Consider the following 129,654-nt stretch of genomic DNA (forward strand, 5'->3'; position numbering starts at 1 on the left):
GCATCTACTTTGCCGAGGTTCAAAAACAGGGGAAAAGATACTAAAACATGACGTGTAAACACTGCAGACCACTGATTGGTCAGAGTTGTCTCTACGTCATTGCATTATCAATGTGCGACCCGCCATTTTAAGAAAACAGAAGTGGAAGTTTACAGTAAATATACCGTATACCACATGATGGCAGCCAGAAGAACACCACCATGGTCGGTCGAGGAGATTTAGACACTTTTGTCCTTGCCGTCACAAAATTCAGCGTGAGCTTAGCAGGACAACATGCAACAAGTGAGTTTATCAGCAACTCTCTGAGCAGACATCACTCTTTGTAGTTCAGGTCACATACAGCCCAATATGGTCTCAAGTGGGCCAGACCAGGAATATAATAACAAAGAAACAAGTAAAATCCCATTTTGAAAATGTTCACATCTACAAAGTATCCTTCAAAAATTGTGAATAACATGAACAACCCTGAGTAACTTGAAATTTCTTAGGAAAATAATTGCAGTTTTAACAATACTATGCCTCAGTTTCTCATTTTCACATGTCCGTTACAGCTTACAAATTTTAGTGGATCTACAAAGGCATTAATCATTTAGTAACAGGCATAATATTGTTGAAAATGTACTTACTTCTCTGAAGACATTCCATGTTGTTCATATTTGTTTAGGTTATTCACATTTTTATGAAGGGACAGTTTGTAAATACGAACATTTTAATATAATTTTCACCCCTTGGCCAACTTCTGGCTGAAGGGGTATTGTAGTCATTTTATCATCTGTCTGTCCATTCAATGATGTAACTGCATTATTTGAAGAATGCACTGAGATATCTGCACCAAATGTATAACTGTGGATGCATCTTGGCATAGAGCAGAAGCCTATTTAAACTAGGTCACCTACAGGGCAGTAACTTTCAACAGAATCTTACACAATATTTGGCTGATGGGTATTAAAAGTGCAGCACATTATGTTTACTTTTTACACTAAAACAAAGAGAAAATTTTGAAGTTGTCAATATTTATAGGTTATTATAATGGTATTATAATGTAATGTAATTGTAATGTTACTATCTTCAGTGTAATTTTTACATTACATAAATTCATCCCATGGGTCGAATCGGACCCTTTGGAGGGCCAGTTCTGGGCCACGGGCTGTATGTTTGACTCCCCTGATCTAAATTGTTTTACTAATCTACACTCATTTCCAGCAGCCAACAACACCTAGACATACACTCCCATAGAGCACACCTTCTACCTGTGCCTGTTAACACCTTTCACATGCTGATTCAGAGATGTTCTCTTTATGTCACAGTTTTATGGCTGTTTTTGATTCATTACTCCACTGGCTTATCATAAGCTGCAGTGTAGTGTAATGTGCAGCATGCAGTGTCATTCAATTTATAGCTTTAACGAGCAGGCATAATGGTAATAAAGCAGAAATACTGTACCGTTAAAAAGAAGATGGCTAGAGTTGGCACACAAGGAGGAAATGAGCCGAGAAAACCAAGAAATAGTCTTCTTAAAAGTTGACACTCAGCGCTCACTCCTCAATGTCATTCCCTTCCCATTTTCCTCCAAACAAAACTATGAAGCAATAATGTGGAAAGGGAAAATGAATATTTCACAGCTGCATATCTCCAATATCATGAGATGAGTAAGATGGCCTGAAGGTGTGAGTTTGGATTTGAAAAGGAAGCACAAGCAAACGATTAACAGTGAAAAACAGAGATGGAAAAAACATTCTACTGGAAGAATTGACAGTGGAAATACTACTATACAGTCTGTATTCGGTATATGCACTTTTAGAGAACCCTGGACCCTGTGCATTTGTTACTTCTCAAACTGAAATATTTTTTAAGCTAAACATAATGGAACTGACCCTTCCATACAGGTCAAGGCTGTAGATATTTGTCACTATAAACGCCCTTTGTCCTCTTATTTAACTATCATGTCGCCTGCTCGCCACCAGTGGAGCGTAGCAGTTGATTCAGTTTTCATAAATTATTATGCCAAACATCACTCCCCTCATTAGTAACCATGAACTCAAATGTACCCCAAGCTCTCAGTGACAAATTATCGTAGAGATGTTCATGAGGTTACCATTCTGCAGGGTTATTGTACACTGTAACCTCTCGAACATTTCAATATGACTCAGTGTAATGCTATAGATGCCATTCATGTATCAAAGTCATAATCAGTACAGACTTTGACATTTTACAGTAACATTTTCCCACCACTCAGAATCTGAATCTTTAATCACGGAGCTGCACAGTAAACTTCCAGAAGCAGACAGGCTGTTATTTTAGCTTGGTCATATTATCATGCAAATAAGCTGTGTTGATCAATTAAAGCAGAATAAGAACAAGTGTCAAAAATCACTCAGACTGAACTTTTTGGCACTGAGTGATGGAATAAATGAAGCAATTTTGCACATGCAAATTACCATATAATGAAGTATTTTTTTTTTTTAACTTTTGAACCATTTTTGACAGATGAAAGTAAACAAACTGTGCACTCTAAGAAATGTTAGTGACATAATATATATATCACAGTAGAGATTGAAATCCAGTAGGATACGTAATCCTACTAGGACAGATAGGAATTCTAGTTTGTCCTAGGACAAACTAAAATTCCTATCTGTCCTAGTAGGATTACAAATCGTACTAGGACAGATTGAGATTTTAGTTTGTCCTAGGACAAACTGAAATCCTATCTGTCCTAGGGTTAGAGTTAGAGTTAGGGTTAGGGGGTTAGGGTTAATCTTCAGATCCTAATTTCTTGTAGGATTTCAGTTTGTCCTAGGACAAACTAAAATTCCTATCTGTCCTAGTAGGATTACGAATCCTACTGGATTTCAATCTCTACTGTGACATATACATTATATAGCCTATTTGTTTTTTTAAATTACCTCTTCTCTTTAAATTGTGACAAAAAACAAACAGGTTTCATCTTATTGGAAATGTTAATATTCCCACTGACAATTATTATAACAGTAACATTTCATCTCTTAGAGTGGACATATTGCACTTCCCTTATCCATCTGATTTGACATAACCTCTTTAGCTTGACTGTTCCGTCTGTGTTGCCATTGTAATGTTATGTGACACTTACAGTAGTATCCACGTAACCAGAAGTGTTACGACACGACACACGGCGTGGACCCAAATGCACAAGACTCTCAAGGATCAGTGGTCAAAGGGATTTATTTTAACAAAAATTCAAAAGGTAAAAACGAATTAACAAAAAGAGGAAGCACAACGTGCTCAATAATAAACTAAATACCTAAAGAACAAAAGGAGAAGCTCAATGTGCCCTTTACTAAACTAAAAACCTGATTTGCAAAAACACATGGATCAAGATTCAAGATACTTAACAAGAGGAGTTCTTCACAGGGACACACAAACAATGCACTGACAACAGACAAAGGGAGAGAGGAGAATATATAGGGGAAGGAGGAATCCCATTCAGGTGTGGGCAATCACAGGAGGAACACCAGGTGCAAGCAATGGAAGGAATTAGGAAGACAATGACAAGACAGAGTGCAGACAAAACAGGAAGGTGACCACCATCACCAAAATAAAACAGGAAGAGACAAAACAAAAACCCTAAACTAAATCAACCCAAACACCGCATGACAAGAAGAAGGTAAAAGCTCAACAAAACAATGTGTCAAACAACAGACACAATCCAAACAACAAACACATAAATGGGCATATATCTAAAACACAGCTAACAGTCCAGACCAAGGTTTGTCATGAATAATTTCATAAAACAAAACACCAAAGGGACAAACAATACACTTTTGTCTTAGCGCTGGTGTCTTTGATCATAACTTGGTGGTTATGTGCTGTGTTGAAATTATTCTGACTTGAAACAAATGGCCCAGGGCTTAAGCAGCTTTACTCAACTAAAGATTTTGAAAGTTTAAATTCAACGCCTTTCTTTTTAATGTTTGCCCATCGTTAAATGCTAAGAAAAGCTGTTCTACAAACTTCAGGTGTTAAGAATGATGTCCCTGTGCATCTTAAATTACTGCTGCTTCAAGAAGATGCTCATCACCAGTTTAATGATGCAGAGGAATGTGAATAACGAAATAATTCAATAAACCATCTGCACTGTAGCATAAAGATACACATTGATTAAAAATAAATTAAGATATGTTGCATGCAGTTTTGTATTTACCCTTTAGCACTTTGATTAGTCATCAATGATTATACAGAACAATATCTTTCTGAAAAAGGAGGGCAAATTGTACAAAATATCTGTCCTCACACAAAGACAAAAAAAATGAACAAACCAGTACAAATACTCCATTGTTTCTGACAGGCTAAAGGCACAGCAGAAAATACCGGACATAGCAGACAGAGAATTTAATGTGTCATGAAGGTGAGCAGCATCAACAACTTACCTTAACCCTGTAATGCCAAAGATATCATATTTGATACATGAGTTTTGAAGTCCTCTACATGATCAGTGTGATTTTTTTTTTCTTGAAAACCTGATGTATGCAATTAGTACATGCAATACATGGATAATCCACCAGGGGGAGGAATTCATTCACCAGAGGCCTTTCTAGTGACACTACAAGATTGTCATTAATGAGGAAGGAGGAAGAAGTTTGCCAGCTTTGAAAAGGAAATACCAAATTGTTAGACATGTTTGTGTTATATTTTTGTTTATTCAAAAATAGTTGATCATTGACACCCAATGTATCGAATATGATACAAAATTGAAAGTCATACATGGAAACTGATATTTGAAAAAAAAAAATTGGGTTGCTCAGAAGGATCAATAAAAGCTCTCATGTCAAAGAACTGGAATTTTCTGTCAATGATTTCATGGTTCAGGCTTTACAGGGTTAAACCTATACCTACTGATCTGGCATGTCGCACAGCACTTAGTAAAAATTTGAATATGAACAACCCACTTCCCTCCGCCTGACCTCTGACGCTCCCCTCCTCCCCTGGCGCACAGACAGACATTACATGGATGGATTATGACAATGTAAAGTTCAGTACTGGTAAACAGTACTTCTCCCCTAGGATGGAAAAAGTCACAAGCATAGACAGATCTGATCTAATTAACACAGATGTTAGCTAGCCGCATTATCTATTAGCCGGAGAGTCCTCTAGCATTGTGTTGAACTAGTTCTAGTGACTGTACGACCAACACAGTCAAATGCAACCCTAGAGTTGTATTTGAGAACAGGATTAATGACAACTTCATAATAAACACTGAAGCTGCTGAAAGCGCTAATGCTGATAACACTGTCCATAACCTCTCCAGTTAAATCTAAAGCAATGGCTAATGCTACACATTGGGCTCACTTACACTAACAGTGAAGTTAACACTGACGCCAATGCTAATCTTCATTACATAAATAACATGACATTACAGAACTAGTAACTAACAGCATCTGGATGCTGCATTATCATATATAATGTTGTGTTCTGAGATTAGGCAAACTGAAAGTACCTGTCCAGCAGAAACTCCACAACCGTCTCATCGCTGTCAGCTCCAGATGAGTTGTTTTACCCTCCGCCATCGCCTCATATGCACTTATCCTCCCAAGATTCTCTGCACTCAGCAACTAATCAAAGACTTTCATTATTTTCCTGCTGTTGTCTGCCTATTTGAAAAAGAATTGTTTTAAAATAAAGTCTGCTAATCTCTGAACCTGAAGAAGTCCATAACATTGGGTCCTCCATTCTCCACTACCCATTACACTGTTTCTGAAAATTTACTTACCATAATAAATTTCCACATATAACGCTCCAGGATGCACGTACAGACCAGACTCCTGCACGAGTCCACTTTCCAAACCCGCAACCGCCCATACCTGCAAAGCTGAGTATTGTGACTCGCATTTATTTTCATGTCCAACCTGACCCGACCCATGATCAAACGCATTGTCTACACAATAACTCACTTTTAAGAGCTTTATTTTTGGCTAAACTGCATGCCATCAATAAATCTCTAAAATGTGCTGCTCAATGATGTCTGTGGCCGCATGTAAACAGAGATGAGGCTCACTTCACAATAAAACAAACTGGCTATGGATCAACCACGGTGAAATTAGATCATCATCAGTAAATGTACCACGAGAACCTGACCCTTTGCAGGACTCTGCTACACACGGTTATGATTTTTTGTTGTTTTAATTCTATTCTCCATTTACAACCAATTTTATTCTTCTTTGAAGAGGTTCTAAATGTTAACATTGTCTAAGGCAGTATTTCCCAACCAGTGCACCATGAGAAATCATTAGGTATGCCATGGAAAATTATCTAATTTCACCTAATTGGTACTGTGAACGAGCAGCGTAATATAGATACATACAACTGTACGCACCAAGGATCCATTTGTAGGCTGGTGAAATATGAGAACAACACACCAAGCTACAAAATGGTTCTTTTATTCTACAATATTCTCAATAACTGACAGAAAAAGAACAGCGTTAATTATTGGGATTCAGTAATAAAATTTTAGAATGAAATCTGTAGCTCACTCACTCTGTAGAGTTTAAACAGCAGCTGTTTACAAGGTTACAAGACTCACAGAAATCTCTCTTCTGCTTTTGTACAAAACTGCTTAACTTTTAGAGTGCAAAAATAACAAAAATGCATAGAAAATAGTGCATTACAAGGTGCATATAAAACTGAATGCACAACAAAGTGTACCTCTAACAAAGCGAATCTAAGAAAAGTGTGTCTACCAAAGTGCATAGATAACTGTGTAGGCTCCTATGACAATAAGAAACACACAAAACACCTTACACATAGCAACACATTACTGAAGAAAACATCAAGAATGTTAAACATGTTCCACAACTCACTTGTTTTACAATCTAGTTACAACACATTTAAAACAGCAAAACCATGTACTGCCACACTCCCCGTGCAGACTTGCTATGGTACATTGAAGGATGGCTCAACTCTCCAGTTGTAAGCTACACAAGTGACTAAAACATTCAAAGAAAACTATCAGATTAAAATCTGAAGCTAAAAGTCCAATATTCAAATAAACAGAATATTATTCACCTGAAATACTGACGGTTGTCTCACACAAAACTCAGTACCACACTGTTCATAACGCGAATACAATACTCCACGGAACATGAGGCACCGCCAGCTAAAGCCAATCTGAAACAATCGAAGCTTTACATCAACAATCTGCTCCATCTGCCGACTCACACAGCTAGCACATCTTATAAGGTAATATATTAAAGAGATATCATGCACATAAACAGTTATTTATAATATATTTACCCAGATGTTTGGATGCATTTCGCTCTGTAGGAGTCAACTCAGGCGGCCATGACAGTGGATGTGAACGTGCGCTTCCAGCACGTCATTCTGGCATTAACGGAGGTAGGATGCGCCCCCTGGTGGTCGGGAGTAGAATATAAGTTTTCCCACCGGGCTACACATTCTACAACAGTCTCCTGTTTCCATTTGTAATTTAAAAGTGAAAGTGAACCAGCCCCGGTGCGTTCTGTTGATAAAGCCCCCCTCACTAGTGATGTGCGGCTTATTGGGTTACCTGCGAACCCCTGGTATCGGGTTGGGGCAGGGGAGATGTGTCTCCCATACTGTTATACGGCGGACCTCAATCTGTAAACTGGGGGTTCGTCCGAGGGGTCGCTGATGCACCCCTCTCAGCTTTCTTGTTTGAAATGCCCTGCAACAGTGTCGCCTATGCACCCCCTTTGTGCTCGGTCACCCCCCCGGTCCCCAGTCCGGTGACTGCTGCCAAGGAGTTCCCCATTCTGAAAAACAAAGTTATTTCAGTTCTGTTCCCTTTCTCCACAACCTGTCTATGGGAGGTGGGCTTTTCAAGCATGACTGATATAAAGACGAAAAAAGAAAAAGACTCAAGAGCTGCTGAGGAACAGTCGTGTGTGTGTTTCTTCAATTCCTGCAAGAATATCAGCTTTGTGTTTAACTGAACAAGCCCAGATTTCCCACTGAGAAAGTAAATTGAGACAAGATTTGCATTATATTTCAATATACATTTGGTGAAACTTTTGTTTGATGATGTGCTTTGTGACTTTACTAATGTAAAATATGTTGGGAAACACTGATCTAAGGGACTTTTGACGACATATTGGAACTGAAGATATACAGAAAATGACTAACTTTACAAAAGAAATTCTTGCTTGATGTAGACAATGAGTTGAGGATAACAATGAAAAGATGTGTTTTAACAATAGATTGCGCTGAAAAAGCTGATGTTCAGTCTTTACTGTAATAATTTCATATAAATGCTACATATACTCTGCAGTGCTGCCCACAATAGCTCCACTTATCATTGAGGTGACAGGCACATAATAACATGGCTCTATGGCTAATGGCTCCCACACACTCACGCCTTAAAATGTGTTCCTCTGACTGTACAACTCCTGCCCTCCTCCTTCTCAAACATGATGGGATAATAAATCCAACAAAGGCAATTATTCATGGATAATGACTAGTACCACTGTCAGATGACTTGTAACAAACCCTTCAGATTCTCACCAAAACAGTGTTTGTTTCACTTGTTGTTTTATTTGCTTTCACACTATGTGATTTAATCGAATGTTTAATTAGTCATTAACATTAGACGAATCTTCACTCCAGTCCCCAAAGCTCCTCAAAGAGTGTTTTAGTAATTAAGTGATTATTAAAATCAAGATGAAAAATGTCATCGTACTTACTGGAAATATTTGTCTTAAATAATAAATGTCCAAAAAGCACAAGTAACAGAAAAAACAGATTTAGTGTGACTGAGCAAAGTGTCTTCCCTTCAGTGAATACCAACATGTAAATAAGTAACACAAATATATGCAGCGAGATCATCCTGCTTACTCAGTAACTGCAGTGGCTCTCAGATGCAGTGCACCAATATTTATGTATAAAATGGTAGTCGCTTTTGTATCTGGGTCTCAATATTCAGTGAGTTCGCACTTTTGTCTGAGCCACTCTGAATACTATACACGAAGTCTGAATATATTTATGTAGATAGTGATGTAAGATACAACCTAGTCTAACTCCAACAAAGATTTTTGTTTTTGTCAAGAAAGAAAAGAAAGGTATTTATGTAAAAAATATACAGAGAAATATGTTTCTGTTGCTTCAGACAAATGTCAAACAGATAAACAGTTTTTTACATAAAGCTTTACAGTAGTGATTCTCTACTGGTGGGCTGTGACCCAAAAGAGGGTTGCAAACCAATTTTTAGTGGGTCGCGCGCCTTTGTCTGGGCCATGGGTGTAGTTAGGACTTGAAAGCATCCAGGGCTTTAAAAATAAATTCTGCGACCGGTGAGGTTGGGGTTGAGTACCTGTCAGTCTCTTTCTCGCTCTCTTGCTCTCTCTCTCTCTCATTTCACTCACTATATATGAGGTACACACAGGACGTACAGCTGCAGACACCAATGATAATCATATAGTTTTTTTTTTTTTTTTGAAGGGTGTTCGCAGAGATCCGGGGCTACTGCCAAACATCCGGGTTTGAACCCCCCAATGCCCAAATCCTATGCCTTATTTTTTATGGAGTGGAGTACCGCCCATTCAAACTCCCCAACAGTAGTTGGCGGTAATGTGCTGTAAAGCTATTTAACACCAGGTTAGGGTGACTGTAGTGGTAATGTTATATCACTTGGGTAACTGTCAAAACCATATCACTCATGCAGTTCCTATCTGACCCATTTGTGTAACTCCTATCTAACTGGGCTGACTTATATCGGTTGTATAATTCTTATCATACCTCAAACCTCTGGTTTTACTGCACTCACAGTTGAAATATACAGAACATTCTACACTGTATCTAACTGAACAGCACGTTCTTTGTTATCAAGGACAGAAGCCACCGTGCGTATCAGAGAACACAAAGCACCTCACGTTGACGTACATGATCAGCACCAAATCACCCCATCAATTTTTTCCTCCATACAAAGGGGCTCTGAACCCATCCTGACACCCCCCAGAGAACCCTTGATTACCTCCATGATGTCTGACCACTTGTCAGCTGACCCAGGCCATTTTCAGACTGGGTATCTGAGTCTGTATCCGAATACGTTGGACCCCAAAGTCCACTCAATTTTATCAGTGTGAATGCAAATGTTCCATGCATGAGTACCAAAGCTGAGAAGGTAATCCTGGGTACAGACTGCGTGGGTTCCTGACAACAGAAGTGACCTAATCACCACGAGACCATAGACGGCACTCCTGTTGTCTTTTGAAAAAGCCTCAGAACCACATGGCACAGCCTCACCTTATGAACCAAACCCCTGGGTGATATATTGAAGACAATAAAGGTCGCTCTTCTTCTCTTTGCTTCAAACAGGCTAATGGATAGAAAAGTATTGCCCGTGAACAGAACAGTCGCTCGACTGATGACATAAGGGTTTGCCACTTCTGCGTTTGTTGGATAGCTACAAATTCCTTTCACACTGCCACCTACTGTTTCGGACCTGTAACACCCACTTGTTCTCGGAACAGGCCACGGTACATGCTTGTGAATGCAACATCTGTATCGTATCCAGGTACAGATCCGGATACCCAGTCTGAAAACGCTCTAAGACTGTAATCCTGCTTTTGTCATTGTCCTATCCTCTTGCTGCTCCATTCTCACTTACTCCCTTCTATGACTCAGCCTTGTGCTCTTGTTCAGGAGGAGTCCTTCCTGCAGGAAGCAATAAACCAGTTTAGTCTCTTGAGTTCTCTACTGACAGATTTTCGCACCACAGTGACGTTTGTCCAGAAGTGGCGCTCCAGTTTCTCCAGCTTTCTGCAGCTACAACAACCTTAAATTTCTATTCAAATCATGGTGAAACTCAGGTCTGACACAGACTACATCAGATATGGAGGACAAACACCTCAGTGTGTGGATGCTTGAAAAAGTAACTGAATGCACTTTTAATTTTTAACTGAGTGCACTTTTTAGTTTGGTTAAAGTGTACCTAATTTAGTGTTAAAAGGAATATTTCCCTGTTTAACATCACCACCTACTGGTCATTTTGGTTTATCATTAAACTTGTCTTCTGTGTTGGTATACTGTAATATTCTGTATTATCTAAGGTTTAAACACCCACCATCTTTTCATTAAGTACATTTGAGAAGTTTAGCTTTTATCAATTTAGGTCACGGCTTGTCATTTAGGGGTGATAGTTGGTCCCAAACCCAGATCAGTTGAAAACCACTAATTTACAGCATAGTATGTTGGTAAATAGTAGTGTGGTTTGTGGTTTGTTGCCTGTGAACACAGTAGAGTAGAAATCCTCTCTTTAATGTGCTTCTCAGTGTATCTGTGGCTCAACATCGTGCCAGTTACTAATACTTAATCACTGTAACTGTTGTTACAGAAACCAGGAAATCAGCCACTAATTAGACTGAATGGCCATTTCATTCTCCAAACTGCAGGATTACACCAAAACACATCGCAATGAGGTATGGTCGAAGGGAAAGCTGATTTGGGTTTGACTGTGACGCAATGAACAGGTCTTTTACATATAGAATATAATTATGATCAGATATAGTACACTGATTAGATAATATATAGGCCTTAATATTACTGTAAGAAAAGATGTAAACATATTTCTGTTTAAACGCTCAACACAATGCATTTATATTTCTACTCAAAAGTATTTTAGACAGTTCTTACTGACAACACAGTGCAAAGGAAAAAGATAAGAATCGGGCCAGATGAGGGATTGATCAGTGAGTCAATATGAGCCGTAGCCTGAGCCATGATTACGCAGCTGGAATCTAAACTACAATTATTGAAACTCTGAACTCCAATGAGCAGAAGACCACTTCAAGTCAGAATAACAAGACCGAGTCTCCAGAGTAATTATCGCATCCAGTAATTGATTCTTTTTTTATGCATTTGGAAAAAGTTTCAGTCTTGTAGTGTTACATAAGTTTTATGTCTCTCCACATCCTTCCTCATCCTCCTGCGTATGTCCATGAAGCCCACTCACTATATGTAATTCGCATTACATTAGCCTCCTTTCATCTGCCTGTGTGAGTCCCTCAGGACATATTAACCACACGGTGTGCAGTAGGAGAGCCAGTTTTGGAATACATATTTGTGAATTGCCAAAGCAAAAGGGGCGCTAAAAATATGAACATACCTTCACCATCAAACAGTTCCAGTCTGTTGCTTGACAACCTCATTTCTCCTGTATTAGATTGTTGTGTGGGTGTGAGTGTTTTCTATTGAGTCGGTAAAAGCCATCTAAAAGGTTGTCCCAGTCTATTGTCTTGTATGTGTGAGATCACTCATGTGTGGAGCTAAGAGCTTTGTACACCATGAAAAAAAAAAAAAAAAAAAAGACCATATATGTCGTCAGCTGAATGCAGTTTTCCAGTGTGAAATGGTGAAATGACTTTGTGGAGTGTGTGCATGAAAATAATGTGTTTGATTATAATCCGCAAAATTAATTTCCTTTTCTTTGTTTTTACAAGTTATATCATATCTTTTTTTTGTTTTTTTTTTTTTGTTTTTTTTTACAGTAAGAATGTGCTGACATAGAGGAACATATGTATTACGGTCCACTAAATTACATCTTGCCATAATTATGTGTGTGTCGTACAGTAGAGGACATCTTGCCATTATCATGCTGCACTGCATGTGGAAAGAAAAAACTGCTTAAAGGTCAAATTAGTTCCATTTGAAAATAAGAAGAAAGAGTGTGTGTGTGTGTGTGTGTGTGTGTGTGTGTGTGTGTGTGTGTGTGTGTGTGTGTGCGTGTGTGTGTGTGTGTATGTGGAGGGAGTTAGGACCCTTATCGCTTTACTGTTACTTTGGGACATTTCATGGCATCCATACAGCTTCAGCAGATGGTACAAATGGTGCCTTCCCCTGTCCTGTTGGTTAAAGTAGCTTTAAGTAAATGGTGACAGTGATGGTTGGGGATCTGAGTGTATGTGTGTGAGTGTAAGTGGATGTTTGCTTAGTTAAGTGAATTAGCTCCTGGGCACTGATTCAGCATCATGACATCATTCGCCCTGAGTAAAGTCAAGAAAATCCAAAATTGTTTCGCTTGTCCAACAATGAAATTGCAATTTCACTGTGTGTGTATGTGTTTAAAGAAACATGAACATTTAGACAAACACTGAGGCTGACACTACTAACTAAGCTGGTCTGGAAGATTGCATTCTATTAGAAAACAAATCTCATGTAATCTTTTTAAGAAAGTGAAAGGACAAAATGTTCTTGATGCTGATTATTCATTTAAATGGTTTTAAAAAACATCCTGCAGTCAAACCTGCTCAATAGAATTAGGGAAAACACACCATCAGGACCGAGGCTTTGGGCTTATGCAGACATTAAAGCTGCTTTTACTGTCTCCAAGCATTATGTTTTTGTGAGGAAAACTGCCTACAAACTGTGCCCACTCTGCCCCCTCGACAACTACGCAGGTCAATGTTTCCTTGACAACAAAGCAGAGGTTCAGTACCTGTGAAATGTGTGGATTAATAATTTATATCAAATGGTAAAAAGGCAGTAAAACATTGCTGATCAGTGTTTTAGTAAACTGATTCAACTTAAGTATTGATTTCATTCATTTATTTGTTTTGAGCAGAAAAAAAAAACTAGAACATTTTTTATGTGAACAAGGAACTAGTATCAGAGTAAATATATTAATAAATAAAGGTGATCAAGTCAAAATAGCAATTGCCATGTGAACTAGGAATAACAAAAAAAATTCAATATATATTGCTCAAAAAAGAGTGGGAAGAAGAAAACGTATTAAATCCTACCCCCATTTCACATTTATACAACATAACACATTACTTTTGCTTCCTTAATGTTATAACAACATTAGAATGGTTAGCAGTATTCATTTATACCATCAGGTAAAGCTACATAGACCCTGGACGTGTCATCAGTTCATCACAGGACTAACATATAGAGATAAATAACCATTTACTCCCATTCACACCCACAGGGAGTGTAAAAATGACCATTAAACCCATTGATGGACATGGAGATAACATCCAAACTCCACACAGAAAGGCCACATGCTACTTGGTTACTGTTGTTTTAATTTATGCTGCTGATTGAATTAGCCTCTGGAAGTTGAAATCCTTACTATGCATTAATCTGAAGCGCAATAAAACTGTAAAAGAGCACGTTTGATCTACTGAAATTCCCTGCTGAAGATACGTTTGTAATTGAAATATTACTACAAGCTACATTCACATTCACAAAGGTCACATGACACACACTGTCACCCCTTTGTCTCTGCCTTGCAGTGGTTTTTAATGATAGGCTGTGAAGCATTAGCGCCGAGGGAGTGTCAAAGTCCTGCTCAGCTGTCAGAGCTCCTCTGTGGAACTGCAGATGGAGACTGAACGTGACTATTATTACACCAGTTGCCTTTTAATAAAAGATTAAATGAGCGGATCCACATGGAGGACAAAAGTCGCTTTCTTTACAGACATTCCACTGTATTGTTGTGAGGAAGACGTTTCATTTTACCAGTTTAAGTCTGTCCGTGCATGTAATTCAAAATCAAAGACATAATGGTGCACATTAAACACACACATACCACTGTAACTAACTTCTAAAAGTGCAACAGCAATGCAACCACACTCACCTATTAATTTTCCTTTCCCTTCATTTCATGCCTTTATTCAAGATCCCATTTGCAAAAAAAAAGACCTTCAGAATACAATGTGTAAACTAACTTAATTCTGCTTCTCTTAAAAATAATCATAGCGTTCTCATATTCTATTATCTATCCTCATATTCTATTATTCATTAAACAAGAACTTTTTTTTCTTTTTTTTTCTTTTACAGATTAAACAAAAAATATTTGAGTAGTTCATTAAGCAATTTTGAGTTATTAGTTACATAAAGGTTGTAAAAGGATGGTTATCTTAAAGAGACAACTATGGCATGCATTTTGCAACAACTAATTTGAATAATTTATGAAAGGAGATTATAAAACGTTTTTTAGTTTTACTTATCTGTTTTTGAGAAGTACAAGTGTGAATGATTTTATGTACGGTTTTAGTGTCAAACTAAGAGAACTGTCTTCCCTCTGGGAGCTTCAGGTAGTGAGGAAAGTTTATTTAATGCATTTATTTGGAGTTGCCTTCTAATGATCTTGTATTTGTATTCAGATTCATGTTTGTCATATTGCACTTTGGATGTTGACTGACGTCTGTGGTAAGCTCCAAATGAATTGCCCGTATGGGATAAATAAAGTTTTCTGAATCTGAATATAAGCAATTCATTTCTGCTTTTCAGTCACTACTTAATACACAGACTGATGATTTTTCCTTGCGCAAGCTATAGGCTATCTCTCTTAACTTAATGTACTGGATGATAACTAAAGAAAAAACAGTCATTCATTCATTTTGCTCAGAACTGTATTTTTCCACTGTTATGGTTTAAATTTTATCATTAACAAATGTGTCATTCACATCCATTTGGTTTAACCCATCTTCTTTGTAAAAGCAGTATCTGTGTCTCTTTGACAATGTTGCTGGTGGTTCATAACCTTTTACTGTCCCTGACCTTGAGTGTGGGAAACCAGTGCTGGAAGCCAGGCCAACAGACAGAAAGACGGACAGAGGGCGGATAACAGGATTATTTTATGGTGGTTGCTGGTCACTGATCTTAATTGTAGCGTACAGAGTGTCGCTCACAGCTACATTTCTCCATGTCAAAGAGAATTAAAGTTACAGAAAGTTAAGTGGTGTTCAAAGTAACTTTAATGTTCAGCTGTGACGCTTTAAGCTCTCCATGGTTCCACTTTTTATCAACGCTCTAACTGTCCTCAGCCTGATTTAAACCCTGGAGGCCAGGGCTTATTCATTACACTGTTTACTACAAGAGATCAGAGTGCATTTCCTAATACACAGGTTCCACAGATCCAGATTCTGACCTTTGACATCTGATTAAATGGAGAATTTCTGCGCAGACAGAAAACATTAAATGAGCAACTCACAACAACCACAGATACGCAATGTGTTAAAAACAAACCAGTGCTAGTCTTGTGGCAGTTCCACAATGAGTTTTTCTCTCTATTTTAACCTCTCTTTAGCGATTTATCACCATTTATTATAAAATTATCTTCTTTATTTTAGTTTGTTTTACAGTTAAAATAATGTATTTTCCTATATTTAATTAACTGATCATATAGATATTCATTAAAGCTTATTAAGGTTACTTATAAAGGTTATTTTATCAAAACAATCAAAACTGAAGACAAAAGTAACTTTTTCAGCAAAATATATCATTAACCGAACATAAATCAAGTGTGTCCATCCACTGTCAGACTCCAGACTCCTGTTTGTCAGACTCCATGGGTTTTACTGGTGAATGTTGTAGAAGATGACAGTGTTTCCACATTCACTACGAAGCCTCTGAACATTTAAATGGGTCATATCTGATGACCATGAAAAGATGACAAACTGCATTTTACACCAATTATTTACATGTATTGATAGGATTAGTGGATCAACAGGTATTAAACAGTTTAGATCAATACATGCTTTCGGTCAGTGATGGTTGTTTGGGTCTTTATGGGTTAAAACATAGATGTACATTAACACTTTGGGCGATCTGGAGGCATTCTGCATTAAATACCATTCACAGAGACAGTTACGAAGATGTCACCTCTTACTTTTGGGTGCGTAGTCTTTTTTTATGTGCGTATTTTCAGTCTGATACTTCAACAGTTGTAAGGCAAACTTTTTCAATGTCATTGGCTACATCCAAAACAAGTTCCCATGAGATACAACCAGAAAAGGGGCAGGACTTTGGGCGCTGTATGGCAATGCATTCAGTTTGGATGATCACATGAAGGATAATAAGAAATCACAACAATGAGATGGATTCTCAGTTGAGAGGTGAGGAAAATGACTCGGGTGAATGGCAAACTGTGTTTCCAAAACATTTCTACATCTTTCCTGAATAGCTTTCAAGGAAAGTTCCTTAATCCACATTTTTTCTGGAAGTGAGAAGATGGGGTGACTCTGTGACAGTGTTGAATGTTAGCAAAATCAGGTAAAGTAATTTTAAAGAATGATTAGTTACTAGTGCATGATTTTATAACCAGAGCATGTTTAGTCTTTGTGGGAATATGTTGTTTAATGAATACACTGTTGCCTATTGTGAGTACTGATGTGTACAAATAATAATTTTTAAAAAAGAATATGTCTGTATGTTTGGATCTTTGCTGTACAAAAAGCCATTAAAGGCATAAAAAGATGATGTATTTCATTTTTGGGGTTAAATTATAGAATGGTATAAATATAAATTCAAAGATATGCAATTCATTAATGGTTTTCAAAACATTGGTCTGGAAAGATGTTTTTGAGGGATACAAGAATGAATGAGTTTAACTGTATTAATTGGTAGCCTAAAACTGATCTTGATTTGAATGTAGGTGAGGCGTAAAAGCATTTAGCTTCTGCCTAAGCCTGTTTAGTCTCAACATAATTCATTGCCTTAAAATTAGCCCCATTGTTTGTATTTTCTGTATTATGGATGATGTCTGTATAAACATAAACCTGAAAACAAAAGTATTCTTTATGGTAAACAGTGTGTATTATTTACTGCTTACAGGTAGTCTTACAGGGAAAACACTGCTCATAAATAGACATTTGAGGAATTTCATTTTCTGTGGCTGCAGCTCTATTGTAGCCAGGGGAAGAATGTTATGAATGATTTTATGTTTTAGTTGCAGCTGAGAAGAAAGTACCTGAGACTGTTTTGCAGCTCTGATTCTATATTCACTACTACATACAGTGTACAGGTCAGACAGATGATTCCCTAATGTGCTGATAATTTTTTTCCTCCAAATTTGTTCATATTTGAACTTCTCACATGTTTATCTGTTGCATGGTTACATTTGTTGATATGCAGGGGCGCCGCTACCAATTATGGGTCCCATGACAGTGTAATCCTTGTGGACCCCACAGAAATTGATTGTCTCCTCAGTCTATCGGACCAGGGGGTGGTGGTGGTGGGGTCCATAAACAACGTCACTCACGATAACGTGAAAACGAAACTGAAACTTAACATGCTTTCAACGTTTGACTCCTGACTTCTGTTCCTCTCTTCTACAGTGGATCTTACACCAAATTTTTTCAAATTCGACCCTGTATCCACTGGGCCCCCTGCTCTATGGGGTCCCCACAAATGCTGGGCCCCATGAATTTGTCAGGTTTAACCCCCTCCCAGTTGATATTGTGGCATTTCAGCAGAATAAAGTCACTGTACAGTGAACTTAGTTTGCACTATTCGGGTTCCAAATATGCTGTACAACCATTAAAAAGCAATGTTAAAATTGTCAATAACAACACATCTGCAAAACAGCACAGACCGTTCAGTCATGATGTCAAACTGAAACATTCCCTCCACCCAATCATCTCAGCTACCTTCCCCTCATAGGCACAACATGAGTCAGATGACTACACAACACATAACAGGAACTAGCTTTTAACGCATATTTTCAACATGCGAAGTAGCGCACTGTCACATGACTCAGCAAAACTGCAAACCACGTGTGTCACATGACACGGCACAAACTGTCCCCACAACGTGATCAGTGTGGCTCGCTACAATATGCATAAAACAAAACAAAACAAACAACAAAAACCCACACCACAAATATTGCTTTTCTCTGTAAATGTAATCACTGGGCACAATATCTTTCCTGCACTATCAAAATTATTGTAAATAGTAAATATTGCGTTCCTTTCAGTATAATCTCCTTGATCTTCTTTCAAACTATTATTTTCATAATATGTGCACTTCTCTCAGAATAATTATTCTATCTAGAATAGAATATCATTCTACGATATCTGAAAAGCCTATACATCACATAATTACATTTATAAATCTCATAACACTCTTATTGTACAGAAAGCTCATGGTATGACTTTGCTCAAAATTTCCAGTTGAAAGAAATCTTAAAATAGACTAATGTATTATTTTGCACCATGTTTTACAGGAAGGTCATGCAGTGAACCAAAAAAGGCTAACCTATAATATGCATGTCAATATTTACATCACTTATAAGGTATTTTATGACCTACGCCTGCATTCTTTTCCTAACAGATAAAGTTAGAAGTGTTTGACATGATTGATCTGCAACCACTGTAAAAGCTTTTGCAGAAAATTGAGCCATCAGAACTGAGTATTGTGGAAAAGCTTCAGGGTTAAAAGCAGTCAGGACGCAGTGGAGAGAATACGGAGGGAGGGGGAGCTTATGCAACATGGTGTTAGAAGTACAGCTCTCCTGTATAGTTAGCCCAGCGGTTACATTTGAGGACCATGTACTGTATATGTGTGATATCACATCTGACATTATAGGCCTCTAGGGATGATAAGACAGTAGTTAATGCTTATCATAGCACTCATGATGTTGACAGTCTGGATAACACTAGCAGAGCCAAGAGACATTGATATGATGACAACAGCTCTGCTCTTTTAGGACTGATATCACTTCAGTATTTGCAGTAATAAACCAGATCATCTGATTTTTAATCCAGCGCAAATCAGCTTTGAGTGCAATTGTCTGAGGAAAAGTATCTCTCACAGACATTTCAATTACCTTCTAGCACCAACACAAACCCCATGTGACTTCCTTTCAGATTTTTTTTTTTTTTTTTTCATGTTTACCACACACTTCCATGTGAATCCAATTTCCTTCTTGCCACAAGAAATAGAATAAATGGTGGAAGCTTTTGAATTCACACAGGTATAAGAGAGACTGGACTGTGTTGCTTCCAAACCAATGTTTCAGTGGCCTTGAAGAGTTCAGCGAGTTTCATTATTCTTCCAGAAATGCAGAGACTGGAAAAAAAAAAAAAAAAAAAAATCAGCCTCCAAAGTGAAGCATTATTATTATTATTTTTTTTTTAAATTGAGTTTTCTTTTCCTCAAGGTCTTCCTGTTTGGACACTATAGTCACAATGTCAATTTATTGCATCAATGATTTCTCTTTTTTCTTTTAAATTACTTAAAGACGTCATTATCACTATTAGTCAATATATAAAAGATCCACATTTGTAGTTAATAGTGTGGCCCAAGTTTAAAATATGAGGTCACATATGTAATTTTAGTGAAAATGCACAATTTATAACACTTAATGCATGTTTGCTGTTTTTGTTACTCTTGATTTTATTTGCCTGATAGAAGATGTCATCTGTGATTACTTTCCTCTGACACAACTCTTACTCATTATTACTTACACTGTCATCTAAAGGACAGTCTAAATTTGAGTAACGGGTGGAATTTAAAGAGAGGAGCTCATGCTGTAGGTGCAGTGTTTCCACATAAAAAAGGCATGTCTGTTTGACATGAAAAGTGTTTTAGTTGCAAGGAAATGAGTATGGCTGTAAAACAAGCTCTCCTGTAGCCTTGTGGCCATTTACTGTTGGATTTAAGCCATGCATTACAAACAGGATGCTAAAATGACTGTTGGATTATGCTGCATGAGTCATTCTGGATGAAGACAGGAATATGATGTGTCCTCTCTGCATTCAGTATTGATCCGGTTTGTCCATGACCAGATTAAAAATATCGCCCGGATGCAGTGTTGTGTGTGTTGTTATGAGCATTTGAATACACAGAATAATTTATAAGAGTGCATGTTTCTTTTTTCCAGTATTTCCAACGCACTTTGTAACACTCCTTTAAAGAATAATACATACTCTATTTTAAGGAAGTTTGTATCTGGTGATTTTCTTGGACCGTATCACAAAACAAAACTTCTGTTAGATCTGAGTTTACACAATAATGCATGAGCTAAAGGTCCAGTAGCAATACAACTCAAACCTGCTGAAAGCATGTAAGTGCATATGTAAATGTAATGTGCAGATTTTGAAACAGTTTATCTAGTTGAGTGCATCTATGAAACAGGACATGGGGGCTAAAAATTCAAACCAGATGTAGACTAATGTTAAGAAGTGAAGCAAGTTCAGAATAACTTTGGGTTTATTTTAAAAATAAATATTTACCGAGATAAATGAGAAACTATTTTTCAGATAAAACACATTTTCATATTTTTTTATATTATTTTTTATACAAAAATCTGTGTGTAACAGGAAAAAAGAAACGAAAATTACGCGCTACTATTTTTTCGAATGTCTTTTTATTCTCTCACAGGTACATTTTGGGAATCAAACTAGTTATGCAAGGCAGAGTGTTTCACAAAAATGACCACTGTTGCAAAATCACTCACGATTTATATGTGTTTAAATGGGCAGGTTCTGTATGTAATGCGAGTGGACACAATGGGTTACACATGAAACCTGGAATGAGACTGTATTCATGAAAAACCCACATGTCTGGATTAGAAAAACCACTAGGATCATCAAATTTAACACAATGTCTTTATTTATAGTGCTTTAAAAGACCATTTCAAGCCATGTTTTCCAGTTCAAATGCACTGACACCTAGGTAGTTTTTCATGACCTAATTTGGGTCCTATTTTTGGCCCCAATATTTTATTAAAAATTCATTAATTTTGGGATGGCTCAGAGCAAGAGTATACTTTTTTTTGCATTTATCTGAGGTCATCATTAGGTACATCCTTGGGGGAAATATGCCTAAATTTCTCTTTTATTATTGGGTCTAAAAAAGCTGGGAAAATGAACCCAGTTTTATCGAAGCACCACTTCTTTCTTTGTTTTCCACGTCACAACCTTTTCATTATAGATACTCCGACTTACTGCTTGATTTTTTGAACAGCTTGCATTTACTAACAGTGGTCTTTCTTTTGTATTGTGTCTTGTCTTCACTCTAAACTAGTAATTGTGGGGGCACAGTTAAAATGGGTGCCATTTTTATCACTTAGTAAATTATTCATCAATTTACATTATTCAGTGAGTGTAATAAGTGCAGAATTCTGGTTAAATTAATAATGAAATGGCAATCATTTGGAAACAGCTTCTGGATGATTGTAGGGTATTCCGCCTGCCCTGTAGAGCTGCTCCTTCTCATTTTTTATTTCTTTTGACTTTAAAAGACCAGTACAGTGGTCAGGTGTAGTGGTGCAGACTGTCACCCCACAGAATGGAGGTCCTGGTTCAAGCAAAAGGTTACATGTTTCCCCTGTGTTTATATGGTACTCTGGTATCACACATGCACCTTCATAGGTTAAGTGTTTAGTCTAAATCAAGGGTGTCAAACTCATTTTATTTTGGGGGTCACATTCAGCCCAATCTGATCTGAAGTGGACTGGACCAGTAAAATAACAACCGTGGAAAAAAGTATAATTACATTATAATAATGCTTACCTCTACAAAGTTTCATAAAAATGTGAAAAACATGAACAACTTGAAAGGTTTTAAAGAATATGAGTGCAATTTGTAACACTATTATGCATTTGTTTGTCATTTACACATGTAAATTACCTATTGTAGAGCACAGTGTGCACAAAACATTTAGTAACAGGCAGAATATTGGTACAATTGCACTTTCTTCTCCTAAAACATTTCAGGTTGTTCATATTTGTTCAGATTATTCACATTTTTTGTGAAAGGGTAGCTTCTAAATGTAAACATTTTCACATAATCTCACTTTTTTTTTACTAAAACAAAAAATTTGAATTGTCATTATTTATAGGTGGTTACGATCGTATTTTACTGGTCTGACCCACTTTAGATCAAATTGGTCTGTATGTGGAACCTGAACTAAAATGATCTTGACATCCTTGACTGTTAATATCTTCAGTGTAATTTTTGCATTTCACAAACTCATCCCACAGACCGGATTGAATCATTTGGCAAACAGGCTTTGGCCCACGGGCTGTATGTTTGACACCTGTGGTCGAAATTGTCCCCAGATGTGAGTTTGTGTATGACTGACTGTCTGTCTCTTTATGTCAGGTCTGTATCTGCCTGGTAGCCTGGGAACAAGACTGTATTGAGTGGAAATGATTTTGCTCTGGCACTTCTTTCATTCAGAACAGATTTCCACCCAGACTAGATGAGTGTTAGCCAATCAAAACCCCTGATCTGACATGTAGTGGGTCTGACATGAGCTGTTGTGAGCTGAAGTCAGCATCATGTGGGGGCATCCGTCAGCCTTGTACACCCAAATGAGTCACTGTCTTGTCCAACCATGGGTCAAGCCTTTGGCCTTGTGTTTTAACCCATCAAGATCCAGGCTACTTTGGTGGCTGTTCCCAAATTAATTTTTGTCTCTATTTAACCTTTCTTAAGTGATTTATCACTATTTATTATAATATTATCCTCTGTATTTAGTGTTTTTTCAGTGTAAACGAGGCGTTTTCCTATATTTAATCCCTTTATCCTGTTGATGTTCATTAAAGCTCAGAGTAAATTCAAAGGTAATTAAATAAGAAACAGAGAAAACTGAAGAAAAAGTGACATTTTTGTCATATCAGTCCCTGGACTTCTGCCTGTTTTGTCTGTCATTTCCTGTTTTATTTTGTTAAGTTCTCCTCCTGTGTCATGTCTGGTGTCTTTGCTTCCTCTCCCTGATTGTTCCACCTGTTGCTGATTACCTGTCCCCGCCCTGATTTGTTCCACCTGTGTCTCATTGTCTTCCCTCCCTTTTGTGTATTTAAGCCCTGTGTTTTCCCCTGTTTGTTGCCAGTTCGTCTTTGCCTTGTGTGTCTACTTACCAGCGTTTCTTCAGATCCTGTTTGTCTGCCTGCCTGTCTGTTTTTGACCTGGATTGCTTCCTTGACACCAGAGTTTTTGCCTGACCCCTGTCTGTGCTTCTGCCTCAGTGTCCACTCCTGTGTTCGACCTTTTTGCCTGGATTAATGGTATATGAGTTTGCCTTTCCCCAATGTCCTGTTGCCTGTCTGCCTGCCTCTCCGTGCATGACCTGGTCTGTCTCCTGACTCTCCTTTGTTTTCCCCTAGTCGGGTTCCCCTTGTGTGCTCCCAACCCGAGCCGTGGGCCTTCTCATTCGGGTTCGGACTCCGTGACGAATCCACAAGGCATTTTCACTGAAGACTCCTCCATAACCTTTTTGTGTGAACTGTATTTTCTGACTGTGTTTAATAAACACCATTACATTGTACTTTTGTCTGTGGGTCTTGCATTTGGGTTCAGTCCTCGTACCACCAGTCCTAACAATTTTCAGGAAATCTATCATTAAATTAACATAAACCCAGTGTCTCCATCCACTGTCATTTATCAAATTCCATGGGTTTTACTGGTGAATCAGTGTTGTAGAAGATGACTGTGTTTCCACGGTAACTATGGAGCCTCTGAAAATCCAAATGGGTCATATCTGATGACCATGAAAAGATGAGTAACTGTATTTTACACCAATTATTTACATGGACTGAAAGAATTAATGGATCAACAGGTGTTAAGCATTTTAGATCAGTGGATGGTTTTGGTCACCAGTGGCTGGCTGGGTTTTTATGGGTTAATTAATTCATTTGTCATATTAATAATGAAAACTTTTCAGTTAATCTGATTAAATACTTAAAAACGCTTCCTTTTGGTCATATTTAGATATCATCACATTTGGACAAGTTGTGTGGGGCTTGACCTATGAAATACTGCTTTGAATAGTTGTCATTTGCCCAAAATAAGTACATAACATACAATACATACATAATAAATATAGTAATATGTTACAGTGAAAGTGAGTGATTGTCAAACTGCTCTTGGATAAAATAAATTGATATGAGGTTCAGCACCAACTCTCGACAACTCCTCGAACTGAAAAGACAAGCATTTAATGAGACCAGCTGGGACATTCATGATTAAGAGGTTACAGGAGTTACTGTTGAATTATTTTGGATTTGTATGAATTTATTCTGTTGTTATGTGGTTTAGTTTAAAATGAGAGTGTGAATGTCTGTGTTAGAGTGAGACACTGCTCAGCTTGTGCACCAACTATATTTTTTATGCAGTGTGGATACACAACGCAGCATATATGTGAGACTTTCAGGCTGGAGTGTAGGTTGTTGACAGCAAATTTATTTTCTTGAGCATTTGCATCAGGTTCGATCATGAATGGCAGGTTATCTAAGAGCCCCCACCGGTTACATTTACTCTGATGCTGTTGCACAGATTCATCCAGTTGTATCCAAATGAATTTGCTGTGAACCTGCTGGTAACACTCCTTGGAAATCAAAAGGCAACTGAGAGGTTCAACCCTGCAAAGGAACAGAAAATGAATGAGTAAATGAAGAAATGAATGGATGGACTTTCAGAGTATGTCTCCTTGAGCCTTTGGGTTTGTGAGATGTTGATTTATTTCATTGACTCATCCTAGTGTAGAAGCTCCACACAAAACCTCATTCATTCATTCATTTTTGTTTATTTCGAGTATTTACAGAATACATGCAAATTCAAAATTCCAAAATCATTCATCTACACTCGAAAAGGAAATACTTTATGTTTCTTGTAGGACAGTGGACTGAATTTAAAATGCTATCCTCCCATCCTAATTTTATGACAGTATCTCCAGGGCTCTTCTCCATTTTCAGTGTCACCGCATCATTATAACATTTCATTCTATCTGAGAACTCAGCTTCATTTGGATGATATAATCACAGTTATTAAACAGAACTTATTCATTCAAGAATGTCACCTCAATAGAGTCATCTTAAAAATACTTTGAAACAATTCTCTCTTCAGGGGTAGAAAATACCTCTCCACACTTTCTAAAATAAGACAAATATAACAATATAACAAAAAACAGTAGCAGCATCATGCATTCAGATACATAAAGTCAGCATTGGTGTTGAATGTCCTTGTTTTGATCGTTCTGGCAGTGATGGCAAGGGGCTTGACTAATCTGAAAGACAAATGGCATGGAATAACAAATGACCACTAGGGTTAGGGTTAGAGGTTAGGGATTAGGGGTTAGGGGTTAGGGGTTAGGGGTTAGGGGTTAGGGTTAAGGTTAGGTCATTTGTTATTCCATGCCATTTGTCATTCGGATTAGGAAGGCTTGATGGCAGATTTCTTTCCCTTAATCCCATTTTGTAGAATTTTATTCTTTAATATGAGATTGATGGGGAATCATGAACCATGGCTTTTGTGTCAGATTAACTGATCCAGTGATGGAGATTCAGCACCAAAGCTGACTTTGAGCATTCTGAAGCAAAGATTTGTATGAAAATCTTATATGAAAATTTAGACTTGGTGTAAAACATAATAGTATATCTAATAATGGATGAATTATAGTAACTTTTCCTCAGTTTGGATAACTGTCCAGTAATCCATTCCTCAGTCTCTTATACAGGACTGGTCAGTGGGAGAAAAGAACTCTGAATGGTGGGTAGTTTATCACTAACTTAAACAGACATTCATGAAAAGATCATGAATAAGACCTTTCAGATGAGCTCAGCAGTGTCCCACTGTGTCATCTCAGTGTCAGACAGAGTGAGTAATGATGAATAATCCCGCTCACTGTCGAGTCACTGAGCTTCAGTCATCACTGCGGGTGAAAACATGATGCGTTCTCCAGTTTGGGCTGTTGAGTGTCACTACCGTTGTCACTGTTAAAGATGACACAGTATAACTGACATTAAGAGAAGCTGGCACACTCAGATAAATAGTAAAGTGACCATCTGTCTAAATTTTTTTCCCTTCTGGAGAATGAACCATAAATTAATCTGCAAAATGTTAGGTGGAGTGTGTAAAATTTAGTGACATGACATGAAAGACCTTTAATAGAGTCTGGACCTGTATTTCCACCAAAAAAAAAAAAGCCAAACAAATCTGAAGGGAACACACAGCTCTAATAATGGAAATAGAAGAATCAGAGCATTATGTCATTGTTTTCCCTCTAAAATGGCTGAAATGAGACAGAGAAATAATCTGATCTTCTCATCATCTTGTAGTTCTACCAGATGTGTTTCACACTTCATCAGAATACCTGGCAAATAGCTGATCATTCAGCTGATCAATCACAATACTACATTAGAATTTATTAGTAAAAAGTGTTACCATTTTCTCCATGCACAATTTCTATGAACTGACTGTGTTTTTACCGTGAGACAAAAAGTCCAAATATGCATTAAGTACATTTACTGTGTACAGGGCCAGAGTGGGTGCCTTTTTCAGCCACTTCAGGAGTTTCCTGCCCAAACCGGCCCACTTTTTCCATAGAGGAGGAATTTGAACAAATGAAACAACAGCTAGCTCTTCCAATGTCTTTGTGTTGGGTATAAGTTCAGGTATATGTTGGTAAGTTAACAGAAAAGTCTTCACCTTAGCAATATGTTTAATTCAAATTTAAATCAGATTTATAGGATTTCTAAGGTGAAAAATATGAAGATGAAAACATATTTACCTTTGTACAGGAGCAGTCAGTTGAAATTAAAATAGCATTCTTCTTCCCAACAGTGAGGTGCTCTATTGTTAGATTTATGCTAATTGAATATATTACACTTTGAAATTATGTTTATTATTTTTGTCTTGAAACTGTATATTTGTGATTAATGGTGTGTATTGGGCTCTACAAAACAAACTATGCTACACTGACATTGCAAATGTTGTGCAATAGCCTTATACACTGACAATATAAAATTATTTCCATATCTGTCTTTAGCGGCTGCAACTGGGGTCTGTCCTCTGGAAAACAGATCTGTTCATTTCACACATTTGGCAGCATCTTCTTTCAATGCCTTTCTTTTCTTTAACCTGGCCTATTTGGTCACCTGGCCTCTTCTTAACCTCCATCACCACCCACTGACACTTAGCGTTATTCTGTTGCTATATTTAATTTTACTGCTCCAGAAAAGACAACTCGTGGGTCCAACCAACATAAACATTTGGGGGGGGAGAATTCCCTCAGATGGTAGAACCCATCTACTCTTCTGTGATGTAGGGCCTGCGCTGTCGGATGAATGGACAATGAATGCAAGAAGAAGATTAGATAAGAGACAGATTAGTGTCAAAATTATTTTTCCCATGCAACCGGCCCATACTCGAGATGAACATGAGCCGGCCCATCGGGAATTCTCTCAACTCTCCCAAATAGCCACTCCGGCCTGACTGTATATAAAACCACCCAGTGTATGTTTTGTTTGTGAGTTTCTTGGTCAAGAGCATATTAACTCTGGTCCACACCCACATCTATCAGCTGTAACCCACTAAAAAACTTAAAAAAGACAATAAACTCTTTTTGTAGACACAGGGCAGTGCAACATTTGGAGAAACCAGCTCCCTCTGTAGATATAAATGGTTCATACTGAGGTAATATATTAGGAGGAATATTCCATTTTTGCAACCATATTCTCCTAAATCCTCCTAATATTACATTTTCGACCTTTGAAACAATGTTCTTTCCGACACCTCAAATATGTTTGTTTTATTCCAGGATGTTTCAGGTCTTGGTAACATGACCCTTGAAACAAGTAAAGACTGTTTAGTGAAACTCCATGTGGACATTTGGAAAATTCCATCTTGGATGAAATAACAGATTGTTCCAAAGCGCAGTAGTCTGGAGCTTTATCAGTCTAATAGCTGCAAAAATGAGGTGTTTTGAATAGTGGTGGAAGAGGAGTGTTTGCTTGTCATGGCTCACACAGAACAGACTGTGCTATCGGCTGCAGGAGGATTCCCTCTTCAGAGGAGGAAGGAGGAGTAATGATTTTCAAGCTGACAATGATGCACAATTCGCTGCAGTCAAATCATCAGGCAACAACAAAACAAGTGCCTTGGTAAGCTCTCACAGTAAAGCGCCTGCTCAAAGAGGTCATAAAAATGTCTGAAATCGTGGCCACAATAATCGAACAGAGGCTCAAGCTGACATGATGAGGGTCTTGGGGCTGAGGTGGTTTAAGTACAGATTATTCTATCATGGATCTGTGTTTGTCTCGTTTCTGCCTTGGTTTGATACAATAATTAACATCTTCTAACATCGTCTCATCTCACAGGAAATGCTTGTTTGTGCAAAAGCTCAAAGGCATTTTCTTTCTTATTATATGCAAACTTTTGATTGATTTGCCCTTAATCAAAACAGTTCTCCAAGGATATGACAACAGGGCTGTGATTTTTGCAGTGTTTTGAACCGATATGACATGAGAATATTGTCTTTTTCCGCTCTAGACAGGTTAGTTTTAAAACGAAGATTAGAGCCAGAATAAAATTTTATCCTTGCTCTAATCTCAGTAATGTTAAGACTGAACTATGCCCCACCTTTACTATCCTATTCTTCTGTATAGATAGCCATATGTTTTTCTGTTATCCTTAACTCATTTCCGCTGCCACACACTCACCCTTACTTAATTGTACTGTTCCGATTTTTGGCTTTTAACTCTTAAATTACTGGTAAACAATTCATTATTTTTCCACCTTTTGGTTTTATGCTATTTTTTTTTTTTTTTTTGCCATTCTTTACTTTAATCACATGCTCATCTCAAAAACACTATGGTGCAGATTTTTAAGATGAATAGTTTGTCACACATATGAACAGAAATTTAAAAAATAGTCATCTTTTCCTGCTGTCTCCTTTCTGTTTCTTCACCACAAGATCAGTTCCATTTAAAATCCATTGATTCCCTGCTTGTTTTCCATTCCCAGCCTACATCCTTATTTCTCTCATTTTCACAGACGCAGATTCACAAACATCCTGACATTTCAACTGTCTTTTAATCACACATAGACTTGTGTTGCTACACTGAAAGGATTTTCTTGCTTCACATGTAACGTTTGATCGAACATCCATCCTTCAGTTTCTCCGTTCACTGAGTTAACTGTTTTTTTTAAATCAAACTATCTGAGAAGTAACTAAAAGTTGTTTTTGTTTGTGATTAACCCATAAAGACCCAGTGCTATTTTTATGTCAGTTCCCAAATGAAACTTAAATGATTTATCACCATTATTCTCTGTATTTTGTATTTTATCAGTATAAATCAGGTATTTTCCTATATTTAATTCACTGATCATGAAGATGTTCATAAAAGCTCAGATTAAAGTTAAGGGTTATTGTATCGAAAGCAGAGAAAACTGAAAGAAAAGTGAAATTTCAGACAAATATATCATTAACTGAACATAAACCCAGTGTGTCCATCCACTGTCATTGATCCAACTCCATGGGTTTTACTGGTGAATCAATGTTATAGAAGATGACAGTGTTTTCATGTTCACTATGGAGCCTCTGAACGTCCAAATGGGTCATATCTGATGACCATGAAAAGATGACAAACTGAATTTTACACCAATTATTTACATATATTGATAGGATTAATGGATCAACAGGTATTAAACATTTTGGATAAGTAGATGCATTTGGTCAGTGATGGATGTTTGGGTTTTTATGGGTTTATGTAACACAATAAAAACTGAGGAAACTGAGCTGTCAAAAGTTAGATGTGATTTTTTTCCTTTTAGATAATAATAATATTCCTTAATTGTAGGAGACGGTAAGGCATTTTTTCCAGCAATTACTAAAGGAAGGGAAAATAAAACGGCTCTGATGGCAGCCACAGAGGTAATTTAACAGTTCAAGGAAAATAGGCTTTAAATGGAATTTACTTTGAGCTCCATTTTCTCCACATTGCTATTACCTCAGAATACCTGGAAGTGAAACTTTACTTTCTAAATTCCCGCAAACACAATCTGTTTGAGACATAAATAACAACAAATAACAGGGCGTTTTACATACAAAGTAGAAAAAGGGTGATTTTTTTTTTTTTTTTTTCTACAAATCAAACAGATAAGTTTCTGGTTTCACCTTTTTAAAACCCATTCAAGGTACAGAACGGTCAGCTGTATTTCTTTCAGGGGTGCAGCCTCTAATGCAGGTTGTGTAATAAAGCATTTTATATTCCTCACATAGTCACTTTACTAAAGCTGTTATGCTGACACAGGTTCAAGCTGAAGCAGGCAAAACATCACAGCTAATGTGATTTCAGTCAAAGTGGAAAAGTTAAATGTCATACAACCAACTGTGGTCACAGTGTGTAAGTGAAATAGAGTTATGAGCTGATGAAAAGATGTTAAAAACTACAACCATGAGAAGTTGTTATATATCTAAAACAGTCAAATGGGTCAAAACAGCATTTTAGTCCACAAAAATGTTCTTTATCAATGTTTTATGGTAGTAAGCAGTTCTCTTCGCTGAGAGATGTTCCTTTATGTTTCATCTTCCGCTGTGTTTTACTCATCTGTGGGTTGATAATCAATGTAGAACACTAATTGGAGACTCTGGTGCTAAAAGTACTCAAGTCACATTTTTGGACAGTTCAAGTTGAGCGTATAAACATGTTGTATTTGTTTAGCTAAGTACACCCTATAAATATTTTTAACAGACTTTTTTTGTGACTTCAGTACTTTTAACACCAGGGTCTTCAATTACTTTGCATCAACATCAGTATAAATCAAAAATGACAGCGAAAATGGGTATTAAAAGAAAATATTTGCATATCTCTATTCAGAGCAAACTCATAAATGACTTCACACATCTTTTGGTCTCACACAAATAAATGTTGTTGCCTAAAAACTTAGAATATTTGACCCTCAAAGACCTAAAAAGTCACTGGCGACCAAAAGCGCCTTGATTTAAAATGTTTAATAACTTTTAAAGCACAAATTCTATTAATATATGTATATTTTTAAGAATTCAGGCAGTTTCTCAGTTTTTCATCAGCACCACATCAGTGTTTTTTGGGCTCCACAGTGAACATGGAAATACTATCATGTGTTACTACAGGAATTAATGGTTGTAGATGCTTGTTTTTATGCTCAGTTGCTGATATATTTTGCTGAAAAAATACCTTTTTCTTCAGTTTTCTGTGTTTTGACATAATAACCTTTGAATTTACTCTGAGCTTTTATGAATGTCTACATGAACAGTCAGATGAATATAGGAAAATACTTGAATTTCACTGGAAAAAATGAATGACATTGTAATAAATGATGATAGGTCACTTAGGATAGAGAAAAATTATTTGGAAGTCGCCACAAAATTTAAGAGTTAAACATTAATATGTGAAAATCTAGGCATATTTATAGAAGTGAGTTTGACCTTGTGGCTATTACAGGAATAATTGGATATTTTTAATCTGGGTTTATCATGACTTTATTTAATAAAGTGAACATAACCCAAGATGATTTTAGGAAAAGTCAAAAATGGAGAGATGTTTCATTAAAGTAGATTAACCCATAAAGACCCAGTACTGCAATTGTGGCAGTTCCCAATTTTTTTTTTTCTCTGTTTTTAACCTTTAAGTGATTTATTACCATTTACTCTAATATTACGCTCTGTATTTTGCATTTTTAAGTGAAAATCAGGTATTTCCTTTTATGTAATGTACTAATTATGTAGATGTTCATAAAAGCTCAGATTAAAGTTGGGGGTTATTATATCCAAAACAGAGAAAACTGAAGAAAAAGATGCATTATTGTGCAAAATATATCAGTAACTGAACATAAATTAAGTGTCTCCAACCACTGTCATTTATCAGATTACATTGGTTTTACTGGTGAACCAATGTTTTAGAAGATGACAGTGTTTCCATGTTCACTACAGAGCCTCTGAACGTCCAAATGGGTCATATCTGATGACCACGAAAAGATGACAAACTGCATTTCACAGCAATTATTTACATGGATTGATAGGATTAGTGGATCAACAGGTATTTAACGTTTTAGATCAGTGAATGATTTTGGTTTCTGGCGGATGTTTGAGTCTTTATGGGTTAATGCACATTTGAAGGACCATCGTGGCTAAATTTTCCTTGCTGGTGGTTCTAGTGTTACAGAATCCTTAACCCTTTATAGGGCACTCATAGAAATACTGTGAAATTCTAAATTTCAACCTTACTTTGTTATTTGAGGATATAACAAGACTTCATTACTTTTGTGAATTTTTTCAAAGCGAATTATTGTTAAGTAGAAAATCAAGGTCAATGAAGTTACCATATTTGGTTCCTTACTCCTAAGTGGCAAAAAAAAAAAAAAAAAAATCCAGGAAGTAAATATAAAAAATACAATTAAAACACATGCAAGGTGAAAGGAACATGTATTGTAGAACATTAGAACATCACGTTTAGAACATTAGACCAACATAAGTGCTGATCCAGACCCCTGTCCACATCCACATTATCCCTTTGAATATCATTCCTTACATTGGTACCATTACTTCATGGTACCTAACAAAGCGGTTCATGCAGAGGTGGACCTTACAGACCCTGTAGACTACCTTGGACCTGAGACTGTTGACTCACTGTCTTGTAATGTATATGGAAATGACCAAAAATAGTCACTTGCCTGATAAAGGATTAAGTATTACAGGTGTCAAAATAAACAATATTCTAATTATATGACCACAACCGTAGCAAAATAAATCTAGTCTTGTTATGATGTGTGTTAACACTGATAAAACTCTACATGCAAACAGAGTTTGGTTTACAGTTTATTGTGATACCTACAGCCTGCTGTAAAAGTCCTTGTCAAACATCAGAGGATCAAGGACGTTCCAAACTGAGCTTAGAGTGATTCCAGGACAATTATTACTTCGTACAGTTTAAGGATGTTTTGTCACCTCCTATCGCCCTCTGTCCTGTCCTGTCTGTGTGAGGAGGAAGAGGAGTGGAGAAGAAGAAGCTGAGGTGTCAGGAAGGAGACATCAGAGAGTTACAGTATCGATCCATGTCAGGTTAGGATGACCCCAAGACAAGTCCTCTGGGAGCCGCCGTCAAGTCTTCAAGGCACAATCTAACTGTATGCATCGCTCTATTCTCCCTCTCTCTCTCTTTTTACTTAGACATATGGTTTGTGCATGTGTGTGCTTACAACAATGTGTACCTTTCAAACAATAAAAGAAAAGAAAATGATGTAATTTGAGTAAAGCTGTGTCTTCTTACACACCAGCACTTACTTCTTTGATCCTGGTTTCCCCAAACAGTTTTATCTCTGATACACATAACAGTCTCCTCCTGAAGGCAGCTCAGTCTGTTCCTTCTACTAACCAGTTTGTTTAAAAGCATCTGCATAGAGAGAGGCATTCATAGTTTTTAAACCTTAATAATACATTTTAAAAAAGGGAAGGGGAAGACAGACATTTGCAGACACTAGTATAATATATATCTTGTAAGATCTGATCAAAAACAATTGTTTTTGATTAGATCTTCGATCAGATCAGATCAGATCAGATCAGATCAGATCTTTTTTTGATTCTATTCCTTAAGGAATAGAATCAGGAAAGACCATGTTTTGTGTCCGTGATGATATTTACATACCTGTTTCTCTCCTCCTCTTCCTCTAATTAGATACTAGCCAGTCAGAGCAGTGCCTGTCCGTCCATCCATCCATCCATCCATCCATCCATCCATCCATCCATGTGTCATCATATTTAGCTTCTGCACAATGCCAGATAGTTGCACAACTTTGGATATTTTGTCCAGAAATACAAGCAAGTGAGCATGGTTGTAGTTTCTTTCTTTTTTTTTTTTTTTTTATTCATCCATTGTAAGTTTTTCACCCAGGTGGTTTCATCTTCATCCATGTCCTGGATTGCCTCCAACTGCCCATCGCAACGCATTGTGCATACAGAAAATGACTCACTTCACTTTACAGTTCACTTTAAGCAGCCCACTCACCAGTAAAGAACCCAAACTGCATCTCGAGCATTGTTCTAGTGAGACAAACTTCAATTTTCAAAAACAAGTTTCTTTTCCTGCGAGTAGAGTTGCAGTGGACTCCACCATCAGTATGTTTACCTCAGTCACATTTTATTCTACTCTTCACTCCTACGCTTTCTACTGTACAAAGTCTAGAAAAGTGAGTCATTCTTTTACATAAAACCCTGGATGAAGCTGTCATTACGGGGCAATTATGTTGCAGTGAAGTTGTGAGAAAAGCAATGATTCTTTCAGAAGCAGCCACACCTCCTGCTGCTGCACAGCTGGGCAGCTGTCCTTCAGCAGCTCTTTGATTACAGCTCTCCACTGTACTGAGAAGAAAAGGCTTTGATATTAAGGAAATGATCTTGAATAAGGTGAAATTAACATCCAAGCAGTCAATAGTTAGTGGTAACATTTAATGGTTACAAAAGCTAAAATGATTGATGCTTACTGGTGTCCTGGTGTTTGAACTGAGTGCACCCATTCCCCCACATGCACACACAAACATGACTGATTTTCTTGTTTATCAGCTTTCATGTTAGCACATTCAAGTTTCAATGTTAGACACCTTGCCTCTTTGCAGATACTTAAACTGTAGTCAATTAGTGACACAAAATTAAAATTTACATTGTATAAATAGAGGAAATTATTGGGTAGATAACAAGGTTATTAGCGTTAACGAAAACTAACGAAATGACAAAAACTAGAATTGAAAAAACATTTCCGTTAACTGAAATAAATAAAAATGATGATTAAAAAAAAAGATAACTTACTAAAACTGTATTGTGTGCTTACAAAACTAACTAAAACGTATGAAAATTATGGATAAAAATCCCACTGTTTTTGTCTTTGTTAATGTTGGATTGATATGAAATCAGTTTATTTCACAATTTCACAATTTTAGCTGGTGGCACCATATGGCACTTCACGGTCCATCCCTTCTGGTCACTTGTGGTTTAGAGTCAACTTCTGGTACCCACTCTACCTGGCGACATGGAGACTAAAGTTGGGAGAAAACAGCCGAGTCCTGTATGGGATTTATTTGAAAACGACAGCAAGGAAGATAAAAGATATGAAAAAACTGAAGCTAAACTAAAACTAAGCATTTAGAAAAAAAACTAAACTAATACAAACTAGCAAACCTGCTCTAAAAACTAATTAAAACTAACTGAATTAGTGGAAAAAAGTCAAAACTGAATAAAATTAAGCTATAATGAAAAATCCCAAACTGTTATAACCTTGGTAGATAAGAAGATGTACAGAATATAGTAGTTCATTGTCTGAGCTATGTGTGCCACTGTAATAGCAAGACTAATGGAATTTAATGCATCCCTTGCCATTGTCTTTTCTTTTGCTGAAGAAATATGTTCAAAAAATCCCAAAGACACTGTTATATGCTGAAAGCATATGGTGATGTCTTTGAAAAAAAAAGGTTGGTTGTGGTTATTTTTTCTCCTTGGCATGTGGCCAAGATGCCTCTTGGATGACTTGGTGATAAGATGTTTCAGCCATGTCTAACCAGGAGGTGACCCCAGGGAAGGACTGTGTCCATCAGCTGACTTGGGAATGCTTTGGACATATGGGATGGATGGATGGATGGATTAAAACACCACTCCTTTCACAGCCGTTACAGACTCTTTTCAGTTTCACTCTGAAAACAATATGACAGAATTTTTTACATACATACTTATAGATAACCTGCCTTTTCTCGTCTCTCATCCTCTATTCTGGCTCTCTGCTGCATTTTCTTCTCAGCGTCTCTACATTGCAATCATCTCTTTTCCCTTCCTCTTGAAGTGATAATTACTAAGAAGAAGAATGGGAAATGAGGACTCAAGGAACTGTCAGCATCCTGGAAAACTCTCCTTAATTTGTTTTTTTCTCACATATTTTCTCACAGAAGTCTGAAGTTCTGCAAAGAAATTAGAAATACAAAAGCAAAAATACACCAATCATGTTGAAAGTATTCACGGAGTGTAGCATGGCATATAGTGAAGCAGTTCTACTTTTGACACATTTACCAGTTTTTAGAAGTTATCACAACGGGGTAAAAGAAAAACATACACTAGCACATAAAATAGACTCTGACACTTAATTATGAAAAATTATCACATGAGAAAACACACTAAAAAAACATACTGAAATTAACAGTCATTTTGAACATCCCTGGAATATAAAACTAATTCGAGATAACTGATTTTTGTACAGGCATATTTTTAGCCGCCTTGTTGTCCTCCGGAGGTCCTCAGCTCATTTCCAAAATGGCGGCGTCCATACGGGTGTGCTGTGCCCTCCGGATCACACTCGGAGGTGAATTATTTGTCTAATTTTTTCGTCACAGCTTTGTAAAAATACATATCACTGGGTAGAAATTTATTTTTTATTATTTTGTGAACACACATGTATGTTCCTTTATTTTCTTTCCCTGTGACTGATGCGTTCACTGACCCTAATGCTCTTGCTGTCTAAGATGTTTTTTCTTGCTAAGCCCTTTTAAATGCTAGAGTTGTGCTTAATAACAGTCGTGATAATGTAATAAAAATAGTAATAATAATTACATATCTTGCTGCAATTGACTTTTCGAGCAATATTAGGCTTTTTATCCGATTGCCTTTATCAGCATCTTGCAAACCAAATTGATGTTAACGTTCACTTTACGTAAAAGTAGCAACATCTGTGCAAAAATCTGCGTAGTTTTAAGTTTTCAACCTGTTTATTTAAGCGTTTTAGTTTTTCATTTGAGGCTTTGGTGTAGTTTTAAGCCTTTTGTCTTCATATCAGGAGCAGTGCCACTCCGGCCCATAGCTGGAGTACTTCAAGTGTCCCAGGTGGTGAACCGAACCTCAGGTCTGTGTCTTCAGAGAAGTCCTGTATCTCCACTGATCCCAGCTCCAGCATGGCAACAGACCCGGCAAAGCAGCTTTTTCAACAAGTGTAAGTGTAAAGAGACTTTCACTGAAAAAAAAAAAAAAAAACATCCATGCAAACACAGTGATAAGTCTTCATGCCCAAAAAATTGTCATCTCCCTTTGACTATTTTAATTTATTTATCCTCATGTGATAACCTAATATCTGAAGACATATCCTATATATCTATATCCAGTTAGGATTTTAACGCATTGATCTAATAATTTGATCTGACATTCAAATCCTTAATATTTTTTAGCATACCCATAGACTGTCAACATTCTCATTTAGCACATTTCTATAACTTAAAATATGTTAGTATGAGCAAGGTGTTTGCAAGGGATGGGCTATTTAATTACTTTTTGAAATTAGATAATCAGGCCGATCTTCATTAACATCTGATGTCCATCAAAATCCCAATAATTAGCAATTAAAAATGATCAAATGAACCTGAAGTATACCATTTGATTTACTAATACAATTTTTCATACTTTAACATATGCTGCACTTGGGCACAAACTTTTCCATGTGTTTATTTCTCTGTGTCAAGTGTCTAAACAAATCTCCTCCCATCCCAAATATATATTTGTCAGTTTATTAGCGCAAATGTCTAGTAGGGTACTGTTTTGACAAATTGGCTATTCAGGTGTTCACATACATCCCCATCAAGTATTTTGTCTTCTCTAAAATTTTTGTGCAATATTTCAATTAAGCTTAAACATGTAACAAAATCTAAATGTATAGAATTTAATATGGTAACCTGAGAATGCTATTTAAATGAAACAGTAACTATGGGCCTAAAATGTAAATGCATTTTTTAAAAAAAATATCGAAACATAATACTCATTAACAGTAAATTGGTTGAATTGAGTCCATTGCAGGGGTTGGTCTGCAATACACAGGGGTTGGACAAAATAATGGAAACACCTTCACCTCAAGATGATAATGCCCCAATCCATTCAGCTAGAATTGTTAAAGAATGGCATGAGGAACATTCTAATGAAGTTGAGCATCTCGTATGGCCGGCACAGTCCCCAGACCTCAACATTATTGAGCATTTATGGTCAGGTCATATTACACATTCTTGTAGAGCCTTGGAAATAATTATTGGACTTTCATTCATTTCATTAATTTAATCTCATTCATTAATTTCATTAATTAAATCTCATCCACCCCCGATGCCCTGCCACCGAGGAGCTTGCCAACCACCTCGGTGACTTCAGCTTGGGTGATGGACAAGTCCACCTCTGAGACCTCAGCCTCTGCTTCCTCCATGGAAGACGTGACAGTGGGATTGAGGAGATCCTCGAAGTATTCCTTCCACCGCCCGACAACATCACCAGTCGAGGTCAGCAGCTCCCCACTTCCACTGTAAACAGTGTTAGTGGCGCACTGCTTTCCCCTTCTGAGGCGTCGGATGGTTTGCCAGAATTTCCTCGAGGCCGACCAATAGTCCTCCTCCATGGCCTCCCCAAACTCCACCCAGACCCGAGTTTTTGCCTCCACAACTGCTCGGGCTGCAGCTCGCTTGGCCTTCCGGTACCCATCGGCTGCCTCTGGAGTCCCACGGGCCAACAAGGCTCGATAAGACTCCTTCTTCAGCTTGACGGCATCCCTTACTTCCGGGGTCCACCACCAGGTTCGGGGATTGCCGCCACGACAGGCACCGGAGACCTTGCGACCACAGCTCCGAGCAGCCGCTTTGACAATGGAGGTGGAGAACATGGTCCACTCGGACTCAATGTCCCCAGCCTCCCCCGGGATCTGGGAGAAGCTCTCCCGGAGGTGGGAGTTGAAGACCACACTGACATCGGGTTCCGCCAGACGTTCCCAACAGACCCTCACAACACGTTTGGGCCTGCCGAGTCGGTCCGGCTTCCTCCTTCGCCAGCGGATCCAACTCACCCCCAGGTGGTGATCGGTTGACAGCTCTGCCCCTCTCTTCACCCGAGTGTCCAAAACACGCGGCCGGAGGTCTGATGATACGACAATGAAGTCGATCATCGACCTCCGGCCTAGGGTGTCCTGGTGCCAAGTGCACTTATGGACATCCCTGTGTTGGAACACGGTGTTTGTTATGGACAAACTGTGACTAGCACAGAAGTCCAGTAACAGAACACCACTCGGGTTCAGATCAGGGAGGCCGTTCCTCCCCATCACCCCCCTCCAGGTCTCACTGTCGTTGCCCACGTGGGCATTGAAGTCGCCCAGGAGAACAATGGTTCAGGGATTGCCGCCACGACAGGCACCGGAGACCTTGAGACCACAGCTCCGAGCAGCCGCTTCGACAAGAGAGATTCGCCCTGAGTACCTTAAGTCTCTGGATGTGCAGGGACTGTCTTGGTTGACACGTCTCTGTAACATCGCGTGGCAGTCGGGGACAGTACCTCTGGACTGGCAGACCGGGGTGGTGGTTCCCCTTTTTAAGAAGGGGGACCGGAGGATGTGCTCCAACTATAGGGGGATCACACTCCTCAGCCTCCCGGGGAAAGTCTATTCCAAGGTACTGGAGAGGAGGATCCGACCGATAGTCGAACCTCGGATCCAGGAGGAACAATGCGGTTTTCGTCCTGGTCGCGGAACGCTGGACCAGCTCTATACTCTCCATCAGGTGCTCGAGGGTTCATGGGAGTTCGCCCAACCAGTCCACATGTGTTTTGTGGATCTGGAGAAGGCGTTTGACTGTGTCCCTCGTGGTATCCTGTGGGGGGTGCTTCGGGAGTATGGGGTCCGGGGCCCTTTGCTAAGGGCAGTCCGGTCCTTGTCTGACCGAAGCAGGAGCCTGGTTCGCATTGCCGGCAGTAAGTCAGACCTGTTCCAGGTGCACGTTGGTCTCCGGCAGGGCTGCCCTTTGTCACCGGTTCTGTTCATAATTTTTATGGACAGAATTTCTAGGCGCAGCCAGGGGCCGGAGGGGGTCCGGTTTGGGGACCACAGGATTTCATCTCTGCTTTTTGCAGACGACGTTGTCCTGTTGGCCTCATTGAACCTGGACCTTCAGCGTGCCCTGGGCCGGTTTGCAGCCGAGTGTGAAGCGAGCGGGATGAGGATCAGCACCTCCAAATCTGAGGCCATGGACCGGAAAAAGGTGGTTTGCCCTCTCCGGGTCGGTGGGGAGTCTTTGCCCCAAGTGGAGGAGTTCAAGTATCTTGGGGTCTTGTTCACGAGTGAGGGAAGGATGGAGCGTGAGATTGACAGACGGATCGGTGCAGCATCTGCAGTGATGCAGTCGCTGTATCGGTCTGTTGTGGTGAAGAAGGAGCTGAGCCGAGAGGCGAAGCTCTCGATTTACCGGTCAATCTACGTTCCTACCCTCACCTATGGTCATGAGCTTTGGGTCATGACTGAAAGGACAAGATCCCGGATACAAGCGGTCGAAATGAGTTTCCTCCGCAGGGTGGCTGAGCGCACCCTTAGGGATAGGGTGAGGAGCTCAGTCACCAGGGAGGAGCTCGGAGTAGAGCCGCTGCCCCTCCGCGTTGAGAGGGGCCAGCTGAGGTGGCTCGGGCATCTGTTTCAGATGCCTCCTGGACGCCTCCCTGGGGAGGTGTTCCGGGCATGTCCCACCGGGAGGAGACCTCGGGGAAGACCCAGGACACGTTGGAGAGACTATGTCTCTCGGCTGGCCTGGGAACGCCTCGGGGTCCCCCTGGAAGAGCTGGAGGAGGTGTCTGGGGAGAGGGAAGTCTGGGCATCCCTGGTTAGACTGTTACCCCCGCGACCCGGCCGGATAAGCGTTGGATAATGGATGGATGGATTAATTAAGAGATTTGTTTTAAATTAATGAAAAACATTTAAGTTAAGAAGGTTTAATGCTGAAAGACATCTGGAAACTATTAATACTCCAAGAACAGAATATGAAGAGGCCACATTGAGAGGTCGTCATAGAATTTGTACAAAAAACCACAAGTGGCCCAATAATTATTTTCTGTACATACTTATAACTCAGTTATTTCTTGTTTATTTGTGCTGTGGCTCAGACCTTCATTTAAAGTGAGAACCAGTGGCCATTTAGTAAATGTGGATTTCATACACTGTCTCTTTCTGCTCTCTTGTCCTTACCAATTTCTCTTTCTGCTGCTCTTTTTCACAGTTTCCTTTTCGCTTTCATTCATTTTCTGTCCTTCTCTTTGTGCTCACAGCGTTTCTCATGCAATTAATTGTTTTTTTTGTTTCCATATGGGTTGATGTATCTTCACAAAAGTTTTCAAGTATTTCATTCTCTGGAGAAAATGGTTGTATTATTATATGTTTCACTTGATATATTGCAAATATAATTCTAATCTACAAAACTCTTTGGAGGATGGAGCTTATTGCTTCTTAATTACAGTCCCCAGGCAATTGCTTATGCCATTTTTGGACATCTTTATTTCCACTTCTGTTACTGTCCATACATCCTCAGAACAGCTAGCTTTAGTGTTCTCCTATATCGACTTTTATATCCATTGTCTTTTCAGGGGTTTATGGGTACTAAAATGTCTTTTGTTTACAGTGGGACCTCTGCATTTATACTCGTAGACAATCAATCGTCCCTATTTTTCACACAGAAGCCAAAACAAGAAAATATTATTGAATAATTTTAGAGTATATTTGTGTATCTGCAGTGACAGCGGAGCAGTTGTGGAAAGGTGTGTTAGCAGAGGGGGGGGCCGGAGCCAGGAAGGGACGAGGGAAGAGGACTAAACGTAAACTGAAGAGAGACCTGAACCGAGGACAGAACATCGGAGAAGGTGAGACATCATCTGTCTCTCTGGGCATCTGTTTCCAGACTGTTTGTCTGCCATTGGCTGTTTAAAGATTTGATTACTCGTCCCTGTTTTTCTCCCCCTGCCCAGGTCGTGGTGGTTTTCTGTGGCCTGGTCTGAATACTCCTGTGATGAAGGATGGGTCTGTGCAGAGCATGAGTCGAAGAGGGGAGGCTGAGCAGCAGGAGGCTCAAGCTGAACTAGGTATACACAAAATGACTTCTGAAGCATTTCAGAACAATGTTAAACATCAACACAATGTGCTTCCATGGGTCTTAAAAGTCTTTAAAAGTATAGAATTTTGAAATACTGTTTTCCAGACTTTGAAAAGTCTGGAATTTTGTGTGAAATAACATATAGAAAAAAAATTGTCTTATAGTTGAATTTTAGAGTATGCGTAAAGGTACATAATCCTGTAAGATAAGAAATACATGAGGGAAGCATATAGAAACTTGGTATGATTTCACTAACCAGTCGGTACTGGAATAATTCTAGTGAAACTTGTTTGTGTGATATCCATGCACTTTTGTGATTTTCATATTTTTTGAAAATGTTTCTGTCAGGAAAACATAATTTACTGTGAATTATGCATTCATTCATTTATACATTTATTAAAATTAACTGTTCTACTACACACAACAGGTACAATCTCAACCAAAAAAGAAGGCATGCCAGTCTAAAAGTCCATAAAGTCAAGGTCTTGAGGAAAAGAATAGCAGTTTTGAGTCTCCACCATGAAGCCTCTGTGTGGGTCAGAGCCTCAGTGTTGTGTTTGTTTGTGTGTTCCCTATAGTGCGTCGGAGAGACGAGTGGTTGCGAAAAAAGAAGATGAAGGTGAAGAGGGAAAGAGGGTGGACGGGAAACTCCTGGGGGGGCACCAGCCTGGGCCCTCCTGACCCTGGACCCAATGGAGGTAACTTAGCCCTGTGTTGTTCTGAAAATGACTTTTAACAAGTATTTTGTTGTTTCTTCATGGTTTCATTCTGCAGAATCCCATTCCTTATAGTCCCTGTCTTTCTGACTCTTGCTTTTTTAAATCCTCATCTTGTCTTTTTCATGCATTTTCTGTCAGTTTAATTTTTTTCTGTGTCTCACATCTTTTCTTCCTTTTCCTTCTTTTTCTTCCTCTGCCTTCTTTAATAATTTCTTCCTCACTTTGAAATATTCTTGTCTTTCTGTCCCTCTTGTCTCTTTGTGGTTTCTCTCATTCTTCCATTCAACCCATGTTTTCGTCTTCCCTTCCTATCTCCACTATTCTACTCTGTTCTATCTCACTCCTCAAAACCAGGATTGTATTTCTTCTCCTCTAGTCTTCACTGTGTCAGTGTTATTTTCATCTCAACATCCAACAATTTCACATATTCGATTTATAAACAGGAGAATATAATGCATGTAATGTCGCTGTCAGCCAGGTGATAAGCAGGTATTTTAGACGTTTTGGATTTGGTCACTTCTGTAGAGCTAAAGTCAAAAATATTTTCACATTAATGTATCACTAATCACAGTAAAAAAAAAAAAGCCTAAAGCACCTGTACACATATTTATTAGGCCTACATCTGCATTACCGCCTATGTAGAAACAGCTGTGTTCAGATAATGGGGTTGTAGGTTTTCGGGGATGCTGATCAGCAGGAAGCGAGACATTCATTACAACCTCTTATTATCTTTTATATTAAAGTATAATAGTACTAGTCTGTGTTTCATTTAGCTGTGCCAGGTCTCTGGAGCTGAAGCAACTAAATGTAATGCAGCCATTATTAAAGTTGTGACCTGAATTTGACAAGTAAAATTTATATTACCCCAAAAACTGAACCTTTAATGAATCTGTCATCATTTATACCATTATCTCACCTTCATCTGCTATGATGCGCCAAAATACCTACTGAGACTTTATGCTTTATGCTTGTGGTGTGTGTTTTTAATGGCCCTTACCATATTTAAAGTGTTCTCTTAGAGTTCAGGGCTTGAGAGTTTTCAATGTTGCATAATGATTTAAAGCCTAAGCCGAACTGGTTTGTAGGCACATCAACTATAAAATAAGAAATATATGGAAAAATAATTTAGTCAGAACTACTTTTGCCTGAAGGTTGATTATAATATTCGATTGTAGGCATGAGTAAAGCTCTGAAACTTACATCATGTCCCTAATCAACTCTTGATTACAGGACCAGCGGAACACTTGTGGGCAACTCCCGCTGAATTGTTGATAGAGTGGCTTGCCTCCTATTCCCAGCCTTATTACTGGTCTTTATTGTTGGAATTGAGTTTTATCTCGTTTACCTCAAACTGCTCATAGTGGATGGACACTCTGTAACCAAAGCTCTCTTTCCTGAATCCTTTACCTTCTTCTGTTTCAGTGTTTATGACAGGTTCTCACTGGTCTTTCATTCACACCCTTCTACTCTGCTCATTTCCTCTTCTTTTCTTGGTGCTAACAAGGTGCCTCACACCGTGAAATGCTCTCACACTCAGTCCTACACGAACAAACACTTTCCTAAAGCACATTCACACAAATACATAGGGGCCCGCTGAATGTGATGTGCGGAAATCCGTAACTAGGTTGTTTGCCTCTGATCAGGTTTAGCTTCTTACAGATGGTGGGTTAATGTCCCAGCAGAGGTGTGTGTGTGTTTTCTCCTTGGAGTCTTAGAGACAGCTCTCCTTTGTTGTTAATTGGTTCGAAGTGAACAGGCTGCTGTTCAGAGAGTAACATCCTTCAGAGGTCACTGACAATGAAAAGTGTCGACTTGTTATACCGCTGCAAGGGCTTCTGGGTATTTGTTACGCCAGCAAGAGCTTGGCTTAATCTGTTTATAGTGCTGTTGTGTCTGTTTGGGGCTGAGCCCAAAAGGGTTTGTGTGTAGATGGGTTTCAGTCTGAACTTTCTTTGTTTCTCTGTCTCTTTCTTTTTGTACAGAAACCTATGAGGACTTTGAATCACGTGTCATTGAGGTGAGTTTCACTGTTTTCACTGAAATGAGAAAAGATTTAGAAAGCTTTAATTATCATCACATCCAGTAGCAGTCCTTGCATCCATCACTCTGCATTGCATCTCCTTCTAAAAGGTGTCAAATTTGTGTTAACATGTTCACTATATGAATCTTTAATCCAAATGCACACATTTTTAAAAAGAAAGATACTCACCTAATTGCTGTTTCAGATAAACTCACAAGGGACAAACAACTCATTAGCGCTGATGTAAAATACTCCAGGGATGTTTTAGGAGGTTTTCTGGACAGTGATATAAAACCAGCAGAAATCAGTGAAGACTAGAAAAGCACTTGGAGAGCACAGACCTCTGCCAAGGCAGATCAGTACCCCCCCCAGATGTTTGTTTGTCTGTCTGTCTGTTTGTCTGTCTGTCCGTGTGCAAGATAACTCAGAAAGGTTCGGATGGATTTGGATGAAAATTTCAGGAAATGTTGATACTGGCACAAGGAAATGATTAAATTTTGGTGGGGGTGGGGGGGCCACTGATCTGTCTTGGCGGAAGTCTGCGCTCTCTTTTCTAGAAAAGCACTCATACAGCGCAGACCTCTGCCAAGGCAGATCAGTACCCCCCTGCCCCACCCCTGATCACCACCAAAATTTAATCATTTGTTCCTTGTGCCAGTATCAACATTTCCTGGACTTTTCATCCAAATCCGTCCATAACTTCTTGAGTTCTCTTGCACATGGACAGACAAACAAACAGACAGACAGACAGACAAACTAACGCCGACAAAAACATAACCTCCTTGGCGGAGGTAAAAAACATCAGAACATAATCCTTCTCCTATAGCTCTCTCCTGTCTGACTGAGGCATAGACTGAAGCCTTAATGCTTAATTTCAACAATAATAAACAGTCTCATTACATTTTACTAGGGCTGCACAATTAATCCATTCATGGTATCAAATGTGTATTTACGTAATCGCACTGTAAAGGTTGAAATTTAGCAGGATTTCATAAAAAAAAAAAACACAACCTCTGTATCATGTGTGTTTGTATTTAGTGACACTGAACAGTGATTTTGTATTTTGTATGTTAGTCTCCCCTCAACAACCAAGTAGAATCTAACTGTAATCACAATATTACCAACAATAACCGCAATAAGACTTTCACCACATTGTGCAACCTCACATTTGACTAAAATAAAGACAATTCATTATGTTATGAAAATAACTTGAAATATTAACTCTCAAGCAATATTAGAAATGATCCATACAATATTTTTTGGAGTTTTTAATTAATGAAACGGGTTTGGAGGTAAAGTTGGTCAAGAGCCAAACAGTGTGTGTTGTGTGTGTGTGTGTGTGTGTGTGTGTGATAAGAAACTGCATAGACAGATTCACTTCATTTACATTCCTACTGTGTCGTGCTGTATTTTACCTTAATTCAATTACCACTAATGGACCCTCTAAACTAATGGTGGGAATGCCACAAGGGCACACGCGCACACACACACACACACACACACACACACACACGCACACGCACCCAAAGTAGTACCACAAGTACTACACAATTACGTTGCATACTGACACACATACTTGAGCTAGCTATGTGCATTATGTACATAGAACGTCTAACACACATACTGTGCATACGCACTATTATAAAATACATGTATGTGTGGCTGTGTGTGGGTTTGTGTGTCACATTGATAGTCTTCCCCAGCCCTCCTGCATGCACAAATAAGAGTGGTGCCACAGACATTAGGCACCCCCCTGGAAACTGATGGGCGCTTTTATGGTGCTATCCCCATCTATAAATATCTCCTCTGTGAGTGTGTGTGTGTGTCTGTGGGCGAGTGGGTGTGTGTGCACACACTGCTATAAATTCAGGCCTAATGAAATGAAAAAGGCTTACTGGAATAAAAAGCTTGTCTCCCAAGGACAATGACGTTGGCATGCCATTAGTGAACACATCCAACAGGAGGAGAGGAAAAAGAGGAGGGGTAGAAGAAAGTTGGGAAAGTTCAGAAAATGACAGAGTGGAGGAAGTTTATGCTTTGAAGCAGTGAGCCGAGACTAATACGAGTATTTAATGTGATCTAATTAACACGGAGTCATCATTCAGTGAGATAACAGCAATATAGTGATTAATGATGTTTAGTAATTCAATTAACAATCAGACATAAAAAGAAATCATATGTTCACGTGAATAATCTGTATCTACTGATGAAAGATTTAGTGTTAATATGTATATGCTAATACATATGTTGTATCGAGTGTGTCATATCTAAATATAGGCCTTTTCACACTGGGAACATGATTAATAAATGACCCGAAGCCCATAAATACTGTGTGTTTAAAGTATTCACACCAGCAGCAAGTTTCTTTTGTCTGTGTCTGGTGTCCAGGTTAAAAGATACAGATGAGAAAAACTGTATTTGATTTATATGACGGTCACATTATAGAAACTCCTTTTTATCTGCATTGGTTAGTTGTTTGGCAATGCTGCTCCACACATTGACCTTCACCTTTATCATTTTTGTTTCTCATACAAAATAGTGTGGTTAGAACTCAACAGGTCCTTCGTAGTTGTTGTCATATGACATCTATTTCACACAAATAATTTGCTGATGCTTTATTTGTACATCAGAACTGGGAGAAAAATTGACCTTGTTCTGAAAAACTAAAATGCTGCTGTTTGGTCTTATTATGTTTGTATTCTGTGCAACTACTCATGACAGAAACAACTGCTTGTGAAAAAAAAAAATATAATGAGGTGTGAATTAATGACATGAATAAAACATCCGTAGTGTGTGAAGTCTTTAAACCTGATCTGTTCATATTTCTAGCCTCTGTATAGGGTTTATGTGAATCTCAACAATTTTTAGTTGAGAGTCAGGTGTCATAAAGCTGGTTTTTACAGTATCATAACAGGATTATGGCACATTTAAGACCAGTTGATGCAAATTGTTCTCGTCAAATGAATTATAATGTTAATCTCAGGCAAAACAGAGGAAAAAGCTTAGTTAAAAATGGAATATGCAAAATGTTGTAAAGATTTTTTAAAAGTTTATGATGTGTGAACATGAAAAATGACTTTACAAAATGTAAAACTGTCACAAGCACATGCACTATTTGTCCTGTATGAGTCACCTTTCCCTAAGTTATATAGAGCCTTATTTTCAGAATTGGTTAGTAGTGTCAGTGAACATTTCCAGGACTTAAAAACTATGTATTTGTATGACCCTTGTACAGGATTAAAATGTGTTGTGCAAATGAAAGGGTAATAGTTATGTATTGTTAATGTTATTTTTACTGGAATTATCTGACAATTTCAAAATATGCACAATACCACCAGCTTCATTCATTTAAAAGGGGAATAAAAGTACAGCTGCATCAATTAATTTATCGACCACTAGATGAAAGTGTGATAGAGTATTAAAACATCCATATTGTTTGTTCATTTCAGTCTCTATTGAACTGAAATCAACATTTAACAGCAACACTAAATTACATGGGAAATAAAATAAAATTATATTGGCGAAAGCGGTGAAGTTCAAGTTATATCTATAACCGTTGTTCGCAACATACTGAAGCACAGAGCTCTGGGGTTAAAGCAGAAACAGATTCTTGCAATTTATTAATATTTAGCAAAACAAAATACAACTAAATATCAAACAAACATCAAGTTTTCCTCTGGGTACATGTCCGCAGTTTCTTATCATAGCCACTCCTCATGTTTACTCCTTTGACAGATATACATTTGCGGAAAAAATTATTAGACCATCAAACATCATCAAGTACTAACTCCTGTGTGTGTCATGTGACTAAAACAGACAGAAACGATAACATGCAATGCCTAAAAGAACTGTTTTTTGGCAGTACAATTCCATAGCTATTTAAAATTTTTTTTTTTTTTTTTAAATTTCAAATATGGAAATCGTACAAGCTTCCTGATTGCTACTAATTGACTTCTTTGCACAACATAATATAGAAATGAAAATTCAAGGAAGCTATTGATGTAAGAACTTAAGTGATTTTGGTTATTATCAAGAAAACCATGGAAAATGGCTACATATCAGCTCTTAAATTTAACTCTTATGAGCTGTTTTTGTTGTTATTATATTTGTCCAAACAAATGTACCTTTAGTTGTACCAGGCATTAAAATGAACAAGAAACAACTGTACATCTACTTTCAGTTTTTGCTTTTCTTGTACTTCAAACAACATTTTGATATCATTTTGAGGTAAATATTTTGTACTTTACACATTATCTGTGCAGTTTTAAAATCAACCAAGATGTGGAATTTTAATCCATGTAAATTAATAGATAATGTGTTGGTTGGTGCATAATAATTTCATAGATTTACAATTCTTTTTTTCTCTTCTATTGCATGAAAACTGGATTGATGTTGGTGTTGTATGTGTTTCCCCAAATCAAATCTCCACACAGTGGGTCATGTATGAAAGTGTGAGATAACTGCACAGTGTAAGCATGCATTCTAAACTGATTAAAGATGTCTTTGATTTGACATATTTTTGCAGTAATTTTAGGCATTTTGGCACTGACATTATTTTTGCATATTAATAATGTGCAGTACTGTCTAGTGTGATTCAAAAAGCTTGCAAGAAATTGCTTCAGACTTCACACCAAATTGAATTTCTATGTTTCTGGCACCATCTCAGTACAAAGTGAAAACACTTGTGCAGTAGAGAGATGAAAAAGGGATGACAAAGAGCAGCGGCAACATTAAATAAAAGAATAAAAGGGAGAGCGAGAGCAACAGATAAGTGATGTTCATGGCTTCTCTCCAGGTGCAGCAGCCACTTGGACAGGACTCAGTGATTTCATTAACAGAGATGGAATATCGTCAGTGTCAGAGCAGCTTATGTGTCTTTTTTTTTTTTTTCTTTCCTTCTCCTGAAGTCAACAACCTTGAAAGTTTTGTTGAAAGTAAACAGTACAGGCTGGATGAGACCAATACTGCAAGAACTTTCAATTGGATTAGATATTCTAGCGGCCAAGTGGAGCTTGCCGAGCTAAAAAGCGTATTGGATGATCACATGAATCTGATGCATGGATGCAGTCTGTTACATCCACATTATCTTTACACTTACACAGATTAGTTTTATTCAGCCATTTGTGATTATTTGAGTGTTTGAAGGTGATATTTCCTGCCTACAAACTCGAATCATAGTTTGTGTAATGTCCTATAATGCTAAGTTTGAGGAACGTAATGTTTATTAAAGTTGAAAGATGAGCACAGTGTTCATTCAGCTCCAAAGACATAATTTAGAAACACAGTATGAATCTGTTAATTGGAGCAAAATTGCTCAAAAAGATGGTAGGCAATTTTCAAACTCATGAGGAGAAAGGAATACGAATTGTAACAATGATTAAAATTCATCCAGGAGTGTAACTGCAGATAGAAAAAAGGAACAGAAGTGTGTTTCCATAAATAACAAGGAACTTCTCTGTAAAGATGTTTTAAAGCAACTTCATCCATATGTTGAATGGAATATACTGAACTGAAATGTGCTAAAGTTCTATGTCTTTCAGCTCCTGGAAAATTTGCCAATGTAGCTCTGTAGCTTTCTCCCCTTGATTGAAATCAAAAGACTAGATATAAATAAATATGATTTGAGGCTGTTTCATGTTGCTGTGCAAAAGCGAGGACACTGATCACTCAGTAATTACAGCTGTCAATCACTTTTTAACCTCCTTATCTGTATGAAAAAAACTAGGCATCTCCTGAATGAGTATTTTAAGTTTCATCTCTAAACCTTTGTCTTCATGTCTACATATCTGGTTTTCTTCCCCCTTTCCTGTCTCTGCCATGGATACCATCAAGTAGAGTAGTGGTAGTGGTTATGGTGGTTAAGGTGGACTTAGTGAGTTTAGCGTCTGTTTGGTTATGGCCGAGGGACAAGGACCTCGTCTCCAAAATGAAGCTACTGCCCAAGTGTCTAAAAGTTGTAGTACTGCTGACGGCCACTGGTGTTCAGGCTCCCACAGTCATACTTTGGACTTCTCTCTAAAACACAAAGTCAGTCTTGTCTTTTTTTTTTCCTCAGGTCTTGTTTCAATGCCATTTGTTTTATTTGGACCCTCTAATAAGTGATCTGGTGGTCCGTTGGTAAATTTTGGGTCCAATAGGGCAGAGTTGGTTTGTTGTCAGTCTGTGGTGTTGGGCTTTGATTGACAGGTCTGTGTGACACCTCACTCACCTGCCGAGTTGGATTTTCAGGATTTATTAAATAAAACATTTCCTGACTGTTAACTCAGTTGTAGTTATGGTTAACGGGTACCACTAATTAGATTATAAAATGGGTTTGTTGTCCAGTGCTTGATGAAGATTACCATTTCATCAAATCACTAAGGGAGTACCTGGTATTAAATCACCTCTGAGGCCCCCATGGTGCCGCCCTTTTTATCCGCATATGGTCATTTTGTCACTGTGACGACCATATCTGCTTCTGTACATCTTCTCCCTTTTTTCAGATGTTTTTCAGATGAACACTGAATTGTCTTGTGTATTTCTTTTCTATAATAGGGTAAGTTTCCTTTTTTATGTGTTTTGGTTGTATTTTTGTTGATAATTTGCTTTGGGCATTTACTTTGTTGGTGCTTGTGTTGTGATGTCTGAAAAAATAACACATTCATTCATTCAAAACACCTATCGTTTTGGGTTTCCCTGTCCGCTGATAAGATACAGTCTGAGGTTGTGACACAAATATACTGAAACAGACAGCTTGTTTCTAGGGGTGTAATAGTGCACTCATTTGTACTGAATCATTTTGGTTCGGGGCCTTCTGTACAATATAGAGGTGTACCGAACAAATACATGTAGCCTATGTGAAGAACGCAAACACTTGGGAAGCAGGGTGGCCGCAAGCAGAACCCATGTGCAGGGTTTCCTCTATACACATTCAGCAGTGGCGAATTCTCAGCGCTGCTGCAAAAAAAGCCAAAACATGACAACAGAGCATATAACAGAGGTACAGAAGCCAGTCGGACGTTCGAAGCATGTTAAGTTTCTCTCTCTTTTTCAGTGTGTTGCAGCTTTGTGGCACAAAAGAGTCCACAGGTTCCTTTTTAGCTAGAGGTTTTTTTTATTTTTTAACTCAAGTTGGCAAAATCATTCAATCATGTTACTGTGAAGTCACATTCACAGTACCTCAGGGATTACTATGAAGCGTTCAAAAACACTCAGTAAATTACAGTGTTTGCCATAAACAAACATTGAACCTTCAAAAATACATAATGTGGGGTGCCTGTTAATGCACAAATGACTGAACAATATTTTGTAGAAATGTTCTGTGTCCAAGTAGTTACAAAGTGCCCCCCCCCAACCGGTCTCCTTCAGTGTATCGACCTGAAGACCCCTGTACTGAAAACATACCGAACCGAAATTTTCTATACCGTTACACCCCTACTTGTTTCAAAGCCTCACAGTAAAAAGGTCCTGGGGTTTGGTTCCGGATGCTTTCTGTGTGGGGTTGACATGTTCTCTCCATTCTCTGTGGGTACTATGGCTTCCAAAGACGTGCAGTTTTATAGGTTAATTGGTCCATCTAAATCACCCGTAGGTGTGAATGTGACAGTGGATGCTTGTTTGTCAGCCCATGTAGTTCACCACTGACATGACCAGGGTGTACCCCGCCTTCCCCTGTTGGTAGCTGGGTGGGCTCCAGCATCCCCGCAACCCTCTCAGGGACTAAGCAGTTCACAGAATGAATGAATATTTCAAAGCCCAGTTATCTGAAAAGGCATTGCTTGTATTTCTAGAAGTGATGTTATTTTTGGGACTGTTTTATAACACAGAGGAACCTTAAATTCCCCTTTAGACTCTTCACCTCCACCACAGTGATGTCTCCTGTGACTGAACAGGACTGTATTATGATCTGTTATACAGCAGTAAAAAAAAAAAAAAAAATCTACATTATTCATAGTCTTCAAGTGAAATCATCCATAAGTTGAAGTGAAAGGAAAGATGTGTAAAAACAGTGAATCAGAGATGTGTTGAGTTGCTGGCGGAGGCTTTTGCTCTCAGTGCCTTCTGGTATCCTGTCATGAAACTCCTCCCCTTCACTGCAGACTATAGACAGATACAGATAGGGCGGCATGCAGCAACAGATTGAGAAAATAAGAGATGAAATGGAAGTGAGAGGAAGCTTGAAGCATCCTCCCACTGCCCTGCTGTCGTTCATCCGGTTGGAGACAAACTCGGCCCATCTGCTCAGATGTGAATGCCCAACCAAAACTGCTGCATCTTCACCTAAACTGACAAATGTAACGCTTAAAGCTCAACACCACTGCAGACACTGACACTAATTCCTAAAGTAAACTGACTTTAAGTAGTTGGTAGTCGCTTTGTAAACATGAAAACAGCTAAGTGTTGATTTGTGGATGTTGTGCTCTGGATCCAAGCTGATGTGGGTCTGCTGCAGAGGTGGACTTCTCATATCTTAATTACCGAAACACTGCATAAGTAATGATGTGTGTGTGCATGCATGTGTGTGCATGTATGTATGTATGCGTCCCACGGGGGTTGTGTTTTCTCAGTTTTGGTGTTCGCTGCTACCCTGACCCCAATCCTTCTGCTGTAGCCCTGCAGTCACATTCTAAACCCTTTACTGAAATATGCCTTCGTGTGTGTGTTACATAACTTGTGAAGCTGAAGGCAGATCTTGACTTTGAAGTTGCCTCAGCTGAACGTCAGCACCACTTCTCTCTCTCTCTCTTTCTCTCTCTCTCTCTCTCTCTCTCTCTCTCTCTCTTTCTCTTTCTGCTCATTCAGTTTCTCGCATATTGCATTCATCTCTCATTCACTCCATGTTTGTGTTTCTCTTTCTCCTCTAGTTCTTCCATCTGTCTTCTTCGATTTCTGTCCGTTTCTCTCTCGCTTCTTTCTCTCTCCACTCAAAACACAGTGGACAGTTTAATATTTCAAAAATAATAAAAGTCATGTTTGTTTTTGCCCACAGTGTGTATAAATATTTAGTGATCGTTGTTAGAATACGTATTATCATTTTGACATTCTTCTTCAAATTGTCTCCTATGTAACCATGCTCGAAACATCATTTTTATTCATCAAATCCAGAGTAAATAATAACTTATCAGTTTTAAGCAGAATAATCTTCAGCTGTTATTGTTAATCGATTAATTGCACTGTAACTAACAGTTATTCTCTTACTGATTGATCTAACATCTATTTTCCAATTAGTCAGTTAGTCTAATGTCTGTTTTTGATTGGTCTATCACTTATTTTCTGATCAGTTGATTAATCTTATGTTTTACTTGTCAGTAAATAATTATTCTCTATTATTTTTCTGTCTGACTTCCATTCATGCGTCTCTGTTTTTCACTTCGTTTCTGCAGTGGAGGTTAAAGGTTTTGTTGTAATACACATTTAATACATGTAACTATTTGCAGGATAAAACAGACTATAGTCATTAGAAAGCAGTACTGGTATACACACTGACAAGACTGGTAATTAACATGTTATGTGTACCTGTCTTTATTTTGGTTTCTCTCTGCTTGGATGTTTCTACTCTTCTTCACTTCATGCACTTAATGTCCGTCATTACGAATGAAAAGCCTCTGTGAAGGCATTTAACTGTAACTTCATGACATTTCATCTCGTTTCGAAGCCTCGAAAAACATGTATAATGGGAGTTTTGACATTTGGATACAGATGTTTTTGTTTAGTCTTGCATCAAACTGGCATAATTAGGTAATGGATGTAAAAATTGCAAAGCATCTTGAATAATCAACACATTAATCAACATAACCAATAACATCAATGCATCATTACAGCCATACACGTAAGCAAATGTGTGGTCCTACATGGCAGAATTTACAGCTTTTTTGTTTTTTTTAATTCAATAGTCAGTGAAATATCTGCGGATTACAACAAAAAACAATCTTGTATAACACTGGGCTGTGGGAAACTACAGCAGTATCTATTCAATGTTTGACATTTTATCCTCTCAACTGTTCTCAGTTAATTGAGAACATAAGTGAGTAATTATTTAAAGTCACTTAGAGTTGTTTTGATGGTAAAGGTTATGCTACATTTTTCTGTTCCAGATGCCTGTTACTAAATGTTTTGTGCCTTGGTAGATCTACTGCAATCTTTAAGTTGTAATTCACATGCTAACAATAAGCTGAGACATAATACTGTATATAAAAAAAAAAGTTCATGGAAGATTGGAAGATTGTTCATGGAAGTTCAGGTTATTCACACTTTTTGTGAAAGTATTGTTTGTAAATATAAACATTTTTATACAGTAACTGCACTTTTTTGTACTAAAACAAAGAATTATAAGTTATTGTGATATTAAAGTACTAGTCCAGCCTGTTTGAGGTCAAATTGGGCTGTATTTGGCCCCTGCACTAACATGAGTTTGATGTCCTTGTATTATATACTTTTAATTATTCAGCTACTGTCTTTAATTTTATATTTATTCTTTCCTTATTTATTTTGGTTTTATTCTGTCTATGTGTTTCTGCTTGTCTTCAAATGTGTCTGCTGCGGTGAGAACTCAACTTCATTATGTAACTGCAGTGACAATAAAATATCCTTATCCTTAATCATAAATAGATGAAGTCTAGTCAGTTGTATAACTACCTTCATACCTTTGTAACATAAAATATACTGTAAGGCGTCAAATCAGTGAAAACTAATGGGGTTAGTTTGTGAGGAATGATTACTGATCTTATGTAGCTGATGGATGTAAATCAGGAGACAAGGACATGTGTGAATAGCCTTTTTTTACTCTCCCTGCAAATATGTTTCTTTTTAATAGTCTAACTTACTGCAGATTTACTGTTTGCATTAGAGCTGAGCATTACGGGAAAGCAAGAACACTATTTTGGCATTAATATATTTGCTAATCAGTGTTTTAATTCTCTTAATTAACTCAGCTAATTAAATCATACATTTGCCTGGCAGTGTTTTATGCATCACACTGATGTTTAACAGCTCACCTCAGCGTAAATCTACTGTATATACTGTAAATCTTAGCAACAGGAACTTTCTCTGTGTGTGAGTTCAAGTCGTAGAGTTTATTTAAAAGTTTTTTGTCGGAGTCAGCAGTTTGTTCAGCACTTACAAAAGAAATCACACACACACACAAACCCATGCACTGAAGACATATTCATAATATTCACTCTAGTGCTGTTCAGTCATCACTTTCTCCTCATATTTACGTCAGTTTCTTGCGATAACACACATCACAACACAACACTGTTAGACTGTGTGAAACAGCAGTGACTCAAATGACCACACACTCATATAGACACACTAGAAGGTACAATTAATCCACTACTCACTTTGATTCTCCAGTGTATTTTCTTTACTTATATTTGTTTTGCCCTTTCAGTGTTTCTGCTCTCATCCACCATAAACATCCTTTCTTCCTTCTTTTAATATCTGAAATTGAGTGTTTCTCCTCTCTTCTTCTGTCCTCTGCTGTTCCTTCTTCTTCTCTTTGGTGCATCTATGCTGCCCCCTGGTGTTCGCTGAACTATATTTTGAGAGCTTGGATGTTTGAGGACAGGGTGCTCTGTGTGTGTATGTGTGTGTGCGTGTGTGGCGAAATAGGGGGAGATCTTTCTCACAGATCGATGAAAGTCACTTAAATCTGGATAGATGACCTCTTGTGGATTGACAACACAGACACTGATATATAAAACGAAACGAGACTAATGCCTTTGTAACCTGTAGCGTCATGTTTTTACACACACACACACACACACACACACACACACACACACACACACGCTCAGCAATCAGTAAAACTTTAGTGCCCTTGAGAAATGATTGCGTTCACCCTTGCTGAAGTTGGTGAGTGAGACTAATATTTGATGGGCTGTTGTGTTGGTTTTAGGTCAAGAGTGTGTTCAACATGACAGCCAAGGAGGGCAGGAAGAGGTCCATCAGCTGTTTGGTCGCTGTGGGAAATGGCAACGGAGCCGCAGGTTTGACTCTCATGGAATATTCTGAGAAATTGGCAGTTTGTAGAAAGTGATTTTAATTTCTGTTTAAAGATCAAATGTTGAAGTTAGTGAATGGGGACATTTTAATGTGTGTAATGTCCATTCACAGCAAGATTCATTTATATTAAACAAGTCATTCAGAAAGTTCATCTGTATATGTCAGCCCTGAGATGAACTGGCAACTCGTCCAGGGTGTACCCCGCCTTCACCCATAGACAGCTGGGATAGGCTCCAACACCCCCCACAACCCTAGTGAGGATAAAGCGGGTTCCGAAGATGAATGAATGAATGAGTCATTCAGAAATGCTCTTGGATTCTTGGATACTGAAGAAACTGAACTCAAACCAAGAATAACTTTGACAGTTTTCTGAATACATCACATGAACTGTAAAGCTGATGAAATCCCTGGAAGTTTAGGAACTAGTGTAAACCTACAGTTACAGACATTGTTCAGACTCTGTTAATTAACATCCCAGCAGTGTTTTGGAGGTTTCAGATGCCAGAAGCCATTTAAGGTTATTTTAAACATTATAGTAGAAATGAACTGACTTGAAAAGTTAAAGTTCAAACTTTCTGTGTTTCAAGTATGAAATAAAAGGCACTCTTTCCCTCTCCTGCTAGGCTTTGCTTTGGGTAAAGCACCAGACAGATCCACAGCTCTAAGGAAGGTGAGGTAGTTTCATCCAGAACAAAACACAAATCTCTGCAAAAGCTATTAACATGAACCTAGTCCACAAAATGACATTGTCCAAATGAGTGTTTCTGCTGTTTAACTGTGTCCTGCAGGCTAAGAACCGAGCCATTCACTACCTGTACTACATAGAACGGTACAACGACCACACCAGTAAGTCACTTTTATCCTGCCCCCCCGAAGGGGAGGCAAGGGGTATTGTTTTTGGTTTGGTTTGGTTTGTTTGTTAACATTCTAGCAGCAAAACAATTGGTTGAATTCATACAAAATTGGGTTTATAGATTGCCAGTGACCCAGAAAAGATGTGATTACATTTTGGGAAAAGTGGGTCAAAGTTCAAATTTTTTATGATCTTTTTTTTTTTTTACATCTCTTTTTCTCCCATTTACTTATAATGGGTGACATTTTACATGTCTATAAAAACATCAATTTTGTTTCAATTTACTTCAAACTTGCCACATATATAGAGGCAATTGATATGCTGACATCACCACATGCATAGACATGATGACATCAGCTGGATCAATGACAAAATAAACTACAATAAATGCGTGGGGGGGGGGGGGTTGTTGTGCCTGGCACCACTTGTTTATGCATCCATTCACGCCCACTCTTTCCTTGTTTATTACTTGGATTCATTCTACCTTTTGTTTTCTCATTTCACTCCTTGTCATCTCTTGCATCACCTGAGTGATTAGATGAGGTTAAACACGAGAAAACTTTATTTATTTTTTCATTCATTCATTTACTCATTTATTTATTCATTCATTCATTTATTTATTTATCAGGGACAATGCAGTGAAACATAGTGGACGTCTAGAGCATCTGTTATCAGTTATGTCATTTGTGTTCCTGATGTGACTGCCCTTTATCTTCACTCTTTGCAGCAGCTTTCTCAAATCCAACAGATATGATGCTCTTAATTCTCCAACCAAACCTTACTGGGCTGCAAAATTATTAACTATGAGGACCGAATGCAGACCTCCTCCAAAGACTATGCCAACGGTCCAGTCTTCTTCTCAGTCCACACCATTAAGCCACAGGCTATTTCCTAGGCGTTTCCCCCCTTTTCTTCTTGGTTTGTCACTGGTTAATTCAACTGAATGTGTTAGTTTTAGGTCAGTGTCATTGATTTATTGATTTTAAAGTCTCTAAGATTTCCAGCTTGTGTTCCGCCCCTCTGCTCCACTCAGTGAATGAGGGAGTGATGGCAATGGTCAAGCGAGCAATAGGCTGAAAGGGGAGAGTGAGCAGTTTAGTTTTGATTGTGTTACAGCAGTTCTGAAAACACAAATAAACACACTTATTCCTTTGTAAACCGTATTCTACCTGAAATATGCAGACGAAGCATAAGTTTCCTCATGTGCGCCGTGTGTGTCGTTGACAGGTCTATTAGTAGGTGTTATTGCTTCGCCCCAAGATACGTCTCAAAACTATGTATGTCTAAGGTGCTTAAGTAGAAAAAGCAGACTGTAGTTACTTTGTTTTTATATTGTTCTGTCCACACATGGGCAGAGGCTCAGCAGAGACCATATAGAAGGATTATTATTGTAAGAGTCTATTTAGTGTTTTTATAGACTTTACTTTGCCTTTAACTGTCACTATTCTGCATTTGCCTCCAATATTCTTTCTCCAGTATTAATGAAAGTGAAAAACAATTCCAGGTTCTGCCCCTTTTAAGGATCTGCTTCAACATTATACTCCTAAGACCCAGCTGCGGGTTTTCTGTCCACATCTGTGGGCAAGAAAAATTAATAAAAAACTGTCCACTACAAAGGACATTCCATGAAAATGTAAAAAAAAAAAAGAAAAAATGCATCTGAAAAACTGTTGCATCATGATGTTTCCAATATAGGCAATGATTTAATTAAAAAAAAGCCAAAACTTGTACTTTCGTGGGTCTCAGGAGGTTAAGTGGTTTCATCCATGGTCACGACCTACCTTTCCACTATGTTCCATGAACATCAGTGCAATGGTTTATGGGTAATCACATACTCTCCTTGGTGGATCATATTGATTTATTGATCCAAAATCACAGAAAAAAACCTAAGTCAGTATGTTAACATTACATATACTAAATAATTAGTAAGATTTCACTCAACAATCTTCATTTCTTTATTTTTTAAAATAATCCATTGAATTTTGTCCATTTGTTTGGTAACAATTTGATAAAGAACTGCTCATATCTAATCTATCCATGTTATATATGTCATACTGCAGATTCACTGTACTACTCAGACTGGGCTCCCAGTGTAATCTGCAGTTAATATCCAGACCCCATGGCTCACATCCCAAAAAACAATGGTTGAATGTACTTGGAAAATGTTAGTGTTTACCTTTTTCACCATTTTACACATATACCTGAGGCCGTGTGTCTGAAACACTGAGTCTCTCCTCTGGACATTCAGATATTTGTGGGACAAAATGGAAAAAAATATCTGTCAACATAAAATTCCCTTTCAGCTCCAAATCACTGGTACTCCTCTCCCTGTTTTTACTCTCCATCCTCCATCCCTACGTCCTCTACACTGCAGTCCAGCACTACCCCATCACTTCACCTGCTGGCACCTGAACTGACCTCTTCTGGGAAAAAAAATGGGTGTGTGAATAAAAGGCATGATAGTTAAAATGCACAACTTATTCTTTCTTACTGTAAAAGTCTGTTCTGCTGCTGCAGAGGAAAGGCAGAAAGATTAATGTGTGTGAGTCATCAGCCTCCACTGCGCCCACCGTAGGAGAAAGTTAGCTTCCTGCTTTGGCGTCAAACCAGAAGACTTGGGGTGCATGTGGTCCTGCACTCTATTTCCACACAGTTTGAGCTCACAATTGTGTTATATTTAATTTCTCCGGCTCCCAGAGAAAGGAAGACCAAAATAATCTCGCTATATGCCAGCTCTCACTGTGTGACCATCTGCACTTCGTCTGGTCTCATGTGATCTTGTGATTAGCTTTGTTTTTGGAGTTTAGTTTGATTGTTTAGTTCTTTGGTGACTAAGTTAAAAGTTCACCTGGATGCACAAGCTGATGAAGACCCTTTTTTTTGTTATATCTCTGAACTTAACAGGTTATAACACTACTTTTTCATCTATTTATTCGCAAAAAACCCCAAAAGTTTCCATTTATACTCGTGTTTTCTCCGTGGACGCAAAGCCTAACATCTGGACACAAACTGATAAACAATCATGAGGCATTAGTGAAACTGCTGGAGCGTAAATCAGATAACTGTTAATAGCTGGCTCTGCTGATTACACAGTTATTGCCAGTTTCACAGGAACCAAACTAACCTTGTAAATGTTCATGCCCGTGTGCAGTTATTCAGTGGCAAATGAACAGAGTACAGACACATTTGGACTGTGATTGAATTTTCGGAGCAATTTTCACTTTTGCTGCAAGACACCGCAGCTGTCTTTGGACCCTGTGGAGCAGATCCAGGCAGCGCTTTAGAGGCTGAAAGCACAAGTATGTGGACGCCGAGAAGGGATTTGGCTTTTCTGTTTCTCTTTGTTGCTGCTCTGATCTCTGGCGTCACATAAAAAAATCACACACACACTGTTCCAAATAAACCACCACCTCCTGCAGCTGCGGCAAATGTTCCTTTGCTCTGATGTGTGTGTGTGTGTGTTTCTCATTGACATTTAGTTTTGCATTTTGAAGTACTTTGCTCAGTAGAATACCTTTTTTTTTTTTTTTTCTTGCCACCTTCCCTACCATTGCTCTTTCTTCTTACACTTACACTCACTTTTTACTCATATCTCCTGTCTTTCCTTCCATTCATAACCTTCTCTTCACATTTGCTGCACCAACTTAGTAGAAAATAAAATTATTAAGGGTGTTACTTTTCCGTTAGATGTCAGCAGGATGTAGTGATGGCAGTGATATAACGCAAAATCAAGGTTTCATTTCAGTGTACGGTGTTGGACAGCATGTGAAGCTCCATTCAGCTCCCACTCAGGGACTGATGGGCTGAATAAGTAATTAGTCACAGCTGCTGCAGAGCGCTGGATAAACTGGCATCTGATTTTCTTTTTGTATTTGTTTGTTCATTATGTACCGCCGTTATGGTTCTATGCTGTCTGACTCACCCCCTTGAGAGAAAGACGGAGAGGGAGAGTGAGAGAGTCTACCTGCACTGAGTCTATTTGCTTTTGTTCCCAACAGTTTATCATGACATTGAATCCAAGTTCAAGAGGACGACCCTCCGCATGAAGAAACAAAACAAAGGTACATCAATATTCATTAAGGCTGAAGATGGCAAGATTTTTAAGATTAAGAGCATAATAGTAGCACTCTGCCGTTTCAGGCTTTATCATAAGAGAAGAGAGATGTTTTTCCCTTGAGTGGCTTCAATCTATATTCTTTTCATTAGTACTGTAGCTTTTAGTTTAATATCTAAGGCTGAACCAATTGCCCGTCTGAGGATTAATAAAGTTTTACTGGATTTGTATTTCATAATATCAGGGAACTTTGTAGAGGTTCAAGAATGCATCTATCAGTGTTATTAAGGACCTTAACCTTGGTTTGTCCAAAGCAGATATTATTATTTAATTTGATATTTTTTTCACTTTGTGTTTTCTCTATTTATATAACTACATTATAATATGGTGATTCATGCGCTGTATATGAAGGCTATATTCATGCTTCCTGTTGCTTCAGAGGTGGTAAAAATACTAATTCTTTACTCAAAAATACATTATGTACTCTTGTATAAAAAGAACTCTCGAAAATGCAGAGGTACTGATTCATCTTCCTTTCTCAAGAAAATGAAAGACGCTAAAATAAACTCAGAATAACCTTTTGAATTATATTTTTCCCAACTGTTTCTGTGCAAATGTACCTGAAACTCGCATCGTTAATGTTATTCCACAAATCTTCTCATTTCAAATGATTTCAGGGTTCCCGCAGGGTCTTAAAAAGTCTTAAATTTAACTTGTAGAAACCTGTAGGAACCCTGGCATTAAAAAAAACAGTAATAATAAGGGGCATTAACCTTATAATGCCAAACGTATCATATTTGATACATGAGTTTTGAAGACCTCTCCGTGATCAGTGTGACATTTTTTTTCTTGAAAAACCTGATGTATACAATTAGCTTCATGCAATACACACATAATCCACCAGGGGGGAGGTATTTTTTCACCAGTGGCCTTTCCAGTGACACTACAAGATTGTCTTTAATGAGGAAGGAGGCAGAACTTTGCCAATTTTGAAAAGGAATTAGCAAATTTGTTAGACATGTTTGTGTTATGTTATGCTTTCATTTGTTCAAAAATAATAATATTTGAGCAGTGAGACCTGATGCCTCAAATATGATACAAAATTGAAACTCATACATGGAAATTGATATTTGAAAGAACATTTTTTGCTTGTTCAGAAGGACCAATAAAGGCTCCAGTTTCAAAGAACTGGAATTTTCTTTCAGTGATTTAATGGTTCTGGTTTTACAGGGTTAACTGAACACAAATGTCACAATAAATTTTCAGTGTTAAGAGCAGAAAACCAAAATGCTGTGAAACGTTTTTACCATAGTTTGCTTTGTCTTTATCTTCTATGTAATTTTTTTGTCATGCATGATAAGTACAGGAGGAGGATTTTCTTTTCTGTGTGTTATTATCCAATACATTTAGGTTGAAATCTGTCAATAATAATTCCCATCAAATGCCTTAAACTGTAGATACAAGCCTGTTTTGTAAATGGTTGGTAAGAAAGTATGTAGGAATAGAAAAAGCAGATATTCATATTAGAATGTAGGCAGGGAAATGAAGTTGTGAAATTCTACTGAAGGCCAATAATTTGCTATTATTGGCGTTTGTGGTAAAAGTGTGCATGTTTGATCATGGTTTGTCCTGTGTGTAGGTTATGGTCTGCACTGCCATCGGGCCGTCATTACTCTGTGTAAGCTGATCGGCATAAAGGACATGTACTGCAAAGTGGAAGGCTCTGTCAACCTCCTCAACATCACCAGGGCCCTGTTCACTGGATTAGCTACTCAGGTAAAGCGCCGTCAACACTGGCGGGGGGTGGGACCTGATAAGAGTTAGTGTAAATTATGTATAAAGACTGCTAAAAAATGCTCAATAAAGCACTTTCATTTTTATGCAAGTCATCTGAATCTACTGAAATGGAAAACATGAATCCCCTCATGCAGAAAACCCACCAGACGCTGGCGGACGTGAAGCAGCTCCACGTCGTCGAGTTCCAGTCGGAGCGAGGTCCATTGCCCATCGTGGTGGCAAGTCCTGAAGGTGGGGCGCGTCTGAAGCCGGAGCCTGAGGACGAGATCCCCAACACGCGACTGCACTGGGACGATGTCCGAGCCGCACAGGGAACCAAGCGCTCAGTCTGGGCAGGCGTCAAACGCACCATCTGGTAACACTGGGAACGACCTGATGTTTGGACTGACACGAGTCAGGAGGGTCAGATGGTGGATCCGACCCAGGACTGTGGGTTGAAGACATGCAAGTATGAATGGGAATAACATAAATGTATGAAGAGCTCATTTTGTACGGCTGTTGAAGTCCTTCTAAAAGCAGAGGATGTAGTCTGTATGTGTGTGATCAGCGTGTCAGACAGGGAACTCAGTTACATTTTTCTCAAATAATAAAAATACAAACTACCAAATAAATCTCCCTTTACAACCAGTAAAAAGGGTCCTGCATCATGACTGTAAATGAACCGCTGAACAATATGTCCTATTGAAATAAAGTGTAAACCTGTAAATCCTACTTATCTGTGTTCATTTCTGTTTGATGTGTGAATCTGCAGTCGACTTTTAATCATTAAACAAAATATTTCCATTCCTGTCCTGAATATTGTCACCTTCCTAAAAATGGCTTTTTTGCCTAACTCCTCAAATGCTGAAAAAATTACTTTGGCAATTATTTTAGGAAGGTGACGAGATATATATATATATATATATATATATATATATATATATATATATAGTTTTTTTTTTTTTTTTTGCTTTTTGTTGATTTCCAAAAGACAAACATACATAACACATCAACACATACCACACTGATTGCACAATAAAATGCAAACTTACCACACTTAACACACACACATACACACAAAAAACACTAAGAAAAATAAAAATAATGTAATAATAATAATAATAGCACACACAAAGAAGAAGAAAAAAAGAAGCTGTCACACTCAATAGCTTTACAGATGAGTATAATCTATTGTTGCTTGAGAAAGTCCATTAAAGGTGTCCACACCTCTTCAAATTCTTGCGCTTCAGCCCTAATTACACAGGTTAACTTTTCTAATGTGACACACATTGCCATCTCTCTAGTCCAGGACTGTGTAGAGGATACTTCGGTCTCTCTCCAAGATAGAGCGACCATCCTCCTGGCCAAGTTGATCAGATTCTTACACTTAGAGTTGACAGAAAAGTTATCTGTATATATCCCTAAAATACAAAGTTTTGTTAAGCAGGGTACTTGGATACTTGTGATTTTACTTAGATTGTAGACAACCATTTTCCAAAAAGATGTCAGTTTAGGATGATATCATTTATGCTGGAATGGTACCATCAGTTCGTATTGCATTAGCTATATTATTTTTATTGCTTGCATGTAAATGCAGGCCTGCTTTTTTACTCCCTCCAAACTTTAAAGAATTTCCAGGATGGAATTACAGCAGTCATGTTGAGAACTCTGTGACCTTGTACAGATTGTACCTGACATTCACACATCAGTGCACTCCACCAGTCTGTCTGAACCTCCTGTATCCATATCCTCTTTTACATTCAGATTCAGGTTTTCATTCATGCACTGAGAAAGAAAAATATGTAACACATGAGCAGTTTACAACAGATGTACATGAAAGGGAACCCCAAAGAAGCAAGAGTAGTTTCAGATAGAAGACCCAACCATGAGGAAACCCCACAGAGCTTCACAACAATTTGACTTGGTGTTGAGACCGGCAATTAAGTGTGAGATTATTATGTGAAAGCAATTGTGATTTATAAATTAACCCATAGAGGAAGTAGAAAACAAAAAAATGGAATACCCTTTAATTTCTTGCAGCTCTGAATAACAGATGGTCTTCACAAGTTTAGTTACATATTTATGTGTTGTAATGCATTTCATAAACTGACCATAAAAACCTGTCCTCACATTTTGTTTAGCCTCAGGAATAACCTACAATACATTCAATGGCTGATCTACTGTAGTTTATTGGTATTAACTGTGTAACAAAGTAGACTCAGTTTCAACCTCAGCACTGCTTTACATTGTCCTGTTTATTATAAAAATGCACTGGCACATGTGCATGTTTCACTCCATCTATAGAACAGTTGTATTTGTGCTTAAATTATAATAGTACTTAAGAGAAAAGAAGAAATTCAACATATTTAATATTTGGTTCTGTCAATACTATTGTTTATCTTAATGTGTTAATGGACTGAAACAAAACAGTATCTAGCATTAAAACAGTAAAACTAACAGATTGTTCTGTTACAGTTGTAAATTTGTGGGTATCACTGTTCCAGTGTAGAACACTATCAGTGGAAAAACAGATGTGAGCAGCAGTACCAACGTGACCCACCTGAGGTACTTCAGTGTTTAAGGTAATACTTGGTTTTTGCATTCAACTGCCTCTTTCTTTCTTTAAGAATCTTTATTTGTCAGTGTATTTGTATTTATTAGTTTATTTAATAGGGACCATGCATATTTATGAACATTGCTGTATAAAACATACACCCATGTAAATATGACAGAATTAATAAAAATAACTACTTTTCATTTGCAGTATCTGGGCAGATGACAGAAACAAGACATAAAACAGCCAATATTAATACATCACTCATCTGCTATACAGTCATAGAAAAAATTATTAGACCATCAAAAGTCATCAAAAACAATGCTTATGCAATCAAGTACTAACTCCTGTGTGTATCATGTGACTAAAACAGACAGAAAAGAAAACACGGAATGTCTAAAAACGCTGTTTTTGGCAGTACAATGCCATAGCTATTGATGTAAGAACTGAAGTGATTTTGGTTATTATCAAGAAAACATGGAAAATAGATAGATATCAGCTCTGAAATTAAACTCTTGTGAGCTATTTTTGTTGTTATTATTATATTATTCCAAACAAATGTGTCTTTAGTTGTACCAGGCATTAAAATGAACAAGAAATTGAAGAAAACAAGGGTGGTCTAATCATTTTTTCTGCGACTGCATGCATGTATATGATCACTATATCGATTCCATCAGTTGTTACATTCATTTACTGTGATTTTCGTGAGCTCCTCTCACAATAAACCTAATAGGATCAAACAAACACTACATCTAATATATATTTAAAAGGATAAACCTGGTTGTAAGTAATTACTTTGAATGTCTGAAAAGCTGTCTTTTTTTTTGTTCCTGTTGTTCCCACTCTGTTTTCCTTTCATGCAGCACTGTGTCAATTTGTTTTGGCAGCATTGCTTCTGAACTAAGCCATTGTAATAGTTCCAGGACTCTTATCCTGTCTATCAACTTTAAATATTGAATAGAAGGTGGTAAATATTTACTCACAGTTACATGTGTGACTGGATTTAGACTTACACAACCCCCCCCGTAGGCTGATTGAAACAGCCTTCAATGGTTGCTCAAATTCATCAAACAAAACTCTGACGCAGGTGTGTTTGTACATTTTGTTTTAATAGAAAACAAAAATTCCAACTATTAAAATTTTAGGATTTCTAGCTAAAATAAAAAAAAAAAAGAAAGAAATACATCAAACCATCCTTAAAGTGTGAAGCACTGATAATATACTTGATGTGAAAAATGGCACTAGTTCTAAAAAAAAAATCATGTGTTTATTCAGAGTACGGTTAAGAGACATTCAACTATCTCTTCATTATTACTTTATAAAAACAACTTCAGTTTGATTCTCAGTCAACCTCATCTGTCTTTTTTATATATATTTGGGTGACTCCACTGAATTTCTGGGTTTGATCTCTAAATCATGTTGCACTAATCCACAAAAAAAACAAAAACCAAACAAACAAAAAAAAACCCTTTAATTTACTTGAATGTTATATTGAAGTCAGAAGAAGATAACAGTGCACTAAGTTTATCTTCTTCATCAGCTTTTAATCAATAGGAACTGATTACAACTTATACTGAAACCAGTGAGGTCAACATGCTCATTATTCCACTTTTGTTTTTAATAAATGCTCAGTGTAGCAACAGAAACATTGCCAGGCATTTATTTCTTCACTCACATTGTGTGAATCTATTACAAATGGCTCTAAGGAAGTAATAATTAGTAGATAAATTTCATGTCTGTAATAATGTTTGACATGTTGAACAATTTTCCAACAAGTGAAGAACATAGATCCAGTATTTGTCTTTGAAAAACATGACCCCTGCGCTTACAGTCACTCAAAATTATATATGACAAAGACAAAATGGTGAATAATTATCTTAAGTAATACAATGGTGAACACTTGTACCAATCAAATCAGAAAGATAGAACTTCTGTATTTGTTTTTTTTCTTTCATGCAGGCATGTGACAGTTTTCTAAACCAAATCCTTTAGATGTAGTCTTAGTATCATGTACGTAACATGTCAGCAGCTCTATGTGTAAAAATAAAGGCGGCTGTGTCGACCAGGTGGATGTCACTGATGAGGATGGTCATCGTGTACAGACACAGAGGAAGCACAGTACTGTTCAGACACACAAGTCTGGGATTCAGCCATCAGAAGTTCTTCCATCGGACAATGGAGAGGATGGCATGGATGAAGTAGAGGAGTGTGGACACGAAGGCGAACACCTGAGACACAAAACAAGAAACCCATATGTCACACAAACAAAGCATCTTTACATTAGGTACAGATATTTCATTATTTATGGTTATGTGGTAAACATGTCTGTGCTTGAAATTCCAAATCAAATTAATCAGACGTGGAGGATTTATTTACAGAAAATCATTACTGGTTAGAATAATAAATGTGTAATGGTTCTATGTGTAATGTTTTTTTTTTTCATTATAAATAAAATTTGTAATGAAAATAAAACAACAAACTCAATACTTATGTCTTAACTTAAGGAGAGTTCAGGAGTTGGTGCATTAACCAAATATCTATGGACATGCTCCCCACCTACATGACTGTGGGGTGATTCATGCCACTCCTGTTGAAAAATGTATGTGACTCAGCTTTGTTGGAAGGCTGGTGACCATTCATGTTCTCTGGATCACAGTCTAAAGGTCAGTTTGAAGTTTTCTACCCGTTTCGCTACCTTACATATCAGAGGCAATTTCTCATAGACTGCAAGGGAAGCTCAGCTCAGCCTAGAATTATGCAAATTAAATGGTTAAATATGTACAGTTGTGTTGACATTTTATTGACTACAAATGTGTTAGAACACGTTCATCTCACAGACGAGTTTGTTCAGAATCAGCTTTATCACAAATCAACAGACTCGATGTTGTTCACTTCTCATACATTCTTGTTGCACTGTTTTCTCTTATGATCTCTGCTCAGTGCATTTGTCCGTAGACGCTCAGCGTCCATGCACTTCAGTGGGACTGAGTGGAACAGTTTTTTTCATTGCCTCAAAACTGAATGGTAATTGGATAAATGCCACAATGTTGTCCCGCCCCCGGACGCTCAGCGTCTCTGGGGGTGAATGGAGCTGTGGGCGGAGCTCGGCCGGGCTGGACGCTGAACTTCCACGTGCTGATTGGAGGATCAGTCAAAAGGCTGAATCCTATTTGATTGACAGCTATTTTGAGATATTCTCCTTCAATGACAGAGTTCAGTTTAATACAGTTGTGCATGCTGCTGTGAAATCAAGAGAGAAACCACTATGAAATTACTTGTTCATTTCTTGGACTGTAAATACACAAATACAAAAATCACAAGGAACGGAGGGTCAAATTTATGTTTAAATAAAGGACAATTTTTTGATGTAAGCCGACAATGAGCTTCCCCTCTCTGAAAGACGAGCAGCCACCACTGCTCTCTCTCTCTCTCTTTCTCTCTCTCTCTATCTATCTATCTATCTATCTATCTATCTATCTATCTATCTATCTATCTATCTATCTATCTATCTATCTATCTATCTATCTATCTATCTATCTATCTATCTATCTATCTATCTATCTATCTATCTATCTATCTATCTATCTATCTATCTATCTATCTATCTATCTGCTGTAACACTGCAAATATCCACATTATGTCACTAATGAAAGATGATCTTATTTTATTAAGTTTGGGGAGTTTTCCTGGATACTGGGGTCATGGTTCAGGGTCATCATGTGACCTGTGAGATGAATCTACTCCAAAGATGTTTGGACTAAAGAAGTCTTTAGTCAGAATGCACACAAAGGGGTCTAGGTCATGTGATGACAACTGGCTCATTACCACGGCAACACAAGAGGAAGAAGTAATGAATCCCAAAGTCATTATATTACTATTGTTGTCATTTATGTATTGGTCATATTATGTGCTGTTGTTATTAATTTGATGCCCTATTACAATATCGTCCTTTGTATTCATATCAATAAACCCTGTAGAATAGAATTTTATTGCCATTGTTACAATAAAATAAGAAACAATTCAGCAACATCTTCTCAGTAGTCACAATAAAAAAAGATAAAATATGGTGCAAATTCAATCTATATTCTAAAAGCCAAGTGGCCCCTGTGTGGTTGTGTGTGTGCGTCCGGGGATTCACACAAAACGCGGAAAGAGCTGACTGCTGCAGTTTGGCATACTTATGTATTTTTGGTCAAGGAAGACAGTAGTGAAAATGGCAAGATGATAGGCCCAGTATTTTGGGAGATATTAGTAATTTTGGAATACAATAGCCTTAGAGTCACGTTGCTATGGCCAGAACGCTGGACAAATGTGGTACAGCATGTATGAATACACAATAGCAAAAAAAGTACCACATCTAGAACCCGTGGATCCCCATGGGTCAATGCAGTAAGATACAGCCGCAAAAAAAAAAGTTAGACCACCCCCTTGTTTTCTTCAATTTCTTGTTCATTTTAATGCCTGGTACAACTAAAGGTACATTTGTTTGGACAAATATAACGATAACATAAAAAAATAGCTCATAACAGTGTAATTTCAGAGCTGATATCTAGTCATTTTCCATGTTTTCTTGATAATAACCAAAATCACTTCAGTTCTTACATCAGTAACTATGGCATTGTACTGCAAAAAACAGTGCTTTTAGGCATTCCATGTTTTCTTTTCTGTCTGTTTTAGTTACATGACACACACAGGAGTTAATACTTGATTACATTGTTTTTGATGACTTCTGATGGTCTAATAATTTTTTCCATGACTGTATAATACTGAGGTGAGATACCTGAGCTACTGTGTCCAACTGCACTGCCATGATGAACTTCAGCTTTAGCTAGTGATGTCCTACATTTCCCAGAAAGCTTGTCAGCCATTATGTGTCATTGTCAGATTTCTGACTTTATGATTTATAAATGAGTTCATACAGAGCCTTGAGTTTAAGGCATTGGGAACTAAACCTGATAATGTTTTAATGTTAAATCTAAAACTGCTGGAGACTTTGTAATTTTGTTCCAATGTCAGAAATTAAGAATGAGAATGAGATGCACCATGAAATAGTAAGAGAATGTTAATCTGAATATAAAGGACATTATAAACAGATTTTCATCATCATCATCATCATCATCATCATCATCATCATCATCATCATCATCATCTTCATCTTCATCATCATCACTTTAATGTTAATTCCTTCTTACCACAGCAGCGATGTCAATCTGATAGTATCGAAACTGTAAATCAGTTTTTGCCCTGAAGGTGATGTAAGCCAGATCCACCCCTGCACTGAGGTAGAAGATCACCGCCAGGAAGTGGTAAGCAAAGTCCTACAAACACACAGAGTTACACATAAAAGATTAACAAGAAAATGTCCAACAGCACTCATCAGTCTACTATTATACTTATTGTTCTCCACTGTCTCTGTTTTCTCTTCCTTCTCCAATCATTTCCTCTCATCTAATCTGTCACTTTTTATCTTTATTTTTTTCCCCTTCCTGCTCTTTTTATTTCTTCTGATTTCTTTTTTCATCAGGTCTTACAGCAGCAGCCCAGCCGGAGCTATTCTTGTGACCCCCGGCAGCGAAGATGATCATCCAGAGGAAGGTCAAGACAAAACAGAAGACAGACACAAACATGACCCATCCCAGAGGATTCGGTGGAGTCACATGGGTCGAAGCCACCAGGATCCACACCAAACCACCGAACACCTGCGGGAAAGAAACCATGATGAGTGACGGGTGACAGAAAATCCAATTGCCTTAATTTCAACATCGAGGAGCTTTACATATAATATTACAGATAGTCCCTGCATGTGTGTTGCACATGGTTTTGGTTTTCTTATTGATTACATGCCAAATGGGCCGTGACAGCTGGCATCCCTTCACAGGACTGCTGACCTTCGCCTGAACTCTTCCTCAGTCCAGGACTAAACCATTTATGCTGTATATCCCCAGACAATGGAAAAGTAAACACATAAGAACCCAGACTGACTTTTTTGTCAGTTCCCAAATGAATTTTTCTCTTTATTTAACCTTTCCTAAGTGATTTATCACCATATATTATAATATTATCCCCTGAATTAAATTTTTTTTCCGGCAAAAATCATCTGTTTTCCTATGTTTAATTCACTGATCATGTAGATGTTCATAAAAGCTCAGAGTGAAGTCAAAGGTATATTAACCCTTTCATACATGAATTATGAGAACCTTAATCAAAATTTTTTCCTGAGTGTTTTTATTCCTCTTTAGGCATAAAAAAACAATGCAATTAAAAATTTTCTTCTGAAAAATAAATAATAATTAAAAAAATAACAATAATAATTTAACATTTTAAAAAAATACATAAAAAAAATAATAATGAGAAAAAAATTTCTTATGAAGTTGCAAAAATGTCCACTCAGCTGGACACCACAAGTTTAATTTTTGACACACAGAAATATGTATTTACTGATAAATTGTGTGAAAACTATGGGGAGGGCTTGTAATTCTGGGGCTTTATGCTCAGGAGAGATCTACATAATGTTACCAATTCATGCCAGAAAAGATATGTAGTGTCTTAAAACTTTAATGAAGATACGTGTGGAAAAAAAAACAACAACGAAAAGAACAACAAAATCCATGAATATACAAGAGAACAGCTGTAGAATAGCTGTCCACTGTAGTGACCTGTGTGCATGAAAGGGTCAAAACAGAAAAATAGGACCAATGGCCCTGTAGCTTACCGGCCAAATTAAAAGCTTTGAGAAATGTATCCAGATGCCATTTATTATCACCCAGTTATGTGTATTTATTATATTACAAAAATAGTGATGACGATTGAGTGATGACATCACCAGGAATCCTCTTCTGATCACGTGAACGAGGTTATTTCTAAAAAAAATAGCATGTGTGAAGGATCACCCCGCGCATGCCTGAAGGAAGTACAGTCAGCAATTGGTTGTTGACAATAACATGACCGGATTTCTTTACCTGAATGATGTTATTTGTAAACAATCAAACACATGCTTCTGTAACACGCAGACATGTAAGAGTTTGGATACCTCAAAACAACAAATTCGAATCCAGTTTAATGGTGCCAAACGAATCAGCCTTTGGCTACCATGTTTTGGTCATATTCCAATCAGATCTGTAAAAAATATAAATTCCAACTTGATATCATTGATACTTACTGATTTATTGAATCAATCCACTTCCTATCTGTTATAATGGGAAAATTTTTCAATGTCACACCAAATCCAGAATCAGATCCAAATCCAAATAATTTCAATACCTTGTGTTGACATCATTATACAGAAGCTGTATACCAAGTTTGAAGTCAATCAGAACTGGCGTTTCGGAGAAGAAGATGATTTAAATTTTTTCTCCATAAGAGCCCATGTTAAATTTTCCGTAAGTTCCCGGATCCAGAAGAAGATCCTGATCAGCATGTGGACATTATGTTTTGGTCGTCTCCCCATCAGGGCTGGACTGTAGAAATTTACACTTGATATCATTTATATTTACTGAGTTATTGCATCGATCCACTTCCTATCTCTTATAATAGGGGAATTTTTCAAAGTGGCACCAAATCCAGAATCAGATCTGGATCCAAATTATTTCACTAACTTTTGTTGACATCATCATAAAGAAGCTGTAAACCAAGTTTGAAGTCAATCGGAATTGTAATTTCGGAGAAGAAGATGATTGAAAGTTTTGTAACAGACGACGGACGCAGCATGACGACAATAGCTTACGGCCGGTAAGCTAAAAACCTGCGGAAAAAGTGACTTTTTCAGTAAAATGTATCATTAACTGAACATATACCCAGTGTCTCCATCCACTGTTTTTGATCCAACTCCATGGGTTTTTCTGGTGAATCAATGTTGTAGAAGATGACGGTGTTTCCACGGTAACTACGGAGCCTCCGAACATCCAAATGGGTCATATCTGATGACCATGAAAAGACAAATAATTGTATTTTACACCAATTATTTACATGGGTTGATAGAATTAATGGATCAACCATTTAGATCTGTAGATGCTTTTGGTTGATGGTGGATCTTTGGGTCTTTCTGGGTTAATGTACACGTCACTTAAAACCCAAAGTCACATCATCTCCAATCAGACATTTACATGAAGCCAGCTCAGTCGGTGACTCATTTAAGCAACACTTACATTTTGTCACTACATTGTTATTATACTCTTTTTGTAGAAATTTGCGTCTCTAGGGTAAAGTTAAAAAAAAAAAAAAAAAAAAAAGCAGCTAAACATTTTGAGTTTTTCGCTGATTGCACAATATGTCTTTAATCCCTCATTTTCTGTGACCAATTTTCATCCACAGACTGAGTTTTCACAATCCTTCTGAAAACAGCTGCAAACTGAAATAGTAAACAGCACAAATATGCTCCAGTACATTGTATTGTGAATGTTTGAGCATCAGAATGGACATGTGTGGATTTAACCTGTCCTCTGTCACAGTAATTGTGTAACAGACTGATGACCCATATTTTGTTCCATTATTATTATTAAACATGTTGTGTATCCATGCCGATCTGCAGGATGATACATAATAAGTCTTTCTATGAATGGGCTGTAGTTTAGTAGACTTTTCAAAAGGCAGAAAGAAAAAAGCAAGTAAAAAGTAAATAAAAAGCAAAAACTGATCAGTCTGTTCCATAGAAGTGCATGTATTAGTTGTAAAAAATGGTCAGGTATAAGTAAAGCCACATTAGCCCATGTGTGTAACTTGAACTGTGTCAAACCTCACCTGAATCCCACCCTCGTACGTTTATATACAAGGTGGGGAAGCAAAGTTTACAATGAACATTTAGTTGTTTTTTCTCAGCAGGCACTACGTCAATTGTTTTGAAACCAAACATATATTGATGTCATAATCATACCTAACACTATTATCCATACCTTTTCAGAAACTTTTGCCCATATGAGTAATCAGGAAAGCAAACGTCAAAGAGTGTGTGATTTGCTGAATGCACTCGTCACACCAAAGGAGATTTCAAAAATACTTGGAGTGTCCATAAAGACTGTTTATAATGGAAAGAAGAGAATGACTATGAGCAAAACTATTACGAGAAAGTCTGGAAGATACTATTAAAGAAGAATAGGAGAAGTTGTCACCCGAATATTTGAGGAACACTTGCGCAAGTTTCAGGAAGCGTGTGAAGGCAATTATTGAGAAAGAAGGAGGACACATAGAATAAAAACATTTTCTATTATGTCAATTTTCTTGTGGCAAATAAATTCTCATGACTTTCAATAAACTAATTGGTCATACACTGTCTTTCAACCCCTGCCTCAAGATATTGTAAATTTTGCTTCCCCACCCTGTATATTTCACAAACACATTTATACAGAACTATGAAGTCCAACCAGACTCAGAGATTCTGTGACACACATTCAATACATAATGAACCTTTATTTTCCAAGTTGTAAATTATATATTTAGAAAACATTGTGCCGTCTTATGTTGTAATAAGTTACTATATAAGAATCTTAACCCATAAAGACCCAGTGCTACTTTTGTGGCAGTTCCCAAATGATTTTTTTCCTCTATTTTCAACTTTTCTTAAGCGATTTATCAACATTTATTCTAATATTACACTCAGTATTTTGCGTTCTTAAGTGGAAATCAGGTATTTTCCTACATTTAATTTACTGATCATGATTGATGTCCATAAAAGCTCAAATTAAAGTTGAGGGTTCTAATATTAAAAACAGAGAAAATGGAGTGAAAAGTGACTTTTTTAGGAAAATACTGTATGTCAGTAACTTAACATAAAAACAAGCGTCTCCATCCACTGTCACTGATCCAACTCCATGGGTTTTACTGGTGAATTAGTGTTGTAGAAGATGATGGTGTTTCCACGGTAACTACGGAGCCTCTGAACGTCCAAATGGGTCATATCTGATGACCATGAAAAGATGAATAACTGTATTTTACACCAATTATTTACATGGATTGATAGGATTAGTGGATCAACAGGTATTAAATATTTTATATCAGTAAATAATTTTGGTCACCAGAGAATGTTTGGTCTTTATGGGTTAAAATTGCAATATGAAAAAAAAAAACAAAAACAAAACACTAAAAATAAGGGCACATAAAATAACCCTTATGTATGTAATATTTATAACATATTAGCTCAAAACCTGCTGCTCCTGCTTATATATTGTTTTGTTTTTTTTTCTTATGATGATCCCACAGTCTCTGAGCATTTCCAGCTGCTGAATAATGACAAATATATTTCAATTTCACAGACTTGGTTGCGAAAAGCCAATAAATATGAGGCATGTTTAAACTGGGCGACAGGTCGATTTGATAAAGGCGCAGCAGTCTTTCTTAACTTTCAGTCACACAACCTTTATCAAATAAAGCACAAAATGAATAATGACTGCCTTCAGAGGCATGTTACAGCTGGGCAGGAGTCAGTGCAAATGACAGGAGGTATTGATGGTTTGAAGTGTTTTAATGATGTGACTCACTGTGTGTCAAAGTTACATAAACTTACATCATGTCACTATATTTTATGAGGCAAATACAGATTAAAAACAAACTGAGGCGTTCATTTATATCCGTAAACATTAATTCACTGTGATCACATTAATTCCTCCTATCATTGTGCAGTTCCATGTCGCCAATTTTCCTACGACTCAGTGTGTGTTGTTGTGAAAGGTGATGCAGGGTGAATCATCACAACCCTTTCCTTAATAAACAACAGTTAAAAAAAAAATCACCCCTGCAGAAAAACCAGACACAACCTGCACACCTGATTTTTTTTTTCTTTTTTTTGTTTTTTGTCAGAGCACTTCTTTTTCCACCTGTTATCTGAGCAGCTTCTATCTTTTGTCATCATCCAAGGAGAAAAAGAGCTGGCCGCATTTTTCCTTAGATTAGTACCACAGATACAATATGAGTGAAATGTGAGATGCGAAAAGACGTAGGTGCGATTCCCCGGGAGAAATATGTGTCATCTTCCATTTCTCCCAAAATGCACGTTTTGTTTTCAAACACATCTTCAAATATGCGTCATATTCATGTGATGAATTTAACAGTCAGAACTGAAGCTGTTTTGTTTTTTTCCCCAAAATACTGTCAGTTGATACCATGAAAGTGATGGAGAAATCTGCAGTAATTTAGAAAATATTATAATATTTTATTAAGATGAGAATTTTTTTTTACTACAAAATATATAAACATGAGGTTAAAAAAATGTAACAGTGTTCACACCATTTATTTTATGTGCATTTGATTAAATTTTAAAATGGAAGATTATTTTCCCAATATGATAATGTGATGTTTTTACTTTGTTGCTGCCTTTTACAAAAACCATGTACATCATTTATTTAAATTAATATATTTAGATGAGATTTTTTTTTACTACAAAATATATAAACATGAGGTTAAAAAATTGTAACAGTGTTCACACCATTTATTTTATGTGCATTTGATTACATTTTAAAATGGGAGATTATTTTTCCCAATATGATAATGTTATGTTCTTACTTTGTTGCTGCTTTTTACGAAAACCATGCACACCATTTATTTAAATTAATATAAATTCACTTCTTTGAAACTATTAATAGCAGAACATTTTTCTTAAACACAGTCTGAGTAAAAGCTGATCTAGTGAGTTTGCATAATTTTGCAAAGAATCCACCCATAAATGACTCATTTTTGGTCATTTATGTGTTTTATTTTTGTCATCTGTTATCGCCCACTCACCAGCTCAGGCAGGTAAAATATATCCGGGGCCGAGGTGCAGATCTCCAGTCCACTGGGCAGGCTCGCCATAGGCTGAGCTGTAGTTGCAGCCATCTCCACCTGTTCCTTCTCCCAGTGCCGAGTCAACAGCGAGCCTCCAGCCCTCTTCACAGAACTAACGGAGCACCAGCAGGTGTTACTGACCCTTATAGGAGGGATAAGTTAGCTGACAAACCCGTTCTGCTATTGTTCCCACAGCAGCTCCTTAGTGAAAATCAGACACACCCTTTGTCTTGCACCCTGGGCTACACTACCTGGTGTTCAGTGGGAGTTAGTCAACTGTGAACATGCAACAGGAAATATGTGCCCAGAGGCTACACTAGAGCCCAAGCAGCTTGAATATCTCCATTGTTAAAACACGGCTCACTGAGTTTTAGGTTATACTACGTTTATGGCCTTTCTGTCGGCTGTTTGTGGCTTATTTTTGTAGTACACACATAGTTTCTTGATATTTATAATGAACATAATGGGTTCAGACACTCTTTCAACCATATGTATTTTACAGATTAAATATTTGCAGGAAATAAAATTACATTATAGTCAAATTTACCAGTTTCAAACATAACATATCAAGTATTATAATCTCAATATAACGCTAAACAACAAGCATGAAATCAAGAAAATCATGCAAGATATGCCAGGATGTTTTATTCTGTTTCCACGTAACAGAGACTTTAATATTCATATGCAATGATATATTCACTGAAGTAGTATAAATGATGAATTGTTGAGTGAAATCTGATAAAAGCATCCTAACTAGAGCAACGGCATGTTCTAACATCCAGCTGATAGCATTGAGGGAAGTCAGTATCAGATAAAGTAACAGAGAGGGGTGGGAAGGAGCAAACCGTTCTGCAGGGTCACACATGACAATATCTTTGACTTACTTAACATGAAGGCTTACTGTGTTTCAGTTGACATGTCTGATTTAAGATTATCCTGATATAATTCACAGGTAAGATCACAGGTAGGCACCTGATTCTTGTGGTTGCAACATGAATGATTTAGTCCAATTTTGCAGGAAAAGAAGTTTTATTTGGTTCTTGAGCTTTTCTCCAGCGGCTCCCTGTGGCTTGGTCAAAAAACATGAAAATTAATAACACTTTTTTATTTTATTTTATTTATTTATTTATTTTACCATTTTGCTGTTATTGTCACAACCATTAAGTTACTCTGATGTTATACAATTATAAAAATGTAGACTACACTCCAAATTGAAGCAAAAAACAAAAGTACTAGTAGTTGTAAATCTAAGTACTTTTTGTTTTATGACACTGAAGGTAAACTGTATACTCTATTGCACAGGTGTCAAACATGCGGCCTGGGGGCCAAATCCGACCCGCCAAAGGGTCCAGTCCGACCCTTGGGATGAATTTGTGAAATGCAAAATTTACACTAAGCTATTAACAATCCTTTTAGTTTAGGTTCCACATTCAGATTAATTAAATCTCAAGTGGGCGGGACCAGTAAAATACGATCATAATAATATAAAATAATGACAAATCCAAATTTTTGTCTTTGTAAATGTCAATATTTTCATGTATTTACACTAAAATAAAGTATAATTTCCCAAAAAAATCTGAACAACCTGAAATGTCTCAAGGGAAATAAGTACAATTTTAACAGTATTATCTGATACTAACTGTTCTGTGCATTTGTAGATCCACTGTTATAATGTACATGTGTAAATGATAAACTGAGGCAGAATATTGTTAAAATTACACTTATTTTTTCAGTTTGTTCATGTTATTCACATCTTTTGAAAGGATAATTTGTAGATGTGAATGTTTTCATAATGCAAATTTACTTTTTTTGCTCTAAAACATAGAGAAAAGTTTGGAGTTGACATTATTTATATATTATTATTAGTGGTGGGCAGCGATTAAATGTTTTAATCGTGATTAATCGCATGGCTTTCTGCAATTAATCGCGATTAATCACATAGTTGTTGGGGGGGGGGGGGGGGGGGGGGGGGCACATCAACAGCATTTATTGCCTTTCAGTGATATTTCAGACTGGAAGTACTCCAGTGATAAAAAGTAATTGCACGTCAGTGCTTCCAAACAACTGTGTCCTTCTCAACCCACCATCTGAAGACATTTAAAATGAAAATGTCCATGTAAAAAAACCACTACTTTTACACGTTTATGTCCCCACCAGTGTATTTACAGTTGTGAGTGATTGACAGGAGTCTTAAGCCCACTAATCAGTACTAATACTAATAAGCCCATTAATATGTGATGTTCAGTTGTTCAAAGCAAGCAAAAGGGGCCCTGAAGTGGTCAGAATAAGTTGCACTAACGTATGTTTTGTCCTTTCCGTGTTACCGTAGTTAGTTCGGACATAGAACTAACAGACATGTTTCTTTCACTCTTGTTTGTATGGCCCCAAAAACGTTTGCCTGTGAGTATTTTATGTTCAGTTGTTGTAAGAATGAATAGTATCAAATATCTCTGATGTGAGCCTTTGTTGCTGAATAAAAAGACGTTGTAAATCTTTAATTAACCTGCAAATGCTAATCGTTAGCGTGTCTATGGATTTTCCCATTCAAGTTAGCATCGAGATAAAATGACTGCTAATACAACATTCACATCGTAAATGAGTAAAGGTTAATTCAAAGGCTGACATATTAGACCTAAACACAACCAATGAATTTACATAAACTTAGCATGAGCCTGCACAAAGAATTAGAAACCCATCTCCGACTGCTTGCATAAACAAATTAGCTTAAACATCAGCATTACTTGTAAAGTTTGCTTTTTTCTCCTCTCAGCTGCACATACACACAGCACCGGTGTGTGGACCGGCAAAATAAAAGCATGAGTTTCAAAATAAGAGTCCGTATGTATAAATCAACTAAGATTTGCTTGAAAGGCAGAACAATAATAAAACGGCGTTAACGTGAGATGTTATGTTATTAATGGTCGGGGTTATTTAATGAATGCGTTAACGCGGTAATAACGCGTTAACTTGCCCACCCCTAATTATTATGTTACTATTTTACTGGTTTGGCCCATTTCAGATCAAATTTAGCTGAATGTGGCCCCTGAACTTAAATGAGTTTGACACCCCTGCTCTAATGTGAAGACAGCCTTCACATACCAGTCGGTTTTAACAATGGCAAATGTCACTGTTTTCTTTAGTGTAGTTCTGTAATTTCTTTGTAATTCTGAAAATGCACTGAAACTTTTATTTAATCTTGACATATTCTTTACCAACTCAACCTAAAGAGCTTCTCACAGTCACTACTTTAAGGTAAAACATAGTAAGACATACACTGTAAGCCTGGACTTTGTATTTACTAAAATGCTTTAATTACAAATGTACTTAAATGATTTAAGTTTTATTCCATTACTATAAAATGTTAAGTATATTCTACTAATTTGTAGACATAGTTGAAAGTACAAAAAAGTTTAAGTTGAGTGGATTTAAATCACTAAGTTTTAGTCATGACAACACATTTTTATCTCTGCATTGCATTGTGGGTATTGGGCATGTTGCTGAAAATGTGTTATTTTTCTGTGCAGGGGTTCAGTGGGGTTGTGGTGTTAGTGTTAATTTGGACTTAATGTGTGTATGGCAGTGTTTATTGGCCTTTTTGTGTTTGTTTTTTGTATTTTTGTAGAGCTGCACCATGAGTCAGAGCCATAGGAAGAACAATGGTTTTACTGTTCACCTCAGCTTGATTTTGATTATTAAAATCTTTATGCCATGCCAAAATGATAGCACTTCCTCTACTGGTGAATTACACTGTGTTATCTTCCTGCTTTACCTCCATCCTCACTGCAGTATATTAAGATGAATAATTACATAAAGCAATTTATATTGCAAAAGATTTTAAATTAAATCAACTAGGAATGAGTCCAAAGCACTGATGATATTAAGTTAGTGATTATCTGAAGCAATTGACATTACAACAAATTTTGAGTTAAATTAACTTGGCAATTAGTGTGTTGTACTTAAAATAGCAATTCCATTCAAATCAAGCATCTCAAGTTTTCATTACTCATTACTTAAATTTTTTAAGGTAACTGGTTTACTCAAATTTTTTAAGTAAACTCAGCTTATCCGGTCTTACAGTGTAAACACAACCATAAACATAGTCATCAAACATTTTTTCTAAATTTTTGCCCAAAAATGGCTCTTAAGCTAGTAAAGGTTGTTGACCCATGTTTTATAGGAATAATCAAATTTCAGTGTGAGCACATTTACTCTCTTGAAAAAAGAAAAATACTACAATTATACTATGAGGAAATGAACTACTGTGACTGTATTTTTGTTTGCCTTCTTGATACAAAGCAAAATGAAGAGCTTGCATGTGTGTAGTCTCTAACTTATGTACATTTTTGCACAAAGAAGACATTAAACACACTGCAAATGGTTGAAAATCAAATTAATTTATTCATATCCCAAAAGGTACAGATAAAGTGAAATTATCATGATATTTACACATTGAAATCTCTGTCAGTTCACATAAAAATATAAATCACGTGAATACATCATACACACTGCGATCAAACCCAATCCTTTTACAAAAATCCATAATAATAAGTAACATGGTTCAACAGAAAAGAGATGTGTTGGTCAGGAAGTAGAGAGCTGTTTATTCTCTAAATTTGCTTACAGTAAACATGGAAGAAACATGCCAGGAGTAATGTACTTCAAGTTTGAGGGAAGTCTGAGGTTTCAGGGTTTTGGAATAATACATATGAACCCCTAAACTATGTAAAAAAAAAAAAGAAAGAAAGAAATATGTAGGACTATGATTATTGAAATGTTTTTTTTTTTTTTAATGAAAGTATTATTGTTTTATTGAAATGCTTAAATGTCACCATAAGTCACACTAATGTTTCCCGTCAAACTCTTGCACAAAACAATAAAATGTGACCCTATTATATAGTTTAATAGATAAAGACTCGATGCCTGAACAATTATTGATCTAAATAGTAGAGTATAAAGTGATATTAGCAGGTTCAGAAATAACTAAAATCAGTCTTCTGTTTCGTTTTGTGAGTTAAAATTGGATTCAGCTCATCTCACACACAGCTGACATCCAATCACAGCTTAATGTCAGACTATTTAAAGGGACAGTCCACTCATTTTCTTACATATGAGGGAGAGGTTTTGTTCATTTTAATGATTTGTGCCCATTTTTCTAATTGTGCTTTGGATAAAATTGTATTTACAGTAAAAATTCAAATAACATTTTAAAGTTAGATTTGGTCTATTTAATTTTCTCATAAATTCGGTATGTTCTTACTACAGTGCAATCACATTAAAGTATCTTCGTGTTCTTTTTAATTGCATTTCTTCATTATCAGTGTAGTGTCGACTCCTAAAAGTCTCTGAAGATTGAAATGAGCTAATTAAACTTACAAAGCTTCCTAAAACTATATGTATTTCTAATATGACTAGGGTCCTATCTTACTGAGCTGTTATGAAAAAAATACAGCTTTTTCTTCAAATAACAGTCAGACATTAACGTCCAGGCCTTCCATGTTCATCAGATAAATCAACAAGTGAGGAGTATAATGTTAACTTATAATTCTTTTTGTTTTTTGACATTTGCCATTTTATTTAATTGCAGGTTGCAAAAAAAATAAAAAATAAAAAATTTAACTGGAAACAGAAATAACGAAAACAACTGATTTCTGACAAAATATTTTTGACTCAAGATCCATTCGTTTTAATAGTGTTTTTAACAGAAGATAATCTGAGTAAAGAGGAGAGATTTCAACTCCAGGTGTAAACAGGTCACAGGTTTTTGAATGGAGGCTCAGTTCACTAAATGATGAAAACATTTGGCATCATAATAATCAGATTACCTCTATAATTATGTTTAATGTTTTATCTACAAGCTGACAAGTTATGACATAAAAAATAAGGTCTCAAATGGTAAAAAAATATGGTTTTGTGAGACAATTGACAACTGCATGGTGCATTTTAATATCTCTTTTGTTCTTGTTCCATCAAAACCAAAGTTAAAAGCATCCAAATCTACCATGCACATCATTCTCCCATAAAGCCCCAGTGCTACTTTTGTGAAATTTTCTCTGTATTTAATCTTTCTGAAGTGATTTATTGCTATTTATTATAATATTATCCTCTTTATTTTTATTTTTCAGCGTAAATCATGTATTTTCCTATATTTAACTTACAGATCATGCACCTATTCATGAAAACAAAATATTATTATATCAAAACAGAGAAAACTGTAGAAAAAGTGACCTTTTCTGCAAAGATATCAGTGACTAAAAAACTAAAAAACCAAGTGTGTCCATCTACTGTCATTTATTAAACTCCATGAGTTTTACTGATGAACCAAAGTTGTACAAAAAGACAGTGTTTCCACGTTCACTACGGAGCCTCTGAACGTCCAAATGGGTCATGTCTGATGAGCATGAAAAGATGATAAAGTGTATTTTACCTGAATTATTGACATGTATCGATTGAGGAGTGGATCAACAGTTATTAAACATTTTAGATCAGTAGATGGTTTTGGTCACCAGTGGTTGTTTAGATCTTTAGGGGTTAGTTTTTACCACCACTGTTGTCATTATGATTAGGAGAAGATTGGAGAACTGAAACCGTTTACCCACAGTGATACATATGTGACAGAAATTAATCTAATGAGCCAAATTTTATGTTATGTTTAGGATCTGCTCTGCTTAGTTAGACCATCTTTGTTCTAACTGTGTCTCATGGTCATCATCAGTGCACAGTGTTCAGTTGTTACAACACTGTTCATCTTGAAAACCCTGTATTATCAAGAACTGAAAGTCACACAGAATCCTACCTCAGCAGAGCAACTTTTACACCATTATGTCCTGAAAACCTCATCAAAAAGGCACTGAAGTGTTGCATCTTTGATCTTATAATCTTTATTTATTTGTCATCATGTGACCTGAATATGGATTTTCATATAATCAGGCGTAAGATCATTGTTTCTGCTCAATAATGGTCTCTGTCTCCTAGATGATGACCTTTGACCCCTTCCCAGTGGATTCTGTTTTTGTTGTCCAGGGTCTTTGGTGGCTCAATGATCACTATAGCATAGCAAGTACTTAGTGTGTTAGCTCTTTGTGACTTATTCAGATTTTCAGATTGAACTTCAGTGGTGTAGTCCAGGGTATACAGTGGTATGTGAAGTATACCTACTTATTTTTCAGTCAGCATTGAGTATACCCACTTCTGTATCCCCCAAATGTGCACCATTCAGTAGTATCTGAGCCAAATAGCCCATGTTTTCCCTTAGGATGGTAAAGCCATGACCCGCCCCACTCTGCCTCTAACTGGCTAGTACTTGGTACCTTCACTCACTGATTAGATTGGTTAACTTTAGGCATGAGGACTGAGGAGCCAATCAGAGGCAGAGTAGGGCGGGTCATGCCGAAGAAAATATTGCTAATTTAGCACCAGAGCCAGGGCTCTGCTTAGCACGGGCCATCTCTGGAACCTGATTGGACACCTCCTCAGGTGCCAGTGCCACCCCAGTTGATTGACAGGTCACAGCACATCTCGTTGAAAGATGCATGATTTTTGGAAATGCGAACAAGAAAGGCAGAATAAATGTATTTCAAATGAGTGACACACATCGAGAGAATGTACTGTCATGGAATATATAATTCTGAGGTAAGTTTTAAGGTGGTTTCAGAATGACTCAACTGTTTTAAACTACTGGACATATGACTGCACATTTAGAGGAGAAGAGATTTTGTCCCAGTAGTTAAACTGTGTGCGTAGGCTAACATTATAAAAGGCTAACGCTATGTTTGCCTTATGTTGAATACATTTGACATTTATGCAGCTGCTTGTGTGACCAGTAATACCTATAAACTGCTCCTGATCAAGTCATGATAATTTTATAATAGTGAGCAAATACTACAGATGGATTTTTGGGTAAACTAAACAGAGCAGTCTTATATGTCACTGTTTCTAAAACAGTGTTTTTCTGGACTACTTAAAAAAAAAAAAAAAAAAAAAAAAAAGGGGGGGGGGGGGGGGCACAAAATTGAGAGTATACCCACTTCTCCAGGGACCACTACACCAGTGAGGAACTTGAGTCAAAATTATTTTGACAAAATAATATTATCCAACTTTCACTCTAAAAAAATCATTCTCTTTTTTTGTCCAACAAGGTAGTTGGTAGTTATGATTTGTTAACCTGAATTGTTCCAGATCTCGGACTGACTTTGTTTTTAGGACCTCTTCCATCGGATGGCAGAGAAAATGGCATGGATGAAGTACAGAAGCGTGGCCACATAAGACATCACCTGAAAACATACATACGCAGAAAACCTTCTGTTATCTTTAAGCAGAACACAGCAGGAGGTCTGAGGTGATGAAGACACTAATGATATCACAAAATACAAATGATATTTTCTGTAAGAACCAAAATCAAATCAAATTTATTTATATAAAGTCACATCATACCAAAAGTCTAAACCACACTCTTAAGCCAATTTACAGACACCCAACAGAATCCTCCAGGAGCGAACACTTGGTGACAGTGGTGAGGGAAAACTTCCTTTTAACAGGCAGAAACATTGAGCACATGGATGCACAGCTAACTGAACTACAACTGTTAAAACCAGAAACAGCCGGTGTTAGAATAATTACCAGTGTCTAGAACAAATGTCCATAACTGTTAATGGTACCACTCCAAATCCAAGCATTAACAGTGGATGTACACTGTAAAAAAATTCCTGTTATTTTTACAGTAAAAAACTGGCAGCTGTGGTTTCCAGAACAATACTGTAAAAAAAATAACGAATCAAACTGTAAACATATTTACAGAGTAACATGTAGATTAAACATTTTAAACATGTGACTTCAACATTGGATTTCAGTGATATTTACATGTTTAACATGTTAAATGTACTTTTTTATTTTAAAAAAATATGAGAATCGGCTGTTATTTAAACATTATGGTCTTGCAACTTAAATGGCACCACATTGTTTTTCAATTTACAGCTTTATTTTCTCAAAACAATAGAAATACGTAATTTTGTACATACAAATCTGGTTTTGTTGGCATACTCCTCCTGTAAAAACTACAGCTATCTTTGACTTAATCGTTAACACAAAAATCTGTTCAGACAACTTTGCATTGTATTTTCACTTACAGTTTTTTTATGTTGCAATTTTACAATTTTTTGGTGTTAAATCTACGGTCATTTTTTACAGTGCACTACTACTGTAGCTGTTGGTACTTGTACCAACAGATTATTTGTAAATAATATAAACCTCTACCATCTATGTAACTGTATAATAACAACTATATGGATAAATGAGTGAGGATGATGGAGGCCAGAAGAATATGATATTACAGATATAGAGCAACAGTTCACTGTAGCTGTGTACAGTGTTAGCATGATGCCTCCACTGTGTTTATGGTGAAACATTCAAATCAGCTTTCATTAAAATCAACTTTATAGATAAAACTAGAAGTACATTATGGATTATGTTGTGAATCTGTTCAGTTTCTGAAATGAATGTACATCAATGTCATGTTTAAAGCGATGAATGCATGACTTTGTGTGTGTGTTGAGGTCGTACCACTGCAGCGATGTCCAGTCGGTAGATTTTGAGTGAATCAGGAGCAAGTGCAAGTCGCCCGTTTCCGATGGTGACAGAGGCCAGGCCCACTGATGCACTGAGGAAGAAAACCACTGCCACAAAATGATAAACCACATCCTGCAGTCGGAGGGAAATGAGGAAGAGACAAGTGGAGAGGGAAAGGACAGTAGATGGTAGAAGATGGAGGAGATGGAAAAAGACGAAATGAAGACGACACGTGGGGGAAACATGAGGGAAGAAAGTCATGGGCAAAGTTAAATCAAAGGGGATAATCTATTGGTTTCTGATTAAACAATCAACAAACAGTAAATAGTCTTTGGGTCTTACCAGGGTGGGCCAGACGCTGTTCTGATTGCCACCACAGAGGAAAATAAAGAACCAGAGTGTGGTGAAAACGAAGCAGAACACCGACACAAACATCACCCAGCCCAGGGGGTTTGGTGGGTTGACATGTGTGGACGCCACAAGGATCCAAACTAAACCACCAAACACCTGGAGGATCAGACAGACAGGAAAGAAGGAGAAAATGGAAGTTAACGAAATATCATCAGCATCATTAATATTACGTACCATTTCACTGTACAATAAACTCCCCTCTGCCTGACATTAAACCTGGTCATAAACATGTTTCTACACTTTATTGAAATGAATGCACCTCCATCTTCCTGAACCAAGTACATTTTACTTTGCACCTCAGTGTTTGATCCAGATTTCTACCATTTCTGTCTTTATATTTCTAAGTACCTCACCCCAAGGGGAGGCAAGGCGTATTGTTTTTGGTTCCGTTTTTTGTTTCTTTGTCTGTTTGTTTCTTTGTTTGTTTGTTAACACTCTAGCAGCAAAATTATTGGTTGAATTCATACCAAATTGGATTTATAGATTACCAGTGACCCAGAATAGATCTGATTACATTTTGGGAACAGTAGGTCAAAGTTCACATTTTTCATGAATTTTTAATATCTTTTTTTGCCTCATTTACTTATAATGGGCGAAATTTCAAATGTCTGTAACAGCAAAACTATTGGTTGAATTCATACCAAACTGGATTTATAGATTGCCAGTGACCCAGAATAGATGTCATTACATTTTGGGAAAAGTAGGTCAAAGTTGCAATTTTTTTTGAATAAAAAAAAAAAAATCCCCAATCCCACTATAATGGACGTGTCTGTGTCCGGCGCGTTTATCCGACACGTGTCCCGATGCTGCACCATGGGAGGGTGCTATCGTACAATGGCACCACAGGTACAATGCCGCTAGTTACTTATAATGGACGGAATTTCAAATGTCTATAAATATATCAATTTTGTTTGAATTTACTACAAACTTGGCACATATATAGAGGCAATTGATATGCTGACATCACTACATGCACAGACATGACATCAACTGGATTGATGCCAAAATAAGCTACAATACGTATGAGGGGCGGGGTCTGTTGTGCCTGGCACAACCTGTTTATTATGTACAGTGTGTTTGCTCTTGTATTTTATTTTATTCTTATATTCTATTTTTCAGTGTTTGTCATGCTGCTGCACTAAAATTTCCCAGTTTGAGATCAATAAAGTCTATCTATCTATCTATCTATCTATCTATCTATCTATCTATCTATCTATCTATCTATCTATCTATCTATCTATCTATCTATCTATCTATCTATCTATCTATCTACATCAGCAATACATTTTTCATCTTCATCTTCATGGCTGTGTTGTGACTAAAACTGGTTGAAATACTGATAAAATGTGTTTTTTTTTTTCTGAAAACTAGATGATTCTGTGCGACACTACTGACCTGAATTTAACTGCCTGTAAATTAGAGTGTTGAAACCTTTAAAAGAAGGCTGGGCTCCAAACAAACATCTCTCTCCACCTTTGTCAAACATTCTGGTTGAAAGAGTCTTTGGCATTTTGATAGAGCATGTAAATGTAGCATTTGTTCCCTGATAAGACGCACTTTCAGATGTTAATTAAGACATTTTAGAGTTAAACAAATGTCTGAAACATATAAAACCCTTAAGACTTCATTGTATGTATGTTAAAATTGAACCCTTTCACTTTGGTTCAAGCTCTGATTTGATGTGGTTACATAATTATTGTTTACAGGCCATTCAGGTGTTTTACCACTCAACAATTAGCATTAATCCTCCAGGTAAACATGTATTATTAGGTATGTTACAGTAAATTTCCAAAACTTGCATTGTCTTTCTAAATTAAAAGATCTAACATTAAGCATCAAGTCATTTACGCGAACATAACTGACCTCGTATCATTTTAGAAGAGGTAAATCCAATATATTTGCATAAGAAGTAATTCAGTTTATTAGGAAATTTGGATGATTCATGTGAGTCTTTTAAAAAATTCGGTACATTCAGCAGAAAGTCAAACATCATCTGTAGATATAAGTGAGATCTGATGTGGAAATTCATCCTACAAACGCAAGAAATCAGGTTTCATCAGCTGTGTAAACATATAAAGTTCAAAGCCGTGGTCACAGTCTTTTCATAATCCAACCACTATAAATTGTGCAGCTCTGTAATCGACTGAGTGTTGTACTGACCTCATGTAAAGAATGCGCCACACCCTGAATTTAGCAATGCACCTGCAAGAGGGTTAAATATTTCTCTGACATTAAACATCATTTATTTGATTTTCAGACTGTAACATTCAAGATGCAGTTTGTATGTACAGCCTATATAATCTAATGATCCTGCATACTGACATTTTATACACAAAGTACCAATTAAAAACTCCGGAATGTAACTTAATGTTGATTTAACAGTTTGGCAATTTGCAGAATGAATGGTTTTTTAGAGGTGCTGAGTTCACTTCTAATGTAAATTTGTTTTAACTGATCATTGTTTTATAATATAAAATACATCTTCATACTGTACACTGATAAATTAGTTTTTTGTTCTGTCATCCTTACTATTATACTGTTTAATTGGGTATTATTATTCTGTTTATATTATTTAATGGTCTAATAGAATAACAATAGACTGATGATAACTTGTTTAATTTTATATGTATTGTGCTTCCTCCTATTTTTTTGTGCTGATAGAAAATACATTTTCATCTGAGGCTGAACAAAGTTGATCTGTATCTGTACCAAACACAGGTTCACAAGGAACTCTGTCAATGTTTCTGTCTTTATAATTATGTAACATCTCCATCATATCTTACTTTACATTCTATGCGATAATGCTAAATGTTGAAAACAGCCTCAGGCACAGAGCAGAACAAACACCTCCAGTTGTTCTGTGAGAATGTTGCATTACTTCTTGCAAACCCTGCGTTCAGCTATCAGATCTCATGATATCTGCAAATATTGCATATGCCTTATCTCTGCTGTTTAATATCAGACTGAGAGTGTTATCCAAGTATCACCATTCCTCCAAATGTTTTTCATTCTCTGACCTGTAGCCCATTAAAAGGATTACTACCATGATTGTCTAGGTTTCATATGTGGAGTTAAACTGACTGTTGGTGGTGCCAAAACTTTTTGGTGTAGTCGTTTGCAGATTCCGTGTGCTTCAGTGTGGCTTGGATTTACACCAGTATTCATCCAGTCAACGCAAACAACTTACACTTGATGCGTTAAAAAAAAGGCCCAAATAGTGTGAAATATTGCATGATTTGCCACTGCATTATCATGTTTCTAGAACCACAATGAACAAATCTTCCAGGAAGTTACAAGTATGTGGGTTAAATGGATATTTGAGATTATTGACAGCTAATGTGCTCATCTAAACCAAACATTTTGAATATTTTATTTCAGGTTAATCAACATTTTCAATGAAATGCTCAAAATAACTGCTAAAATTGGGTTTGTTACATGCTGTGTCATGTGTCCTTGTGGCGCGTATCTGCTTCATCTTTTTTCAGATTGTGACTGGTTTTCCCTGTTTTTGTCTTGTTTTCTTCGCCCTAAACCTCTTCATCCTTCAATTCCATTCCAGGAAAAGAAAACTGAGCAGCAGCCGGTACAGCTGCCAAGCCCATCCTCTGTCAAATACCTGCCCTGCACATTTCATATTTGTAATGGTTTAGATTTACACTTCCAACTCCGGTTAGAGTGGTAAGTATTATCAGTTCATTTCCATCTGACAAACACACTGTTTCAACAAAAGATGCACTGGCTCAAAGCCAGGAGAAAAACAACAACCCAAGCAAACAGACCACATGAGTTGACGGTAGGTTTAGATTTACATGTGGATCTGCTAACACAAGCTGTTTTACACCTGTGTCAGAGAAGATTTAATCTTAAAGGGGCTTGGCCTTGAAGCTCTAATATTGTTTTAATAAAGTAAATTATTAAAAAATAGCGTGTGTATGTGTTATATCCTCTAAGAAATCAAAACTTGTGGAGAACGGTGTCTATTCCCACCCACATCCACAGTGATGTGAAAGCAGGAGCTCAGGCAGATGGAGGAGATAAGCAGGAGATGGGAGGGTTCAGTTTGTCCACACAATTCTGAGATGACATTCCTGCTGTAAAGACAAGGTCTACGGCCTAAATTCACACAGCAGAAGAATCTAGTAGATCAACAAAAGTTTGATGGAAACTGTGATACTTGACTTTTCATACCTTTTCATTAATCATGCATGTATATTCGCACATGTCCGTTTAAGCTCCATCACCTCAGTTTAGTCAAATTAATTATTTAAAGGAGAATCTAGAAAATTTGGTTGCTGCTATGTTTTACAAATGTGGTAACATTAAGAACCCTTCCAGCACATATTAGGTACCAAATAGCCAAGAGATCAGTGCATATGAATCCAAATATGGCAAACTTTTTCTGGTAAATCTTTATTTTCTAAAGTCGTTAGTAAATCTATATATTTTTTAAAAAGACATTTAGTATTTTACTCTGTGTGGACCTGTAGTATTCTGGAGCATTTTTTAAATGTCAGACTTTGTGAAAAAGTTTGCCAGGTTTTTCTACTCTCAGCCAAATATTTTTGCATTAATTTGCCACACAGGTGACAAGCTGTTGCAGTGTGACAAACACACACTATTTCCCTATTTCCATGGAAACATTTTTTTCTGAAGGCAAACTTCCCTGTGGTGACAGAAGTTTGCAGGAGTGAAGCTGAAAGTGTTGTTAAAATGTTATGTTGTGGAATCTTAATTGAAGTGAAGTAAATGAGGAAGGAGTAAAATCAGCATTTTCATGAACAGTAAAACAAACCTTTAACTCATCTGATCCTCATTTTTGGTGGTCACTCATTGCTAAATAATACTTTAGACAGCAATGAATAAGCAAACGGAAAGGATAGAGAGGACTATTAAATTATAATATAACTGATTCTGATTTCAGGGCATAAAATGAAAAAAATGGTGAAAACTCATTGATGGATCACCATGAAATAAGATCTGAATGTAAAACCCACCTGAGGTCGGCACAGGTGAAGAGAGCACAAAGAACTGAAGGTGATAATCTCATAAACACACAAGAAGTCCCAAAAAAAAGGCAAAAGTCTGACAAAAAACATGGAGTAAGAAAAAAACAAACTCACAAACTCAGGGATGAAGAAGAGGTCAGGAACAGTGATGAAGATCTTACCGCCCGTGGGCATAACATCACCTGAGGTGGTGGCATATTCCATAGTCCAAAACTCTGTGTGACTGTGTTTGTGTGAGGGATTTTGTGAGTGATTTTCTCCAGAATGTGATACCTAACCAGTTTTAATCTGCTTTTTAAAGGCTGTCCTCCTCTCCTCCCTCTACCTATATCACTCCCCCTATTCATTCTTCTTTCCAAAACTATCTCTCTTTCTTTCTCTTTCTGTTAGTGGTATTGTTGGTGTTCTCCTGTGGGGGTCTTCGCCACTTTTTTCTCCCCTTTTCTCTCCCCTCTGCTCTCTCCTTCTCTCCTTTTAGAACACATTTCACTGGAGAACCTAAAACAAACCACCATCATGCAACACCCAGCAGTAGAACCCCTGTGTGTTTGGTCCCTCTCCTCACACACACACACACACACACACACACACACACACACACACACACACACACACACACACACACACACACACACACACACCAGTGTATAATGTTGAATATGTAATCAGTATCTGTTTTTGTCTTGTCTGGCTTGTCCCACTGTCTTGTCTCGTCCTGTCTCTGTACACTTTCGTTTATATGAGCCCTCCCTCTATGTATATGTATACAAGCAAGGAATGGATGAACATATGAATATGAAGTTGCAGTTTGTTACTTAAACACGAGCTGTAATTAAAAATAAAGTTGTCCTCCAAAGAGGGGTGGTAGTGGCAGGTTTAGGAAAAGGAAAAAAAAAAAAGAACTGAAGGTGATATTCTCATAAACACACAAGAAGTCAGAAAAAAAGGCAAAAGTCTGACAAAAACGTAAAGTAAGAAAAAAACAAACAAACTCACAAACTCAGGGATGAAGAAGAGGTCAGGAACGGTGGTGAAGATCCTGCCGCCCGTGGGCATAATATCACCTGAAGTGGTTGAAGCCATAGTCCAAAACACTGTGTGACTGTGTTTGTGTGAGGGATTTCCTCCAGAATGAGATGTCTAACCAGTTTTAATCTGCTTTTTAAAGGTTGTCCTCCTCTCCTCCTCTGTCTTCTCCCACACCTCCCTCTGTCTGTATCACTCCTCCTATTCATTCTTCTTTCCGAAACTATCTCTCCCTCTAACAGGTGCTTTTGGCTTGTTTGTGCAGGGAGAGGATGTCTTTTTGAGAGTGTGGATCCGAGTGCATAACGTTTTAATGTGTTTACATGTGCCCTCGGGTCTTTTTACTGTTTGTGTATTTCTATGACAATAGCAATGGGCCCGTTTATATGCACACAAAAAAGTGATTGTAAAACAACTACTGCAGTGCTTACCTGGGATATTTAGGAACACGTCACAGCACTTACTAGCACATGACTTTACTACTTCAATGACAGTACTTTTTCTTTCTTTTTTTTTATTTTTTTATTTTACATCACTTTAATTTGATTATACGGGTTTATTTATTTATTTATTTTTAGCATTTTAGTTATCAGAAATGATGATTTATCTTTGGATGTTGGCTTTTACAGTCATAACCATCTTCAGTCAGGAGTATTTGGACAGCGAAAGAAATTGTGTGATTTGTCCTTTGTACACCACCATAGTGGACTTGAAATGAAACAGTTAAGATGTGATTGAAGTGTTGACTGTCAGCTTTAATTCAAGATTTTAATCCATGCACTAAGAACCATCTTCCTATTTATACTGATCTTGGTTTGTCTATAAACTTTTTTGTTTTATTTTTAAAATGGTTCTAATTCTTTAACCCTATAACACCAAACATATCATATTTGATACATGAGTTTTGAAGCCCTCTACATGATCAGTGTGATTTTTTTTTTCTTGAAAAACCTGATGTATACAATTAGATACATGCAATACATGGATAATCCACCAAGGGGGAGGAATTTGTTCATCAGTGGCCTTTCCAGTGACGCTACAAGACTGTCATTATTGAGGAAGGAGGCAGAACTTTGCCAATTTTGAAAAGGAGTTACCAATTTGTTATATTATGTTTTTGTTTGTTCAAAAATAATAATAGTTGAGCATTTAGACCCGATGTGTCAAATATGATACAAAAATTTAACTCATACATGGAAATTGATATTTGAAAAAAATAAAAAGGGGTTGTTCAGACTTTACAGGGTAAATGATTTGTGCAATATTTTTGTTTAACCCCTTGAATCAAAGCTGGAAATCCACACTTAATCACACTGTGATTGATGTATTTCAGATCCACTGTGATGGTGTACAGAAGCAAAATTAAGAATTAGTGTTACTGTCCAAATACTTACGGATGTGACTCCATCATTCAACAGCGGACCGGGGAGAATGAAAAGGTGTATAACTTTACTACATTCAATGCAATGACTACTGTAACAAATTTAGTGTCTTAAAAACTGTATTGTTCTATTAAACTTTAAATCAAACATACCACTCTATCATCACTCAAGAATGTTGATGCTGGTGCAAAACTAAGATACAGAATCATTTAAAAAGTGTGATTTATTTGCAACATCTGCACATGCAACCACAGTTTGATCAAAATAAGAGAATTAGTACAAGAATATTACAAATGAACAGGGTTATGTGAGACTAATCACAAAATGAAAGGAAAATGGTCTGAGTTAATTATATCAAACAAGAAAAGAAAAAAATACCAGCAAAAACTGCTTGTTTTTTTCTGTTTAATGACACTCCTTTCCCCATTTTTCATTTGTAAACAACAACATATTTGTAGCGTGTCGTTTTTTCAACCCAAAATGAATCACAGATTATTCATTTCAACTTTCTGACATGACACCTTCATCATTATGGACCTCTACAACCACTCTCTCCAATTAATTTCACTGCATAAATTGTACTTTTTCCATTTTTAAGGTGCAAAAATGTCCAATAAGAAAACAACTCCAAGGCTACCTTTAAACTCATATGAGCTGAACGTCAGCCTGGCTTTATGTTCATCTTTGACCCTGTGTTTGTGCAGGCTCTTCTTTTCAAGCTGAGGTGCATTCCTGATGAACTAAAAGATGTTCAACATGTTTATTCACATACTCTCCACTGAGATAAAAAGAAAGAAAGAAAGAAAGAAAGAAAGAAAAAAATCTTCAAGGTTAAAATAAGATGGATGAAAACAAAAGCAAACGTCTACAGGGTCTGTAAATGCAATGAAATAGAGGAATGGGAGGATATAGGATGAGAAAGACAGTGATGGATTAGAGAGAAGGTGAGGTGGATGTAAAACTGATACACTTGGGAACATATTGATAATGGTATTAAGAACATGAAAAAAGTAAAGATAGAGGCAGAGACACTGGCTGATTGAATTTAAAGGTGTGATATTTTGCTTCTTTTTTTTTTTTTTTTTTATAGAATTATGCATTTTAAAACATTTTCCTGTTGTCTATATAAACTGTAAATGCTCTGCTTGGGTCTGAATTCTTCATTAATTCAACTCCACAGGTCCATCTTCAACCCTATTTCTGAGTAATGACACCAGAAAGGTCGTTTTGAGCGCTGGCCCTTTAAATGCAAATGAGCCTCTTCACACCCCACCCACTCCAGGTTGTTGGCTGTGCTGTTCTGTCCTGTTCAACCAACAACTGAACATTTTAGGTAATTGGCTCAAAGTTTGATATATTTTCAATATGGACTACAACTGCTGCTGCTGACAGACAATTATGTCGTTCTCTGAGAAATGTTCGTCGGAAGTCTTGACCTTATATGTGCAAATGTTGTGACGTAACTAGTTATAGATGTACTTAGGCAGGAATTAAAATGGGTTGTAGAAATCCACTCCATTTCTGCCAAAATGAATATAAAGATAGCTTTGCAGCACCTGGAGGGTTCAAATTCAAACTTTTTGAACTATTAGGGTCCAAATACACAAATAAATGTACCAAAGACTAATAAAAGTGGGTTTAGAAAAATATGACCCCTTTAACACATAGTATGCTGTAGTTTTCCAAATAACATCAGAGAAGAAATGATGTACAAAATGTCTGAAACTGAACTTTTGATTATGTTTTCCTCCATTACACCCCATATAGTGTTGAATTTACAGTACAAACATACTTATGTTATACTTCCTTGCACTTACAATTAATTAAAAAGGGTTAAGAGGAATCTAAAGTTGTTCATGTCATTTATTAATCATCTGTGAGTCACAGTAAATGAGGTGTGAGGTTTTTGTTTCTGAGTTTGTCACCCAGACAAACTGACAAACACAGAGTGATGGTTTCTAAGCTGACGGATTAAAACCTAAAACAATGTACAAAACCTATTGTGTAGAATGAGATGTTTCAATTTGATATCAATCAATCGAAAGTCTGAGGGGTCACAAAACAAGAAAAACTATATTGGCATCCTCATCACTAAATACTCATCACGGTGTTGTTCTGAGTCACTTTTTTTTCCGGTGGAACTTTCTGAGTGAGGAATTTGAATGAGGGGTTGAGTTGTGGTTCTGTGGCGGACATGGCTAATGCTAATGAGAGGGAAAAGCTGTCGAATGTGAACTGGGCACTGTTCAGAAGCAGCAAACAATAACAGAATAATTCAGGCTTTTTCTCATCAGTAACACATCTATAAGTTGCAGTCAGTGCATAAACCAATTCTTTAAATGTCATTTTCTATTTTTCTGTTCTTGCTTAAGAACACAGCAGGGCTTGAGCATTTGCATAGTTTGGTTTGTGGCAACCAATAATGTAATAATGTCCAATAACATAAAATTTTGGTAAATTTTACATGTAATAAAGTTAATCCTTTAAGCGTCAAAGTTGCAATATTGCAATATCATAATCGAATATTTGAACAACCCCCACCCACCCCGCAAAAAAAGCAAGAAAACTCAGATGCCTAAAGGGTTAATAACATAATAACTTGCCAATGGTGTGGTAAAATGTTTGAGACATAATTAAGGACTCCTACATAGCGCATATCCTTGATGAATGAATGAATGAATGAATGAATGAATGAATGAATGAATGAATGAATGAATGGCATGACAACTACGCCATCCACTATAAATAGTTTTGATGAAAAAACTGCACAAAAACTGCAAAAAAGTCTTTTATTTCTGAGAAATGCATTACCTGTTTATGTACTGGTACATTATTGGTTGCAGTCATTACATTATCAAAAGATATCTTTTAATTCAATAACACTTTACATTATTAGCAAAATGTTTTTACATTTGTGGCCCAAAACCCTGTTATGTTATTGGCCATTATTACATTATTGGTTGCAATAATAATAATAATAATAATAATAATAATAATAATAATAATAATGAGAAGAAGAAGAAGAAGAAGAAGAAGAAGAAGAAGAAGAAGAAGAAGAAGAATTAGAAGAAGAAGAAGAAGAAGAAGTAGAAGAAGAAGAAGAGAACAGGAACAGTGTGTCTTTCTGTCAGGCATCTACATCTACACAGTGTTAGAGCTGGTTGCCTGACAACTTCATACTAACAACACTTTATGAAGTCACTGCTCTCTCTGTTTTTTTGTTAAAAGGTTAACTACTTTCATGAAAAAACACCACCAAGCTGAAGTACTGAGGCAAAAATTAATCGGATGAATGAAAAAACTGAAAACGATTAACTGTTGAAACCAAATCATTTTAATGTTGTGCTCAAATGACATTCAGTTCCATCCTGAGTGAACCTCAGTGCTGCTGTTAGTGCCTCCAGCTCTGTACTAAAACTGTCAGAAATGAAGGCTGTAGTGAGAGAACAGAAGTTGTCTTTTTGTCTCATTCTTGAGTGGAGTGTGACGCAAACTAGTAGTAGTAGATTAAAAAAAAAGTATTATATTTCAGTGATTGACAAACAATATAATGCATCATCATACCTGAGAAGTTTCACATGAAGCTTTTAAAATGTGGTTTCATTTATGTTAGTCAGAGTTTAGAAACTACAGGACACACCTTATCCACAGGTTCAAATTACAGGAAACCGTAAAGTAAGAGAGCTCTCAAATACTGTCATTATGAAGGTGCAGAATTCACAACAAACACTTTCTCTTGAATTTCATTCTTGCGCAGATGAAAACTCAATTCAACATGTAGATTTAATTTCATATTGTTTAATAGTCAAACACATAATTTGTTGCACTGACACACCCTGTGTCAACATGTTCATGCTTTTTTTTGCACAGAATTTGCAACTCATTTGCACGGGCTTTGCAGAGATCAGTGAGGTTTGTTAGGAGATCCTGCCTTGAAGAGGGTTGAAGTTACACAGGAGAAAAAGCATCACTGAAGCTTTTAAGTTTTGTATAATTGGTTTGTTTGGTTCTGCTTGGTTATTTGACTCCCGTGATAACCGTACATGCTCTTGAATATAGGTCCATATAATGATACACTATTGTCTGTAAAGTTGGAACAAAATTATTGTTCCTCTGCTAATGAAATAATTGTGACAATGTGATTTATTCTAGATAAATAAAGTGTAAGTGGAACTGGGAGGTACAGGTAGAAAGGACAGATGTAGACTTAGACACAATAACACACTGTAGTGTTTCTTTTCATACATTCTACACACAGTATTTATTACCCCACCCCCTCAAAGGGGAGGCAAGGGGTGTGATTTTTGGTTCAGTTTGTTTGTTTGTTAACACTCTAGTAGCAAAACTAATGGTTAAATTCATACCATATTGGGTTTTTAGATTGCCAGAGACCCAGAATAGATCTGATTATATTTTGAGAGAAGTAGATCAAAATTAAATTTTTTTTTTGAATTTTTAAAACCTTTTTTCCCCCCATTTACTCATAATGGCCAAATTTCAAATGTCTGTAGCAGCCAAACTATTAGTTGAGTAGTGGTTACATTTTGGGAAAAGTAGCTCAAAGTTCTAATCTTTTATGATTTTTTTCCATAAAAATTTTTAAATAATTTTTCTTCTCCCATTTACTTATAATGGGCAAAATTTTAAATGTCTTTAAAACATCTATTTTGTTTCAATTTACTTCAAACTTGGCACATATATAGAGACAATTGATATGCTGACATCAGCACGCACATAGACATGATGACATCAGCTGGATTCATGCTAAAATAAGCTACAACACATGCCTGGCGCCACTTGTTCTTTATTTTTCTATACACCCATTCCTATGAACTTCTCAGAAAACTGTTACAACTGAACAGTATTCTTGCTGTTCTTCATCATACTGCTGTCAGTTTTAGTTTTCACCCATTAGACAGAAGTATATATACATTTGTATTTATACAATGTATACATACACTGTTGCCCATTACCTCTTCTCATGAAATGACTGTGACAATGGGATTTATTCTAGATACACTATATTGCCAAAAGTATTGGCTCACCCATCCAAATAATCAGAATCAGATGTCCCAATCACTTCTATGGCCACAGGTGTACAAAATCAAGCACCTAGAGATGCAGACTGCTTTTACAAACATTTGTGAAAGAATGGGTCGCTCTCAGAAGCTCAATGAATTCCAGCGTGGAACTGTGATAGGATGCCACCTGTGCAACAAATCCAGTGGTGAAATTTCCTCACTCCTAAATATTCCACAGTCAGCTGTCAGCTGTATTATAAGAAAGTGGAAGTGTTTGGGAATGACAGCAACTCAGTCACGAAGTGGTAGGCCACGTAAACTGACGGAGCGGGGTCAGCGGATGCTGAGGCGCATAGTGCGAAGAGGTCGCCAACTTTCTGCAGAGTTAATCGCAACAGACCTCCAAACTTCATGTGGCCTTCAGATTAGCTCCAGAACAGTGCGCAGAGAACTTCATGGAATGGGTTTCCATGGCCGAGCAGCTGCATCCAAGCCATACATCACCAAGTCCAATGCAAAGCGCCGGATGCAGTGGTGTAAAGCACGCTGCCACTGGACTCTAGAGCAGTGGAGGCACCTTCTCTGGAGTGACCAATCGCGCTTTTCCATCTGGCAATCTGATGGACGGGTCTGGGTTTGGCGGTCGCCAGAAGAACGATACTTGTCGGACCGCATTGTGCCAAGTGTAAAGTTTGGTGGAGGGGGGATTATGGTGTGGGGTTGTTTTTCAGGAGCTGTGCTTGGCCCCTTAGTTCCAGTGAAAGGAACTGGGAATGCTTCAGCATACCAAGACATTTTGGACAATTCCATGCTCCCAGCTTTGTGGGAACAGTTTGGAGCTGACCCCTTCCTCTTCTTACATGACCGTGCACCAGTGCACAAAGCAAGGTCCATAAAGACATGGATGACAGAGTCTGGTGTGGATGAACTGGACTGGCCTGCACAGAGTCCTGACCTCAACCCCATTGGACACCTTTGGGATGAATTAGAGCGCAGACTGAGAGCCAGGCCTTCTGTCCAACATCAGTGTGTGACCTCACAAATGCGCTTCTGGAAGAATGGTCCAAAATTCCCATGAACACACTCCAAAACCTTGTGGACAGCCTTCCCAGAAGAGTTGAAGCTGTTATAGCTGCAAAGGGTGGACCCACGTCATGTTGAACCCCATAGACTAGGAATGGGATGTCACTTAAATTCATATGCGAGTCAAGGCAGGTGAGCAAATACTTTTGGCAATATAGTGTAGATAAAGTGTAACTTGGACTTGGTATGTAATCACTGTACCTGGTCAAAGGTGATTAGTGCTGTGTATAAATAGGAATTAAACAACAGGAATGTGTTTGAAAACAAATTATTCCAGCAGCAACAGTGTATTTAATACCTTATCTCCATAAATCAGGCTCATGTTAATTCTTTGAAGTGTTCATGTACAGGAAGTGGTCCTTGTATTGAGACACTCAGATCTACATTTTTACAGATCACCAATAAAAACCTCTTTATATTCAACCAAAACCAGGCAGTTGGAGATTTCAGACCCCCACTCAGGCCAATAATAGCCTCTCCAGCTTGTTCTACAATACTGTTAAACAGCAAACAAAACGACTGATGTTTGTTATTTGTTTGTCCTTTTGTATTAGCTCTGTATCTGTTCCATAACTGCATTTGCCCTTTTGTTGTGTGTTTGTTCCTTGGCCTCTTATTGTAAAGTGTCTTTGAGTACCTAGAAAAGTGCTATATAAAACTGACGCATTATTATTTATTATAATTAGATTAAGCCCTTATGTTTGTCTTTTCATATATTTAATTATTTAATAGTTTGATTTTAATCTAAGTTGGTTCTTCAGTGTTACAGTGAAAAATAATTCCAACTTCTGCTGGGTTTGTCTACACCTCAGTCCCTACCCTCCCACCATGGTTCATGTAAAACTGCACAGTACTATTTTTATAATCCTGCTGACAGACACAGTGCTGGAAAAAAAAGATTTTGGACATTCCATGCATTTTAATATATTACATAATGAATCACTTGTAAGTCATTAAACTCAAGTATTATTCCATTCATCCACACCTTCATGCTCCGTTCTCATCCCTTCTGCACATGCTCTGTTCCATCGAGGTCAAAACAGGATGTTTCAGGAGATAATAAAACACATCCAGGGCACGACATGTTGAAACTGTCAAGAATTTAGTTTTGTTCTTTTTTTTTTCTTGTTAACAATAAGCAAAAGAATAAATAAATAAATAAATAAATAAATAAATGCATTTGTCTGTGTCTGTTTGATGCAGCCACACCTTTTGAGACAAAAAAAAAAAATCTTTAGCAAACATTTTATGGGTGTCTGAAAACTTTCTTCCACTATTATATGTATTAAACTACAAGTGTCATTAGATAATCTGAAGGAGTTTTATATAACCGCACTAATCCATTACTTCATTTACAACTGACCTGGTTTAATCTATATCTCAGTGAATGGGATTTAATACTATCTATAAAATGGTCTTTACCAGTAGGTACATAATCAGGGTTGCACTCACTGAGCAGCAAATAACCTGTGTTTGGCCAGTGTTAAGAGAGACACACCTTGGACTCGCTCTTCCATTATGGATCTGGTTACAAGCTACAACCCTCCACTTGTACATACATACCCACACATAAAAATGCCATGGGAACCCCTGCCAGCTCTGTCAAAATACAATACCTATTTGTCAGTGTGTGTAGTTAGACACAATGGCAGAGTAATGCATTGTTTGTTGTCTCCTGAAAGACAAAGCCCAACATGTTTTTTATCCACAGAGAGCACTAATGTCTTAAGATTTCACTCCTTGGGTTGACTAAGAGGTAACTGGGACATTTAATGATCAGGAACTCACACAATGTAAGCCCAGACTTTGTATTTACTAAAATGCTTTAATTACAATGTACTTAAATGATTTAAGTTTTATTACATTACTATAAAATGTTAAGTATATTCTACTAATTTGTAGACATAGTCGAAAGTACAAAAACAGTTGAAGCTGAATGGATTTAAATCACTAAGTTTTAGTCATGACCACACCTTTTTATCTCCGCATTGCATTGTGGGTATTGGGCATGTTGTTGAAAGTGTGTTATTTTTATGTGCAGGGGTTCAGCAGGGTGGTGGTGTTAGTGTTAATTTGACTTAATGTGTGCATGGCAATGCTTATTGGCCTTTTTGTGTTTGTTTTTTTATTTTTATTTTTGTAGCTGCACCATGACTGAGAGCCACAGGGCGAAACAATCGATTTCCTGTTCATCATGTGTTTCTGTTGTTCCAATAAAAATCTTTACGCCTGACTTAATTAAAAGGACTTCCTGTACTAGCAAATCAGTGAGCCGACTCCCTGCTTAACTTTCATCCATACTACAATATATTATGTTTAGTAATTATACAAAGCAATTTATATTACAACATTTTTTAAATTTAAATCAACTTAGAATTGAGTACAATGAAATGATGATATTAATAGTGATGGGACTTTTGGCTCTTTGAAGGGAGCCGTTCAATCAGGAGCCATTCACTAAAAAGAGTTGTTCAAAAGGCTGGTTCTTTTATGTTTTTTGCATTATTTTGAAACACCAGTGTTTAAATGACTAAATAGGCTACATGTGATGATTGACATTACATTTTAAAGGTGTTTAATTGGCGCGGCAGTAAATATTATCTTACTGTAAAAAAGGATAGTTAGTTCAAATGTGTGGGTAAATCCATGACATGAGAGGTGACATTAGGCAAATGCTGGTGTTTGACCAAAAACATCACAGTACATTATGTGGACTAGTCTGTAGCCTAAAAATGAAAAAGAAAATAAAAAATTTTCTTATGAAATAACATTTTATTCTCCTCAAAACAAGAACAATAAATGTGTGTAAACATACGGAAAAAATTACACAAAACACAACAGTGATTAACCACTGCAATTACTTACATACCTGAACTGTAGAGCAGTTCTCAGAACAAGAACAGTATGTTGGTAAACATACAGAAAAAATGCACAAAAGCGATTTATCATTGCAATTACTTAAATACCTTAACAACTGTAGTACATTTTCCCTTAGAACAAGAACAATAAATGTGTGTAAACATACGGAAAAAATTGCACAAAACACAACAGTGATTAAACACTGTTATTAATCAAAAAAAAAAAATAAAAAAATGAATGGCTCTTTACAAAGACTCGGTTCCCATCATTCATTTCAAAGAGCCGTTCAAAAGATTCGATCCATTCGTGAACGTCACATCACTAGATATTAACTAATTGATTATTCAAAGTAATTGACATTACAACAAATTCTAAGTTAACTTAACTTGGCATTTAGTGTGTTGTACTTAAAATTGCAATTCCATTCAAATCAAGCATTTAAGTTTAATACACTCAAGTTTTCATTACTCATTACTTCATTTTTTAAGGCAGTCGGTTACCTCAGATTTTTTAAGTAAACTCAACTTATCCGGTCTTACAGTGCAACCACTGATACTATTCTATTAAAAACTGGATGCTAGTATGTAAAGTTCTTCGAAGACAGTGTATTAACCCATAAAGAGCCAAACATCAACCTTTGAGTAAAAGCATCTACTGATCTAAACTGTTGATCCACTAATCCTATAAATACATGTAAATAATTGGTGTAAAATACAGTTTGTCATCTTTTCACGGTCATCAGATATGACCCATTTGGACGTTCAGAGGTGGAAACACTGTCATCTTCTACAACATTGCCACTGTCACCAGTCACAAGTATTTGCTCCTGGAGGATTCTGTTGGGTTTCTGTAAATTGGTTTAGAGTCTAGTTTTGACCAACTCGACATGTAAAGTGTCATGAGATAACTTTTGTTATGATTTGGTACCATATACATAAAATTTGATTGATTTGATTAATTCACCAGTAAAACCCATGGAGTTGGATCAATGACAGCAGTCAAAGACACTTGTTTTATCTACAGTTAATGATATATTTGACTGAAAATGTCACTTTTTTTTTTTTTTAGCATTTTTTTTCTATTTTGATAGAAAAACCTTTGACTTTGCTGTGAGCTTTTATGAACGTCTACATAATCAGTCAATTAAACATAGAAAAATAAATGATTTTCACTGAAAAAAATGCTAAAATCAGAGGATAATATTATAATAAATGGTGATAAATCACTTGGGGAAAGGTTAAATGGAGAGAAAAATTCATTTGGGAACTGCCACAAAAGTCACACTGGGTCCTTCTGGGTTAACCTTCATGCATTTAGGAAGCCATGGTTGGAATTGTGATGTGTAAAGATCATGTTAAATGTTTTTTGTGTAAAAGGGGAATCTGGTTTGTGTCAAAAACCAACAGTAAAATCACCTGCTGTACTTAAACTGAGTCTATATTTACCTCCACCTGTCATTTTTATGTTTTCTTCCTGGTATGACACACATGTTTACCATGAAACAGAAGCAGAAAACCTTCCCTGCGTTTCCTGGATCATTTTTCCAGCCTCATCGTACCCTCTGGAAACTCCCCAGTATCCTGTTCAGCTGGTCTTGACCTGCTCTGCTCCCCCTTTTCCTCCAAAGGTCCACATCCACAAAGACAAGAGGCTGAGAACGTTTTAGTGTTTCCAACAAATAATAGCAGACATGTCAACAATGAGTTTTTCTCTGTGTGTCGATCTGTTTGTTTCAGTGATCCAGTGTGATTCTCTGCAGAAGGATGGACTGAAAAGCACTGGATGCAAATAACTTTCCTAAATATGACCATAAACATCCCTCAGACTTTGACTGCATAAAATTCACCAGTAAAAGGAATAACGCATCCAAACGCATCATCACGGAAATTGTTCAAGGCTTTAAAGATTACAGCAAATAAAAAAGATTGTGAATAGTTGTGTAAAAAATGTTTAGACTGATAGATTTGTTTTTAAAGCTTGAAACTCACATTTTACATTTTTTCAGGCATTTCCGAGCATGACAGTGCAGATTCAGTAAAGATTATTTGCTTGCATATCGATGGTGGTTAAGCAATTTCACCTTAACAATGTTAAAGTGGTGTATTTATGTAAATCTAATTCCTCTGTTCTCAAAGCTAACGGCTCACTGAAGGACAGCTCAGGGATACATGCTGCAGAAAATGAGAATATAAATATTATGTTATTAGGGAGTCAGGTCATAGAGGAATAGTTTTAATAACTTAAGCAGATATTCTTATTCATGGACAGTGTGTCAAAATCCATCTTTTTTTTCTTTTATCATTTTAAGTGACTTTATTGAATGGACTGTGCCGCTCACAGATCTTCAGATACTATTAGGTGTTCTTGCTCCTCATGGTAACCCAGTTTCCTAAACCCAACACAATACAATACTAACCAAACAAAAGCAGCACTGGAATGTGGAAATACAGGAAGAGCCGTGTTATTCACCACCAAACACTGCACCAAAGAAAGGTTTGTGTGTATGTACACAGTCAGAAAGACCAGGCGAGGTTCAGTATCAACTGAGGATTTTTTTTATGGACAAGAAGCCATTTAGGCTGGTCTTTAGTTTGGTTTGTTGTCCTTTGAAGTAAGTAGGTTTGTGCAGCAATTACATTTTGGCTTGTTGTTTGCTGAAAGGAGTGTTTGGAAGTAAAAACCTATTACAAGGCCCTTTAAGTAGAAATACAACACAAATAAGTACCAGTTGTGTAATTTCTTGAGGGTATTGGGTGGTGGGTTTAAGACAGCAGACCAGAAAGTAACACACACACACACATATATATATATATATATATACCCACACACACACACACACACACACACACATATATATTATATATATATATATATATCAGTTTATATTCAATAAAAGGAAAATTGTTATTTCTGAGCTGCATCTATCTTCATTCTATAACTCTTATTAAACTTTAAAAGTCTAGGTGTGTGTTCATATTTGTATCATTACTGCAGGTATCCTTATAAATGTTAACTGTTGTTAAATGTTACCTCAGACATGAAACCACTGATAGATGATCTGAGCCAGTCTACACAGACTGATCTAACCTCTCTCTGCGCTGTTCTTTTATACCCGGCTATAAAAAGAAGGCAGGATCCTAATTATTAACTCTGAACACTCCTCTTATACATGTAACTCTACACTAACTCCCTCCCTCTCTCTCCCTCTCACACACACACACACACACACACACACATCAGGCGATGTGTTGAATTAATGGGTGGGATGAATGAAGTGGTTAGTGACCGGTTCGACGGCAGGGATGAAAAGCAGCTTGGCAGAAAACAAGTCTGTCCCAAATCAACAGCTTGTGTAGTTAATGTTTATTACAAAATATAACAAAATTTGGCAATAAATAACAGTGGTAAACATGCAAATTAAACCACTATTATCCCTTCATCATATAAATCTTTTTTACACCCTCCCTTTTAAATCATTTTAGTGTGAACACATAAACACATAAATTATTGCTGAAGAACAGTTCTGGGATACACATATTCTTTGGAGGTTCTGAAAGGCCATTATTAAAGACTGTGATGACAACAGAAGACAATTCAGAAAAATAATAAAATATACTCTTTGAATGATGTGTTCTGTTGTTCCCAGTGTTACCGTGCTACACTGAGGAGGTCAAAGGTCAGCTCTGTGATATCAAAAGCAAGATGCTCATTATTTGGGTCCAGAAAGACTTGTGGGTTTTCTGATGAACTGCTTGTATGTTGGGTTTGTTTCAGGGCATCCAAGGTAGAGTAGATGACTCGGGCCCGCTGCATCTCTGTCGACGGGTCTGCCCAGCGATAAGAGGGCAGCGAGGGAGTGTGGAGAAGAAAATAGACTGACGATAAGTAGACTTTAGTAAACTCCTCTTTCAGATGGGAGGGGTCTCTCTGCAAATGCAAATGGGAGAAGGGATAGTTGACAGTTACCTCGCTGACTCAATGCACTTAAAAGGAATGTTTTTACAGAACTAAATTAGCATTTCACATGCATATACTTGATGGTAGAGGAAACCCACAAAGTAAGAATCAGGGTTCCTACAGGTTTCAACAAGTTAAATTTAAGTCTTTTTAAGACTACTTAGAACAGAATTTAATGCCTATTTCACAGCCATATTAGTAAAAATGTGTGCTTCCTAGAATTTGGGAAAACTCATGTCAACCAGGTGGAGAATGATCGTTTCTCCATGCTTACATCATGCTTACTTCTCGCTTGCCAGCCATCCCTACAAGTTCCCAAAGTCAGCTTCGTCCTGTGATTAACAGCTCCACGTGTGTTGGGCTGAATGTTCGGTGATCGTTTCTGCAAAGTTAGTGATAACTGGTTCCAAATTTCAATATAAATTGTCGGGTTGGAACGGGTGGAACTCAGTCGGCTAATGTTACTTCCTTTGCAGTTTGGACATTTAACCGACACACTTAAACACAACACAGCCAACAAGTTTATGGCAACATAACTGAAGACCTACTATATCAAATTTAATACCTTTTAAAGACTTTTTCAAGGTTTTAAATGAAGATGTGTAAATTCAAGACTTTAAGACCCCGCAGGAACCCTGAAGAATCCACAGACACTTTTTAAGTCCTTATACTGACAGCACCCTCTACAGGTTTGTTTTGGTAGTACATATATACACCAACCTTCTGTGCTCTGCTCATGTTATTCAGCACATCCATCCAGGCATTCTAAAAGATAACAGCAGCTGATTAGTTTTGACAGTTTTAACAAAATAACAGAACAATGTTGATTTGCAAATCGTGTTCTGCAGCAGTGACATATTCAGAATATTCCATGATTAGACGGATCACCACGTATGAAAGACTCCTAACTTTTGAAGAAAAACGAGGGCTTTTGACAGTAAAGTATCACTGAAGAGAAAATCCAAAGTTAATCAGGTCAAATCCTACTTTTTATTATTAAAAGTGAGGTCTATTCTTTGTTTAACCATGCACTCATGACTGACCCTGAGAGCATCCATCAGGTCCAACTGGTCCAGCAGCACGGGAAATGTAGAAAGAACTGGGCTGCATATCAGATCTACGAGAGTATGAAAAATGTTGATGTGTTCCGTCTATAAAGTTAATGCAAACAAAAGAGGGTGTGGATTTCATGTTATGTACATTACCTGCATTCTGCATTGTGGGCCTGTCCATCAGTAATGCATCGGCTAGAAGCTGTCTGTGCAGAGCCAGTAAATCAACACAGCTGAGACAGTGCAGCAGATTGTCTGGAAGCAGACTGAGAGGGAAAGACCGTCGCTAACCCGCTCATTTTACATGTTGCTGCATAGACACATGTAACATACAAGCAGAACTGCAGATGGCTTCAGCACATCATTATTACACTACCAGTCAAAAGTTTGGACACACTTGGTTCTTCTTTATTTTCATGACTATTTACATTGTAGATTCTCACTGAAGGGGTCAAAACTATGAACACATGTGGAATTATGTAGTTTAAAAAAAAGTGTGACATAACTCAAAGCATGTTTTATATTTTAGATTCTTCAAAATAGTCATCCTTTGCTTTTATTGCTGCTTTGCACATTCTTGGTATTCTCTCGATGAGGTTCATGAGGTTGTCACCTGAAATGTTTTCCACCAGTCTTGAAGGAGTTCCCAGTGACGCTGAGCACTTGTTGGCCATCTGTGGTCCATCTCTTGTCATTAAATGAGAAGGTGTGTCCAAACTTTTGACTGGTAGTGTATCTCCATGTGAATCTGGGCATATTTCACTGAATTACATGAGATGATTTAAAGGGTGTTGTGAGGCTGTGGGTAGTTTTCTCAGTAATGTCCTCACCTGAGCTGTGTTCTAATGTGACTGTTGGCTGATTTCAGCTTGATGATCAGTTTAGGCTGCCGTCTGGACTGAAGCATCTGTTGGAAAACACCTGTTGGAGCTGAGACAGATGAGGGGATTGTTTACATAAAGAACTCAGCAACTTTAAAATGTATAAATAAGGAATACACTTGTCCGAGCAGAGAACGATGAGTCCTCTTACATCCTCTGGTGACCGGAGCCTCAACTGTTACATCCTTCTCATAAGGTGTTCCACCGTTCACTGGCAGCTCATAGGTTCTAAACACATTAGATTTGACATTAAATTTTTGTGGATATAAAGTTTTACTTATGTGAGTGTACTGTACAGTTGCAGAAAAAATCATTAGATCACCCCTTGTTTTCTTCAGTTTCTTGTTGATTTTGATGCCTGGTACAACTAAAGGTACATTTGTTTGGACAAATATAATGATAACAACAAAAATAGCTCATAAGAGTTTAATTTCAGAGCTGATATCGAGCCATTTTCCATGGTTTTCTTGATAATAACCAAAATCACTTAAGTTCTTAAATCAATAGCTATGGCATTGTACTGACAAAAACAGTGCTTTTAGGCATTCCATGTTTTCTTTTCGGTCTGTTTTAGTCACATGATACACACAGGAGTTAGTACTTGATTGCATAACCATTTATGACTTTTGATGGTCTAATAATTTTTTCCGCGACTGTATAAACTGATATATCTATACCTATTGGGAATTAGATGCCCGGTGTCATCAGTCAGTTTGAGGAATGCCCAGCCACAGCTCAGGTCTCCTCTCTCTCCTGTAGACTAAAACACACAACACAATATGAGACACAGCTGCTTCCAAACACACTCTATTTTATTAATGACTCTGCTGATTGTAAAATGTAAACAGTCATCCTTACTTTTGCATTTCCAAAATGTGCCAATAAAAGATTTCCATTTAACGTGTGACTTAATCTTATCTGAACTACTTCACCCACCATTTCCTCATTTTGTTTTACCTATGTATTTTGTTTACGTTTGTTCTTACGTTCCGTATAAATGTGACTCCCACTTCAAAGAGGATCCCCAGATCAGGAGAGGCAGAGTTGCAGCGTAGGAAACAGTCTCCATCTAAGAGTGTAGGGAGGATACCAGTCATCTAGAACAAAATCATATAAAATGTTATACTGTTAAATTGTATTTATTAAGTGCATATTCTGTGCACAATTATTCACACAAAATTATACAAAAAGAAAACATCAACCAGCCATATAACAGAGACAATAGCGGTTTATTATTGTTAATGATATGAATGAATTGTGTGTGTGGTCCACTACTCATCTTCATACCCTTGGAGAGAAGTTCCAACTCTTGGGGCTCTTGGAGTTGTACGTTGCTCTCACTGTGTGAATGTTACTCAACACCTGAAACACAGTTAGAGGTTAATCATGATAAAACATCTGATAGAACTAAAGAATAAAAATATCCAAGAACTCTGGAAAAGCTGACGTACCTGGCTAAAGGAAAGATCAAAGACTTTAATAAGATCTGGACACCTTTTTTGCAATTTATAAAGGATTTGACTTGTTAAGGAATTAACTTATGACTGTCAAGTATATTTTGTTACACTAGGAGTGGGTGCCATTGAGTAGGTGTGTGTGTGTGTGTGGGGGGGATTGTTTTGATGTGTGGGTGTTATTGCCTGTTCTTATAAAACAATGAAAAACAACAAGAAATATATTTATGAAAAAAAAAAAAAAAAAAATCCAAGAACGCAACAAATTTAAAAACACCAATGAGCGATGCTTCACCTGAGTCCCATCAAAGGCGCAGAGGTGAATGTGTCTGCTGAGGACCTGAACACCGACCCCAGGAGGAGGAATCATCCTACAGCTCCAGAGAGTGAAACAAATGCTAATTCTGACCTGCCGAGCACGAACCTACAGGACAGGACAGAGCAGTGGAGTAGAAATACGAACTCATTAGTTTCCAAGACAGTAGATGATGTAGACCATGATGAAAACCATGTTTGTGTGCCATATCTCACACACAGGAGGTTGGACTCACCTTGCCTGTGTCTGGATCCAGGAAAAGGTCTCTAAAGGAGAGCTGCGATTCACTGAGTTCAGGCTGAATGTAATGACTTCCCCTGTATGTTACACCTGGAAAAAGTTGTTAATTTTTTGTTATCTGTCTTTCTTCAGCGACTGCATACATGTGTCTTTGGGTAACTCTATAGCTAAATAATGGTGAAAACAGCAGCTCTAAAGACAAATGTAATTGAGTCCTAAGTAAATGCAGAAGACAAGGAATAGAGAAAATACATGCTGTTAATAAATTTAAACTTTTTTAAGTGACAAAATGAAGTTTATTTTGGATATTTTTAAGTGCCAAATGTGTTTGCATTTAAGGCATAATATAAGAGTGGTGGAATTCATCTATAAATAATACCTATCCACATGACTCAGTGGCCTGACTGAAATTGTATTTCTGTATAATTATTGATGTATAGATGTGTGCATTTGCTGAAGTGTGCAAAACTACCTTCCTCTGTCAGTAGTTTATTGAGAGTGGAAGGTCTAAATCCTGATGGTATGGCTCCCATGGCAGAGAGCACATCTGTTGCATCAATCTGTTAAAAACACACACATTGTGAAAACAAATAATATATATATGTTCACCATTGTAAATTCAACATTAACTGACAGGAAGTTTGTAAAGCTAGTTTCATTAGCAGGGTGCAGGTAAAGTTTTACCTCAGATAGAGCCTTTCTTACTGTTGACCAGTTGGAATGTGAAGCACCACTAAAAGACAAAAAAGACAAATTAGTTTCATTATTGTTTTTAAAAAATCTATTAGAGATGGTTGCTGCTGGATAAAAAGCCATCTCTTCTTCCATTTCATCTCATTCAGCAGATCCTTTTGTATGCAAAATTGCTGCAAAACTTTCTGTGATCAATACATACTCCATCAAAATGACACTTATATTGAAAAAGTAGATTAAAAAGTAGAACCTAGTTTTCTCTGTGTTCCCAGTCACGTCATCACCATCATTTTCTTCCTCCTCCTCCTCTGACTCATCCTCATTATTGTCATCAGCAGCACTATCCTTTTCATCGCTGTCATCATCGTCATCATCATCACTGACGCCAGAGCCAATCTAGAATGTGATTGTTATTTGGAGACAGGACTTTAACATTTTATAATTGCATTACAACTTTTGTATTTATGATCTTTAATTATAGGTTAGAGATTATGGGAAAGTTTCTTAGATTGGTGCAATGTTGTTGCATAGCTGGTTGCGTACCTTCAGGAAGGTTTTTGGAACAAGTCCTCTGTTGCCTTTAGTGTCCTGGGCCAGCCACCATCCATCAGCTGTTTTCCTGATAATCCTCAACACCTCCCCCCGCTGTAAGAACAACCAAATGTCATTTGTGTGTCAACTTGACATTATTTATTCATAGAAAATATTGAAGGATTTTATTTTAAATCAAAAGTGAGGACAAATGTGAAGTCTAGATGTATTTCGGTTGTGGGTGTGAAATTATGGAATGGACTTGATGAGTTTAAGTTGTTCACTTCTTTGACAAAGTTTAAAAAATGCCTTAAGTGTAAAATCATTCAGGAATATTAAGTTGAGATGGTAGATATGTTTTTGTTGTTGATTCTTTTGTTATAATATATGACAATGCTTCATGCTGTACACATTCATTTTAATGTAAGCAGAGTATCAGGTGAAAAGGATAGGCAAAAAATAAGCCTTTGCTTCTAGCCTATTCCTTTTATTGTTTTTATTATGATTATAATTATTATACTAAATGCAATGATTATTGTGCAAACCAAAATAAACAATTCATTCAATTCATTCATTACTAAATGAGAAACAGATTATTAAAAAAGTTAATTAGGTTTGCACAAATACTGTAAATTTAAGCCCAAATCCTTTGCTTCATGCCCTCTCCAAAGACTTTCCTGTCCGTCTTTATAATAGCTGACAAAATAAAGCAGAAAACCCTCTAAAAAATTTTTAAAAATGTGAAATCACTCATCTTCAGTGTTATTCTGAATAATGCATTCATGAGAACAGCACTTCACCTGAACAGACAGATCCCCATCCTGGTCTCCTTTAAAATCACTGAGGACAGTGTAAACACGAGGGTCTGACTGAGACGGTGGTTTCACAGCTTTCTTCTCATCAACACTATTATCAACATCACCAGTGTCATTATCATCATCGTCGTCATCATCGTCGTCATCATCATCATCATCATCATCATCATAATCATCATCCTCATCTTCTTCCTCAGTATCATCCTTTGATGCATCACTGAACACAAAATGAGGTGTAAGCCAAAATCTGAATATTATGTCAAATTAAATCAACTATTGAACATAGATTAGATAAAATTAGATTTCTTATGGATTTGAATAGCTGTCTTTACGCTTTTGTCAATCCAATGTGGTATACAAATAAAATGCTAACCCTGATGCAGTGCTGGGTCCTGGTGGTGAAAGCTTCTGAAAGAGGGTACTCAGATGATCCATTATATTTTGCAGTTTTCTTTCCTCCTCCTGTTTCCTCTGATCATAGTTCCCCACCGGCGCTAACTCATCAGCCTAACAGTATCAACCAAACAAACAAACAGAAAACTGCAGATTTTTGTTCATCCAGTGCAAGAATCAACATTAATAAAAAAAAAAACTTCACATAATACACACTGTTTTGTTTTGTTTTTTACAGGTAAAGAGTGATCTCCAGTCAAGCTTATACCAATACAAGTTAAATAATGACTGAAAAGCTATTAAATAGTTTTCAATCCATAAAGCGTGACAATAATGTTAGATAAAAATTCACCTTTTTTAAGATGTTTTCAAATGCGTGCTAAAAATGACACATCTCTTTTTGGAACATTCAGAACAAAATGTTTAAGATAATTATTCACAAAACTATTGCCCACTGAACACTTTAAATGTTGGTCATGAGACAATACAGAATAAGGCTTCATTCAATTCAACAGAACAAAGATTTCATTAAAGGCAATTCAGTTTTTAATAGTACCTTAGTCAGTTTGTGAAGTGTTTTTAGAGTCTTTTCTGCTGAGATCTGGAGTTCTTGACATCTGTTTGAAATTGGACAAATAGAAACTACAATCAACTTTCATAAAAACAAAGAGTCAAATTTAAAGTGCAACATAGTGAAGGGGAAAAACGCTGGAGGCATAGCAGAACAAAAATGAGCTAGAGTAGTTTGGGAAACAGAGCAATAACTCTGTGAGAGCTGTTTACCTCTGTAACAGCTCTGCAGTGGATCCACGCTGAGTCGGCACATCTTTCACCAGACTGTCAACCTGGGTTAAATGAACAGCGGCACGTGGAAACATCAAATACAGTCAAGACTCAACTGAAAAGCCCATAAATCTGGATATAACAATAAACACACAATGTTGCACAAACAAGTCGCATCATTCATTAACTGGAAGGCTGGTGGCTCCTGTCCACATATCTGTGTCCTCGGGCAAAACACTGAACCCTAATTGCCCCCAGAGGCAATGCCACTGGTGTGTGAATGTATTTGTGCCTGTGTGTGCCAGTAACTGAATGTATCACACTGTAAAGCATTTTGACAGAAAAAATGTCACATAAATGCAACTCAATTGACCTTTTTCAATCATACATCTATGTTAAGTAACCTGACACACTGTGATAACCAATAGCTTTTGTAAACCAGACTATTATGAGGTTTTAAACTAACAAGATTGACTGACCTAAATCTAATATCAAAAACATCACTGTATATAGGGCAATCTTTAATGTTACGTTTGTGATTAGCAGTTGTGGGCATTCACATGCACAATCCACAGCTTGATAGTGCAATTATAACAATAATTTAGTAGCTAACACATCATGCACCCCTACTGTATGACTCTGTATGATAACGATTTTTCCCCTCTTTTTTGTTTGATCTTATCCTATGGACCAGGATTTGTGTTCTGAATAAAGCTTGAATGAATGAATGAATGAAGGAATGAATGAATGATCGGTAGCTGGTCCGTTAGCTAAACTAGCTAGGTTTTAGCATTTCTAACTTAACATTCCGTTTTCAGCACAACTAAAGCAGGATAAACAACAAACCTTCTTTTTGATGTCTTCTACCTCTCTTTGGACAAGCTGTAAAGGGCCTTTTCTTTTTGGAGCCATTAATAATTCGTTCGTGAAGCATAATCCATGTGTTAGCACTTCATAGAGTTAGTTGCGGTGCCGCTGGTCGCTAAGCAACCGCCTTCCTCTGTCTCTTCTTCTGGATCACTGAGACTTGGCTGAACCGTTTATTGACGGTATAACACCGCCCCCTACTGGACTATCTGGTATAAAGCAGTAGAAAAGCAAAACATGAAACACTCGAATAAGTCTACAATACAATAAGACTACTGCTCTACCCACGTTCAGCACCACCTAAAGGAAAAGCCCCCAGCGGATTCCAAAGGGGAAGACGCACTGAACCTAACAGGGTCCGGACAGAGGCCACACAAACACAACTCAGTGTTAAAACTCACCTGAACAACTACAAAACACACATCTGGCTCTCTCTACTCACAAAAACAAAAAACAAAAAACAGACTCACCTCTCGTCTCCGAAATTCAAACAGATTGCGCATTCACCTGCACAATGAAAAAACTTACCCGCGCGCCAGGTCACGTGGACACTAGTACAACCTGAGTCATTCACAAAAAGCATGCAGGCCCCGCCCACACGGCCGGAACTACAGATAGTGTGAAGCTGAATAAAAGACAAACCTCCACTTGTCACAGGAGAAAGGAACGGATGAGCCCCCACTTAACACGACCCGGCTCTGAGATCTGAAAGTTCAGGGGAATTTATTCAGATCAGGTTGATGATGTATGAGGGAGCAGTACAAGAAACTGTAGTCCTGTTCATGTCCATTCACAAACTAACCTCCAGTTGAATAGAATGACACACTATTTCAAGTGGACGGTGAGGTCCTGTGACGCTACGCGCTGATTGGTTGATGTTCTTTTGACGTTGCACTCTCATTGGCTGATGTTCTGTGACGCTGCGCTCTGATTGGCTGGCGTTCTATGACGCTATCCTCTCATTGGCTGGCGTTCTGTGATGCTGTGTTCTGATTGACTGATGTTCTGTGAGGCTCCACTCTGATTGGCTGACATTCTGTGATGCTCTGCTCTGATAGGCTGGAGTTCTGTGATGCTATGCTCTGATTGGGTGACGTTCTGTGACGCTGCGCTCTCATTGGCTGGCGTTGTGTGATGCTGCACTCTGATTGGCTGGCGTTCTGTGACGCTCTGCTCTGATTGGCTGGAATTCTGTGATGCTGCGCTCTGATTGGCTGGCGTTCTGTGACGCTGCGCTCTGATTTGCTGGCGTTCTGTGACACTGCGCTCTGATTGGCTGGCGTTCTATGACGCTGCGCTCTGATTGGCTGGCGTTCTGTGACGCTCTGCTGTGATTGGCTGGTGTTCTGTGACGCTCAGCTGTGATTGGCTGGCGTTCTGTGACGCTGCGCTCTGATTGGCTGGCATTCCGTGACGATGCGCTCTCATTGGCTGGCGTTCCGGGACGCTCCGCTCTTATTGGCTGGCATTCCGGGACGCTCCGCTCTCACTGGCTGGCGTTCTGTGACGCTGCGCTCTGACTGGCTGGCTTCTGTGACGCTGCGCTCTGATTGGCTGGCGTTCTGTGATGCTCTGCTCTGATTGGTTGGCGTTCTGTGATGCTCTGCTCAGATTGGCTGGCGTTCTGTGACGCTGCGCTCTGATTGGCTGTCGTTCTGTGATGCTCTGCTCTGATTGGCTGGAGTTCTGTGAGGCTGCGCTGTCATTGGCTGGCGTTCTGTGAAGTGTTAATGTGTTATAAACTTGTAATAAATGTGTTATTGACAATGCTGCACTCTCATTGGCTGGCGTTCTGTCATGCGTCGCTCTCATTGGCTGGCGTTCTGTCATGCTTCGCTCTCATTGGCTGGTGTTCTGTGATGCTGCACTCTCATTGGCTGGCGTTCTATCACACTGCACTCTCATTGGCAGACGTTCTGTGACGTTTCGCTCTCATTGGCTGGCGTAATGTGACGTGTTAATGTGTTATGAACATGTAACAAATGTGTTATTGACAACGCTGCATTCTAATTGGCTGTCAGTGTGTTATAAACGTGCTATAAAAGTGTAATAAGTGTGTTGTGGCGTGTCAGCATGTTATAAATGTGTCATAAGCGTGTTGTGGCGTGTCAGCGTGTTATAAACGTTTAATAAGTGTGTTGTGGAGTGTCAGCGTGTTATAAACGTGTAATAAGTGTGTTGTGGTGTGTCAGCCTGTTATAAACATGTAATAAGTGTGTTGTGGCATATCAGCGTATTATACACGTGTTATAAACGTGTAATAAGTGAGTTGTGGCGTGTCAGCGTGTTATAAACGTGTAATAAGTGTGTTGTGGTGTGTCAGCATGTTATAAACATGTAATAAGTGTGTTGTGGCATATCAACGTATTATACACGTGTTATAAATGTGTAATAAGTGTGTTGTGGCTTTTCAGCGTGTTATAAACGTGTAATAAGTGTGTTTTGGCTTGTAATCATGTTATAAATGTGTAATAAGTGTTTTGTGGCGTGTCAGCATTTTATAAATGTGTTATAAACATGTAATAAGTGTGTTGTGGCATGTCAGCATTTAATAAACGTGTAATAAGTGTATTGTGGCGTGTCAGCGTGTTATAAACGTGTAATAAGTGTGTTGCGGCGAGTCAGCGTGTTATAAAAATGTAATAAGTGTTTTTTTGCGTGTCAGCGTGTTATAAATGTGTAATAAGTGTGTTGTGGCGTGTCAGCGTGTTATAAACGTGTAATAAGTGTGTTGTGACATGTCAGCGTGTTATAAACTTTTAATAAGTGTGTTGTGGCGTGTTAGCGAGTTATAAACATGTAATAAGTGTGTTGTGGCGTGTCAGTGTATTATAACCGTGTAATAAGTGTGTTGTGGCGTGTCAGCGTGTTATAAACGTGTTATAAATGTGTAATAAGTCTGTTGTGGCATGTCAGTGTGTTATAAACGTGTTATAAACATGTAATAAGTGTGTTGTGGCGTTTCAGCTTGTTATAAACGTGTAATAAGTGTGTTGTGGCGTGTTAGCGTGTTATAAACGTGTAATAAGCGTTTTGTGGCTTGTCAGCGTGTTATAAACATGTAATAAGTGTGTTGTGGCGTGTCAACGTATTATAAACGTGTTATAAACGTGTAATAAGTGTGTTGTGGCGTTTCAGCGTGTTATAAACATGTAATAAGTGTGTTGTGGCGTGTCAGTGTGTTATAAACATGTAATAAGTGTGTTGTGGCGTGTCAACGTATTATAAACGTGTTATAAACGTGTAATAAGTGTGTTGTGGCGTTTCAGCGTGTTATAAGCATGTAATAAGTGTGTTGTGGCGTGTCAGTGTGTTATAAACATGTAATAAGTGTGTTGTGGCGTGTCAGTGTGTTAAAAACATGTAATAAGTGTGTTGTGGCGTGTCAGTGTATTATAACCGTGTAATAAGTGTGTTGTGGCGTGTCAGCGTGTTATAAACGTGTTATAAATGTGTAATAAGTCTGTTGTGGCATGTCAGCGTGTTATAAACGTGTTATAAACATATAATAAGTGTGTTGTGGCGTTTCAGCTTGTTATAAATGTGTAATAAGCGTTTTGTGGCTTGTCAGCGTGTTATAAACGTGTAATAAGTGTGTTGTTGCATGTCAACGTTTTATGAACATGTAATAAGTGTGTTGTGGTGTGTCACCGTGTCATAAATGTGTAATAAGTGTGTTGTGGCGTGTCAGCGTGTTATAAACGTGTAATAATTGTGTTGTGGCGTGTCAGCTTGTTATATACTTGTTATAAACGTGTAATAAGTGTGTTGTGGCGTGTAAGCGTGTTATAAATGTGTAATAAGTGTGTTGTGGCGTTTCAGCGTGTTATAAACATGTAATAAGTGTGTTGTGGCGTGTCAGTGTGTTATAAATGTGCAATAAGTGTTTGGTGGTGTGTCAGCGTGTTATAAACGTGTTATAAACGTGTAACAAGTTTTTTGTGACATGTCAGCGTGTTATAAACGTGTAATAAGTGTTTTGTGGGATGTCAGCGTGTTATAAACGTGTAATAAGTGTGTTTTTGCATGTCAACGTTTTATGAACATGTAATAAGTGTGTTGTGGTGTGTCACCGTGTCATAAATATGTAATAAGTGAGTTGTGGCGTGTCAGCGTATTATAAACGTGTAATAAGTGTGTTGTGGCGTGTCAGCATGTTATAAACGTGTAATAAATGTGTTATGGCGTGTCAGCATGTTATAAACGTGTAATAATTGTGTTGTGGCGTGTCAGCATGTTATATACTTGTTATAAACGTGTAACAAGTGTGTTGTGGCGTGTCAGCGTGTTATAAATGTGTAATAAGTGTGTTGTGGCATGCCAGCGTGTTATAAACGTGTAATAAGTGTTTTGTGGTGTTTCAGTGTGTTATAAACATGTAATAAGTGTGTTGAGGCGTGTCAGCATGTTATATACTTGTTATAAACGTGTAACAAGTGTGTTGTGGCGTGTCAGCATGTTATAAATGTGTAATAAGTGTGTTGTGGCATGCCAGCGTGTTATAAACGTGTAATAAGTGTTTTGTGGTGTTTCAGTGTGTTATAAACGTGTAATAAATGTGTTGTGGCGTGTCAGCGTGTTATAAACATGTAATAAGTGTGTCGTGGCGTGTCAGCATGTTATAAATGTGTAATAAGTGTTTTGTGGCGTGTCAGCGTGTTATAAACGTGTAATAAGTGAGTTTTGGATTGTCAGCGTGTTATAAACGTGTAATAAGTGTGTTGTGGTGTGTCAGCGTGATATAAACATGTAATAAGTGTGTTATGGCTTTTCAGCATTTTATAAATGTGTTATAAATGTGTAATAAGTGTGTTGTGGCATGTCAGCGTGTTATAAACGTGTAATAAGTGAGTTGTTGCGTGTCAGCGTTTTATAAATATGTAATAAGTGTGTTATGGTGTGTCACCGTGTCATAAATGTGTAATAAGTTTGTTGTGGCATGTCAGCGTATTATAAACGTGTAATAAGTGTGTTGTGGTGTGTCAGCATGTTATAAATATTTAATAATTGTGTTGTGGTGTGTCAGCGTGTTATATACGTGTTATAAACATGTAATAAGTGTTTTGTGGCGTGTCAGCGTGTTATAAATGTGTAATAAGTGTGTTGTGGCGTTTCAGCATGTTATAAATGCGCAATAAGTGTTTAATGGCTTGTCAACGTGTTATAAACGTGTTATAAATGTGTTATAAAAGTGTAACAAGTTTTTTGTGACATGTCAGCGTGTTATAAACGTGTAAAAAGTGTGTTGTGGCGTGTCAGCATGTTATAAACGTGTAACAAGTGTTTTGTGGTGTGTCAGCGTGTTATAAACATGTAATAAGTGAGTTGTGGCGTGTCAGCGTGTTATAAACGTGTTAAAAACATGTAATAAGTTTTTTTTTAACATGTAAGCATGTTATAAACGTGTAATAATTGTGTTTTGGCATGTCAGCGTGTTATAAACATGTAATAAGTGTGTTGAGGCATTTCAGCGTGTTATAAACATGTAATAAGTGTGTTGTGGAGTGTCAGCATGTTATGAGTGTTAGTATGTTACAACCGCGTAATAAGGGTGTTTTGGAGTGTTAGAGTGTTATAAACTTGTAATAAGTCTTTTGTGGCTTGTCAGCGTGTTATAAACATGTAATAAGTGTGTTGTAGCATGTCAGCGTGTTATAAACATGTAATAAGGGTGATTTGGCTTTTCAGCGTGTTATAAACGTGTAATAAGTTTTTTGTGACATGTAAGCATGTTATAAATCTGTAATAAGTGTCTTGTGGCGAGCCCGCATGTTATAAACATGAAATAATTGTGTTGTGGCGTGTCAACATGTTATATACGTGTTTTAAACGTGTAATAAGTGTTTTGTGGCGAATCAGCGAGTTATAAATGTGTAATAAGTGTGTTGTGGCGTGCCAGCGTGTTATAAACATGTTATAAACGTGTAATAAGTGTGTTGTGGCGTGTCAGCGTGTTATAAACGTGTAATAAATTTGTTGTGGCGTGTAAGCGTGTTATTAACGTCTAATAAGTGTGTTGTGGCGTGTCAGCATGTTATAAATGTGTAATAAGTGTGTTGTGGCGTGCCAGCGTGTTATAAACATGTTATAAACATGTAATAAGTGTGTTGTGGCGTGTCAGTGTTTTTTAAACGTGTTATAAACATGTAATAAGTGTGTTGTGGCATGTCAGCATGTTATAAACGTGTAATAAGTGAGTTGTGGCGTGTCAGCGTGTTATAAACATGTAATAAATTTGTTGTGGCGTGTAAGCGTGTTATAAATGTGCAATAATTTTGTTGTGGCGTGTCAGCATGTTATATACTTGTTATAAACGTGTAATAAGTGTGTTGTGGCGTGTCAGCGTGTTATAAATGTGTAATAAGTGTGTTGTGGCATGCCAGCGTGTTATAAACGTGTAATAAATTTGTTGTGGCGTGTCAGCGTGTTATAAATGTGTAATAAGTGTTTTGTGGCGTGTCAGCATGTTATAAACGTGTAATAAGTGTGTTGTGGCGTGTCAGCGTGTTATAAACGTGTAATAAGTGTGTTGTGGTGTGTCAGCGTGTTATAAACGTGTAATAAGTGAGTTGTGGCATGTCAGCGTGATATAAACATGTAATAAGTGTGTTATGGCTTTTCAGCATTTTATAAACGTGTTATAAATGTGTAATAAGTGTGTTGTGGCATGTCAGCGTGTTATAAACGTGTAATAAGTGTGTTGTTGCGTGTCAGCGTTTTATAAACGTGTAATAAGTGTGTTGTGGCGTGTCAGCGTGTTATAAATATGTAATAATTGTGTTGTGGCGTGTCAGCGTGTTATATACGTTTTATAAACGTGTAATAAGTGTTTTGTGGCGTGTCAGCGTGTTATAAACATGTTATAAACGTGTAATAAGTGTGTTGTGGCGTGTCAGTGTTTTATAAACGTGTTATAAACGTGTAATAAGTGTGTTGTGGCGTGTCAGCGTGTTATAAACGTGTAATAAATTTGTTGTGGTGTGTAAGCGTGTTATTAACATCTAATAAGTGTGTTGTGGCGTGTCAGCATGTTATAAATGTGTAATAAGTGTGTTGTGGCGTGCCAGCGTGTTATAAACATGTTATAAACATGTAATAAGTGTGTTGTGGCGTGTCAGTGTTTTTTAAACGTGTTATAAACATGTAATAAGTGTGTTGTGGCATGTCAGCATGTTATAAACGTGTAATAAGTGAGTTGTGGCGTGTCAGCGTGTTATAAACATGTAATAAATTTGTTGTGGCGTGTAAGCGTGTTATAAATGTGCAATAATTTTGTTGTGGCGTGTCAGCATGTTATATACTTGTTATAAACGTGTAATAAGTGTGTTGTGGCGTGTCAGCGTGTTATAAATGTGTAATAAGTGTGTTGTGGCATGCCAGCGTGTTATAAACGTGTAATAAGTGTTTTGTGGTGTTTCAGTGTGTTATAAACGTGTAATAAATTTGTTGTGGCGTGTCAGCGTGTTATAAATGTGTAATAAGTGTTTTGTGGCGTGTCAGCATGTTATAAACGTGTAATAAGTGTGTTGTGGCGTGTCAGCGTGTTATAAACGTGTAATAAGTGTGTTGTGGTGTGTCAGCGTGTTATAAACGTGTAATAAGTGAGTTGTGGCATGTCAGCGTGATATAAACATGTAATAAGTGAGTTATGGCTTTTCAGCATTTTATAAACGTGTTATAAATGTGTAATAAGTGTGTTGTGGCATGTCAACGTGTTATAAACGTGTAATAAGTGTGTTGTTGCGTGTCAGCGTTTTATAAACGTGTAATAAGTGTGTTGTGGCGTGTCAGCGTGTTATAAATATGTAATAATTGTGTTGTGGCGTGTCAGCGTGTTATATACGTGTTATAAACGTGTAATAAGTGTTTTGTGGCGTGTCAGCGTGTTATAAACGTGTAATAAATTTGTTGTGGCGTGTAAGCGTGTTATTAACGTCTAATAAGTGTGTTGTGGCGTGTCAGCATGTTATAAATGTGTAATAAGTGTGTTGTGGCGTGCCAGCGTGTTATAAACATGTTATAAACATGTTATAAACATGTAATAAGTGTGTTGTGGCGTGTCAGTGTTTTTTAAACGTGTTATAAACATGTAATAAGTGTGTTGTGGCATGTCAGCATGTTATAAACGTGTAATAAGTGAGTTGTGGCGTGTCAGCGTGTTATAAACATGTAATAAATTTGTTGTGGCGTGTAAGCGTGTTATAAATGTGCAATAATTTTGTTGTGGCGTGTCAGCATGTTATATACTTGTTATAAACGTGTAATAAGTGTGTTGTGGCGTGTCAGCGTGTTATAAATGTGTAATAAGTGTGTTGTGGTGTTTCAGTGTGTTATATACGTGTAATAAATTTGTTGTGGCGTGTCAGCGTGTTATAAATGTGTAATAAGTGTTTTGTGGCGTGTCAGCATGTTATAAACGTGTAATAAGTGTGTTGTGGCGTGTCAGCGTGTTATAAACGTGTAATAAGTGTGTTGTGGTGTGTCAGCATGGTATAAATGTGTAATAAGTTTTTTGTGGTATGCCACCATGTTATAAACGTGTAAAAAGTGAGTTGTGGCATGTCAGGGTGTTATAAACGTGTAATAAGTGTGTTGTGGCATGTAAGCGTGTTATAAACATGTAATAAGTGTTTTGTGGCATGCCAGCATGTTATAAACGTGAAATAAGTGTGTTGTGGCTTGTCAGCATGTTATAAACGTGTAATAAGTGTTTTGTGGCATGTCAGCGTGTTATAAACGTGTAATAAGTGTGTTGTGGCTTGTCAGCGTGTTATAAACGTGTAATAAGTGTTTTGTGGCGTGTCAGCGTGATATAAACGTTTCATAAGTGTGTTGTGGCTTGTCACCATGTTATAAACGTGTAATAAGTGTTTTGTGGTGTGTCAGCGTGTTATAAACATGTAATAAGTGTTTTGTTGCGTGTCAGCGTGTTATAAACGTGTAATAAGTGTTTTGTGCCGTGTCAGTATGTTATAAACGTGTAATAAGTGTGTTGTTGCTTGTAAGCATGTTATAAACATGTAATAAGTGTTTTGTGGCGTGTCAGCTTGTTATAAACGTGTAATAAGTGTGTTGTGGCTTGTCAGTGTGTTATAAACGTGTAATAAGTTTTTTGTGGCGTGTCAGCGTGTTATAAACGTGTAATAAGTGTTTTGTTGCGTGTCAGCGTGTTATAAATGTGTAATAAGTGTTGTGTGGCGTGTCAGCGTGTTATAAACGTGTAATAAGTATGTTATGGCTTTTCAGCGTGTTATAAATGTTTTATAAACGTGTATTATGTTTTTTCGGACATGTCAGCATCTATTAAAGGTGTAATAAATGTTTTGTGGCTTGTCAGCGTGTTATAAACATGTAATAAGTTTTTTTTGGAGTGTCAGCGTATTATAAATGTGTAATAAGTGTTTTGTGGCTTTACAGCGTGTTATAAAAGTGTAATAAGTGTGTTGTGCCTTGTCAGCGTGTTATAAAAATGTAATAAGTGTTTTTTGGAGTGTCAGCGTGTTATAAACGTGTAATAGGTGTTTTGTGGCGTGTCAGCGTGTTATAAACGTGTAATAAGTGTGTTGTGGCTTGTCAGCGTGTTATAAACGTGTAAGAAGTTTTTTGTGGCGTGTCAGCGTGTTATAAATGTGTAATAAGTGTTTTGTGGCGTGTCAGCGTGTTATAAACGTGTAATAAGTGTGTTGTGGCTTTTCAGCATGTTATAAATATGTAATAAGTGTTTTGTGGCATGTCAACGTGTTATAAACGTGTAATAAGTTTGTTGTGGCTTGTCAGCGTCTTATAAACGTGTAATAAGTGTTTTGTGGCTTTACAGCATGTTATAAATATGTAATAAGTGTTTTGTGGCGTTTCAGCATGTTATAAACGTGTAATAAGTGTTTTGTGGCGTGTCAGCATGTTATAAACGTGTAATAAGTGTGTTATGGCGTTTCAGCGTGTCATAAACGTGTTATAAACGTGTTATAAACATGTAAAAACTTTTTTCTGACATGTCAGCATGTATTAAACATGTAATAAGGGTGTTGTGGCGTGTCAGTGTCTTATAAAGGTATTATAAACGTGTAATAAGTTTTGTGTAACATGTAAGCATGTTATAAACGTGTAATAAGTGTTTTGTGGCTTTACAGTGTGTTATAAACGTGTAATAAGTGTTTTGTGGCGTGTCAGCGTGTTATAAACGTGTAATAAGTGTGTTGTGGCTTGTCAGCATGTTATAAACGTGTAATAAGTTTTTTGTGGCGTGTCAGCGTGTTATAAACGTGTAATAAGTGTGTTATGGCTTTTCAGCGTGTTATAAATGTGTTATAAACGTGTATTAAGTTTTTTCGGACATGTCAGAATCTATTAAACGTGTAATAAATGTTTTGTGGCTTGTCAGCGTGTTATAAACATGTAATACGTTTTTTTTGGAGTGTCAGCATGTTATAAACGTGTAATAAGTGTTTTGTGGCTTTACAGCGTGTTATAAAAGTGTAATAAGTGTTTTGTGGCATGTCAGCGTGTTATAAACGTGTAATAAGTGTGTTGTGGCTTCTCAGCTTGTTATAAATATGTAATAAGTGTTTTTTGGAGTGTCAGCGTGTTATAAACGTGTAATAAGTGTTTTGTGGCGTGTCAGCGTGTTATAAACGTGTAATAAGTGTTTTGTGGCTTGTCAGCGTGTTATAAACGTGTAATAAGTGTGTTGTGGCTTGTCAGCGTGTTATAAACGTGTAATAAGTGTTTTGTGGCATGTCAGCGTGTTATAAACGTGTAATAAGTGTTTTGTGGCTTTTCAGCGTGTTATAAACATGTAATAACTGTGTTGTGGCGTTTCAGCGTGTTATAAACGTGTAATAAGTGTTTTTTGGCGTATCAGCGTGTTATAAACGTGTAATAAGTGTTTTGTGGCTTGTCAGTGTGTTATAAATGTGTTATAAACATGTAATAACTGTGTTGTGGCGTGTCAGCGTGTTATAAACGTGTAATAAGTGTTTTTTGGCGTATCAGCGTGTTATAAATGTGTAATAAGTGTATTGTGGCGTGTCAGCTTGTTATAAACGTGTAATAAGTGTTTTTTGGCGTGTCATCGTGTTATAAACGTGTAATAAGTGTGTTGTGGCTTGTCAGCATGTTATAAACGTGTAATAAGTGTTTTGTGGCTTTTCAGCGTGTTATAAACATGTAATAAACTGTGTTGTGGCGTGTCAGCGTGTTATAAACGTGTAATAAGTGTTTTTTGGCGTATCAGCGTGTTATAAATGTGTAATAAGTGTATTGTGGCGTGTCAGCTTGTTATAAACGTGTAATAAGTGTTTTTTGGCGTATCAGCGTGTTATAAACATGTAATAAGTGTTTCGTGGCGTATCAGCATGTTAAAAATATGTAATAAGTGTGTTGTGGCTTGTCAGCGTGTTATAAACGTGTAATAAGTGTGTTATGGCGTTTCAGCATGTTATAAACGTGTCATAAACGTGTAAAAAGTTTTTTCTGACATGTAAGCATGTTATAAACGTGTAATAAGTGTTTTGTGGCTTTACAGCGTGTTATAAACGTGTAATAAGTGTTTTGTGGCGTGTCAGCGTGTTATAAATGTGTAATAAGTTTTTTTTTGCGTGTCAGCGTATTATAAACGTGTTATAAACGTGTAATAAGTGTTTTGTGGCGTTTCAGCGTGTTATAAACGTGTAATAAGGTTTTTTTTGGCGTGTCAGCGTGTTATAAATGTGTAATAAGTGTATTGTGGCGTGTCAGCATGTTATAAACGTGTAATAAGTGTTTTGTGGCGTTACAGCGTGTTATAAACGTGTAATAAGTGTTTTGTGGCGTGTCAGCGTGTTATAAATGTGTAATAAGTTTTTTTTTGCGTGTCAGCGTATTATAAACGTGTTATAAACGTGTAATAAGTGTTTTGTGGCGTTTCAGCGTGTTATAAACGTGTAATAAGGTTTTTTTTGGCGTGTCAGCGTGTTATAAACGTGTAATAAGTGTTTTGTGGCATGTCAGCATTTTATAAACGTGTAATAAGTGTTTTGTGGCGTGTCAGCGTGTTATAAACGTGTAATAAGTGTGTTGTGGCTTGTCAGCATGTTTTAAACGTGTAATAAGTGTTTTGTGGCTTTTCAGCGTGTTATAAACATGTAATAACTCTTTTGTGGCGTGTCAGCGTGTTATAAACGTGTAATAAGTGTTTTTTGGCGTATCAGCGTGTTATAAATGTGTTATAAGTGTATTGTGGCGTGTCAGCTTGTTATAAACGTGTAATAAGTGTTTTTTGGCGTATCAGCGTGTTATAAACGTGTAATAAGTGTTTTGTGGCTTGTCAGTGTGTTATAAATGTGTTATAAACATGTAATAAATGTGTAGTGGCTTGTCAGCGTGTTATAAACGTGTAATAAGTGTTTTGTGGCATGTCAGCATTTTATAAACGTGTAATAAGTGTTTTGTGGCGTGTCAGTGTGTGATAAACGTGTAATAAGTTTTTTGTGGCGTGTCAACGTGTTATAAACGTGTAATAAGTGTGTTTTGGCTTGTCAGCATGTTATAAACGTGTAATAAGGGTTTTGTGGCGTGTCAGCGTGTTATAAACGTGTTATAAACGTGTAATAAGTTTTTTCTGATATGTCAGCATGTATTAAACGTGTAATAAGTGTGTTGTGGCTTGTCAGCGTGTTATAAATGTGTAATAAGTGTGTTGTTGCTTTTCAGCGTGTTATAAACGTGTAATAAGTTTTTTCTGACATTTCAGCGTGTTATAAACGTGTAATAAGTGTTTTGTGGCGTGTCAGCGTGTTATAAACGTGTAATAAGTTTTTTGTGGCGTTTCAGCGTGTTATAAATGTGTAATAAGTGTGTTGTGGCTTTACAGCGTGTTATAAATGTGTAATAAGTGTTTTGTGGCTTGTCAGCATGTTATAAACGTGTAATAAGTTTGTTGTGGCGTTTCAGCATGTTATAAACGTGTTATAAACGTGTAAAAAGTTTTTTCTGACATGTCAGCATGTATTAAACGTGTAATAAGTTTTTTGTGGCGTGTCAGCGTGTTATAAAAGTGTAATACGTGTTTCGTGGCGTATCAGCATGTTAAAAACATGTAATAAGTGTGTTATGGCGTTTCAGCATGTTATGAATGTGTCATAAACGTGTAAAAGTTTTTTCTGACATGTAAGCATGTTATAAATGTGTAATAAGTGTTTTGTGGCTTTACAGCGTGTTATAAAACGTGTAATAAGTGTTTTGTGCG

General features: G+C 37.2%; 4 protein-coding genes and 1 long non-coding RNA gene across 6 annotated transcripts; 2 read left to right on the plus strand and 3 right to left on the minus strand.

Moving 5' to 3' along the window:
- Window positions 1-36,783: 36,783 nt before the first annotated feature.
- On the plus strand, window positions 36,784-64,520 carry mrps5 (mitochondrial ribosomal protein S5). The gene is made up of 12 exons (XM_030156521.1): window positions 36,784-36,832; window positions 37,304-37,456; window positions 42,034-42,159; window positions 42,265-42,378; window positions 42,968-43,087; window positions 45,091-45,125; window positions 57,004-57,094; window positions 57,734-57,780; window positions 57,899-57,956; window positions 61,962-62,024; window positions 63,657-63,793; window positions 63,949-64,520. The coding sequence occupies exons 1-12, from the start codon at window positions 36,784-36,786 to the stop codon at window positions 64,171-64,173; spliced, it is 1,218 nt and encodes a 405-aa protein (XP_030012381.1). The 3' UTR covers window positions 64,174-64,520.
- Window positions 64,521-67,459: 2,939 nt separating this feature from the next.
- On the minus strand, window positions 67,460-78,241 carry LOC115434534 (myelin and lymphocyte protein-like). The gene is made up of 4 exons (XM_030156522.1): window positions 78,057-78,241; window positions 71,879-72,046; window positions 71,540-71,665; window positions 67,460-68,575 (listed from the first exon to the last, which is right to left on the minus strand). Exons 1-4 carry the CDS (start codon window positions 78,147-78,149, stop codon window positions 68,501-68,503), a joined length of 462 nt encoding a protein of 153 aa, XP_030012382.1. The 5' UTR covers window positions 78,150-78,241; the 3' UTR covers window positions 67,460-68,500.
- A 3,211-nt stretch (window positions 78,242-81,452) lies between these two features.
- On the plus strand, window positions 81,453-100,727 carry LOC115433726 (uncharacterized). The gene is made up of 3 exons (XR_003937411.1): window positions 81,453-81,463; window positions 82,748-82,751; window positions 100,499-100,727. It is a non-coding gene; the product is annotated as an uncharacterized LOC115433726 (long non-coding RNA).
- On the minus strand, window positions 86,090-94,223 carry LOC115433725 (myelin and lymphocyte protein-like). 2 transcript variants are annotated; one of them, XM_030155190.1, is made up of 4 exons: window positions 94,073-94,223; window positions 88,002-88,166; window positions 87,654-87,791; window positions 86,090-86,368 (listed from the first exon to the last, which is right to left on the minus strand). In XM_030155190.1, the coding sequence occupies exons 1-4, from the start codon at window positions 94,157-94,159 to the stop codon at window positions 86,294-86,296; spliced, it is 465 nt and encodes a 154-aa protein (XP_030011050.1). In that variant the 5' UTR covers window positions 94,160-94,223; the 3' UTR covers window positions 86,090-86,293. The 2 variants fall into 2 exon arrangements, with proteins under 2 accessions (XP_030011050.1, XP_030011049.1); XM_030155189.1 differs by lacking the exon at window positions 94,073-94,223 and adding an exon at window positions 93,191-93,336.
- A 7,071-nt stretch (window positions 100,728-107,798) lies between the features above and the next one.
- nphp1 (nephronophthisis 1) lies at window positions 107,799-116,557 on the minus strand. Its single transcript, XM_030156823.1, has 20 exons — window positions 116,409-116,557; window positions 115,563-115,624; window positions 115,336-115,396; window positions 114,760-114,893; window positions 114,372-114,603; window positions 113,584-113,685; window positions 113,291-113,436; window positions 113,032-113,080; window positions 112,820-112,907; window positions 112,343-112,437; window positions 112,087-112,215; window positions 111,625-111,699; window positions 111,324-111,434; window positions 111,015-111,097; window positions 110,489-110,565; window positions 110,287-110,386; window positions 109,610-109,722; window positions 109,448-109,521; window positions 109,125-109,169; window positions 107,799-108,374 (listed from the first exon to the last, which is right to left on the minus strand). The coding sequence occupies exons 1-20, from the start codon at window positions 116,472-116,474 to the stop codon at window positions 108,096-108,098; spliced, it is 2,121 nt and encodes a 706-aa protein (XP_030012683.1). The 5' UTR covers window positions 116,475-116,557; the 3' UTR covers window positions 107,799-108,095.
- Between the last annotated feature and the right edge of the window lie 13,097 nt (window positions 116,558-129,654).

This window comes from Sphaeramia orbicularis, chromosome 15 (genome assembly GCF_902148855.1).
Source record: "Sphaeramia orbicularis chromosome 15, fSphaOr1.1, whole genome shotgun sequence".
NCBI lineage: Eukaryota > Metazoa > Chordata > Actinopteri > Kurtiformes > Apogonidae > Sphaeramia > Sphaeramia orbicularis.

Excerpts from the sequence above, each read along its gene's own strand:
- mrps5 (XM_030156521.1), top strand. The coding sequence starts at position 36,784 with ATGGCGGCGTCCATACGGGTGTGCTGTGCCCTCCGGATCACACTCGGA. Across the intron at positions 42,379-42,967 it reads GGAGGCTCAAGCTGAACTAG|TGCGTCGGAGAGACGAGTGG; the intron begins GTATACACAAAA and ends TGTTCCCTATAG. Across the intron at positions 63,794-63,948 it reads TCACTGGATTAGCTACTCAG|AAAACCCACCAGACGCTGGC; the intron begins GTAAAGCGCCGT and ends CCCCTCATGCAG.
- LOC115434534 (XM_030156522.1), bottom strand. The coding sequence starts at position 78,149 with ATGGCTGCAACTACAGCTCAGCCTATGGCGAGCCTGCCCAGTGGACTG. Across the intron at positions 72,047-78,056 it reads TATTTTACCTGCCTGAGCTG|GTGTTCGGTGGTTTGGTGTG; the intron begins GTGAGTGGGCGA and ends TCTTTCCCGCAG. Across the intron at positions 71,666-71,878 it reads GCTCCGGCTGGGCTGCTGCT|GACTTTGCTTACCACTTCCT; the intron begins GTAAGACCTGAT and ends GTGTGTTTGTAG.
- LOC115433725 (XM_030155189.1), bottom strand. The coding sequence starts at position 93,280 with ATGGAATATGCCACCACCTCAGGTGATGTTATGCCCACGGGCGGTAAG. Across the intron at positions 87,792-88,001 it reads ACAGCGTCTGGCCCACCCTG|GATGTGGTTTATCATTTTGT; the intron begins GTAAGACCCAAA and ends CTCCGACTGCAG. Across the intron at positions 86,369-87,653 it reads GACTGGACATCGCTGCAGTG|GTGATGTCTTATGTGGCCAC; the intron begins GTACGACCTCAA and ends GTATGTTTTCAG.
- nphp1 (XM_030156823.1), bottom strand. The coding sequence starts at position 116,474 with ATGGCTCCAAAAAGAAAAGGCCCTTTACAGCTTGTCCAAAGAGAGGTA. Across the intron at positions 114,604-114,759 it reads GGACCCAGCACTGCATCAGG|TGATGCATCAAAGGATGATA; the intron begins GTTAGCATTTTA and ends TTTTGTGTTCAG. Across the intron at positions 110,566-111,014 it reads GGGCATCTAATTCCCAATAG|AACCTATGAGCTGCCAGTGA; the intron begins GTATAGATATAT and ends TAATGTGTTTAG.